Here is a 144,179-nt window from a genome sequence, read left to right as displayed (position 1 = left end):
ATGAGAATTGGTTGTCTAGAACGTCTGGAACAGAGAGTAAAAGGAGGTTTCTGGGGGCGATGACATAGCTTCAAAGTATAATGTACAGACAAAGGAATGGCAGGATGTGAATACAGTGGAGGTAAACCTAGGTATTGAGTGATGATGAGAGAGATAATGTCTCTAGAAACATCACTGGTGGAACTAATAGGTTGGATAAGGTATAGTGAGCAGGACTAGAGGCTCTACAGTGAAATAAGCCTATAAACACTAACCAGAACAGCAATGGACAAGGCATATTGACATTAAGGAGAGGCATGCTTAGTCAAGTGATCAAAAGGGTCCAGTGAGTAGTGAGATTGGTTGGGGTCAAGGCGATTCAGACAACTAGCCGGGCCATCGGTACCAAGCTAGCATAGGATGGAGGTCTGTTTTTAGCCACCTCGTGCGTTTCCGTCAGTAGGATTAGTGGGGTTCCGTGTGGTAGAGGGGATCAATCCAATTTGCAAAAAAATAGATATAGTTATAGAGGCCCAAGAAAAAAAAAAAGAAAAAAAATCAGATCTATTCAGATAGCAGCTGATAAGACAGCTAACGATTAGCGGGCCGCAGATGGACGTTCAGTTAACGTCGCGACGGAGGAGCCAGCTGGATAACTCCCTGGGGCAGATAACGTCGGTAGTCTAGTTGTGAAGGCCCGGTGGGCCTCCGCGTGTGCAGTAAAACGGGTCCGGATAGGTGATTGTAGCCCAGGAGTGGCTGATGGAACTCTTCAGCTGGCTAGCTTCGGAATAATTTATGTTTGCTCCGGGATCGACGTAAGCCGATAGTCACACCAATAGCAGCTAGCTGGCTGCGAGATCCAGGTGTAAATGTCCAGAGCTTGACTTTGAAATCTGGGGACATGGAGAGAAAAATAGGTCCGGTATGTTCCGGTCCGAGCCGCGCCGTACAAAACTGGCGATTAGATTTTTGAGCTAAAGGATAGCTGATGACCACAAACCGTGGTTAGCTGAATACTAATGATTAGCCAGTAAAGAAGCTAACTAGCTTCTGGCTATCTTCTGATTAGCTTCAGGCTAGCTTCTGGTTAGCTTCTGGTTAGCTTCAGGCTAGCTTCTGGCTGGCTTCTGGCTAGCTTCTGGTTAGCTTCTGGTTAGCTTCTGGCTAGCTTCTGGTTAGCTTCTGGCTAGCTTCTGGTTAGCTTCTATGGAGGATTTCAGATTTGAGGTAAATAATACTTTTTTTATATACATTTGTGAGGTGGGTTGCAGGAGAGTGTTTTGAAGTTGAGTTTATGGAAAATAAAAAAAGGAATGTGAAGAAAGTTGTAAATATATATATATATATATGGGACACGACAAGACGAGGACAAAGGATCAGTCAGGCCTTCATGGTAGAGTCACCAGATGGAAGCTACTCCTCAGTAGAAGGCACATGACAGCCCACTTGGAGTTTGCCGAAAAGCACCTAAAGGACAAGATTTTCTGGTCTGATGAAACCAAACTCTTTGGCCTGAATGCCAAGCGTCACGTCTGGAGGAAACCTAGCATCATCTCTACGGTGAAGCATGGTGGTGGCAGCATCATGTTGTGGGTGATGTTTTTCAGTGGCAGATGGCAGGAAAGATGAACAGAGCAAAGTAGAGAGAGATTCTTGATGAAAACCTGCTCCAGAGTAAAGGTTCATCTTCCAACAGGACTACGACCCTAATTACACAGCCAAGACAATGCATGAGTGGCTTTGGGATTTTTTATTTAATCCATTTTAGAATGAGGCTGTAACGTAACAAAATGTGGAAAAAGTCAAGGGGTCTGAATACTTTCCGAATGCACTATATATAACATTCTATTGGTCCTTAAATGGAAGTGGCATACTTTTTATTTATCACAATTTTCTCTAACCAATTCAGTCTTTAATGCAGGGCCGACAGACAAGTTCCTTACTTTTTCCACCTACCACTTGCCTCTTCTATTTTTGAGGTAATGCTGCAATTAGTTGGTTGTAATTTTGGGTTGAGCAGACATTTCCATATATTTTTGTTAGCTGCATGTGTGACAACTCCACCAGTCCTATTTATGATATAATTTACAAAGATTATACTTTTTTTTTTATTCCAAAAATAATGTATTTTTTTTGTCAATTGGTAGATTTGAATTTAACCACATTTGTTGTATTATTTGTTCTGTCTTCTCTGGTGGATTAAATGGAAGTTCCAACCAGCTTTCTATGACTTGTTTTAAAAATGGCAAACTGTTGTAGATTATTTCATTTTCATTCATTTCATGGTTTTCCACAAATGGACAATTATTTTCCTTTCTATGGTAGCAAGATCTTATCTATTTTTGCTAACTTTCTATTAAAATGTATTGTAGTGATATCATGTATTTATTTTGGGATATGTATACTGAGTATGTCCACATCCCCGTTAGACCATTTTATTGGTATACTACATGGTAATGTTACAGTTGTATTTTTTTGTGATCCAATACGTAATATAGTACACTTATCATAATTTGGTTGTAATCCAGAGAGGTTAGAAAAAGTCTCTAGATCCTCTATGAGGCCGTGGAGGGATCTAAGTTGTGGATTTAAAAGAAAGCATGAATCATCAGCGTACAATGACACTTTTGTTTTTAAGCCCTGGATTTCTAACTCCTTGATATTATTGTTGGATCTGATACTTACATTTCGATGGCCATAATAAATAGATATGCCGATAGTGGACAACCTTGTTTTACTCCTCTTGACCGTCTAATACTTTCTGGGAAGTAGCCATTATTTACTATTTTACACCTAGGGTTACTATACATAACTTTAACTCATTTTGTAAGAGATCCTCCAAAATTGAAATATTCCAGGCATTTATACATACATTTCAGTCGTACTTCATCAAAAGCCTTTTCGAAGTCAGCTATGAATACCAGGCCTGATTTCCCAGATTGTTCATAGTGTTCTATTGTTCCAGTACTTGTCTTATATTATCTCCAATGTGTCGTCTGATTAGGAAGAATAATATCCGACAATACCTTTTTGCATCACAACACTGGAGTGTAAGGGGCCTCCAATTTTTTAAATGGACTGGATCTTTATATTTACCACTTGAATCATGTTCTTGTTGACTATCTCATAATCTACTATTTTTATGGGAGTGGTTAAAACATGCTAATAAAGGTCCTCTGAGTACCTCCACTTGTATTCCATCTAGCCCTGGAGTTTTCCCGGACTTAATGGCTTTAATTGCATTAAGAAGCTCCTCCTCTGTAATTTGGCCTCCACATGAGTCTTTCTGTATAGCTGTTCAGTTTATATCATTAATAGAAGAAAGAAAGTCCATACAATTAACTTCGATTAGTGGAGATGGAGGAGACTGAAATGAAAACATATGCTTAAAATACTTTGCTTCCTATTTCAAAATATTGTTTGATGAATCATGGGTGACTCTCTAAAGGTGACTTCTATCACAAACTGAATTATGAATTCAATCCTAGAATTCAAGCATAGTATCACATCCACAGTGGAAAGCGGTTGGGAATCTGGACAAATCACCAAAATAGAATGTGAATTTCCTAAGATACAATGCTAAATTCCACAAACAAGTGTCTCCTCTCCTAGGTAGACCCATTGTAGCAGCAATTGACTCTAAGTTTGTGGACCACCACATTAAACCTATGGTTGAGAATCTCCCATCTTATGTCAAAGACACTAGTCACATGATCTGATTGATAAGAGGGCTTAGGAAGGATACCAGAGGGCACCCTGCTGGCCACCTTTGATGTGGAGAGCTTGTACACTAACATCCCACATACTGCTGCTCATTGCTCCATCCAATGATTGCATCTTGCAACTCACTGAGCTGGAATTATCCAAAAACGACTTAATCTTTGAGTCAGACTTTTTCCTTCAATTTTGGAGTGTAACTATGGGCTCCCCCTTTGCCCCCAACTATGCAAACCTGTATGTGGGACAATTTGAGGAAGCACTCATTCACAAACAGAGACACACCCCCTACTTTCTAAAATCCTCATATGGAATAGATAAATAGATTATGTCTTTGTGCTCTGGGAAGGAAGTCAGCAGGAATTAATTAATTCCAAACTCTGCTAAACGAGAGCTCTGAATATCTGAAAATCCCCAAACATACTGATGAGAGAAATTATCTACCTAGACTTTTGAATCATCAAAGAGAATGATGCATTACATACAGACTTAGACACTAAATGAGAGGCTACATGGACAAAACTGTTGATGCTGCAGTGATGCAAGTATCTAAAAAACCAAGAGAGGAATTATTAAAAAAACTAAACCAAAGAAGAAAAACAGTCTTTTGCACTAATCTCACCAAGTGTTCGGAGAAAATGAAAGAAATCTTGAAAAAGCACTGGCATATTCTTTAATCAGACAAAAAAATCGCACACCTCTTCAAGGAACCACCACTGGTGGTCTATGAGTGTGGTCGCAATATTGGAGATAGCTTAGTGAGATCTGATCTGCTCCCTGAACCCACTCAGACACTCTTGATGCCTGTTCCAAATGGAAACTACAAATATTGCTCATGCGCACAGTGCAATAGCATGACAAGAACATCCTTCTTCAGACACCCACATACAGGGATGTTTCTACCTGTTAGGGGTATCCTCTCATGCAAGACAAATGGAGTAAATCTATCTCATCACCTGTTCATGTGGGAAATCCTACGTAGGACAAACGAAAAGACAACGCATAGCTGTACACCGCTGCTCAATTGGGTGTAAGAACACTGACTATCCAGTAGCAGCTCACTTTGGAGGTAACATCAAGATTCTACTACTACAGAAGGAGGTCTACTGGATATCCTGTTTAAAAACATTGACCCCTAGTGGTCGGAATATTTACTTTTATGAACAACTATATTTTCTATGAACAAGTCTTAAGCTGTAGAAAGAATATATGCATTTTTATCAGCATACACCCAATATGTTCCCCCTGTTGATGATGCTTATTATGCATTACGGTTAAACCAAAATATTACTCCCCTAGAAGGCCAGCATCCCGGAGTCGCCTCTTCACTGTTGACACTGAGGCTGGTGTTTTGCGGGTACTATTTCATGAAGCTGCCAGTTGAGGACTTGTGAGGCGTCTGTTTCTCTAACTAGACACTCTAATGTACCTGTCCTCTTGCTCAGTTGTGCACGTGGGCCTCCCACTCCTCTTTCTATTCTGGTTAGGGCCAGTTTGCTCTGTTCTGTGAAGGGAGTAGTACACAGCGTTGTATGAGATTTTCAGTTTCTTGGCAATTTCTTGCATGGAATAGCCTTCATTTCTCAGAACAAGAATAGACAGGAGTTTCAGAAGAAAGTTCTTTGTTTCTGACCATTTTGAGCCTGTAATCAAACCCACAAATGCTGATGCTCCAGATATTCAACTCGTCTAAAGAAGGCCACTTTTAAGTGACTGCAAACTTTTCAACATATGTGTAAGTAAATTAAACAATAATGTATGTTGATGCTAATTTTATGCTAACAATTGCGTAATATATTCAATATGCTGTAAACGTTTGTCTTTTAACAGTTTCACTCAATTCATTCTAATCAACCTAATAATTATGACACACCCCTCACTATTGTCATTGGTTGCACTAATTGCACTGTTTTGTCTATCTAACCTGTTTCAAGTATTCATGACATTACCTTGAAGAAGGCACAGGGACGCCGAAACGTTGGTGTTTTACCCAATAAATGACGAAGTTTATACATATGGAGTGTGCGACTCTTTGTTTTTATGACTCTGTCATTGTAGCAAGTTTTAGTAAATTATTTTTGGTAGCATTTCTATGTTGAAGATTAAAAAATAAATTGCCGCATTTTCCCCCCATATTCCATCCAGTTTGCTTTATTTGTATAACATATTACACTTTATCTTTCTTTAATAAGTTCCTTTAGTTTCTTTTAGTTTTTCCTCAAACTTATTCTGTGCCTCTATGGTAAAGTTTCTATTGCTATCTATCTGTACAGTTAGTCCTTTCATTTCCTTTATTAATGTGGACTCTTTTGACCGAAATTGCTTCTGTTTTAGAGATGAGTACTGAATTGCATGTCCTTTACAGGCACGTTTAAAAATGGCCCCTACAATAAGGTGATCTGCTGGAACTGACCTAGAGGCCCTCTCCGGCCTCTAGGTCACCAGGCTGGCTGCTCGTTAGGGCATACACCTGTCACCAGCGGTACGTGCATAATGACACTCAACTGGACACCATCACCTCCTTGATTACCTGCCCTTAATATGTCACTCCCTTTGGTTTCTTCCCCGGTCGTCATTGTTCCTGTTTCATGTTGGTGCGCTGTTTGTGTTTCTTGTATTGTTCATTTATTTATTAAATGTATTCACTCCCTGCACCAAATACAACAGGTGTAGGTAGACCTTACAGTGAAATGTTTACTTACAAGCCCTTAACCAACAATGCTGTTGTAAGAAAATACCTAAATTGTTTCAAGAAATAACAAATAATTCAAGAGCAGCAGTGAATAACAATAGTGCGGTTATATACAGGGGGTACCGTTACAGAGTCAATGTGTCAATGTGTGGGGGCACCGGTGTCGAGTTAATTGAGGAAATTATGTACATGTAGGTAGAGTTATTAAAGTGGATTTGCATAGCTAATAACAGAGAGTTTCAGCAGCGTAAGGGGGGGGGGGGGGGGGGTGCAAAAGTCTGGGTAGCCATTTGATTAGCTGTTCAGGAGTCTTATGGCTTGGGGGCAGAAGCTGTTAAGAAGCCTCTTGGACCTAGACTTGGCGCTCCGGTACCGCTTGCCGTGCGGTTGCAGAGAGAACAGTCTATGACTAGGGTGGCTGGAGTCTTTGGCAATTTGTAGGGCCTTCCTCTGACACCGCCTGGTATAGAGGTCCTGGATGGCAGGAAGCTTGGATGGTGCCAGGTTTCCACCAGATGTTGACTTTCAGGCCAAAGAGTTCAATCTTGGTTTCATCAGACCAGAGAATCCTATTTCTTTAGGTGTTTTTTGGCAAACTCCAAATGGGCTTTCATGTGCCTTTTACTGAGGAGTGGCTTCTGTCTGGCCACTCTACCATAAAGGCCTGATTGTTGTAGTGTTGCAGAGATGATTGTCCTTCTGGAAGGTTCTCCCATCTCCCCCAATGATCTCTGGAGCTCTTTCAGAGTGACCGTCGGGTTCTTGGTCACATCCCTGACAGAAATGTAAAAAAAACAGTTTTTGCTTTGTTATTATGGGATATTGTGTGTAGATTAACGAGGAAAAAATACAATTGAATCAATTTTAGAATAAGGCTATAACGTAACAAAATGTGGAAAAAGTCAAGGTGTCTGAATACTTTCCGAATACACTGTTTATATACACAGTACCAATGAAAAGTTTGGACACACCTACACATTCCAGGGTTTTTCTTATTTTTTTATATTTTTAATACTTTTAGGAAAAGTAATTATGGTGTATAGTGTGTAGATTGATGAGGATGTTTTATTTATTCCATAAATTTTACAATAAGGCTGTAACATAACAAGATGTAGATAGTCAATGGGTCTGAATAGTTTCCGAATGCACTGTATGTTTGTAAACTTACCATTAAATAGTACCATAGTGATTGAGTGTCCATATAGCTGTTCCATGATATTTGCTTTGCTACCCCCCCCCCCCCACCACCATCCCATCCCAAGTTGGGTTGTCATCCTAGTGACCGGCAGGCCACCTCCATCCCCCGGGATTCCAGGGCCCCTGAGAGACCGGGACCCATCCTTGGAAAAGATCACCCAGTGCCACCCACAGAACAGAAGCAGATCAACTGCCAAAAGCATTTCCAATGCCCTCACCTCAATTTGTATTATATATAGTTATTTCAAAATATATATTTAAAAAATCTGCGTGTCATAATTTCCACAATTGACGAATACTATGCATAATAATGTAGGCAGTTCATGTGTACAATTGTTACCTTATAATCAGGATTGTTACCTCTAATCAGGATTGTTACCTATAATCAGGATTGCCATTACCAAAATTACATTTTTGGTAATCAATTATTATTATAGCTAACAATTATTGTGATTCATCCTATATTGTCCCTAAGTTCATTACCCCATAGCAACAGATGTGGGATACATACACACACACATACACACGCAACCACTTTCCCCCACAAACAACCACAAGGCCAGATGTTCACCAGTTGTTCCATCCCCGAGCCCATCTCAAGAAAGGACTTCATGTGCGAATGCATATACAGTTGCAACTGTTTGAGAAGGCATGCAAAAATTTTGCAACAATGGGGAGATTTTATTAACTGATGTCAAGTCCCAGCTGATGGAGCTCCGATACACCCCCTTCCCCTTAAACAGACACACACTGGTCCCCCTTTGTGACCATTTTCCCAAGCAGTCAGATGTTTGATTATTTTGTTCCACCAGGGCCACAATAATTTGACCCCTCTCTGATTGTTCGAGTGTTACCCCCTCCCCATGGGTTACTGTAGCAAGTGTTGCCGGAAAATCAAATCAAATGTATTTATATAGCCCTTCGTACATCAGCTGATATCTCAAAGTGCTGTACAGAAACACAGCCTAAACCCCCAAACAGCAAGCAATGCAGGTGTTAAAGCACGTTGACTAGGGAAAACTCCCTAGAAAGGCGAAAACCTAGGAAGAAACCTAGAGAGGAACCAGTCTATGAGGGGTGGCCAGTCCTCTTCTGGCTGTGCAGGGTGGAGATTATAACAGAACATGGCCAAGATGTTCAAATGTTCATAAATGACCAGCATGGTCAGATAATAGGTCTGGGACAGGTAGCACGTCCGATGAACAGGTCAGGATTGCATAGCCGCAGGCAGAACAGTTTAAACTGGAGCAGCAGCACGGCCAGGTGGACTGGGGACAGCAAGGAGTCATCATGCCAGGTAGTCCTGAGGCATGGTCCTAGGGCTCAGGTCCTCCGAAAGAGAGAAAGAGAATTAGAGAGAGCATACTTAAATTCACACAGGACACCGGATAAGACAGGAGAAGTACTCCAGATATAACAAACTGACCCTAGCCCCCCGACACATAAACTACTGCAGCATAAATACTGGAGGCTGAGACAGGAGGGGTCAGGAGACACTGTGGCCCCATCCGATGATACCACTGGACAGGGCCAAACAGGAAGGATATAATCCCACCCACTTTGCCAAAGCACAGCCCCCACACCACTAAAGGGATATCTTCAACCATAAACTTACCATCCTGAGACAAGGCCGAGTAGAGCCCACAAAGATCTCCGCCACGGCACAACCCAAGGGGGGCGCCAACCCAGACAGAAAGATCACATCAGTGACTCAACCCTTTCAAGTGAGGCACCCCTCCTAGGGACGGCATGAAAGAGCACCAGTAAGCCAGTGACTCAGCCCCTGTAATAGGGTTAGAGGCAGAGAATCCCAGTGGAAAGAGGGGAACCGGCCAGGCAGAGACAGCAAGGGCGGTTCGTTGCTCCAGAGCCCTTCCGTTCACCTTCACACTCCTGGGCCAGAATGCACTCAATCATACAGTGCCTTGCGAAAGTATTCGGCCCCCTTGAACTTTGCGACCTTTTGCCATATTTCAGGCTTCAAACATAAAGATATAAAACTGTATTTTTTTGTGAAGAATCAACAACAAGTGGGACACAATCATGAAGTGGAACGACATTTATTGGATATTTCTTTTTTAACAAATCAAAAACTGAAAAATTGGGTGTGCAAAATTATTCAGCCCCCTTAAGTTAATACTTTGTAGCGCCACCTTTTGCTGCGATTACAGCTGTAAGTCGCTTGGGGTATGTCTCTATCAGTTTTGCACATCGAGAGACTGACATTTTTTCCCATTCCTCCTTGCAAAACAGCTCAAGCTCAGTGAGGTTGGATGGAGAGCATTTGTGAACAGCAGTTTTCAGTTCTTTCCACAGATTCTCGATTGGATTGAGGTCTGGACTTTGACTTGGCCATTCTAACACCTGGATATGTTTATTTTTGAACCATTCCATTGTAGATTTTGCTTTATGTTTTGGATCATTGTCTTGTTGGAAGACAAATCTCTGTCCCAGTCTCAGGTCTTTTGCAGACTCCATCAGGTTTTCTTCCAGAATGGTCCTGTATTTGGCTCCATCCATCTTCCCATCAATTTTAACCATCTTCCCTGTCCCTGCTGAAGAAAAGCAGGCCCAAACCATGATGCTGCCACCACCATGTTTGACAGTGGGGATGGTGTGTTCAGCTGTGTTGCTTTTACGCCAAACATAACGTTTTGCATTGTTGCCAAAAAGTTCAATTTTGGTTTCATCTGACCAGAGCACCTTCTTCCACATGTTTGGTGTGTCTCCCAGGTGGCTTGTGGCAAACTTTAAACGACACTTTTTATGGATATCTTTAAGAAATTGCTTTCTTCTTGCCACTCTTCCATAAAGGCCAGATTTGTGCAATATACGACTGACTGATTGTTGTCCTATGGACAGAGTCTCCCACCTCAGCTGTAGATCTCTGCAGTTCATCCAGAGTGATCATGGGCCTCTTGGCTGCATCTCTGATCAGTCTTCTCCTTGTATGAGCTGAAAGTGTAGAGGGACGGCCAGGTCTTCTTAGATTTGCAGTGGTCTGATACTCCTTCCATTTCAATATTATCGCTTGCACAGTGCTCCTTGGGATGTTTAAAGCTTGGGAAATCTTTTTGTATCCAAATCTGGCTTTAAACTTCTTCACAACAGTATCTCGGACCTGCCTGGTGTGTTCCTTGTTCTTCATGATGCTCTCTGCGCTTTTAACGGACCTCTGAGACTATCACAGTGCAGGTGCATTTATACAGAGACTTGATTACACACAGGTGGATTGTATTTATCATCATTAGTCATTTAGGTCAACATTGGATCATTCAGAGATCCTCACTGAACTTCTGGAGAGAGTTTGCTGCACTGAAAGTAAAGGGGCTGAATAATTTTGCACGCCCAATTTTTCAGTTTTTGATTTGTTAAAAAAGTTTGAAATATCCAATAAATGTCGTTCCACTTCATGATTGTGTCCCACATTCTTCACAAAAAAATACAGTTTTATATCTTTATGTTTGAAGCCTGAAATGTGGCAAAAGGTCGCAAAGTTCAAGGGGGCCGAATACTTTCGCAAGGCACTGTATATAAAATACTCTGTGCTACAATGACAGATAAAGGGATTTAGATGTTCACTTAACGTTGACATCAACCCACTTACAGCTTCTCGTGGACCAGGAACGGGACCCCATTGACCAGGACCCCAAGGTCACAATGCGACCCCACTCTGGCACCCTGGTGGTGGACATCAGTGGAGAGAAGGTTGAGTCATATGAGGGGGTGTACCAGTGTACGGCCAGGAACGAACATGGGACTGCAGTATCAAACAATATCGTCATCAGACAGTCCAGTAAGCGTCTCTAAGATGTGTTATCGCTTTCACCTTTTCGACGTCATTTTCTGTCTGTCTCCCTCTCTCCCTCTCTCATTTTCTTCCCTCTCTCTCCAGCTCTCTCTTACTCTCTCTGGGCCTTTCACCATTCTGTCTCCGATATCTCACTCTATTCTCCACTGAGCTCATCTCTGATGTGTCTCTGATTTGTGACCCTTCAATCTTTCCTCTCTCTTTTCTTGACACAAATAAGATGTATTTTCCATCATCAATGCTCTCTTCATGGAAGGAAAAGGTAACATGTGGAAAGACAGCATGATAAGGCCTTTTTTTGCCTTTACCTCCCTTATCTCACCTCATTTGCTCACATCGTATATAGACTTGTTTATACTGTATTATTGACTGTATGTTTGTTTTACTCCATGTGTAACTCTGTGTCGTCGTATGTGTCGAACTGCTTTGCTTTATCTTGGCCATGTCGCAATTGTAAATGAGAACTTGTTCTCAACTTGCCTATCTGGTTAAATAAAGGTGAAATAAATAATACATTTGACCCACTGAAGAGATGAGTCTTCAGTGAAGACTTAAAGGTTGAGACCGAGTTTGCGTCTCTCACATGGGTAGGCAGACCATTCCATAAAAATGGAGCTCTATAGGAGAAAGCCCTGCCTCCAGCTGTTTTCTTAGAAATTCTAGGGACAATTAGGAGGCCTGCGTCTTGTGAGCGTAGCGTACGTGTAGGTATGTACGGCAGGACCAAATCAGAGAGATAGGTAAGAGCAAGCCCATGTAATGCTTTGTAGGTTAGCAGTAAAACCTTGAAATCAGCCCTTGCCTTGACAGGAAGCCAGTGTAGAGAGGCTAGCACTGGAGTAATATGATCAAATTTTGGGGTTCAAGTCAGGATTCTAGCAGCCGTATTTAGCACTAACTGAAGTTTATTTAGTGCTTTATCCGGGTAGCCGGAAAGTAGAGCATTGCAGTACTCTAACCTAGAAGTAACAAAATCATAGATGGTTGGTTGTCATAGATGAATTTTTCTGCATCATTTTTGGACAGAAAGTTTCTGATTTTTGCAATGTTACGTAGATGGAAAAAAAGCTGTCCTTGAAACAGTCTTGATATTTTCCTCAAAAGAGAGATCAGGGTCCAGAGTAACACCGAGGTCCTTCACAGTTTTATTTGAGACGACTGTACCACCATTAACATTAATTGTCAGATTCAACAGAAGATCTCTGTGTTTCTTGGGACCTAGAACAAGCATCTCTGTTTTGTCCGAGTTTATAAGTAGAAAGTTTGCAGCCATTCACTTCCTTATATCTGAAACACAGGCTTCTAGCGAGGGCAATTTTGGGGCTTCACCATGTTTCATTGAAATGTACAGCTGTGTGTCATCCGCATAGCAGTGAAAGTTAACATTATGTTTTCAAATGACATCCCCAAGAGGTAAAATATATATTGAAAACAATAGTGGTCCTAAAACGGAACCTTGAGGAACACTGAAATGTGCAGTTGATTTGTCAGAGAACAAGCCATTCACAGAGACAAACTGATATATTTTCCCGCCAGATAGGATCTAAACCAGGCCAGAACTTGTCCGTGTAGACCAATTTGGGTTTCCAATCTCTCCAAAAGAATGTGGTGATCAATGGTATCAAAAGCAGCACTAAGGTCTAGGAGCACGAGGACAGATGCAGAGCCTCGGTCTGATGCCATTAAAAGGTAATTTACCACCTTCACAAGTGCAGTCTCAGTGCTATGATGGTGTCTAAAACCAGACTGAAGCATTTTGTATACATTGTTTGTCTTCAGGAAGGCAGTGAGTTCCTGCGCAACAGCGTTCTCTACAATTTTTGAGAGGAATGGAAGATTCGATATAGGCCGATAGTTTTATTTTCTGGGTCAAGGTTTGGCTTTTTCAAGAGAGGCTTTATTACTGCCACTTTTAGTGAGTTTGGTACACATCCGGAGAGCCGTTTATTATGTTCAGCATAGGAGGGCCAAGCACAGGAAGCAGCTCTTTCATTAGTTTAGGGTCCAGTATGCAGCTTGAAGGGTTAATGGCCATGATTATTTTCATCTTTGTGTCAAGAGATTAAACACTTGAGTGTCTCTCTTGATCCTTGGTCCTGGCAGAGTTGTGCAGACTCAGGACTGAGCTTTGAATGAATACCTAGATATAATGAGGAGTCCGTAATTTGCTTTCTAATAATCATGATCTTTTCCTCAAAGAAGTTCATGAATTTATTACTGCTGAAGTGAAAGCCATCCTCACTTGGGGAATGCTGCTTTTTTTTTTTTTTTTTTACCCCTTTTTCTCCCCAATTTCATAGTATCCAATTGTTGTAGTAGCTACTATCTTGTCTCATCGCTACAACTCCCGTACGGGCTCGGGAGAGACGAAGGTTGAAAGTCATGCGTCCTCCGATACACAACCAACCAAGCCGCTGCTTCTTTAACACAGCGCACATCCAACCCGGAAGCCAGCCGCACCAATGCGCCGGAGGAAACACTGTGCACCTGGCCACCTTGGCTAGCGTACACTGCGCCCAGCCCGCCACAGGAGTCGCTGGTGCGCGATGAGACAAGGACACCCCTTGCGACAGTATCAAAAATAAATTTCGGATTGTTCTTATTTTCCACAATTAAGTTGGAAAAATAGGACAATCGAGCAGCAGTAAGGGCTCTTCGATACTACACGGTACTGTCTTTCTAAGCTAGTCTGAAGACTTCCAGTGTGGTGTGGCGCCATTTCCGTTCCAATTTTCTGGAAGCTTGCTTCAGAGCTCGGGTATTTTCTGTATACCAGAGAGCTAGTTTCTTATGAGAAATGTTTTTAGGGGTGCAACTGCATCTAGGGTATTGCGCAAGGTTAAATTGATTTCCTCAGTTATATGGTTAACTGATTTTGTCCTCTGACGTCCTTGGGTAGGCAGAGGGAGTCTGGAAGGGCATCAAGGAATCTTTGTGTTGTCTGTGAATTTATAGCACGACTTTTGATGCTCCTTGGTTGGGGTCTGAGCAGATTATTTGTTGCAATTGCAAACATAATAAAATGGTGGTCCGAAAGTCCAGGATTTTGAGGAAAAACATTAAGATCCACAACATTTATTCCATGGGACAAAACTAGGTCCAGAGTATGACTGTGACAGTGAGTAGGTCCAGAGACATGTTGGACAAAACCCACTGAGTCGATGATGGCTCCGAAAGCCTTTTGGAGTGGGTCTGTGGACTTTTCCATGTGAATATTAAAGTCACCAAAAATTAGAATATTATCTGCTATGACTACAAGGTCCGATAGGAATTCAGGGAACTCAATGAGGAACGCTGTGTATGTCCAAGGAGGCCTGTAAACAGTAGCTATATAAAGTGATTGAGTAGGCTGCATAGATGTCATGACTAGAAGCTCAAAAGACGAAAACTGCATTTTTTTTTTTGTAAATTTAAATTTGCTATCGTGAATGTTAGCAACACCTCCGCCTTTGCGGGATGCACGGGGGATATGGTCACTAGTGTAACCAGGAGGTGAGGCCTCATTTAACACAGTAAATTAATCTGGCTTAAGCCATGTTTCAGTCAGGCCAATCTTATCAAGATTTCATCAAATCAAATTTGATTTGTCACACACACATGCGAGTTTAACGAAATGCTTGTGCTTCTAGTTTCGACAAAGCAGTAATAACCAACGAGTAATTTAACCTAACAATTTCACAACAACTACCTTATACACACAAGTGTAAAGGGATGAAGAATATGTACATAAAGATATATGAATGAGTGATGGTACAGAACGGCATAGGCAAGATGCAGTAGATGGTATCAAGTACAGTATATACATATGAGATGAGTAATGTAGGGTATGTAAACATAAAAGTGGCATTGTTTATAGTGGCTAGTGATACATGTATTACATAAAGATGGCAAGATGCAGTAGATGGTATAGGGTACAGTATAAACATATGAGATGAGAAATGTAGGGTATGTAAACATTATATTAAGTGGCATTGTTTAAAGTGGCTAGTGATACATTTTTTACATACAGTGCCTTGCGAAAGTATTCGGCCCCCTTGAACTTTGCGACCTTTTGCCACATTTCAGGCTTCAAACATAAAGATATAAAACTGTATTTTTTGTGAAGAATCAACAAAAAGTGGGACACAATCATGAAGTGGAACGACATTTATTGGATATTTCAAACTTTTTTAACAAATCAAAAACTGTAAAATTGGGCGTGCAAAATTATTCAGCCCCCTTAAGTTAATACTTTGTAGCGCCACCTTTTGCTGCGATTACAGCTGTAAGTCGCTTGGGGTATGTCTATCAGTTTTGCACATCGAGAGACTGACATTTTTTCCCATTCCTCCTTGCAAAACAGCTCGAGCTCAGTGAGGTTGGATGGAGAGCATTTGTGAACAGCAGTTTTCAGTTCTTTCCACAGATTCTCGATTGGATTGAGGTCTGGACTTTGACTTGGCCATTCTAACACCTGGATATGTTTATTTTTGAACCATTCCATTGTAGATTTTGCTTTATGTTTTGGATCATTGTCTTGTTGGAAGACAAATCTCCGTCCCAGTCTCAGGTCTTTTGCAGACTCCATCAGGTTTTCTTCCAGAATGGTCCTGTATTTGGCTCCATCCATCTTCCCATCAATTTTAACCATCTTCCCTGTCCCTGCTGAAGAAAAGCAGGCCCAAACCATGATGCTGCCACCACCATGTTTGACAGTGGGGATGGTGTGTTCAGCTGTGTTGCTTTTACGCCAAACATAACGTTTTGCATTGTTGCCAAAAAGTTCAATTTTGGTTTCATCTGACCAGAGCACCTTCTTCCACATGTTTGGTGTGTCTCCCAGGTGGCTTGTGGCAAACTTGAAACTACACTTTTTATGGATATCTTTAAGAAATGGCTTTCTTGCCACTCTTCCATAAAGGCCAGATTTGTGCAATATACGACTGATTGTTGTCCTATGGACAGAGTCTCCCACCTCAGCTGTAGATCTCTGCAGTTCATCCAGAGTGATCATGGGCCTCTTGGCTGCATCTCTGATCAGTCTTCTCCTTGTATGAGCTGAAAGTTTAGAGGGACGGCCAGGTCTTGTTAGATTTGCAGTGGTCTGATACTCCTTCCATTTCAATATTATTGCTTGCACAGTGCTCCTTGGGATGTTTAAAGCTTGGGAAATCTTTTTGTATCCAAATCCGGCTTTAAACTTCTTCACAACAGTATCTCAGACCTGCCTGGTGTGTTCCTTGTTCTTCATGATGCTCTCTGCGCTTTTAACGGACCTCTGAGACTATCACAGTGCAGGTGCATTTATACGGAGACTTGATTACACACAGGTGGATTGTATTTATCATCATTAGTCATTTAGGTCAACATTGGATCGTTCAGAGATCCTCACTGAACTTCTGGAGAGAGTTTGCTGCACTGAAAGTAAAGGGGCTGAATAATTTTGCACACCCAATTTTACAGTTTTTGATTTGTTAAAAAAGTTTGAAATATCCAATAAATGTCGTTCCACTTCATGATTGTGTCCCACTTGTTGTTGATTCTTCACAAAAAAATACAGTTTTATATCTTTATGTTTGAAGCCTGAAATGTGGCAAAAGGTCGCAAAGTTCAAGGGGGCCGAATACTTTCGCAAGGCACTGTACATTTTTCCATTATTAAAGTGGCTGGAGTTGAGTCAGTATGTTGGCAGCAGCCACTCAATGTTAGTGGTGTCTGTTTAACAGTCTGATGGCCTTGAGATAGAAGCTGTTTGTCAGTCTCTCGGTCCCTGCTTTGATGCACCTGTACTGACCTCGCCTTATGGATGATAGCGGGGTGAACAGGCAGTGGCTCGGGTGGTTTAGGTACAAGGTCGTCAAGGTTCTCATTAGCAGCATTGAGAAATTCCTTGTATATTGTGCTCACCCATCAGGGGGCTTTGGCTTTGTAGGACCAACCTTGCCAGGCAGGCTCAGTATCTTGTGTGGACGATTCTGCTTTAGTGGCTCTCTGACCACATTTATCTTTCTGTTTTGGCTGTGTATAGGCTACTTACAGTAGGCCCAGAAAACAGATAAAGCCTTCTCCTTAGTGTATGGGTCGCTCAGGTGGGGTGTAAAATGGATATCCCATATCACAAAATTGAAAGCTCTCTCTCAAAACCTCAACACAAAATTGAAAGCTCACTCTCAAAACCCCAACACAAAATTGAAAGCTCACTCTCAAAACCCCAACACAAAATTGAAAGCTCACTCTCAAAACCCCAACACAAAATTGAAAGCTCACTCTCAAAACCCCAACACAAAATTGAAAGCTCACTCTCAAAACCCCAACACAACATTGAAAGCTCACTCTCAAAACCCCAACACAAAATTGAAAGCTCACTCTCAAAACCCCAACACAAAATTGAAAGCTCACTCTCAAAACCCCAACACAAAATTGAAAGCTCACTCTCAAAACCCCAACACAAAATTGAAAGCTCACTCTCAAAACCCCAACACAAAATTGAAAGCTCACTCTCAAAACCCCAACACAAAATTGAAAGCTCACTCTCAAAACCCCAACACAAAATTGAAAGCTCACTCTCAAAACCCCAACACAAAATTGAAAGCTCACTCTCAAAACCCCAACACAAAATTGAAAGCTCACTCTCAAAACCCCAACACAAAATTGAAAGCTCACTCTCAAAACCCCAACACAAAATTGAAAGCTCACTCTCAAAACCCCAACACAAAATTGAAAGCTCACTCTCAAAACCCCAACACAAAATTGAAAGCTCACTCTCAAAACCCCAACACAAAATTGAAAGCTCACTCTCAAAACCCCAACACAAAATTGAAAGCTCACTCTCAAAACCCCAACACAAAATTGAAAGCTCACTCTCAAAACCCCAACACAAAATTGAAAGCTCACTCTCAAAACCCCAACACAAAATTGAAAGCTCACTCTCAAAACCCCAACACAAAATTGAAAGCTCACTCTCAAAACCCCAACACAAAATTGAAAGCTCACTCTCAAAACCCCAACACAAAATTGAAAGCTCACTCTCAAAACCCCAACACAAAATTGAAAGCTCACTCTCAAAACCCCAACACAAAATTGAAAGCTCACTCTCAAAACCCCAACACAAAATTGAAAGCTCACTCTCAAAACCCCAACACAAAATTCAAAGCTCACTCTCAAAACCCCAACACAAAATTCAAAGCTCACTCTCAAAACCCCAACACAAAATTCAAAGCTCACTCTCAAAACCCCTGCTCGCAGACACTCATGGGCTCTGGGATTTGCAACCATTTTCCTTTTTCACTCACTTAACTCCACACTTTTTCCAAACACAAAAATACACACCCCACCTTACATCACTATACACCCGCACATACTGTGCCTTCTATGTCCTCTGTTTGCTGTGTTTTTATCCCTACCATGTTGTGTTCCACTTCCATATATTTAGTATTTAGCTAATTATCCTTTCTTCTAATGCTGTCTTATCTATTCATAAAATACTATAAATAGAAAGTCGAATACTAATTATTTTACAACTTGAATATAGTATAGTGTAGTTGTAGTTTATTTCTTTACAGGCTACCATTTTCCTATTGTTACAATATTTCTCACCACTTTATCCGTGACTTTTCAATTACTAAAATAACCACATTAACCCTAAATACAAGCAACCTTTTCCACCAAAAGCTGGGCTCGTCCGGGATTTGAACCCGGGACCTCTCGCACCCTAAGCGAGAATCATACCCCTAGACCAACGAGCCATCAACGAAATTCTTGTCCTACAGTTAAAGTTTCGTCTCTTCCTCCTCCTCATAGGTCTGTGTCAATTTCCAGTGTGTGATGTGGCAAGTTTTTTCTGAGTACAATTCTACTGTTAGACTGCCCTCTGGTGGTAGTCACAAACACTGTTTTGGAAGTTTTACATACATTGTCAGGATTTGCAAACAAAACCTTTGTGACTGACATGTTTATGAAGAACTGTAGACTTGCCTGTTATCGTTTGTATTGTGGAAATTGAGGACTATGCATGACTATAGTGTTACAGGTAAAAAAAGCATCGAATTTTCACAGCGGTTGACAGATAAGAGAATTTATAAAGTAGCCTTGCCTGTTGTTGACAGTCCTTATAATACTATGTTTAAGCAATCATTCCCGAGGAGGTGTAGTATTTGGCCAATATACTACGGCCAAGGGCTGTTCTTTGCACGACGCAACGTGGAGTGCCTGGACACAGTCCTTTGCCACCAACAAACCGGACTGAAAAAAATCCCACCTCATATTTAAACTTCTCCCCGTTTTCATTGGCTCGACATGTTCACAAACTGAATAAAGGCAATTTATTTCGTCAAAAGGTGGGCTCGTCCGGGATTTGAACCCGGGACCTCTCGCACCCAAAGCGAGAATCATACCCCTAGACCAACGAGCCACGTAGAAAAAATAGTACACATAGATTTTAAACTCTACTCCCTTCCACCTCTGTCATTGACGTCAAGTATGTGTGAAATCTGGGGAATGTCCTCAGTAAAACTGTGACTTCACTGACCTTAAATGGTAATCATGTTTTTATTTATTTATTTTATTTAACCTTTAATTAACTAGGCAAGTCAGTTAATAACAAATTCTTATTTACAATGATGGCCTACCAAAAGGCAAAAGGCCTTCTGCGGGGACGTGGGCTGGGATTAAAAAATATACATATATTTTTTAATATTTTTAAAATTAAGAAAAAAAATATAGGACAAAAGACACATCACGACAAGAGAGACAACACACCACTACATAAAGAGAGACCTAAGACAACAACATGGCTAGGCAGCAACACATGACAACACATCATGGTAGCAACACAACATGACAACAACATGGCAGCAGCACAACATGGTAGCAGCACAAAACATGTACAAACATTATTGGGCACAGACAACAGCACAAAGGGCAAGAAGGTAGAGACAACATTACATCATGCAAAGCAGCCACAACTGTCAGTAAGAGTGTCCATGATTGAGTCTTTGAATGAAGAGATTGAGATAAAACTGTCCCGTTTGAGTGTTTGTGCAGCTCGTTCCAGTCGTTAGCTGCAGCGAACTGAAAAGACGAGCGACCCAGAGATGGGTGTGCTTTGGGGACCTTTAACAGAATGTGACTGGCAGAACGGTTGTGGTGGATGAGGGCCGCAGTAGATATCTCAGATAGTGAGGCCTAAGAGGGTTTTATAAATAAGCATCAACCAGTGGGTCTTGCAACGGGTATACAGAGATGCCCAGTATACAGAGTAGTATAGAGTGCAGGGATGTGTCCTATAAGGAGCATTGGTGTCAAATCTGATGGCCGAAGGGTAAAGAACATCTGGCTGCTCTAGAGCACCCTTACCTGCCGATCTATAAATTACGTCTCCGTAATCTAGCATGGGTAGTCATCTGAATCAGGGTTAGTTTGGCAGCTGGGGTGAAAGAGGAGTGATTACGATAGAGGAAACCAAGTCTAGATTTAACTTGTTATGTCACAGCCTGATTCTAAAATGGATTAAATATATGTTTTTTCTTCATACACACAAAACCCCATAATGACAAAGCGAAAACACATTGTTTTAAATACATTTTGCAAATGTATAAAAAATTGAAACGGAAATACCTTATTTACATAACTTCTTAGGGCTAGACCCCTTTTGTTCTCCATTGCCGCCTGAATGACGTGCCCATAGCACCCTTTGCTATGAGACTCAAAATTTAGCTCAGGTGCATCCTGTTTCCATGGATCATGCTTGAGTTGTTTCTACAACTAGATTGGAGTCCACCTGTGGTAAATTCAATTGATTGGACAACTTCTCCCCCTCAGGAGACTGACAAGATTTGGCATGGGTCCCCAGATCCTCAAAAACGTTATACTGCTGCACCATCGAGAACATCCTGACTGGTTGCATCACCGCCTGGTATGGCAACTGCTCGGCATCTGACCGTAAAGCGCTACAGAGGGCAGAGCATACGGCCCAGTATATCACTGGGGCCAAGCTTCCTGCCACCCAGGACCTATCTACTAGGCGGTGTCAGAGGAAGACCCAAGAAATTGTCAAAGACTCCAGTCACCCAAGTCATAGACGGTTTTCTCTGCTACTGCACGGCAAGCGGTACCGTAGCGCCAAGTCTAGGACCAAAAGGCTCCTTAACAGTTTCTACCCCCAAGCCATAAGGATGCTGAACAATTAATCAATTGGCCACCCGGATTATTTCCAATGACCCCCCAACCCTTTTTTTTAACACTGCTGCTACTCGCTGTTTATTATCTAGGCATACTCTCTTTACCCCTCTACCTACATGTACAAATGACCTCAACTCAACTGTACCCCCGCACATTGACTCGGTACCAGTAACCCCTGTATACAGCCTCGTTACTCTTATTTTATTGTGTTTCTTCTTTTTTATCATTACTTAAGTTTATTTAATAAATATTTTCTTAACTTTATTTCTTGAACTGCATTGTTGGATAAGGGCTTGTAAGTAAGCATGTCACGGTAAGGTCTACAACTGTTGTATTCGGAACATGTGACAAATGCAATTTTATTTTATAGGGTTTAAAAACAAACAAAAGAGAACTATGTAAAATACAGTGTGTCTGTAAAATGTATATAGCATGTATGAACTGGAAGTAGAAACTTAAGTGTTGTTGTCCATTAGTTTACTCCAATTAGGCGATATATACAGTGCCTTGCGAAAGTATTCGGCCCCCTTGAACTTTGCGACCTTTTGCCACATTTCAGGCTTCAAACAAAAAGATATAAAACTGTATTTTTTTATGAAGAATCAACAACAAGTGGGACACAATCATGAAGTGGAACGATATTTATTGGATATTTCAAACTTTTTTAACAAATCAAAAACTGAAAAATTGGGCGTGCAAAATTATTCAGCCCCTTTACTTTCAGTGCAGCAAACTCTCTCCAGAAGTTCAGTGAGGATCTCTGAATGATCCAATGTTGACCTAAATGACTAATGATGATAAATACAATCCACCTGTGTGTAATCAAGTCTCCGTATGAATGCACCTGCACTGTGATAGTCTCAGAGGTCTGTTAAAAGCGCAGAGAGCATCATGAAGAACAAGGAACACACCAGGCAGGTCCGAGATACTGTTGTGAAGAAGTTTAAAGCCGGATTTGGATACAAAAATATTTCCCAAGCTTTAAACATCCCAAGGAGCACTGTGCAAACGATAATATTGAAATGGAAGGAGTATCAGACCACTGCAAATCTACCAAGACCTGGCCGTCCCTCTAAACTTTCAGCTCATACAAGGAGAAGACTGATCAGAGATGCAGCCAAGAGGCCCATGATCACTCTGGATGAACTGCAGAGATCTACAGCTGAGGTGGGAGACTCTGCCCATAGGACAACAATCAGTCGTATATTGCACAAATCTGGCCTTTATGGAAGAGTGGCAAGAAGAAAGCCATTTCTTAAAGATATCCATAAAAAGTGTCGTTTAAAGTTTGCCACAAGCCACCTGGGAGATACACCAAACATGTGGAAGAATGTGCTCTGGTCAGATGAAACCAAAATTGAACTTTTTGGCAACAATGCAAAACGTTATGTTTGGCGTAAAAGCAACACAGCTGAACACACCATCCCCACTGTCAAACATGGTGGTGGCAGCATCATGGTTTGGGCCTGCTTTTCTTCAGCAGGGACAGGGAAGATGGTTAAAATTGATGGGAAGATGGATGGAGCCAAATAAAGAAGAAGAAAACCTGATGGAGTCTGCAAAAGACCTGAGACTGGGACGGAGATTTGTCTTCCAACAAGACAATGATCCAAAACATAAAGCAAAATCTACAATGGAATGGTTCAAAAATAAACATATCCAGGTGTTAGAATGGCCAAGTCAAAGTCCAGACCTGAATCCAATCGAGAATCTGTGGAAAGAACTGAAAACTGCTGTTCACAAATGCTCTCCATCCAACCTCACTGAGCTCGAGCTGTTTTGCAAGGAGGAATGGGAAAAAATGTCAGTCTCTCAATGTGCAAAACTGATAGAGACATACCCCAAGCGACTTACAGCTGTAATCGCAGCAAAAGGTGGCGCTACAAAGTATTAACTTAAGGGGGCTGAATAATTTTGCACGCCCAATTTTTCAGTTTTTGATTTGTTAAAAAAAGTTTGAAATATCCAATAAATGTCGTTCCACTTCATGATTGTGTCCCACTTGTTGTTGATTCGTCACAAAAAAATACAGTTTTATATCTTTATGTTTGAAGCCTGAAATGTGGCAAAAGGTCGCAAAGTTCAAGGGGGCCGAATACTTTCGCAAGGCACTGTATATATATATATATATATATATATATATATATATATATATATATATATATATATAAAGATATATGGAGGATTGGAAATGATGCAGACAATTACATTGATGGAAGCTACAATCTATCTGCAATATTAAAGCTGATCTACCCCCTAAGAAATAAAAACAGCTGAAGTCGGAAGTTTCCATACACCTTCGCCAAATACATTTCAACTCAGTTTTTCACAATTACTGACATGTAATCCTAGTACAAATTCCCTGTCTTAGGTCAGTTAGGATCACCACTTTATTTTAAGAATGTGAAATGTCAGAATAATAGTAGAGAGAATGATTTATTTCAGCTTTTATTTCTTTCATCACATTCCCAGTGTGTCAGAAGTTTATACACTCAATTAGTATTTGATAGCATTGCCTTTAAATTGTTTAACTTGGGTCAAACATTTTGTGTAGCCTTCCACAAGCTTCCAACAATAAATGGGTGAAATCTGGCCCATTCTTCCTGACAGAGCAGGTGTAACTGAGTCAGGTTTGTATGCCTCCTTGCTCACACATGCTTTTTCAGTTCTGCTCACATATTTTCTATTGGATTGAGGTCAGGGCTTTGTGATAGCCACTCCAATACCTTGACTTTGTTGTCCTTAAGCCATTTTGCCACAACTTTGGAAGTATGCTTGGGGTCATTGTCCATATGGAAGACCCATTTGCGACTGATGTCTTGAGATGTTGCTTCAATATAGCAACACAATTTTCCTACCTCCTACCTCATGATGCCATCTATTTTGTGAAGTGCACCAGTCCCTCCTGCAGCAAAGCAACCCCATAACATGATGCTGCCACCCCTGTGCTTCACTGTTGGGATGGTGTTCTTCAGCTTGCAAGCCTCATTTTACTGTGGCTATAGATGCTTTTGTACCTGTTTCCTCCAGCATCTTCACAAGGTCCTTTGCTGTTGTTCTGGTATTGATTTGCACTTTCCGCACCAAAGTACGTTAATTTCTAGGAGACAGAACGCGTCTCCTTCCTGAGCGGTATGAAGGCTGCGTGGTCCCATGGTGTTTATACTTGCATACTATTGTTTGTACAGATGAACGTGGTACCTTCAGGCGTTTGGAAATTGCTCCCAAGGATGAACCAGACTTGTCGAGGTCTACAATTTCTTTTCTGAGGTCTTGCCTGATTTCTTTTGATTTTCCCATGATGTCAATCAAAGAGGCACTGAGTTTGAAGGTAGGCCTTGAAATACATCCACAGGTACTCCTCCAGTTGACTCAAATGATGTAAATTAGCATATCAGAAGCTTCCGAAGCCATGATATAATTTTCTGGAATTGTCCAAGCAGCTTAAAGGCACAATCAACTTAGTGTATGTAAACTTCTGACCCAATGGAATTGTGATACAGTGAATTATAAGTGAAATAATCTGTCTGTAAACAACAACAAAAATACTTGTCTCATGCACAAAGTGTCCTAACCGACTTGCCAAAACTATAGTTTGTTAACAAGACATTCGTGGAGTGGTTGAAAAACAAGTTTTCATGACTCCAACCTGAGTGTATGTAAACTTCCGACTTCAACTGTATAAATAAATTAAATAAGAAAAAGATTCAAAAGATCTCCGATTGTAAAACACCTTGTATTTTCAGTCATGGAATGGTGTCATAGTGTGGACATCTTGAAATTCTCGGTCTGCTCTGGTTCTCCTGATGAACAACTGGAATGTCTTTCAGAATATTCACCACTGAGTAATTCACTTTATAGTATAGTATAGAATAGTATAGTATAGTCCTGGGCCGCATGCACTACCCTCTGCCTTGCATCGGATGTCGATTAGTTGCCATACCAAGCCAGTCAAGATGCTCTCAATAGTGCAGCTGTATAACTTTTTGTGGATGTGATGGCCCATGCCAAATCTTTTCAGCCTCCTGAGGGGGAAGAGGCATTTTTGTCCCCTCTTCACGATTGTGTTTGTGTGTTTGGATCATCATCGGTCCTTAGTGATGCAGACACCAAGGATCTTGAAGCTGTCAACCCAGTCCACTACAGCCCCATCGATGTAAATGTGCGTGTCCAGCCCCTCATTTCCTGTAGTCCACGATAGGATCTTTTGTCTTGCCCACATTGAGGGAGAGGTTGTTTTCCTGGCACCATACTGCCTGGTCTCTGACCTCCTCTTTATAGTGTTTTTCATCGTCATCGGTGATCAGACCTACCACCGTCGTGTCATCGGCAAACTTAATGATGGTGTTGGATTTGTGCGCGGCCATGTAGTCGTGGGTCAATAGGGAGTACAGGAAGGGACTGAGCACTCACCCCTGAGGGGCCACTGTGTTGAGGGTCAGAGTGGCGGATGTGTTGTTGCCTACCCTCACCACCTGGGTGGCCCGTCAGGAAGTCCAGGATCCAGATGCAGAGGGAGGTCCCAGTGTCCTTAGCTAAATGATGAGCTTGGAGGGCATAATGAAGTGGAACACTGAGCTGTAGTTAATGAACAGCATTCTCCCAAAGGTGGTCCTTTTGTTAATGTGGGAAAGGGCAGTGTGTAGTGCAATAGAGATTGTGTCATCTGTGGATCTGTTGGGGCAGAATGCGAATTGGAGTGGGTCCAGGGTTTCTGGGATGATTGTGTTGATGTGAGCCATGACCAGCCTTTCAAAGCATTTCATGGCTACAGATGTGAGTGCTATGGGGTAGTAGTCATTTAAACAGGTTACCTTGGTCTTCGTGGAAACAGGGACTATGGTGTTTTGCTTGAAGCATGTAGGTATTACAAACTGTGTCAGGGAGAGGTAAAACATGTCAGTGAAGACACTTTCCAGCTGGTCAGCTCATGCTCTGAGTATGTGTCCTGGTAATCCACCTTGTTAATGTTAACCTGTTTATTAAAGGTCTTACTCACATCGGCTATGGAGGGCATGATCATACAGTCTTCAGGAACAGCTGGTGCTCTCACAGATGGTTCAGTGTTGTTTGCCTCGAAAGCAAGCATAGAGGGCATTTGGCTCATCTGGTAGGCTCACATCACTGGGCAGCTCTCGTCCGGGCTCCCTTTTGTAATCCGTGATAGTTTGCAAGCCCTGCCACATATGACGAGCATCAGAGTTTGTGTAGTATGATTCGATCTTTGTCCTGTATTGACACTTTGCCTGTTGGACGATTCGTCGGACGGAATAGCAGGATTTCTTATAAGCAGACGGATTAGTGAAAGTGGCAGTGCTAGCCTTTAGCTCAGTGCAGATGTTGCCTGTCATCCATGGCTTCTGGTTGGGATATGTACGTACGGACACTGTGGGGACGACATCGTCGATTCATATAAAGAAGCTGGTGAATGATGTGATAAACTCATCAATGCCATATGATAAATGCCAGAACATATTCCCGTTTGTGCAAGCGAAACAGTGCTGTAGCTTAGCTATTATGGATCATATTTATACTACAGGGGGAGAGCTCCATTCCTGACAGACTGATCATATTCAATAGCAACCTCAGAGGCTCCTAAATCAGGATGCTGCCTTGTAGGATGTTTTATAGGTAAGGCTGCTTGCAGGCAGATTAGTTGTCAAAGTGATTTATAGGCAGATGCATATCTTATCCAGGGGGTGAGCTCTATTCCGGGCAGGCTGATCAGATTAAATTTCAGTCTCAGAGGCTGATGCCAGGTTGCTGCCTTCTAGGTTGTTTAACAAGTAAAGCGCCTTGCAGGCAGATTAGCTGTCAGCACTTTATAGGCTGATGCATATAATCCAGAGTGGGTGAACTCTATTCCTGGCAGGCGGATCAGATTCAATAACAGCCTTAGAGGCTGATAAATCAGGACATCCGGATGGTGTCTTGTAGGCTGTTTCATGTGTAAGGCTCCTTGCAGACAGCCTACAAGGCAGCATTCTGATTTATCAGCCTTTGAGGCTGCTATTGAATCTGATAAAGCCCTGAGGCTGAAACTGAAACTGATCAGCCTGTCAGGAATGGCGCTTACCCACTCCGTAAATGTAAATGTTATCCATAAAACATGAAGTGTCCCTTACAATTATACATATATCAGTCATGCAAAATAAAAACCAGCATAGATAACACGCTAGCTATCGAGCTAATAAGACTACCTAGCCTAACTTGCTAGCTCGCTTGCTAGCTCACAAGACTAGCCAAGTAAGCTGCGTTGTTGCTTGCATGCACAATGTTGCCTGTCAGGGCTTAAATGCCTCATGAGGACTTAGCTCCCCCACCAGCTCTTAGCTCAAGGTAAGGGATATTTAGCTTGCTAAAAATACCAATTTAGAAACTCATAATGAACTCCAAACACAAATGAAAGTATGATGTTAGCATGAAAAGTACAATCCCTTAGTGTAGCAATAAAAATAAAAAACATATGTGCTGATCCACCGTGGGCTCTGTTGCCTCAGCCATACTGTCAATCTATCATCAAAACGGCCATTCCTATTTATAGAGTTTATCTCGTGATCTCAACAAAACAACCTTTGTTATGTCATGATCATGAAAAATGTCACACCCTGATCTGTTTCACCTGTCTTGTGATGGTCTCCACCCCCTCCAGGTGTCGCTTATTTCCCCCAGTGTATTAATCCCTGTGTTTCCTGTCTCTCTGTGCCAGTTCGTCTTGTATGTTTTTCAAGTCAAACAGCGGTTTCCCCGTACTCCTGCTTCTATTCTCTTTTGCTAGTCCTCCCGGTTTTTGACCCTTGCCTGTTTTCTGGACTCTGTATCCGCCTGCTTGACCGTTCTGCCTGCCCTGACCTCGAGCCTGCCTGCCACTCTGTACCTCCTGGACTCTGATCTGGTTTTGACCTTTTGCCTGTCCACGACCATTCTCTTGCCTGTCCACGACCATTCTCTTGCCTACCCCTTTTGGATTGTTTAATAAATATCGAGACCCAAACCATCTGCCTCCCATGTCTGCATCTAGGTCTTGCCTTGTGCCCTTATAAGAAAATGATATTGTGATCTCAACAAAACAACTTTTTATTTATCTCATGATCACGACATAACGAGAGAATAGTTTTTTTTATTCACATGTCCTCTCTGGACTTCCGTAGTAATCCGATGACATCTTTTTTGAAAGTAATCTGGTCTGATTACAGTTTCTTCATATTTGCTATTGGATTATGTAATCCCCATTACATCTAATCCATTACTACCCAACCATGGAAACACTGTAATTATGTTTCCTTTCGGGGCTCTTTTCTTCTGGCCGACAGGCCAATTCAAAAATAGACCTAATGTCTGTCCTCAGTTTAAATTGCTGCCTGCACCTGTCCTAGTCTGCATCTCAAATGACACCCTAGGTAGTGCACCTATATAGTGCACTACTTTTGACCAGAGACCTATACATGGAATAGTGTGCCATTTGGGATGCACCTCCAGTCACCACACCCTTCTACCTGACTAAAAGAGTGGCTGCATGGCGGGGGCGGACCTCTAATCTGTGCCCTCTGACCCTCCAGCCCAGCCCTCAACACCTGTCTGCCAGGTGGACCTCTGTACCACAGCTGGTTCTGTGTGTGTGTTTATGTGTGAGAGGTTGATTAGCCTGCTGAGCGAGGAGGAGGTGGGTCTGCTACGGAAAAGGTGACCCTTTACTTGGTTGTGACTTGAGTGTGATTTATTTGTGTGATTAGAATGATTTATTCAAGGCAGTTTATAACACAGTATACAGTACATGTCAATCACATAATCATTGAACCCTTCGAAGGACCTTAGCTTCCTGAGCACTGTTGTGCTAAGGCTGTGCATGTGTGCGTGAGTGAGTGCCCCAGTCACATCACAAAGTGCCGCTCTGCTCTGGGGCTGTCCAGTTCAAAGAGATCTCATGACAGAACCTTCCGCCCAGCCAGCCTAGCCTAGTTCAGTTCACCTGTAGACAATTAACCTGTGGTTAAAGTGCAATGTGTGGGTGTCAAGGAAAGGTAGGCCTTGATAACATTAGATTGTTATCACTGCATCTCCTCTGTATAAACCACAGGTAGATTTGCATAGAGGCGAGAGCAACCATGACTCGTGACTGTATCAGGGTCTGTAAGGTTTGTGGGGCCAAGGTGGAGGGTTGGTCGGGCAAGACACCAGGGGTTGTGTTCAAATTAGGCCTACTGTAGGTGCTGTATTGTGAAATTAATAAAGGCATTTTAGGTCAGTAGTGTTATGTTTGACACTCCTAAGAACTGTTGTTGTTGTTAGTTGAAAGGACAGGGTTAGGTATGTACTGTATAGTGATGGTGTGATGTTATAGGACAGCATGAGAGGTGATCACTGTCCATTAGATGTCCCTCTAGTCTACAGAAACACATCACATCTATGTTTTCACTGTAACATTCACATATTAACTGAGGCAGCTTAACTGAGTACAGTGTATGCACAATTGCACATCAGTTGTGTGAGAGTATTGTGACAGGTGCAAACAGACAAGTGAGACATTCATATTTTGGTCCTAAATTTGATAGCCTTTGTCTTTTCGAAATCAGTCTTATTTCCCGTCTGAATGTGATCAATTGTTGGAGCTGACTCTAAGAATCAAATAATTTCCTGACTAAGAATCTAAGAATGTCCTGACTCTAAGAATCTAAGAATGTGCTGTCTCTAAGAATCTAAGAATGTCCTGTCTCTAAGAATCTAAGATTCTCCTGCCTAATCTAAGAATCTCTAAGAATGGAATACTGCCTTCCCATAAAACATGACCACTTTAGGATGAAGGCCCGACATTCTTTCATTCACAGATAAGGTGATGGAGAGAGAGGGGCAGGGAGGTAGAGAGAGTTTATCAGAGTCATCTCACATGGCAGTAATGCATCGCCACATTGTAAATGTTTCTGCTCATGCAGCTAAAGTGAAAGGCAGCAGGGTCACTCATACGGGTCACTCACACTCATCCACAGTTTCCTGGTAATCACTAGAAGGAAGTCTTCAGAGTTTCCCACAGTGGCAGGACAATGTACCCGGTCTTGGCTGAGTGGAACGTGGTTCTCTACCATCTCTTGCTCACCTCACTCCCTCCCTGTCCTCTCTCTCAATTCGATTCAATTCAATTCAAGGGCTTCATTGGCATGGAAAACATATGTCAACATTGCCAAACGCAAGTGATGTAAATAATAAACAAAAGTGAAGTAAACAATACAAATTAATAGTAAACACTGCACTCACAAAAATTCCAAAAGAATAAAGACATGTCAAATGTCATATTATGTGCAAAGAATTAAAGTACAAAAGGGAAGATAAATAAACATAAACATGGGTTGTATTTACAATGGTGTTTGTTCTTCACTGGTTGCCCTTTTCTTGCTGCTGTGATGGCACACTGGGGTATTTCACCCAGTAGATATGGGAGTTTATCAAAATTGGGTTTGTTTTCAAATCCTTTGTGGGTCTGTGTAATCTGAGTGAAATATGTGTCTCTAATATATTTGGTAGGAGGTTAGGAAATGCACCTCAGATTCCACCTCATTTTGTGGGCAGTGTGCAGATAGCCTTGCTTCTCTCTCTCTCTCTCTCTCTCTCTCTCTCTCTCTCTCTCTCTCTCTCTCTCTCTCTCTCTCCCTCTCTCAACCTTTTGGCTTTGGAGGTGATCCAACATATTTTCTCTCATCACATGATGGGATTGTCCTGCTGTAAATGTTGATAGGGTGGAGGAGAAAATGCCTTTGTCGGATCCCAAGGGGATGGTGACTACATTGTGGTTATGATGATTTTCTGCATGACTGATAAATTAGTAGTTTTCGGGAAATAATTTTGTATTTATCCTTTTATAGTATCCAATATAGGACATTAGGCTACATACAGTGTATTCGGAAAGTATTCAGACCCCTTGACTTTTTACACATTTTGTTACGTCACAGTCTTATTCTAAAATGGATTGCATTTTTTTCTCATCAAACAAAACACACCACCCCATAATGACGAAGCAAAAACAGTTTTAGAACATTTTGGATGTTAAAAAAATAAATAAATAACGGAAATATCACCTTTACATAAGTACAGGGGTTCTTCCTTTAAAAGTTGTGTCATACTGCAGCACACCTTGCTGCCGCAGAATTCTATGGCACGTTATTTAACTGTCAGCCATTGTTACCATTAATGCTAGTTAATGAAAATTTGACCACCAGAGGGCATCTTTGAGAATAATTTGATAGCCTTCAATATTGGTTATACAAGAGAATTTATAACTTTTTTGTAAGAACATATTATACATGATTGATTTGATACATTTTGCTTAATTAATTAGATGAATATTATGGTGTTACTATTCCAAGAAAAACGTTCCATTAGGATGGAACAGAAAATATGGTGCTGTACAACGTGACGGTCGGGAGTAGGTTACAGTACTAAGAGCATAACATGTCCAAACCCTAATTGTAGTCTAACCAATGCCCAAACTGAGATTCAATGAAAATAAAAATCTAATTGATTTATCAAGACCAGTCCCCATGCTTGTCTCGGAGCAGCGCGAAACGGTGCTGAAATAGTTGACCACAACGAGTAGGCTACTGCTTTAAGTCCTATTGCTTCTAACTTCAATATGCTTTTTAAATAAATAAATAACTAAGACCTACACCACTTTAAACAGGACATTACTCAACACATGTCGCCTACGGTAGGCCTATAGGATATCGATTTTATTTTTAAATGACGTGACTCTCAGCCAATAATAAGATTTAGATGATTGGAGGATTCTAAATTAATATCTAAGGAGCATTTTTTGTTAGGACAAATCTTTATTCAGACCCTTTACTCAGCACTTTGTCGAAACACCTTGGGCAGCGATTAGAGTCTTCTTAGGTATGACGCTACAAGCTTGGCACACCTGTATTCGAGGAGTTTCTCCCAATCTTCTCTGCAGATCCTCTCAAGCTCTGTCAGGTTGGATGGGGAGCGTTGCTGCACAGCTATTTTCAGCTCGCTCCAGAGATGTTCGATCAGGTTCAAGTCGGGGTTCTGGCTAGGCCAAGGCCATTCAAAGACTTGTCCCGAAGCCACTCCTGCCTTGTCTTGGTAGTGTGGTTAGGGTCGTTGTCCTGTTGGAAGGTTAACCTTTGCCTCGGTCTGAGGTCCTGAGCACTCTGGAACAGGTTTCATTCAAGAATTTCTCGGTACTTTGCTCCGTTCATCCTTACCTCGATCCTGACTAGCCTTCCAGTCCCAGCCACTGAAAAACATCCCCACAGCATGATGCTGCCACCACCATGCTTCACCGTAGGGATGGTACCAGGTTTCCTCCAGACGTGACGCTTGACATTCAGGCCAAATAGTTCAATCTTGGTTTAATCAGACCAGATAATCTGGTTTCTCAGTCTTTAGGTGCCTTTTGGCAAACTCCAAGCGGGCTGTCTTGTGTCTTTTACTGAGCAGTGACTTTTGTCCGGCCACTCTACCATAAAGGCCTGATTAGTGGAGTGCTGCAGAGATGGTTGTCCTTCTGGAAAGTTCTCCCATTTACATCAATGGAAACAGGATGCACTTGAGCTCAATTTCGAGGCTCTTAGCAAAGGGTCTGAATACTTATGTAAATAAGGTATTTCTGTTTTTTATTGTTAATAAATTAGAAAAAAAATCTAAAAACATGGTTTTGATTTGCCATCATGTATTGTGTGTAGATTGCAGAGGATTTTTTAAAATGTAATCAATTCCATAATGTGGAAAAAGCCAAGGGTCTGAATACTTTCCGATGGCTCTGTACAGCCTCTTTCCCACAATACATACAGTATCCCTTATTGTGGGAAAGGCCTTCTTTCTAGTGAGGCTATTAGCCTGTGGCAGGGACTCTACCTGGTACATGCATCTTACTATACTTCACACAAACCAGGGTGAAAACAGCAGTCAATCTCTATGTCAGAGGGACAAAGGGTTGAATGGTGAGGCGATCAGGGAGCCCAGAGATACAGAAAGGTAATCTGTGTGAGGGGACGTGGTTCACACGCTACGACTGTAACCTGGGGGCATCATTAACTTGGGGCTCGTGGTGGTTTAAACAGTGTTGGGGAAAGTTCCCTTCTCGTTTCCCATATTAAGACGACTGGCTGGCTGCTCCTGACCTACAAGGGTAAGATGCTATCACTGTGTCATGGCACAAAGTTAATGCATTTTCTCCTTACTTCCTCCACAAAGCCTACATTTCCCTTCCCAGTCTTAGCTGGTCTCTGTGACGGTAGGGGTTCTGTTATTTTACTGTAGCTGGTGTTAATATCATGTACAGGAATGGTCCTTACCTCAGGTTAAAATATCAGATGATCTTTAAAAAGCCTATAACATGGTATTAACAGCAGCTACTGTAATGTAACATGCCAGATGGTCCCAAAGAGAGCTTGAGGCCGGCTTTGATGGATCCGTCAGTATGGCTGTCAGTCTGTATCAATATAGATATCATGACAGTTCAGCTGTACCCATGAGAATATGGGTCACAAGAGGTTATTGGGTCAAGTCCCACCTAGTGATGGGGGAAAAAAGAATACAGTTCAAGGCCAGTTTTACTGATTCTTTAATCAGGACAACAGTTTTCAGCTGTGCTAACATAATTGCAAAAGGGTTTTCTAATGATCAATTATCCTTTTAAAATGATAAACTTGGATTAGCTAACACAACGTGCCATTGGAACACAGGAGTGATGGTTGCTGATAATGGACCTCTGTACGCCTATGTAGATAATCCATTAAAAAATCAGCTGTTTCCAGCTAAAATAGTCATTTACAACATTAACAATGTCTACACTGTATATCTGATCAATTTGATGTTATTTGAATGGACAAAAAAATGTGCTTTCCTTTCAACAACAAGGACATTTCTAATTGACCCCAAACTTTTGAACGGTAGTGTACATATCGCAATATGATTTTTGACGGTATTATATCTATATTTTGATTCCCAAGAATCAATTGGGGGGTACAGCTTCTCAGCTTGTCAGCTGTACCTGCACCAAAACTCTGTGATTTTTCCTCCTACAGCTTGTTCTCCAACATCTGTTTAAATACTGAGCCAACATGTTTTCAGCACTGTTATTTCCCTGACTGATCGAAACCCATTTTCACATGCTCTCTCTTGTCTCTCTGCAGCAGACATCTAATGAAAAATACGTTTGGAACATAAAAATTGCAATAAAAAAATTGCAGTATCGAATCGCAAGACATATAGATTGATAGATTTATATGATCATTTCAAATACAACACATGCGGATATACATTTAAAATCATTGAGGATGACACACACACAAAAAAAACATTTTAAGATGCATTTTTATTTTGGTCCTCTTAAATAAATGGTTAAAAAATGGACAAACATAAGCATAGTAGTCCCAGGATACACAGTAGGCCTAACCTACTAGGCAGACTTTGGTTACACATATAACACATAACATACCAAAGGACAAGACGACATTGTCATAGCCATTGAGCAGGACTCCCTCAGTAGATAAGCGATCTCAGGCTCCTAAACTGAGTTAGATGATGGTTTGATGGTGGTAATGCCAAGTGATGGTGACCGAGTTGGCTTGCTGGCCCTGATGTCAACCTCAGGTCAGCCTCTCTGTAGCCTGGTACTTCATGCTCCTCCACAAGTCACATGTAGCACCCACTTGGGTGATGGGTTTGCTGCCGCTACAGTGCAGGAAAGCACACCTCACATCAGTCCAGAGCAGCAGTCATCTGACATTTCCATAATGCAGTCAGGTCTCATTGATTAAGAAGCAGCCAGTTCTGAGACGCATCTTTTAAATGCGAACATTAGCTAGCTAGCTAGCCAAACCAGACAAGTCAACCCACCACCAGTCCTACAACTCTGTGGGTAAAAACCACCAGATATATTCAATCAACAATTAAATAACAAAAAAACACGTAAAAAAAACATCTAAAATATGAACAACATTTACAGAGCTCTCTGTTTAGGCTGTCTTACGGCACCATGGCAATCAGAGATCCGATGTAGAATCGTGAGAATCGCAATAAATATCGGATCGTCACCTAAGTATTTGGATAATATCGTGTCATGACGTTCCTGCTAATTCCTTATCCTAATCCCACCCCGGCTTGGACAGTAGCCTGCTGTGTCACTGACAGTGCAACACACAACACAGGTCTGTCTGAACGTTCACGTCTAAAGATTTCACACTCTTTATTTTGAGAATGGTATGTTCTCCTAAACATGTGCACACTGATTAGAAGCAAGATGTGTCAAATTGATGTCATGGCAATGGTGGGAAAGTGTAGCACCTGATGACAATCAGCTGCAGTGTGACACAATAATGCATTTGAGACTGAAGATTTCAAATCAAATTTTATTTGTCACATGCGCCGAATACAACAGGTGTTGCCTTACTGTGAAAGGCTTACTTACAAGCTCTTAACCAGCAATGCAGTTTTAAGAAAAATAAGAGTTAAGAAAATATTTACCAAATAAACTCAAGTAAAACATATACAAAAGTAACAATAAAATAACAATAATGAGGCTGTATACAGGGGGTACTGGTACTGATTCAATGTGTGGCTGTACAGGTTAGTCGAGGTAATTGAGGTCATTTTTACGTGTATGTCACGCTTGTCGTCTGGGGAAGGAGAGGAGGACCAAGGTGCAGCGTGGTAAGTGTTCATATTTTAAATATTTTAATGAACACTGAAAACAAAACAATAAACAACCAACGAACAGTCCTGTAAGGTGCAACACAACACTAAACAGAAAATAACCACCCACAAAACACAATGGAAAACAAAATATGGTTCTCAGTCAGGGACAGCGATTGACAGCTGCCTCTGATTGAGAACCATACCAGGCCAAACACAGAAATAGAAAATCATAGACAAACTAACATAGACAACCCACCCAACTCACGCCCTGACCATACTAAAACAAAATACATAACAAAGGAACTAAGGTCAGAACGTGACAGTATAGGTAGGGGTAAAGTGACTATGCATAGATAATAAACAATCAAATTCGATCAATCAAATGTTTTTATAAAGCCTTTTTTACATCAGAAGATGTCACAAATTGCTATACAGAAACTCAGCCTAAAACCACAAACAGCAAGCAATGCAGATGAATAAGAAAAGTTCTACAGCTGCACCATCGAGAGCATCCTGACTGGTTGCATCACCGCCTGGTATGGCAACTGTACGGCCTCCGACCAAAGGCCGAACTACAGACCGTAGTGTGTATGGCCCAGTACATCACAGACTCGGTCAGGGACAGGTTGAAAAGTTGGTCAGCGCATCCTCTGAGTACACATTATGGTAATGTTGACCTGTTTAAAGGTCTTACTCACATCGGTTACGGAGAGCGTGACCATACAGTCGTCCAGAACAGCTGGTGCTCTCATGCATGCTTCAGTGTTGCTTGCCTTGAAGTCATTTAGCTCATCTGGTATGCTCGTGTTGCATGAGAACGTTGTAGAGAAGTACAGTAATGAATGCTATTATCTTATCTGATTATCTCAATTATATCATGAGGACTAATTGGTGTGATTCTTATCAGACTGGTCAGATTGTCTGCTTTAGTTATAGAGATGATAATAAATTCAGCTCAGTGTAAAAAAGTGCTATCTAGAACCTAAAAGGGTCCTTCGTCTTTCCCCATAGGAAAACACATTTAATTGCACATTTCTGGTTCTAGTGAGAACACTGTTGGTTCCAGGTAGAACCTTTTTGAGTTCAATTTAGAACCCTTTCAACAGATGGACATGGAACCCAATAGAGTTCTACCTAGAACCAAAAAGGGTTCTCTTATGGGATGGCCCAAAAAACATTTTGGAACCCTTATTCCTAAGAGTGTAGGACCCAGGAAGTGGAGAGGCATGCAGACAGAGGGCCTGAAAAGGGATGGCCGTCTCTGACCTAAAGATTTCCCGACCGGCATAATGCTAATCCTGCTGCTGTGTCCATAGCTCTGGCTGACACACCCCCTGTAGCGGTGACTGGTGAGGCATACAGAAGACCTGAAATAGCTCCCCTAAGAGCCATCCAGACTGGCCCACTGTGCACACATCCCCCTGGAACCACACATTCCTCTGGCCTGTGTTCACCGTGGGGGAGACGAGTGGTCAAGGTCAGGGTCAAGGTTTTGTGGTTCTGTGGCTTGGCATTCAGAATCCTACCTCTTCTCTCTGAGCACTGTCCTTATAAACTCCTGACCAGATGGACAACATGGCCTTGTCTCAGACTTCCAGTCACTTGTAAACCTCCTTCAGTCCAATAAAACTCAACACATCACACCCAAAAGTTCACCCTATTGCTGCCTACTTCAAGGCGCACGCAGACTATGAATGTGAGAATTAGGCCTATTCTATTCGGTCTTGTGAAAGGGATGGTTTAATATGATAATATCAGGTGGTGGATAAAATGTTGGGAGGCAAAATAAAAACACTTGTATATTTTATTGAGAACGTCATATTATTCCATCAATGAAACCTCTGTGTAGTACAATCCTTGCAGTGAAACAACGCTTCAGATAGGGGGCATCATCTCACCCCCTCTCTCTTTCACTCTGCTCCCTCTCCCCTCGCTTCGCCTGATTAACACTGCCAGTATTTAGCGACCTGATATACATACCTCACACAGTTGCCGTCGTTAACAACAGCCTGTCAACCATTCTTGTGCTGTGTGCTGTGCTGCCTTTGTGCCGGGCTGTGGCGCGGGCGGCCAGCGGGCCCTGCAGCTGTCGTGAGGCCTGGCCCGGCAGCCTCTGATCAACCAGGCATGAAATCAGCCATGAACAGCCCCGCATTCACAGGCCCAATGGGCTCATGCTCGGCCTCCCCCTGCTTCAACACTAAATCTTCTCGAGGCATGCAGGCATCGGCAGCCGCTGGCGCCAGCTATTTGATGCTCCCGTTTCCATTCCCCTACCCGTACCCCCTCAACCCCACCACAAGCACCCCTTCTTCAGGTTCCCCATTCCCTCTCTTCTACCCCACACACACCCCCTTCTTCCCTTGTTGTCATCTGCAACTTATAGTCACCCCACTCTTTAGTTGAGACTTTCATTTTCTATATCTGTAATGACTTGTTTACAAGGTAACAACTATTTTGTGATTTTAGAGTGGAACAATGCAAATGAGCCCATTGGTAGCTTATTTGGTAGCCTATGTAGTATGTACAATTCAGTGTTGGGGTCGTTACAATTAAAAAAATATATATTGCCTATTACTTGTTACTTCTTTCAACAATAACAAAATTACTTAAAGTAATTAGTTACACTACTTGTTAAATTACTTTTGCATTACACCTCAAAACATTGTGTGTCCTAAACAATGTCAAAGTTACGTTAAATAGGCCTATACACCAACACAAGTAGCCTAATAACGACAGACACAAAAATAGGGCGATTCTACCATGGATAAGGGCAGCATTTCCTCTACTACATACCCAGCTACACGCTTGTTCAGCTCTCCCTGGGTTACAGCCTGTCCTCCTGAACGATTAAAATCAAGGCTTAGTTGTTTGGATGAGGTAGGCCTACCGACATCTTAAGCAGCAGTGGTCAGGTCTCTGGGTTTTGTGTTGGTGTGTTGCCTTTGTAGGAAGCCGTGTTTCTTGCAGTGGAGAGGGTTTTTTAATCGCCTGAGCAGTGGGCACAGTTGACATTTTACAGCTATATTCTTGTCATTTTGTCCTATCAAAGTATTGGGAGAACTGAGAAAGTCAATGACGCTTCCACCATTTTTCATCTCCCTCACTAAAGTAGTTAGTATTACTGCGTCCGTAAGCAGGAACTTGGTAAGAGGACAAAAACAATTAGAATCTGGGGCGGGGGGATTTTAAATATTGTGAGGGAATAATAACCATCACAAATATCTATTTGGATCAATAACTGTAATAGGAAGGGGATGATAACAGTAACTGTAATATTGTTAATCAATCTGGAACAGTATTGTTAGTTACCGCAAAAAGTAATATTATTACTGTAACACGTTCATTTGTAACGCATTACCACCAACACTGGTACTATGCAGTTTGTAGTATGTTGATCAATTTGAGGATTTATCCAGGGAATAATACCACTACCCTTGCAACAGCTGCGTGCCATGGGATCTGTAATTAGCTATGACAGCTTAAAACCTTTGCAATGATTGACGGTACCATTTGAAAGGCAGTGTCCCTAAATGCTGTCTGTCCCGACCTTGGCCACAAAGGTCTCCATCTATAGATCACAGAGAGGAGTGCCCCCTACTGAGATACACTATAATGTTCTATTGATTTCTGTGGCAGCGCCCACCCTCCTTCCTCTACCATCAGTAGCTCACTATTGTTCCCAGAGAACCAGCCAGGGATGGGCATTGTGATCAAAGTGCTCAGCTCTTCCTCAATCTTCCCCAATTGTTGTTTGGAGAACATTTTTCTTTTATTATGAACCTGAATATGAGCTTGCTGCCCCGGCACTATGACAGACTGGACTATAATGAGGCTTTAGCAGTGCATCGAAAATCATGTCAGGACTCAATTATGACGGGAGAAACAATGACTTCACACCCTGTCTTTGTGACGGATGTCAAACGTAGTCACATTGCCTGTATGGACCAGCCTGACCCAGACAATGATGTATCTAGAGTCCCCTGTGTGTGGTCCACTGCCCCAATACCCTATGGAATCATGGGAACAGAAGACGCTATCCTTGGTTTTAACAGCAGGGTTATTGACTGAGGTAAATCATATTTAACAGGTAGAGACCAAATGGTGGATGTTAATGGAAAACATTCTAGTGCAAAGGGGATTATTTGTGGGGTCCCGCAAGGGAGCGTCCTTGGCCCACTTTTCTTCCTACTGTACATTAACGATATGAAATCAGCCTGCTCTCGTATTTGTTTTTGTATACGGATAGCTAGGCTCTACTGTGTCCCATAAGAATAAAGTCTCAGTAGAAGAGATTATTACTGATCATTACTTATCCAATATCAGTAAATGGCTTTCAGATAACAAACGTTTCTCTGCATCTTGGAAAAATGCAGAAAAAATTGGTTCCCCGGTTTTAGTGTCAAAGTGGGCAACTCAGGGATTACACAAAAAACCTCAGTCAGCTGCCTTGGGTGTGAATTGGATAGGTACAGTGCCTTTCAAAAGTATTCACCCCTTGGTGTTTTTCCTATTCTGTTTCATTATAACCTGTAATTTAAATTGATTTTTATTTGGATTTCATTTAATCGACATTCACAAAATAGGCCAAATTGGCGAAGTGAAATGAAAAAAAGCCCCTAAATAAGATATGGTGCAACCAAAGTCCACATGTGTGCAATCTAAGTGTCACATTATCTGTCACATGATCTCAGTATATATACACCTGTTCTGAAAGGCCCCAGAGTCTGCAACACCACTAAGCAAGGGGCACGACCAAGCAAGCAGCACTATGAAGACCAAGGAGCTCTCCAAACAGGTCAGGGACAAAGTTGTGGAGAAGTACAGATCAGGGTAGGATGATAAAAAATACACAAAACTTTGAACATCCCACGGAGCACCAATGAATCCATTATTTAAAAAAATATATATGGCACCACAGTAAACCTGCCAAGAGAGGGCCGCCAATCAAAACTCACGGACCATGCAAGGAGGGCATTAATCAGACAGGCAACAAAGAGAACAGAGATAACCCTGAAGGAGCTGCAAAGCTCCACAACAGAGATTGGAGTATCTGTCCATAGGACCACTTTAAGCCGCACACTACACAGAGCTAGGCTTTACGGAAGAGTGGCCAGAAAAAAGCAATTGCTTAAAGAAAAGAATAAGCAAACACCTTTGGTGTTCGCCTCCTTAAACATATGGAAGAAGGTACTCTGGTCAGAAGAGAATAAAATTGAGCTTTTTGGCCATCAAGGAAAATGCTATGTCTGGCGCAAACCCAACACCTCTCATCACCCCTAGAACAACATCCCTAATTTTCATCGGCCGGGACTGGGAAACTGGTCAGAATTGGAGGAATGATGGATGGCGCTAAACATAGGAAAATTCTTGAGGGAAACCTGTTTCAGTCTTCCAAAGATTTGAGACAGGGACGGAGGTTCACCTTCCAGCAGGGCAATAATCCTAAGGATACTGCTAAAGCAACACTCGAGTAGTTTAAGGGGACACATTTAAATGTCTTGGACTGGCCTAGTCAAAGCCCAGACCACAATCCATTTGAGAACTGTGGTATAACTTAAAGATTGCTGTACACCAGCGGAATCCATCCAACTTGAAGGCAGTTTTGCATTGAAGAATGGGCAAAAATCCCAGTGGCTAGATGTGCCAAGCTTGTAGAGACATACCCCAAGAGACTTGCAGTAATTGCTGCAAAAGGTGGCTCTACAAAGGATTGACTTTGGGGGGTGTATAGTTAGTTATGCATGCTCAAGCTTTCAGTTGTTTTGTCTTATTTCTTGTTTGTTTCACAATAAGAATGTTTTGCATCTTCCAAGTGGTAGGCATGTTGTGTAAATCAAATGATACAATCCCCCCCAAATTCAATTTTAATTCCAGGTTGTAGGGCAACAAAAAAGAAAAATGCCAAGGGGGGTGAGTACTTTCACAAGCCACTGGTGAGAGAGACTATGTCCCTAAAGGCTTTTAACAAAGGTAAACAAACATTTTTCATTCCTAACTCAGACCTCAAAATATCTTGATAGTGACACCCTAAAGACATTGGCAGGAGCGCTAGTTCAGTGTCATCTAAAGAATAAGCTACAGACCAGCCAAAACAAGCTGCTGAGAGTTGGACTTAAACTCCCCCTCGTACTCTTCTGGAGGTCGAGCATTTTAATCAGGCTGGCTATCTGTAGAGGAAAGCTTGGTCTGGTCCATAGCATTTTTACTTACTCAGCCCCCAGGTACCTATCACATTGTTTTACTTACACTGTATATTAAATGTTCACCAATACAAAACCAGTTCCAGAGACTCTGATATTGACTGTTTTTAATGTAAGAATCTATCTGGTAAGAACCTGTTTTTGCTTTCTTTGTCATCATGGGGTATTGTGTGTAGATTGATGAGGGGAAAAAACAACAAGGCTGTAACGTAACAAAATGAGGAACAAGTCTGGACAGTAATTTTGACTGTACAGTACCAGTCAAACGTTTGGACACACCTACTCACTCAAGTGTTTTTGTTATTTGTTATTAACAGCAGAATGCTGTTGTGGCCTTGCTGGTAGCCATGCTGGCCATGCTGCAGCCTTTTAATTGTAAATAAATCACTGACAGTGTCACAAGCAAAGCACCATCACACCTCCTCCGTGCTCCATGGTGGGAACCACACATGCGAAGATAATCTATTCACCTACTCTGCGTCTCTGATGAGTCCAAATCTCAAATTTGACAGATTTCCACAGTTCTAATGTCCATTGCTCGTGTTTCTTGGCCCAATCAAGTCTCTTCTTCTTATTGGTGTCCTTTAGTAGTGGTTTCTTTGCAGCAAATCAACCATGAAGGCCTGATTCATGCAGTGTCCTCTGAACAATTGATGTTGACATATGTCTGTTACTTGAACTCTGTGAAGCATTTATTTGGGCTGCAATCTGAGGTGCAGTTAACTCTAATTAACTTACACTCTGCAGCAGAGGCAACTCTGGGTCTTCCTTTCCTGTGGTGGTCCTCATGAGAGCCAGTTTCATCCTAGCGTTTTCTTGGTCTTTGAGACTGCACTTGACATAATATGGACTTGGTAATTTATCCAAAAAGGGATATCTTCTGTATACCACCCCTACCTTGTCATAACACAAACACATAACACAAACGGTGGCTACTTTGATGAATCTCAAACCTAAAATGTATATTTGTTTAACACTTTTTTACTAACTACATGATTCCATATGTGTTATTTCTTCGTTTTGAAGAGAACTTGAATGAGTAGGTGCGTCCAAATTTTTGACTGGTACTGTATATATATATTTTTTTTCATGTCTGTATGCAATGCTCGAGGCTATGACAATGTCGTCATTTTCTTTGTTTTGTTATTAGTTATGTGTAACCAAAGTATGCCTAGAATGCTAGGTCCACTGTGTAGCCTAGGCCTACTGTGTTTATGTTTGTTCACTTGATTTTTTTTACTAAGAGGACCACAATGGAAATACGTTTTTAAACGATCTATCTATCTATCTATTCTATCTATCTATCTATTTATCTATCTATCTATCTATCTATCTATCTATCTATCTATCTATCTATCTATCTATCTATCTATCTATCTATCTATCTATCTATCTATCTATCTATCTATCTATCTATCTATCTATCTATCTATCTATCTATCTATCTATCTATCTGTCTGTCTGTCTGTCTGTCTGTCTGTCTGTCTGTCTGTCTGTCTGTCTGTCTGTCTGTCTGTCTGTCTGTCTGTCTGTCTGTCTGTCTGTCTGTCTGTCTGTCTGTCTGTCTGTCTGTCTGTCTGTCTGTCTGTCTGTCTGTCTGTCTGTCTGTCTGTCTGTCTGTCTGTCTGTCTGTCTGTCTGTCTGTCTGTCTGTCTGTCTGTCTGTCTGTCTGTCTGTCTGTCTGTCTGTCTGTCTGTCTGTCTGTCTGTCTGTCTGTCTGTCTGTCTGTCTGTTGTATCTATGTATTGATCTATTGTATCTATGTATTGATCTATTGTATCTATGTATTGATCTATTGTATCTATGTATTGATCTATTGTATCTATGTATTGATCTACAGTGTTAGTGGACAGGAGAGAATTCTGCTGGGTTTCTCAGTACATTGGGTACAGTACCATCTACCATCTGTCTTTAGACTACAAGAGTCAGTCCCAAAACAAAACAGGGGTCATAACGTGATGTGTAATAATGTGAATAAGATGGTCTTTGTGAGGCCATGGGAAATGTATACATCTATGAAATGAATGAGAGAAAAGCTACAGAAAGTGTAAGATGGAGTGAGCAGGGAAAGCGAGTAAGAAAGATATAGCGAGAGAGAGAGAGAGAGAGAGAGAGAGAGAGAGAGAGAGAGAGAGAGAGAGAGAGAGAGAGAGAGAGAGAGAGAGAGAGAGAAGTGCCTCGAGGAGCAGCTGCCTCTGTGGCTTGTTTCGAGATTACGTCAATGCTGACGAAGAAAGAGAAGAAGGAAGACTTAGAAAGAGTGTGAGAGGAGGAGAGGAAATGGGGGGTGAGGCACACTTCAGAAACCGGGACAGGGGTATACAGACTTCTTTTTTGCCTCCTTTGAGTTCCTTTGACAAAGCTGTCATTGTTAAAAGGCTCGAGAGAGAGAGAGAGGGTGAGTCTTGGCTGAATTGGGTGTATAGCTTGGGTTTATGTCCACCCCCCCAGTCCTAACATTTTGACAGTACAGCACAAGTTTCTTGTCCGTTCATGATATGTTCAGAATCACACATCCTCACTGTTACAGCTCCTGCATCTCTGGAAAAGTAAGTAATATTAGTAATCCCGTGTGACTCATTACACACAAAATGTTGATCTCTGCCGCTTACGTACTTGACTGAGTTTCATTTGCTGACAAGGTGTCTGTCAGAAACTCAAGTTTTAACATCACATGCGCGAGTGGAGTGAAATGCCGTTCTTGCAAACTCAAAACCCGACAATGCAATAATCAATAACAAAGAAAAAATGAACACACGAGAAATAAGAATATGAGTCATCTGTGAGTCATTTCTCTCTGGGATTGTGTAATGTTGGACTTATGCTTATTGCACTATCCTGCGCATGAATTTAGCACTTTTAGCCAATACACTGTATCTCTGTAATACGACGGAGAAAGCATTGGGTGGAATTAGAAAATGAAAGACAGCCGAATATTATGTGTAAGTATTAGGACCTCACCTCTACCCCGCTATCCCACCCTTCGCGGCCCCCTGACGTACTTGGACGGCAAAGGTGCGTGTGTGTTTGTGTGGGTGTGTGTGTGTGTGTGTGTGTCCGCTGGATGATGGAGTGGCAGCAGTGGGTGACAGTCAGAGGTAAAAGGGAGGGAGGGAGGGGTCCTCAAGCAGCCTGTGTAACGGTCTCGGTCGACGGGGTCCTCCAGAGCGGACCCTCTGCAGAGTCCCATTTATCATCACTGTCAGTCATGCTTTCATTGCGTATGACATTGTTTGAATCTAGATGAGTGAGATTCAGCAAATGGAACAACATATGTGACTCTTTACTGAGGAACCTATTCCTTGCCTGGGGGATCCTAAGATTTAGGATCCAAAGGTTGAGGCCAAATGAGAATGAACATTGAAACAATGTTACGGTCAATAAAGAAGTGTGAAGTACTTTCACTTCTCATAGTATCCAAAAGTACACATGTGCACGCATACCCACACACTCAGGCACTCTCACACACACACACAAACCCTCTCTGACACAGGAAAGAAGGTGGAGAAAGTGTTTAGGAATGTGATGGGGGACAGATGTCACAATAAAATCCTGAGGAAGGAGGAGACCTGAAGAAAGGCTACCCACCTTGTAAGCATAGCTAGGTTACAAGCCCCCTCAACCCTCTGTGTAGGCAGAGGTTACAAGCTTAGTCCAAGTTGATGGCCTCTACAAATGGTGCTAGATAAGGCGCAACATTCTCTGGCTGAAACTCTTAGTCCCCTGGGAGTCTAGGACAGGGAGAAGGGACATCCATGAAACCAGGATAGACCCTAGAGGTTACAAGGACGACTTTGACACAGAGAGGATCAACACAGCATCATCCTACTGTCCCTGATGTTGCTGTTGCTGTTGAATTCTCTGAGATGGACATTCCCTCATTCAGGCCATAGTAAGTAAGTGGCCAGTCTACACACACAGTCCCATGCTGAAGCAATCTCAGTCTGACCTTAAAACAGAAAAGGGTTTCCTGGGCATGATGACTGTGTCCAGTTAAAGGGTTAGTCTGGGTCAACCTGGATGTCAGGACCCTAAAAACCACCATGTTGACTTAACAGCTAACAGCCCCTAATGGGCCAACCAGGACCGGGTCCCAAATGGCACCCTATTCCCTACATAGTGCACTTCTTTTGACCAGGGCCTATAGTCAAAATAAGTGTGCTTAATGGGGAATAGGGTGGCACTTGGGACACACAGCAGCACTCCTGTCATGAGAGACGCCCATAAAGTTGGCCCGACTTCCCCTCAGTGCCGCTCTCTGCCTCACATGTGGGGAACCTTTGAGGTCTTTAAAACACACAGTGTAAACAGAGAGTTTGACAGTAATGCTGTTTGGGCTCTTTACAAGAGGCCTGGTTTGTATGTCATATGGCATCCCTTGAAAGGGCATGTGTTGTCTTGATAGGGTCTTCAAAGACCTCTGACAGACTTTAAATCAGTTATGTAAGTTTTTGCTTAAGTCCCCCATTATGTAAAGTAATATTGATTATTGATTTATTGATTGATTCGTGTTTGATTATTTTGGGGTTTATAGTATGTTAAAATTAGATGTGTGTTTATAGTTTATATACGTTGCAGGTTTCAATGTCACATCAATTAGCACAACTAGCACAACTTCCGTCATTGTTGATTATCACATTCATATCCTTTTCCCCTTATAATAGTTTTGACATAGGTATGCCAACATGTTATAGCAGCTCCCAGGGGCACAACTTTCACTGTGGATGAAGGGGACACCAGCACACACACACATTCTGAAATGTTATCGTTGCACTGTGATACAAAACACTGCACCAGTGTGCTTTAGGACCATGCGGACGCCTCAGAGTGGACGGGTAGGCTGTTTTCCAGTTTCAGCCTGCTGGATTTAGAACCACACGGAGAGAGCAGAGCTTGCGGACAGGCTATGTGAAGGCAAAGCTTTGAAAGGTTGCTGTATAGGACCAGCATGAGAGAGATGAACAGAGACAGCTGCTGTCTGTGTTGCGCTTTTTCTCCGAGTTTTAAAAGCAAGCAGAGCAGAAACTGGCTACTCTCTAGTTGACTGATCAAGCTGGCTCTAGTTGACTGATCTAGATCTAGTTGTTGTTTGACAGAGAAAATAAGTACAGTTTGTACTGTATTTATTCCCAGTGCTGATCTAGTAGTGTAACTGACATGTTACGTTAGCTAATGTTTCATCCCCTCTTGACTGAAGTGAATGAACTAGTAGATAGTAGCTAGTAGCAACCACAGCCAGTTGAGCTATAGTGAATCAGTGAATGGATACAAAGTTCCATCTTGAGTTGATGGGTAGGCTACAGTAAATTACTGCAGTTTAAGTCCATCTATAAAATGTACTACTGTATATGCCAGTGAAACTGAATATCATGCACTCAGAAATGTAGTTCTTCTGTTGGAGGTGTAAAACACAAAAGGGAACATATTTGCATATGTTATGGTCTTGTGAAGGCTGGCTGAATTCTGGCAAAGAGAATGTTCTTTCATCTCAGCATGTCTACAGATTCTCCCTTCCCCCTGTTTTTGTTTGCTTTAAAATGTTGATACTGGAGACTCTTATCAGAAGAATCTGTGTAACCTACCTTTTATTACGGGTAAGAAATGTATTGCCATTAATTGGAAGGTTGCTTATCCTCCCACAATGGATGGAAGAAATGTATCACTAGATTTGATTTATTACAAGATGAAAGGTATACTGTGTAAATTTCATAAGATCTGGATGCCTTATATGGAATACTGTACAACAAAAGGAGTCAGTATTGAAAACATACCCACATCAAGCAAAAAACCTATTTAGGCAATCCCTAGCTGCTGGGCTGCTCAGTTCTGGCCCTGCTGTATTGTTGGTTGCCACTCCAGCCTTTGCCTAACACACTGAAACCCATAATGAATGTTTCACTAAGATCCTAAAGCTGAGTGTGGTGTGTCGGTGGACCCCTTGGGTCAGGACGAGGTGACCCAGCTATATTGTGTGCAAGTAAAACAAGCTCTACGGTACTATTAGGCCTATGAATTATATGGAGGGTGTACAGTTTCGGTGTGTTAATGTGTAGGTGCATGTCTGTTTTTATTCAACTTTTGTTTTCCAAACCTTTCCCTTGACACATAAAAAAAAAAAAAGATGGGAAGGAAGTTGTATTGGGGAGAGAGTTAATGTATTGACTAGGCAGTCTGCAATGAAATTTGATGTAGAGGATTTCTTGATAAAGACAATCGACAGTATTTGTTCATTTGTTAGGCTGTTGGTTAAATCTGCAACGCATTAATATTTTTTTAAATCTTTGATCTAGTTCAGTCTTATCAATCACTTAGACATATTTAATAACGTTCTCCTACCTAGCTTCGTGATTGTGGGCATTTTTTGCTTCCTTTTTGTTGTTCGAAATAGAGAAGGCTAGAAGGGCCATGGGTCACATTAGATTGTGTAGAAATGCAGGAATTTAGCTTTAGATGCCCCCTCCACTTCTAAAAGCAACGTTGCGCCCCTGGCATCTCCTACTGTACCCACTGCTCCAGCTTTCCAATAATGTCACACCTCCAGAGTCTCACCATGATAGTGACAACCATCTAGAGAGAAACACCAACACAACAAAGCCACAACACCCTGTCTCATGCCAGTGGCACCTTGCCTTTCCACCGGCACTATCAGCTGTTGAGTGGCTAAATACTCTAGCTATCAGAGCTTCAAAGGACTACTCTGGGGGCTATGGGGCTTGCGGCATTGGGTCGGTGTAAATCAAGTAGCGGTTGTTATCAGTGAATGGCTCTCACGAGGGGACAGTCTGAGGTGTCTCTGGAGCATCAGGGGTCAGGGGTCTGGGGTCATAGAGGATGACTGGATGATTCTCCTACTACCGTGGGAAAACACTGATGTCTCCTAGCATCCTCTAGCCTATATACATTGGGGGAATTCATGTACACAACTTCTTATTTACAATGACGTGCGGAGAAGGCCAGCTCAGGGATATGCTAGTTAAGCTAGTTAGCTAAGGATGATGTGGTAGTGAGTGACATGCACTTAGAGTAAGAGCAGTAGTAGTCTGAGGGTCTTTCGGATTTCATCAATGTCCTTTAAGTTAACACACGCTATGGGTCGTTCTTAAACCTAAAAGTCCCTTTAAGGATGTGACCCCTAATCCACCTTTTTACTGTAACAACACTGTATGTTGAGAGCCAATGAGGTGTGAAGGATGGAGGAGGGATTGTGATTGGGAGAGCAGGTCCTATAGTCTCTGTAGACCCCCCCCCCAAGACCCAGATGCAAGTCTATCACAGGGGTGGAAAATGGGAAGAAAATAAAGCCTTTCTGGGAACCCAAAAGTGTTGAATTCACATTCAAAAGCGAATGTTTACATGTCAAAATGTGACTTTCAAGGAGCCCGCAGGGCATCAGGTAGGCAGCCATTAGTGACGCAGAGCAGGCGTGTGTTTGGCATTCCTCTACAGGACTCAGAGACTGTGAATGGATGGATGGGTGGATGGAAGAGAGAGAGAGGGAGGAAATAATATATGGGCTGTTTATGTTTCTCTGTCTTTATGCTCCCGGGATCTCTTGTCCTACACATTTTCCCTTTTTCTCTTTTCTTTCTCTCCCCCGTCTCCAACCTGGGTGTTCTGTTCTCTCGTCATGGTGGTTACCTTGCCACAACACACATGATTTATTATCTCTTTGGCAGTTTCTATTTTAAGTGGACTCGAAGAGTACGTAATGGGTACTCCAGAACTCTCCTTCATTCAATATAGTGAACTTGATGTAGTAATTCGTACTGTGATGTTCACAGTAAATGTTTATTGTAGATGCAAGTTTATGAGTATGTGTACGGTAAGTGCATTTACAAGGCATTGATACTACTCACCCATGAAGTCACTATTCAACTAGCGCCAAAAATGCCAATCACATAATCTCAACCAATCAGTTTCACTCAACTTAGTCTCAGAGCTTTTCGTATTATTCTGTAAATCTGAGACACTCCATTTAGTTTGATATATTACGTTTCATGTATTCATTTGTGGATGTCCATCACTCATTTCGTATGATCTGTTACGAATTACAATTCATATTATGTTACATATTTGCAAAACGTATATCATAACATATCATAACATAGCTAGGTGGCTATGTGGCTAACATTAGCTAGCTGGCTAACGCTAGCTAGGCTAGGGGTTAGAGAAACATGAGTTTAGAAGCTAAGTTAAAGGGTCAGCTTCAAAGGAAGGGTTTGCTTAGGGTTAAGGTTAGGGTTAGCTAACATGCTAAGTAATTGCAAAGTAGCTCTCAAGTAGTAAGTAGTTGACCGTTGCTAATGAAGTAAAAATGCTAAAGTTGTCCGTGATGAGATTCAAACTCACAACCTTTGGGTTGCTAGATGTTTGCATTATACACTCACACATCCACCCGACCAACCACCCTACTTTCATTTTAATTTGGGTGTCCTGGATTTACATTTACTATGTTACGTCTAGTCTATAAGACCATGCTGGTACACTAATAGTCTAACCGAAATAGGATTTCCAGTATTCCAGTGAGATTTCCATTTCTAATGGAATTGACCATCCATTTATGGTATTTTATGAAGCACATGTCAAGCGTATCCTACTGTTGAACCCATGATTTCCCAGCCAGACCAGACCACATTCAGCAGCTATCACCATTCATATATGTGTAATTTACAACCCATATAAACTCTACTAACCAGGGTCAGCCAGAGGCATGGGGTTAGTGAGACAGCCTCTGACACACTGCAGCACTTTGTTCCTCAGAGGCCAGGGGTGATTTCCCATGAAGTTTTCTGATAAAAATGTATTAAGTGGCTAATCACCTACTTACAACTTCGTCCGGCTATTAGACAATAACCAAGACTTGGTCATTATAAGCACTCTTATGAGCCCAGCACACATTAAGTGATTGCACGGGATGGAATGAGACATAAAATATAGTGGAACAATGTTGTGTCCATCTAGCAATTGTATTTCTATGGTGGTGTTATAGAATCATGAGTTAATAGGCTTGTCCGTTATGGAAAACACCATTTAGACCTTTTGAATAGAAGACATGTTTATAACAGTGATTTGTGAGAGAGAGAATGAGAAGAAAAAAGTCCCCTTAAAGCGACAATCAGCAGTACTCCCTGAAGAAGTGTAACCACAACCAAATTCATGGAAATACCTCAAATTCACAGACAGAGCTATGGATGCTAAGGACTCACCATTCATTCTATCAAAATGGTAGTTTTAACCATATTTTGAGGCTATATGGTGTTTGTTTACATGCACTTTGTTTATACACATTGGAGTTAACCAAGCTTGTATTTTGGCTTCTGACGGGGTACAACAGTTGAACTAAGCTCACAAAGCATTTTTGAAGTTGAATTCTGCATGAATCAGTGGGTACATACCATTCATTTATAATTCCAAAAAATGGTTGTAGCAACTGCAGATTTCCATTGTAAAAAGTTATACCGCTGCACCATTGAGAGTATCTTGACTGCTTGGTATGGCAACAGCACCGCCCTCGATCGCACTGCGCTACAGAGGGTGGTACGGACAGCCCAGACCTCTATATCAGGCGGTGTGAAAGGAAGGCCCGGAAAATTGTTAGACTCCAGCCACCCATAGACTGTTCGCTCAGCTTCCGCATGGCAAGCGGTACAAGTCTGACACCAACAGGCCCCTGAACAGTTCCTATCCCCAAGCCATAAAATAGCTAACAGAATGGCTACACAGACTATCTGAGTTGACAATCATCATTTACGCTGCTGCTACCCTGTTTATCATATCCTGATGCATATTCACCTTACCCCTTTACATATCTACCTTTATTACTCCAGTATCCCTGCACAATATAAACATGGTACTGGAACTGGCCCTGTATATACTCTAGCTTCTTACTTTCTCGTGTTCTTCGTATTTCATATTTTCATTTATTTTGTGTTTTTGTTCTACCTTGTGTTATTTTTAGTGCTACATTGATGTTGATTACTGCGTTGTTGGGTTTGAGTGCAAGAAAGGCATTTCACTGTAGTTGCGCATGTGACATTTAAACTTGAAACTTAAACAGCAGGGAGAATCCAAGAAAGACACAAAGGGAGGCCTGTATAAAAATGCTGCCTCAGGAAGCCCTGTTGGTCACAACATATTGCAGTTTGTGTCCTGCTGTAACCTTTGACTATTTTGGGGGACTGGGAAAGTGATTTCACTTTGGCTCCCAGTGATTTCATCTAAATATGACCATAACTGTAGAGTCTATAACTGTAGAGAGAGAGAGAGAGAGCAAATGTAGTAATCTTTCAATTCACTCTGCTCTTTGTTATCCATTCAACAATCGGCTCCAAAGAGAACCGTGTATTTCCTTAGTCCTTTCACTATTTAGACCTCTGAAAAAAAGTTGTAGAAGGTGTTACCAACACCAGTTTCCATTTTAAATCACTGACCTTTGGTCTGTATCACACGTATCAAAGGTTCCTAACTGCTGTATCTGTCTGAAACCAAGCTCATACTCATTCAGCTAGCAACAGGGAGCTCAGCTCTTTGCTCAAATAGACCTTGCTCCCTCAGTCTATCCCTGTCTTCAGTCTTCAATCTGCACATACATTTAGATGCTTGCATTTAGTGAAAGAGTAATTACAAGGCATTGTGTCTGCCAACTATGGTGTACTGATTGGCTGTCCACTTGGATTAGGCTAACTTGATTGTCTGGGCATTTTAGGTCAGAGTCCCAATTGGCACCCTATTCCCTATATGGTGAATTACTTTTGACCAGGGCCCATAGGTCTCTGTTCAAAAGTAGTGCACTTTGTAGGGAATAGGGTGCAATTTGGGATCAGCCTAGGTATGCATTCTTTTTGATGGTTTGAACTACGCTGTGGGTTTGTGTAGTTTTGTCATTGCGTTTGTCACGTTACAGGATCGGCTTAGTTTGAGGAGATATGAATGAGAGGGAAGGACATTTGCGTATGCAAGAAACTACACAAAATGTTTGTCTTTTGTGGTGGTGAAGCTTTCATGGACTTGTGAGATGGTAAATAGTTTTCTTAAAAGTGCTTTAACCTTAATGGGTGAAACTATTGAGAGGCCTAGCTTCAGAGGGATGAAGAGAAGTGCTATGCAAAACATAAAGACAAAACTAAACAAACCATGATGTTTTACTCTTAGATGTGTCGTTTAAGAAGTTGAAGTACTCTGGGAACTAACCAAAGAAGACATGTAATGTTGTAGGTCATGAATTAATTCATGTTCTTTTGCCTTGAAGCATAGTACAGCAGTGTTCAATAGTCGTTGTATTTGGTTCTACGACAGTGGAATGATGCCACCTGTACGGCTGTCTCTCTGCTCTAGACCACCATACATGGCACCAGCCCCTAAAAGTGTGTGACCCCATGCACTACGGCTCCACTCCAGGATCCATAGAAAAACTGTACGTTTAATAGTACAGTACAATTTATTTTGAAGAACAAAGGACAATTGAAAAAAGTGTGCATCTGACCAAAGTGGTGGGGGGGGGGGGGGGGGGGGGGGCAGGCAGGTTGTTGTTTTTGTTCCCGGTGCTTGTTAACGAGGCAGACGGGCGTGGCTGGCAAGGCGAGCGCATGTACGGAGGGGGATGCCAGAAATGGGGGTGGCACTAATAACAGGACAAACCCTGTTTGTTGGCGCGAGTGAATGAAAGCAGATGTAGGACTGAGTCTCTCTCTGTCCTCTGATCTGAACATAACCTGGCGTAGAGTACAGCAGACTACATGAATGAGTGTTCTGGCTGGGGACATAGAGGGGCGGAGGTGGGGGTTGTGGCGAAGGGTGGGAGCAGACAACGGTAGCCTTGTGCCCAACGCGTGGCAGGCCGGTATGGGGCCCATTTGGCCCATGGCTGTAATCATCTGAGGTGGTTGGGGGGCCAGTCTAGCAGGTGCTGCTTTTGTCTTTGCATTTGACCGGTGCTCTCAGACAATAGGACCAGGCTGATGGACTTCGGTCGGTCGGCTCCCGGCCCCGTGCATGACATGTAACCTACGCGGTCGCTTGACAGTAAGGGCAGAGGGTCAACCCCTGACCCCTTTGGCTCGGTCGTCTTGACTGAGGCCCCATCCAGCACCCACGGTTCCACACTTCTCCGGACTTCAATGGGGAAGAAACAGAGACTGTCTATTTCAGTAATCACAGATCAGATTACCCTGGATACTCATTTCACCTAGCACTGTGCTGCCGAGGGCAATCAGATGACCTGTAGCGTGAGGTGATTTTGCCATGTGGTAGTTTTACTAAAAGTTTGAATCACAAGTGATTGCTTGTTTGTATCTCAAGGTTGCCAATAGCCTATAATCAGGCCAATAGCCTATACTGTGTGGATAATAAGGAACAATAACTAAAAGAGAGCCTTAGATCCACCAAATACCCTACAGCCACCGCCCTACCATCTCAACCTCTTGTCCACTAATGTGCATTACTGTCCTCACCAAATATAAGCAAGTGCATTAAGTTATCTGTCATCTGCACAGACAGCCTGACCTACATCATCCACAGGCCTTACACTGCTTGCTACTGCGGAGAGGTCTATTAAACTTAACAGCTTTCCTTGAATGGCACAGCAATAGTAAAACAAAAGATACCCTCTAAATACCAAGAGCAAAGGGTTTGGCGCTACAGCCAAGTGCTAGTGAACACAAAGCACCAAGCCGAACCCTTCCTCATATTACGTTTCTGAGAAATACATTTTCCTGTCATGCAGAACAAATGTCTGTCTACCCCCTGTACAGAAAATATAGATAGAAATGATGAACAAAGAATCCAAAATATATTTCAAGACAATAAAAAAAAAGGGCTTCACTCCACAGATGTCATGTCACCTCGTAGTTATTAATGCAAAGAATTGTGTTTTATGTTAATGGAGTTGTGAGTGGATCCCTTCTGGGATCCCTTCGCCTTCTGTCAGTAGAGCCGAGTCAAGAATCTTGGCACTATTGAGATCAGTTATTTGATTCAACTTTCTCCAGACTCACATACACACTAAACTGTGCTTATACACTGAGCGTACAAAACATTAAGGACTCCTGCAATTTTCGTGACATAGACTGACCAGGTGTATCCAGGTGAAAGCTATGATCCCTTATGGATGTCACTTGTTAAATCCACTTCAATCAGTGTAGATGAAAGGGACGAGAAAGGTTTAAAGACGGATTTTTAAGCCTTGAAACAATTGAGCCATGGATTGTGTATGTGTGCCATTCAGAGGGTGAATGGGCTGGAAAGGATTTAAGTGCCTTTGAACTGGGTATGGTAGTAGATGCCAGGCGCGCCGGTTTGTGTCAAGAATTGCAACGCTGCTGGGTTTTTTCACGTTCAACAGTTTCCCATGTGTATCTAGAATGATCTACCACCCAAAGGACATTCAGTCAACTTGACACAACACAACTGTGCTTTCTGTTCTGGGGGGGTCCTTAATGTTTTGTACACTCAGTGTATATGCTGTTTTTTTTTATGATGAAGTTATGTCTCAAAGACAATTTAATTACAGAACAATATCCTGATGTATGTCAGCTCCATGTAACATTTAGTGTAGCTAAGTTCTAAGTTTCACTTAGACTTTCCAAAAACTTTTTTTCCAACATACCCAGAAATAATTGATTTAGTGAAGTATGTATGAAATGTAAATGAACATAATCTTCTGGATAAGGCACATTTCCCCCCATATAGATTCTGGTTTCACTTAATTCGAGTTGTGTGAGTTTGGCTTCTCTTCACCCCAATACTGGTTGGGTTTGGAGCAAGCACTGCAGGGGGGCATGGAGGGTGCTACGGTGCCCCCTCTCCCATATGCATTTGTGAACGCAGCGCTTTGTCCTACCACAAACCCAGTTCTAATCATGTCGACAGCCTTTATTTGGAGAGTGGGACCTGCCACCAACAAATCATCATTGTTCACTAATATATGTCTGTTTGCTATTGTTTGAAGTATCTAGGTTGAGTCCAATCGATGGCTGCTTATGCACAAAGAGAAAGGACCTTGGTTGGGTCAGTTCAACCATAGGCTCATTGACATCTAATACGCAATGGGAGGGAGGCTTGGTGGCAGGGAGGGACAAGTTATTACAAATCATAATGTACCTTATCATGCATGTCTTTTCGTTAGTAGGCCTTTGAAGTTTTCTGACCTCGTATTTTTGAGGACCGAAATCAGTTAGTTATTCCAATTTCAACATAATATATTCTTCACATTTCATAGAGGGAATTAAAGGGATATACAGTAGCACTTGATATCTAGCCAATCTATGTTGTAAACAGGACATATGCTTTATTCAAGCACATGAATGTGCAGAGTCCTGACCTTCTGTTGTTGTGGCATCACCAGAGGACCACAGACAATTGAGATTCCAGAGGTGACGGGTTCGGACAGTAGAGTTCTAAAGTTGGACTATTCAGGAAGTACATTAGTTAGCTAGAACAGTGCAGAGGAAACCCTACCCTCATAGACACACAGAGGAATGAGAAGAACAATACCATCCATCCCCTCTTTCCTCTCTCTGACATCTTTTCTTTCTGGCTCCAGGAGAGACATGCATGCGGTTAAAAATACACTGTTATTTTAAATCAAGGACAAACCCGACACACTTAGTCATTTCACACTGCACATAATGTATTTCTTCTGTCAAGATTATTTTGTTGAGTCATCACCTTTGTTTTTATGTTTTCAATGACTTCTATTTCAGGATAATACAGTGATTTCACCGGACCGTGATCATTCATCATCCACCACCTAAAAAAAACATTCCAGTCCACTCCTTATAAGTGTATATCGAATAAATACAAACTCTGTTCAAGTACAGGTTATTGTAGCCCACTACCCCGGTATCATACTTCATGTGCTGTATCAACCCTTGTAGCGCAAGCTGCATCATATTTAAGAGGAACTGACAAGTATTTTTAGCAACATTGAATCTTATTCAAATCTGTTCAAATACACCCCCGGGAAGAATATGACACCTTTTTTTTAATGTTCTGACAAGCGAGCACTTAGATATGGTCATTTTCACCTTTTCGTAAAGTCATAGAATGTTTGGGAATGACTAAGGCATTTGTGAAAACTCTATACCAACATTGAGTGGGAAAGCGGCCGTATGTTTGGACAATTAACAGACACTGCAGGAAATAAAGACATATTAAAGACATCTGTCTTGTCCAGGACCAGTATCAACGCAGACCTGTGCGCCATAGAGGAATGGAATCTATTTGCTCTGATTTGGCTATGGCGCAACCGTCTGCGTTGATACTGGTCCTGAACAAGACAGATGTCCAGGACGATGGAGCTCAGTAGGCCTATATGGAAATAAGCCATTTGCCACACGAGCCTGCCATCATTCCCTTTGAACTGGACTGTGTGTTTACAGGCAGTAGCAACTTTAGATCATTAGAACGCATTCGCCCAAAACCACAAAATGCACCTGAATAGATTTCTGGAAATATGTAAATACCACGGGAGTCCTGTTACATTTGGGAACTTCACAATCCTATTGATCAAACGACCATTGAAAAGGTAAGCTCTCTCTCCCCCAGTTGCCTACGCACATCAACAACAACAAGATGAACAACTAATGCTAGCCAGAGCGAGATGAGCTAAAAATCTAACAAGGGAACACTAGATTGCACTGATTAACGATTGGGAATAGTAGCTTGCTCGTCCATCTGCAGCTTGCCTGCCAATGCATGCTTGTCCCAAAGCAACATTTTGACAACTGACCGGTAACTTGCCTGCCAATGCATGCTTGTCCCAACGCAACGTTTTGACAACTGACCGGTAACTTGCCTGCCAATGCATGCTTGTCCCAACACAACGTTTTGACAACTGACCGGTAACTTGCCTGCCAATGCATGCTTGTCCCAACGCAATGTTTTGACAACTGACCGGTAACTTGCCTGCCAATGCATGCTTGTCCCAACGCAACGTTTTGACAACTGACCGGTAACTTGCCTGCCTGCCTGCCTGCTAAATACATTTGATTGACAAGTAAGAGATATGCTACCTGTGGATAAGTCATTCAATTTCAGCATAGATAGCTAGCTAGTAAAACAAATCACATTTTCTGGCTAGCTAACCAAATGACACCTGCATCTCTAGCTGTAGCCACTGAAAAACGATTTGAGGGGAAAAGGTTTGGTCACTCTCCCACTCCTCCAATGCCATGATATCCTCCCAGCAGCTAGCTAACATTAGGCTCCATGTTTTTAGCTTGTTAAATAAATAGCTACATTAATAGATACATTAGCCCAGTGGTGTAAAACTCAGTCAGCTCACAGCCCATATATTTGCAGGCCAGACATAGACTGTTTTTACAACAACAACAAAAACGTGCAACTGATACCCAAACTTGCAATTGTTTTTATTTGAAAATAGATGTCCCTTTATAATGCCCACTTATGTACTGTACATAGGCTGCTGTATATAGCGTTTGAACATGTTAAAACAAAAGAAGAGATATATACAGTTGAAGTCGGAAGTTTACACACACCTTAGCCAAATACATTTAAACTAAGTTTTTCACAATGCCTGACATTTAATCCTAGTCAAAATTCCCTGTTTTAGGTCAGTTAGGATCACCACTTTATTTTAAGGATGTGAAATTTCAGAATAATAGTAGAGAGAATGATTTATTAAAGCTTTAATTTCTTTCATCTCATTCCCAGTGGGTCAGATGTTTACATACACTCAATTAGAATTTGGTAGCATTGCCTTTCAATTGTTTAACTTGGGTCAAATGTTTCGGGAAGCCTTCCACAAGCTTCCCACAATAAGTTGGGTGAATTTTGGCCTATTCCTTCTGGCAGAACTGGTGTAACTGAGTCAGGTTTGTAGGCCTCTTTGCTCGCACACACTTTTTTAGTTCTGCCCACACATTTTCTATAGGAATGAGGTCAGGGCTATGTGATGGCCATCCAATACTTTGACTTTGTTGTCCTTAAGACATTTTGACACAACTTTGGAAGTCTGCTTGGGATCATTGTCCATTTGGAAGACGCATTTGCGACCAAGCTTTAACTTCCTGACTGATGTCTTGAGATGTTGCTTCAATCTATCCACATAATTTTCCTACCTCCATGATGCCATCTATTTTGTGAAGTGCACCAGTCCTTCCCAGAACAACAAATCAGCAAAGCACCCCCACTACATGATGCTGCCACCCCCGGGCTTCACGGATGGTGATCTTCTTTGCAAGCCTCCCCCTTTTTCCTCCAAACATAACGATGATCATTACGGCCAAACAGTTCTATTTTTGTTTCATCAGACCAGAGGACATTTCTCCAAAAAAGTATGATCTTTGTCCCCATGTGCAGTCTGCTTTTTTATGGCAGTTTTGGAGCAGTGGCTTCTTTCTTGCTGAGCGGCCTTTCAGATTATGTCGATATAGGACTCGTTTTACTGTGGATATAGATACTTTTGTACCGGTTTCCTCCAGCATCTTCACAAGGTCCTTTTCTGTTGTTCTGGGATTGATTTACACTTTTTTCACCAAACTATGTTCATCTCTAGGAGACAGAACGTGTCTCCTTACTGAGCGGTATGACGGCTGCATGGTCCCATGGTGTTTATACTTGCGTACTATTGTTTGTACAGATGAACGTGGAACCTTCAGGCATTTGGAAATTGCACCCAAGGATGAACCAGACATGTGGAGGTCTACACATTTTTTTCTGAGGTCTTGGCTGAGGTCACATTTTTTTCTTTTGATTTTCCCATGATGTCAAGCAAAGAGGAACTGAATTTGAAGGTAGGCCTTGAAATACATCCACCTCCAATTGACTCAAATGATGTCAATTAGCCTATCGGAAGCTCCTAAAGCCATGACATAATTTTCTGGAATTTTCCAAGCTGTTTAAAGGCACAGTCAACTTAGTCTATGTAAACTTCTGACCCACTGGAATTGTGATGCAATGAATTATAAGTGAAATAATCTGTCTGTAAACAATTGTTGGAAAAATGACTTGTGTCATGCACGAAGAAGATGTCCTATCCGACTTGCCAAAACTATAGTTTGTTAACAAGAAATTTGTGGAGTGGTTGAAAAACGAGTTGTAATGATTCCAACCTAAGTGTATGTAAACTTCCGACTTCAACTGTATTATTTGACGGGCCTTTAATGCTATGCTTACAGATGTGAATAATATGCTGCGACCCTAATAAAAAATATATATAACTCCAAATAACAAAAACGTAACTATAACGTAGCTATTTGCACTGCATGGATCATTAGCTATAGGTTTTTCCTTTTTTTGGGGGGGCGGTTGAACGCAGAATTGCTATATGGTGCACTCAAAATGTAATGTAGTGGATTAGCCAGCCTACGCAACTGCTCAAATGTTGCTGTAATAGGCCTACATGTTGCTCCTTTGCATGGTGTTTTGTTGCAGGTTTAGTTTTTTGGGTTATTCATTGTCAAACTTTAAAAACTAAAGCCAGACTGCAACATTTTAGCAGCCTAGTTAAGACTGTGACATGTGTCTGTACACTTTCCATCCACTGCATGCTGTAAATGGGATAAAACGAAAGCAGCACAAATGAAGTTGAATTCACCGATGCAATTTCAGAAACTGTTGACTCAGTTGTGTGTCCTACTGTGGCCTTGTGGTTGATACGTACTCTAACCTATTAGCCACGTTTAGACTGACTTGTGATCTTTGCCCTTGCTAGTTTGATTGTATTGACATTCCCAGCCTTAGTTACAGTTGTCTGTTTTTGTTCAAGACAGCACATCCCGAGGCGGCAAACAATGTACCAGGCCAGCTGTGATTTACAACCTGACAGCAATATTTTTTGGACTACTAAGAAATGTATTGTATAAATCATGCATTGAACTGCATCCATCTATTCTGCCAACAACGCCTTACTGTACATCATGGAAATTTGAGACAATACACTATATATACAAAAGTATGTGGACACCCCTTCAAATGAGTGGATATGGCTATTTCAGCCACACACGTTGCTGACAGGTGTATGAAATCAAGCACACAGCCATGCAATCTCATAGACAAACATTGGCAGTAGATTGGCCTTACTTCGGAGCTCAGTGACTTTCAATGTGGCACCGTCATAGGATGCCACCTTTCCAACGAGTCACATTTCTTCCATGCTAGAGCTGCCACGGTCAACTGTAAGTGCTGTTATTGTGAAGTGGAAACGTCTAGGAGCAACGACGGCTCAGCCGCAAAGTGGTAGGCCATACAAGCTCACAGAACTGGACCGCCGAGTGTAAAACTTGTCTATCCTCGGTTGCAACACTCACTACCGAGTTCCAAATTGCCTCTGGAAGCAACGTCAGCACAAGGACTGTTCGTCGGGAGCTTCATAAAATGGGTTCACTGGAGTGATGAATCACTCTTCACCATCTGGCAGTCCGACAGACAAATCTGGGTTTGGCGGATGCCAGGAGAACGCTACCTGCCCCAATGCATAGTGCCAACTGTAAAGTTTGGAAGAGGAATGATGGTCTGGGGCTGTTTCTCATGGTTCAGGCTAGCCGGCTTAGTTCCAGTGAAGGGAAATCTTAATGCTACAGCATACAGTTACATTCTAGAAGATTCTGTGCTTCCAACTTTATGGCAACAGTTTGGGGAAGGCGCCAAAGCGAGGTCCATACAGAAATGGTTTGTCGAGATCGGCGTGGAAGAACTTGACTCTGACCTCAATCCCATCAAACATCTTTTGTATGACTGCGAGCCAGGCCTAATTGCCCAACATTAGTGCTCAACGTTACTAATGCTTTTGTGACTGAATGGAAGCAAGTCCCCACAGCAATATTCAAACATCTAGTGGAAAGCCTTCCCCGAAGAGTGGATGCTGTTATAGCAGGAACGGGGAACCAACTCCATATTAATGCCCATGGTTTTCGAATGAGATGTTCGACCAGCAGGTGTCCACATACCTTTCGTCATGTAGTGTATAACCCATTTTTAAAACCTCTTTATAAAGTTGGTTTTGTAGCATAAAACAGGATTTTTACTGATTTACTGATTTTTACTGATATTATGATTGTCTGATTGTTTCATATCTGTAAAATAGTTAAAACACAGTCAGTTCTACTTTAAACCCCTATTATGTCCATATTCTACACTCTTAGAATTAGTTGTGACTCAAGGTATCCTCAAGATTCTCAATGAACACCTGGAAATCCTCAAGGAACCATTGCTAGGCAATGGTTCAAATTTTCGCCTTTGGTTAATTGATGGGTTCCTGGAGGAACCTAGTGGTTCAATCTAGCAACAGGTTCGTGGAGCAACCCTGGAGTGGAGGCGTGGTTTAGTAGGGTCTCGGCTTCAAGACAGTTATTTTGGACCACTTGTTAGAGTAAATGTCATTCTTGTTAATCTGTTCTGTTGTATTTTCATCACATGTTAAGGTTGACCACTGACACTTGAATCTTCGATGAGTTCCTCAAGAGCCTATGGAAATCCCAGAGTTGGAATAGTTACCACTTTATATGTAATAGGCAATGTTAATATTATAAATATTATATTAGAATATGCAATATGCATAAATATTCTAGGAAAGTTAACATTTGCAGTGTACAAACTTTACATGATAAACAGGATTTACATTTAAATAGTGGCCAAAAAGTACTATCTGACAGCCACGCCTCCAATAAGACAACCCTCCAATCTGATTGGGCTGCCACCTCTACAATACATTAAAAGTTCAAAATTGAACCTCTCCCATCACATAAAGTTTCCAGTTTGATCCTTTACTTCTCGAAAACCCTTTTCACAGGGGTTCCTCAAGGAACCTTTTTGAACCCAAAAGGTTCCTCCAGGCACCTTTACTTCTATGAGTGTACATTCCTGCCAAGTGCTAATGTCATAATTATTAATTGAAATAATACATCTTTTTCAGCATGTACCCTTTGACTTACAATAATATGGCAATCAAACAGGCAAAACGTCAGTACACAGTTGCAATTCAACGGCTCAGACACTAGACGTATGTTGCAGGGACCACAGACAAGCATGGATTACAAAGGGAAAACCAGCCATGTCTTGCTCCCAGACAAGCTAAAGACCTTCTTTGCCCACTTTGAGGAGAACACAGTGCCACCGACACGTCCCGCTCCCAAGGACTATGGGCTCACGTTCTCCGTGGCCGATGTGAGTAAGACATTTAACCGCGTTAACCCTCGCAAGGCTGCCGGGCCAGACGCCATCCCTAGCCATGTTCTCAGAGCATGCGCAGACCAGCTATCTGTAATGATTACGGACATATTCAATCTCTCCCTATCCCCAGTCTGCTGTCCACACTTGCTTCAAGATATCCACCATTGTTCCTGTTCCCAAGAAAGCAAAGGTAACCAAACTAAATCACTATCAACCCGTAGCACTCTCTTCTGTCATCATGAAGTGCTTTGAGAGGCTAGGTAAGGATCATATCATCTCTACCTTACCTTACCTTACCTGACACCCTAGACCCACTTCAATTTGCTTACCGCCCCAATAGATCCACAGACGATACAATCACCGAAATTCGGCTTGGGCCCTTAGAGACTCAAAAAAGTTTACAGATGCACAATTGAGAGCATCCTGTCGGGCTGATCACCGCTTGGTATGGCAACTGCGCTGCCCGCAACTGCAGGGCTCTCCAGAGGGTGGTATGGTCTGCCCAACGCATCACCGGTGACACACTGCCTGCTCTCAAGGACACCTACAGCACCCAATGTCACAGGAAGGCCAAAAAGATCAAGGACATCAACCACCCAAGGCACTGCCTGTTCACCCCGCCATCATCCAGAAAGCCAGGTCAGTACAGGTGCATCAAAGCTGGGACCGAGAGACTGAAAAACATCTTATATCTCAAGGCCATCAGACTGTTAAATAGCCATCACTAGCCGCATACCACCCGGTAACTCAACCCTACACCTTAGAGGCTGCTGCCCAATTCACATGGACATGGAATCACTGGTCACTCTAATAATGGAACTCTAGTCACTTTAATAATGTTGACATACTGCTTTACTCATTTCATATGTATATACTGTATTCTATTCTACTGTATTTAATCAATGCCACTCCGACATTGCTCTTCTTAATATTTATATATTTCTTAAATCCATTCTTTTACTTTTAGATTTGTGTATTGTTGTGAATTGTTAGATACTACTGCACTGTTGGATCTGGGAACACAAGCATTTCACTTCACCTGCAATAACATCTGCTAAATATGTGTGTGTGACCAATACAATTTGATTTGATTTGAGTTGAACGATGTTGACACTGCACCCAATTACAGCCACGTAGATATTTTGTTACAGTATTATTTACAAATGTGTGGAATGGTGTGTGCACGTGCACACACCCTGCCACTCATGGCCTTCCAAGCCTATTTTTACACAATTCACTTTCCTTAAGTTAGTATATAGGAAATGATGTTACGCAACATCTGGAACACTGAACCCAGATAAGATACAGTGCCTTCAGAAAGTATTCACACCCCTTGACTTTTTCCGCGCATTTGTTGTGTTACAGACTGAATTTAAAATGGATTCAATTGAGATTCTTGGTCACTGGCCTACACACAATACCCCATAATATCAAAGTGCATACTTTTTACAACAAGGCACTAAAGTAATATTGTGAAAAATGTGACAAAGCAACACACTTTTTGTCCTGAATACAAAGTGTTATGTTTGGGGCAAATCCAATACAACACATTACTGAGTACCACTCTCCATATTTTTAAGCATATTGGCGGCTGAGTCATGTATGCTTGTAATCGTTAAGGACTGGGGAGTTTTTCAGTATAAAAAAGAACAGAATGGAGCTAAGCACAGGCAAAATCCTAGAGGACAACTTGTTTCAGTCTGCTTCCCACAAGACACTGGGAGATGAATTCACATATCAGCAGGACAATAACCTAAAACACAAGGCCACATCAACACTGGAGTTGATTACCAAGAAGACAGTGAAGGTTCCTGAGTGGCCGAGTTACAGTTTTGACTTAAATCTACTTGACAATCTATGACAAGACCTGAAAATGGTTTGTCAATCAATGATCTACAACCAATTTGACAGAGCTTTAAGAATTTTCTATCACGAATCAAGGTAAGACCCTGATGCAGACACGTCAAATTGACAATGGTTTAATATTCCAACAATGGCAGGCAATAGACAGGTCAAGGCAGACAGGGGTCAGTAAACCAGAGGTGGGGCAACGGTACCGGACGGCAGGCAGGGTCAGTGTAGGCAGAGGTCAACAATCCAGAGGTGGGGCAAAGGTACAGGTCGGCAGGCAGGCTCAGGGTCAGGGGAGGCAGAGTGGTCAAAACCAGGCGAGGAAAAAAAGAGACTGGGAAAAGCAGGCGCTGAGAACAAAAATGCTGGTTGACTTGACAAACAAGACGAACTGGCAACGGACAAACAGAGAACACAGGTATAAATACACAGGGGATAATGGGGAAGATGGGCGACACCTGGATAGGGGTGGAGACAATCACAAGTACAGGTGAAACAGATCAGGTTGTGAGCATTTTCGAAAGAATAATGGGCAAATGTTGCACGTTGTGAGTCTTACCCAGAAAGCCTCACAGTTGTAATCACTGCCAAAGGTGCTTCTACGAAGTATTGACTCAGGGGTGTGAATATTTATATGTTTTCACTTTGTCTTTATGGGGTATTGTGTGTAGGGTGAGAAGAATATATATTAAATCCATTTTGAATTCAGTCTGTAACACAACACAATGTGGAATACGTCAAGGGGTATGAATGCTTTCTGAAGGCACTGTATCTCACTTTTAGTTTCAATATCACATCATATCTAAGCCATAAGGTTTCAGTAGCCACACTCCATAAAAGTGTTTTTTTCAATTGTCATTTAGCAGACGTTCCTATCCAGTCTCTCTTACAGTTAGAGCATTCCTCTTGAGATACAGTAGGTAAGTGGCAAAATAATCATGTGTGGGTTTATACATGGTTATAAGTGCCTACCTGTCTAGAACACATCAATATATTCAGTCAGCCAGACAATCACACCTGTTAGAAACACTAGTTTCATCATATTAAGACTCATAGTCCATGTTATGACTACTCCCACCCTGTGGCTGCTATCTGTCTCTATGACAGGTGTTAAGATTTGCTTATCAGTGAACAGGCCTTTGAAGACAGTGAGTATAGAGGAACATTTGATGCAATAATCAAAACCACGTGGACTGCTGTAGAGCAATAAAATAAGTTAATTGATAAAATGTTGGCGAGCGTCACGTCTACTCCCGCTCCTCCCCTCCGGCGTTCGACTTCGCAGGTTTACTGACCACCGGTCCTGGCAACCATCATTACGCTCAGCTGGTATCAATCATTACGCGTATCTGCTCCTCATGATTAGGCTCACCTGGACTTTATTTCCTCTCTCATTACCTCCCCTATATCTGGCACTCACTTAGGTCTATTCCCCAGGCAGTATTGATGTTGTTCCATGTCCCTACGCTACTCTTGTGTCTTGTATTGGTCTCTGTTTTGTTTATTATTAAACTCACTACTTTACACACCTGGATTGTACAATATTTGCACATTATTCTTTTTAGCTCTGTAAAGTTGGTTGTTGATCATTGCTGGATAGCCACTCAGGAACATTCAATGTCTCATTAAGCAACTTCATTTAATTAATTTAAAATTCAAGCTGTAACACAACAAAATGTGGAAACGGTCAAGGGGTTTGAATACTTTCTGAAGGCACTGTACATGTCATTCAAAAAGTTATACTTTTGACTCATCTGTCCATTAACAATCTTCCAAGACTCTTGGTGATCAAACTTGAGTAAACTTTTTGGACGACATGGTCCCATTATGTCTGGCGAAAACCAAACACTGCACTCCACAGTAAGAACCTCATACTAACAGTCAAGCATGGTGGTGGTAGTGTGATGCTTTAGCCATGCTTTGCTGCCTCAGGACCTGGATGACTTGCCTTAATAGAAGGAACCATGAATTCTGCTGTGTATCAGAGAATTCTACAGGAGAATGTCAGGCCATCTGTTTGTGAGCTGAAGCTGAAGCGCAGCTGGGTCATGCAGCAAGACAATGATCAAAAACACACAATCAAAAATGAAAATGGTGAAAAAACTAAAGATGTAAAGTTTTGGAATGGCCTAGTCAAAGTCTAGACCTAATTCCAAGTGAGAGGTTGTGGCAGTTGTGCATGCAAGAGTGGGCCAAAGTTCCGCAACCGCGATCTGAGAGACTGATCAACAACTACAGGAAGCATTTGGTTGCAGTCATTGCAGCCAATGGTGCACAACCAGTTATTGAGTGTAAGAGGGCAATTACTTTTTCACACAGGGGAATTTGGTACAACATAAATTTGTTTATTAAATAAATAAAATATGTATCCATTAGTTTTTTATTTGTAAACTCCCTTTATCTATGTTAGGTTTTGGTTGAAGATATGATAACATTTAGTATAACAAATATGCAAAAAAAGAGAGAATCAGAAAGGGGGCAAATGGACATACACAAAATAGGCCATATTGGTGAAGGGAAAACAATAATAATTTGATAAAAAAAAATTGAAAAAAATTACAATGGAAAAGTGGTCCGTGCAAATGTATTCACGCCCTTTGCTATGAAGCCTCTAAATAAGATCTGGTGCAACCAATTACCTTCAGAAGTCACATTATTAGTTAAATAAAGTCCACTTGTGCGCAATCTAAGTGTCACATGATCTGTCACATGATCTAGGTATATATACTGTACACCTGTTCTGAAAGGCCCCAGAATCTGCAACACCACTAAGCAAGTGGCACCATGAAGACCAAGGAGCTCTCCAAACAGGTCAAGGACAAAGTTGTGGAGAAGTACAGATCAGGGCTGGGTTATAAAAAAATATCCCAAACTTTGAACATCCCAAGGAGCACCATTAAATCCATTATTAAAAAGTGGAAAGAACATGGCACCACAACAAACCTGCCAAGAGAGGGCCCTCCACCAAAACTCACGGACCAGGCAAGGAGGGCATGAATCAGAGATGCATCAAAGAGACCAAAGATAACCCTGAAGGAGCTGCAAAGCTCCACAGCAGAGATTGGAGTATCTGTCCATAGGACCACTTTAAGCCGTACACTCCACAGAGCTGGGCTTTAGGGAAGAGTGGCCCAAAAAAAACATTGCTTAAATAAAATAAAAATAAAAACACCTTCGGTGTTCGCCAACAGGCATGTGGGAGACTCCCCAAACATATGGAAGAAGGTACTCTAGTCAAATGAGACTAAAATGGAGCTTTTTGGTCATCAAGGAAAATGCGATGTCTGGCGCAAACCCAACACCTCTCATCACCCTGAGAACATCATCCTCATAGTGAAGCATGGTGGTGGCAGCATCATGCTGTGGGGATGTTTTTGTGTGTGATTTATTTAGAATTCAAGGCACACTTAACCAGCATGGCTACCACAGCATTCTTCAGAGATACACCATCCCATCTTGTTTTCATTTAGTAGCATTATCATTTGTTGTTCAACAGGACCATGACCCACCACACCTCCAGGCTGTGTAAGGGCTATTTGACCAAGAAGGAGAGTGATTGAGTGCTGCATCAGATGACCTGTCCTCCACAATCACCCAACCTCAACACAATTTAGATGGTTTGGGCTGAGTTGGACCGCAGGGGGAAGAAAAAGCAGCCAACAAGTTCTCAGCATATGTGGGAACTCCTTCAAGCCGGTTGGAAAAGCTTTCTAGGTGAAGCTGGTTGAGAGAATGCCAAGAGTAGGCAAAGTTGTCATCAAGGCAAACGGTGGCTACTTTGAAGAATCTAAAATCTGAAACATATTTGGACATGTTTAACACTTTTTTGGTCACTAAATCATTCCATATCATAGTTGTGATGTCGTCACCATTATTCTACAATGTAGAAAATATTTCAAATAAAGAAAAACCCTTTAATGAGTAGGTGTGTCAACTTTTGACTGGTATTGTACATGCTGTGCCTTCAGAAAGTATTCACACCCCTTGGCTTTTTCCACATTTTTTTTGTGTTACAGACTGAAATTAAAATGAATTAAATTTTGATTTTGTGCCACTGGCCTACACACAATACCTCATGTCAAAGGGGAATTACGTTTTTAGAAATGACAAATTACTAAAAAATGAAAAGCTGAAATATCTTGAGTTAATAAATAGTCAACCCCTTTGTTATGGCAAGCCTACATAAGTCCAGGAGTTAAAATGTGCTTAACAAGTCACAAAATAAGTTACATGGACTCACTCTGTTTGCAATAATAGTGTTTAAGATGATTTTTGAATGACTACTTCATCAATTATCTGTAAGGTCACCTTAGTCGAGCAGTGAATTTCAAACACATATCCAACCACAAAGACCAGGGAAGTTCTCCAGTGCCTTGCAAAGAAAGTCACCTATTGGTAGATGGGTAAAAATAAAATATGCATATCCCTTTGAGCATGGTGTATCAACACACCCAGTCACTACAAATGTGCAGGCGTACTTCCTAGCTCAGTTACCTGGAGAGGAAGGAAACCGCTCAGGGATTTCACCATGAGGCCAATGGTGTCTTTAAAACAGTTACAGAGTTTAATGGCTGTGATAGGAGAACACTGAGGATGGATCAACAACATTATAGTTACTGCACAAAACTAACCAAAATGAAAGAATGAAAAGAAGGAAGCCTGTACACATTTAAAAAAACTTCTTATGCCTGAGGCAGTATTGAGTAGCTTGGATGAATAATGTGCCCAGAGTAAACTGCCTGCTCCTCAGTCCAAGTTGCTAAAATATGCATATTAGTATTAGTTAATTTTGATAGTTTCTAAAACTGTTTGAATGATGTCTGTGAGTATAACAGAACTCATATGGCAGGCAAAAACCTGAAAAAAATCCAACCAGGAAGTGGGAAATCTGAGGTTGGTCGAATTTCAACCCATCCCCAATTGAAGATACAGTGGGATATTGGTCATGATGCACTTCCTAAGGCTTCCACTAGATGTCAACTGTTTTTAGAAACTTGTTTTAGGTTTCTACTGTAAAGGGGGCTGAATGAGAGGGGAATGAGTCAGAGGTCTGCCAGCAGTCACGCGCTGGTCACGCTCATTTCACATGAGCGGTAGCTCCCGTTCCTTTGCTTTTCTGAAGACAAAGGAATTCTCCGGTTGGAATATTATTGATGTTTTATGTTAAAAACATCCTAAAGATTGATTCCATACATCGTTTGACATATTTCTACAGACTGTAACGGAACTTTTTGACATTTCATCTGCAACTAGTGAACGCGCTTCGTGAGTTTTGATTTGTTTCCCAAACGCGCTAACAAAAGTAGCTATTTGGACATAAATGATGGACATTATCGAACAAATCAAACGTTTATTGTGGAACTGGGATTCCTGGGAGTGCATTCTGATGAAGATCATCAGAGGTAAGTGAATATTTATAATGTTATGGCGAATATATGTATTTGTTGTCTGAGCGCTATACTCAGATTATTGCATGGTTTGCTTTTCCGTAAAGCTTTTTTGAAATCTGACTCAGCGGTTGCATTAAGAAGAGGTGTATCTACATTTCCATGCATAACACTTGTATTTTCATCAACATTTATAATGAGTATTTCTGTAAATTGATGTGGCTCTCTGCAAAATCACCGGATGTTTTTGGAACTACTGAACATAACGCGCCAATGTATACTGAGATTTTTTGATATAAATATGAACTTCATCAAACAAAACATACATGCATTGTGTAACATGAAGTCCTATGAGTGTAATCTGATGAAGATCATCAAAGGTTAGTGATACATTTTATCTCTATTTGTGCTTTTTGTGTCTCCTCTCTTTTCTCTTTTCTGTGGCTTGGCTCTGACCTAACATAATCGTTTGTGGTGCTTTCGCTGTAAAGCCTATTTGAAATTGGACACTGTGGTGGGATTAACAACAAGATTACCTTTAAAATGGTATAATATACTTGTATGTTTGAGGAATTTTAATTATGACATTTCTGTTGTTTTGAATTTGGCGCCCTGCACTTTCACTGGCTGTTGTCATATTTCATAATCCCGTTAACGTCATTTTAGCCCCAAGAAGTCAAAAAAATAATTAATCAAAAACATGCATCCTGTTTGTAATAAGGCATTGAAGTAAAACTGCCAAATATGTGGCAAGGAAATGTACTTTATCTCCTGAACAAAAGGCATTATCTTTGGGGCAAATCATACACAACACATCACTGAGTACTACTCATTGACAAGGACCAGGGAGTTGTTTAGGATATAAAATAAATGGAATAGAGCTAAGCACAGGCAAAATCCTAGAGGAAAACCTGGTTCAGTCTGCTTTCCTAATGACACTGGGAGACGAATGTACCTTTCAGCAGAACAATAATTTAAAACACTAGGCCACATATAACCTGGAGTTGCTTATCAAGACGACTTTGCATGAGTGGCCTAGTTACAGGTTTAACTTAAATGGCCTTGAAAGTCTGTGGCAAGACTTGAAAAAGGCTGTTTAGCAATGATGATATTTTACAATCCAGGTGTGCAAAGCTCTTAGAGATTTACCCAGAAAGACTCACAGCTGTAATCGCTGCCAAAGGTTATTCTAACATTTATTGACTCAGGGGTGTGAATACAAACATTTCTAAAAACATGTTTCCAATTTGTCATTATGGCATATTTTGTGTATTTAATCCATTTTGAATTGAGGCTGTAACGCAACAAAATATGTAAAATCGTCTAGTGGTATGAATACTTTCTGAAGGCACCCCTTGACTTTTTCCACATATTGTTACGTTACAGCCGTATTTGTAACAACGTTCGTCTGTAGAAGGAGAAGCGGACCAAAAAGCAGCGTGGTGGTTACTCATGTTCTTCAATGGAAAATGAACGATACATGAAATAACTTAAATCTACAAAACAACAAACGGAACGTGAAAAACCTATACAGCCTATCCTGTGACAAGAAACACAGTGACAGGAACAATCACCCACAAACACACAGTGAAACCCAGGCTACCTAAGTATGATTCTCAATCAGAGACAACTAATGACACCTGCCTCTGACTGAGAACCATACTAGGCCGAAAACATAGAAATGCCCCAAAACATAGAAAAACAAACATAGACTGCCCACCCAACTCACACCCTGACCATACTAAATAAATACAAAACAACGGATAATCAAGGTCAGAACGTGACAGTATTCTAAAATGTAATAATTGTTTTTCCCCCTCATGAATCTACATATCACGTTTACATAAGTATTCAGATCCTTGTACTCAGTACTTTATTAAAGCAGCAATGGCAGCGATTACAGCCTCGAGTCTTCTTGGGTATGACGCTACAAGCTTGGCACACCTGTATTTTGTGGAGTTTCTCCCATTCTTCTCCTCTCTGATTCCTTAACAGCTTCTTCCCCCAAGCCAAAAGACTACTAAACAATTAATAAAATGGCCACCCGGACTATTTACATTGACCCCCCCCCCCCTCCTTTGTTTATACACTGCTACTACTCACTGCTTATTTTCTATGCATGATCACTTTACCCCTACCCACATGTAGACATTACCTCGATTAACCTGTACACCGGTACCCCCTTTGTATAACTTCGGTCTTGTTATTTTATTGTGTTACTTTTAATTAAATTTTTTACTTTCGTTTATTTAGTAGTCTTTGTTTCTGGTCATTTTGAGCCTGTAATCAAATCCACAAATGCTGATGCTCCAGATACTCAACTAGTCTAAAGAAGGCCAGTTTTATTGCTTCTTTAAATCAGCCCAACAGTTTTCATAATTGCAAAAGGGTTTTCTAATGCTCAATTAGCCTTTTAAAATGATGCACTTGGAATTGCTAACACAACGTGCCATTGGAACACAGGAGTGATGGTTGCTGATAATGGGCCTCTGTACGCCTATGTAAATATTCCATTAAAAATCAGCTGTTTCCAGCTACTATAGTCATTTACAACATGAACAATGTCTACACTGTATTTATGATCAGTTTGATGTTATTTTAACGGACATTTCTTTTTATTTTCTTTCAAAACAAGGAAATTTTTAATTGACTAAAAACTTTTGAACGGTAGTGTACATACATACATACACACACACACACACACACACACACACACACACACACACACACACACACACACACGCATACATACATACATACATACATACATACATACAGTGCCTTGCGAAAGTATTCGGCCCCCTTGAACTTTGCGACCTTTTGCCACATTTTAGGCTTCAAACATAAAGATATAAAACTGTATTTTTTGTGAAGAATCAACAACAAGTGGGACACAATCATGAAGTGGAACGACATTTATTGGATATTTCAAACTTTTTTAACAAATCAGAAACTGAAAAATTGGGCGTGCAAAATTATTCAGCCCCTTTACTTTCAGTGCAGCAAACTCTCTCCAGAAGTTCAGTGAGGATCTCTGAATGATCCAATGTTGACCTAAATGACTAATGATGATAAATACAATCCACCTGTGTGTAATCAAGTCTCCGTATAAATGCACCTGCACTGTGATAGTCTCAGAGGTCCGTTAAAAGCGCAGAGAGCATCATGAAGAACAAGGAACACACCAGGCAGGTCCGAGATACTGTTGTGAAGAAGTTTAAAGCCGGATTTGGATACAAAAAGATTTCCCAATCTTTAAACATCCCAAGGAGCACTGTGCAAAGCGATAATATTGAAATGGAAGGAGTATCAGACCACTGCAAATCTACCAAGACCTGGCCGTCCCTCTAAACTTTCAGCTCATACAAGGAGAAGACTGATCAGAGATGCAGCCAAGAGGCCCATGATCACTCTGGATGAACTGCAGAGATCTACAGCTGAGGTGGGAGACTCTGTCCATAGGACAACAATCAGTCGTATATTGCACAAATCTGGCCTTCATGGAAGAGTGGCAAGAAGAAAGCCATTTCTTAAAGATATCCATAAAAAGTGTCATTTAATGTTTGCCACAAGCCACCTGGGAGACACACCAAACATGTGGAAGAAGGTGCTCTGGTCAGATGAAACCAAAATGGAACTTTTTGGCAACAATGCAAAACGTTATGTTTGGCGTAATAGCAACACAGCTGAACAAACCATCCCCACTGTCAAACAAGGTGGTGGCAGCATCATGGTTTGGACCTGCTTTTCTTCAGCAGGGACAGGGAAGATGGTTAAAATTGATGGGAAGATGGATGGAGCCAAATACAGGACCATTCTGGAAGAAAACATGATGGAGTCTGCAAAAGACCTGAGACTGGGACGGAGATTTGTCTTCCAACAAGACAATGATCCAAAACATAAAGCAAAATCTACAATGGAATGGTTCAAAAATAAACATATCCAGGTGTTAGAATGGCCAAGTCAAATTCCAGACCTGAATCCAATCGAGAATCTGTGGAAAGAACTGAAAACTGCTGTTCACAAATGCTCTCCATCCAACCTCACTGAGCTCGAGCTGTTTTGCAACGAGGAATGGGAAAAAATGTCAGTCTCTCGATGTGCAAAACTGATAGAGACATACCCCAAGCGACTTACAGCTGTAATCGCAGCAAAAGGTGGCGCTACAAAGTATTAACTTAAGGGGGCTGAATAATTTTGCACGTCCAATTTTTCAGTTTTTGATTTGTTAAAAAAGTTTGAAATATCCAATAAATGTCGTTCCACTTCATGATTGTGTCCCACTTGTTGTTGATTCTTCACAAAAAAATACAGTTTTATATCTTTATGTTTGAAGCCTGAAATGTGGCAAAAGGTCGCAAAGTTCAAGGGGGCCGAATACTTTCGCAAGGCACTGTACATATATACTGCTCTTTGCCTAGCTGATAGCAATACCTGTTCATCCTCCCACACACAGAGTTACAGATAAGCCCTACCCCTCTGCAGGTGGGATGACACACCAGAAGACTCTGTAGCAGCCTGACCGGGCTTGTCTTCTAAGATAGAAACCGTCGCCTGCACACCTTTACTTTATCTCATACCACCTGTCCTGTCCTACACACACCAACCAGCTGCCAGAAACAACCTTTTTTTTCAGTCAAATTAACAAATGGGTGATGTGATCAAGCAAAGATAAGTTGCAAGAGCAAAGTTTAGGTTGTGTTTCTCTTCCATCATTGACTCACATTAAGATTTCTGTAGATATACTTAACCTGTCGAAGACCGATTTTTTTATTTATTGGAACAAAAGCAATACTTTTTACCTTTACATAATAGCACAACACCTTCGCCCAGCTCTTGAGTCCCTCAGTAATCTATTTAATGTGATTTACGATGGTAACCTATCCGGCACACCCTTGTGAACATTTTTCACTGTTTTGTCCTGGTTACATCATTGAGTGATGAATGCTGGGGCAAAGTGATTGTGATGCTAATTTAGACTCCATGCTATGAGCAAACTAGAATTCAGGGCCTGGGGTGTGGCTACCAGACCTGTTTTCAAATATCTATATTTTTTAAATAGCGTTTGCTTTAGACTGCTTGCAGTGCCAGAGGGGGGGGGGGGGGGTTGCAGTTTGGGGACTCTTGCATTGGTTTCATTGAGCCAACCAAGCTAAATCAATCCCAAAAACAGTATTTGAAATGCTTTCAAATAGTATTTGAACCCAGGTTCGGGAGGATAAGCCACATCGGTCAGGAAGTCCCTGTTACCCTAAAATACATTAAATACCTCTGTTGTATAGCCCAAATAGCTGCAGGTGTTTTCTGTTAGGCTGAGGAGGTAAAGAGAGACAAGGAAGGAGGATTGTAGGATAACCTCCTAGCTGCCAGACTGGGTGGGCTGCTGGTTGAGACAGAGCAGTAGACCCCTCTAGACCCCCTCCCTCTCCCCTCCATGCAGGGATGCCGGGTAACAAGGGCCCTGGAGATCAAGAGGGCCCAGGACACAGTTAAAAGGTCAATGCTAGAAAGGCTGACCTTAGATGACAACCCCCTAGGAATGTTCTCACGGAACGCTCAGGGCAGCCCCGGGAGGGTCTGGAGGAGGGTCGGGAGCCCCTGGAAAATCAGCGGAGAGTTAATGCTGGTCTTCCAGGTGAAAGGTCAAATGTGGGGAGGTCAGGGAGAAGTGGTGGGGAGAGCCGGTTGGCCAGGACAATGGTGCCTGCAGCAGAGGCAGCCCCCATTCATTTTTCACAACTGCATCTCTGAACTGGTAGGAAGAGAGGCTGCTGGGAAGATGAATGAATGATCCAGAAGCAGAAAGACTCTCCCAACGGGGAAGAGCTGTGTATGAAATCAAGTTGCATTGCAGCTGAAATCATTCATTCGTTTATTTTAGTCTTTGATTTTGTGCATAATTCGGTCAGTGTATAATGATCAAGAAGTGGATGTCATTAATCCATTGGTTCATTCACTCATCATCCTTTCATACGTTTCTATCTTTGATAACGTGCACAATTCAGTGATTCAATGATGATCAAGAAGTGGATGTACTTCCATGAGTACACCAGTATTTCTTCAAAGTGATTAATGGCGGCTTATTCTATGCACAGTATAGTTATTGGTGTGCTTGAGAATATTTTTTTCCCAAGCAGTGTGGACTTCATGAATGGGCTAGCCTAGTGCCCTTCTGCGTATTGCTGGTCTCACCTGTTTATTCACAAATATTGAATAAACGTCACACGACGGCAGCAGTGCATGTACAGTAGGACCATCCTAGTCAAACAAAGGTACATAGCAAAAGATGAGTGACTCATTCAGTTCAGGTGAACTGAACTAATATTCAACTAATCTACTTTAATTGTCAGCAGCAAATACTCTGCAGATGTTCTGTTCAGTGTAAAGAATGTGTCATGTCATTTCCTAACCCCGCAGTGCAAACAAAAGTAGGCACACCTTGCTTCAGTACAGGACAGGCAGGACTGGTAGTGTACAGCAAGGCCTATCATTAGTGGTTTTCACGCTTTATAGACGTAAAAAATAAAATAAAAAGATTTTCATCGATTAATTCATTTATTCATTAATTCATCCATTAAATAATGTATTCATACATTCACCCATTCATTCATTTGTGGGTTAACTCATTCATTCATTTATTCATCCATCCATTCATTAATGCATTGGTTTGTTCATTCTTTCATTCATTAATTTCTTCATTCGACACCTACAATCTGTCAACATACTGAGCGATCTTGTTTCAGAGGTGGTCCCATGCAATAGACATTATATTCTTGGTACCTGACTCTATAGCTCTGTAACTACTCTGGAATAGAACCTAACCTTTCCATTCCTCCATCTACTAGGACTATGGCTGTGTTTGGCCTCGCTCCTCCTTGACTGCCCAAACCATTAACAAAATCCAGAAGTACAGTGTCCAATAACATACACCCACACACACACACGCACCATGCCCTCCCACTGCTCAATCCTGCTATTCCGCTCTGAAGGGATCCATCTTCTCCAACAGGAAAGACTTTGTTACAGCCAGGGAAAGGGTACATCACCTGCGCCGAATACAACATGTGTAGTACACCTTACCGTGAAATGCTTACTTACAAGCCCTCAACCAACAGTGCAGTTCAAGAAAGAGTTAAGAAAAGATTTACCAAATAAACTAAAGTAAAAAGTGATAAAAAAGTAACACAATAAAAGAACAATAACGAGGCTATATAAGGGGGTACCGGTAACGAGTCAATGTGCGGAGGTACCGGTTAGTCGAGGTGATTTTTAAATGTAGGTAGGAGTGAAGTGACTATGCATAGATAATAAACAGCGAGTAGCAGCAGTGTAAAAAACAAATGGAGGAGGGGGCGTGTCAATATTAATAATCCAGTGGCCATTTGATTAATTGTTCAGCAGTCTTATGGCTTGGGAGTAGAAGCTGTTAAGGAGCCTTTTGTTCCTAGCTCCGGTACCGCTTGCTGTGCAGTAGCAGAGAAAACAGTCTATGACTTGTGTGACTAGAGTCTGACAATTTTTGGGATTTCCTCTGATACCGCCTCGTATAGAGGTCCTGGATGGAAGGAAGATTGGCCCCAGTGATGTACTAGGCCATATGCACTACCCTCTGTAGCGCCTTATGGACAGATGCCGAGCAGTTATCATTACAGGCAGTGATGCAACTGGTCAGGACTGTAGAACTTTTTGAGGATCTGGGGACCCTGCCAAACCATGTCAAATCTTTTCAGTCTCTTGAAGGGGAAAAGGTGTTGTCATGCCCTCTTCACGACTGTCTTGGTGTGTTTAGACCATGCTAGTTCGTTGGTGATGTGGACACCAAGGAACTTGAAACTCTCGACCTGGTCTCCACTACAGCCCTGTCGATGTTAATTGGGGCTTGTTTGGCCCGCATTTTCCTGTAGTCCACGATCAGCTCATTTGTATTGCTCACATTGATGGAGAGATTGTTGTCCTGGCACCACACTGCCAGGTCTCTGACCTCCTCCTTATAGGCTGTCTCATCGTTGTCGGTGACTAGGCCTACCACTGTTGTATCGTCAGCAAACTTAATGATGGTGTCGGAGTTGTGTTTGGCCATGCATTCGTGGGTGAACACAGAGTACAGGAGGGGACTAAGCACACACCCCTGAGGGGCCCCGTGTTGAGGATCATCATAGCAGATGTGTTTTTGCCTACCCTTACCACCTGGGGGTGGCCCGCCAGGAAGTCCAGGATCCATTTGCAGAGGGAGGTGTTTAGTGCCAGGGTCCTTAGCTTAGTAATGAAGTTTGTGGGCACTATGGTGTTAAATGCTGAGCTGTAGTCAATGAAATGCATTCTCACATATGTGTTCCCTTTTTCCAGGTGGGAAAGGGCAGTGTGGAGTGCGTTTGAGATTGCATCATCTGGGGATCTGTTGGGGTGGTATGCGAATTGGAGTGGGTCTATGGTATCCAGGAAGATGCTGTTGATGTGTCATTACCAGCCTTTCAAAGCACTTCATGGTTTCCGACTTGAGTGCTACAGGGCAGTAATCATTTAGGCAGGTTACCTTCGCTTCCTTGGGCACAGGAACTATGGTGGTCTGCTTGAAACATATAGGTATTACAGACTCGGTCAGGGAGAGGTTGAAAATGTCAGTGAAGACACTTGCCAGTTGGTCCTCTCATGCTTTGAGTACACGTCCTGGTAATCCGTCTGGCCCCGTGGCTTTGTGAATGTTGACCTGATTAAAGGTCTGGCTCACATTGGCTACCGAGAGCATTATCACACAGTCGTCCAGAACAGCTTGTGCTCTCATGCATGCTTCAGATTTGCTTGCCTCGAAGCGAGCATAAAAGGCATTTAGCTAATCTGGTAGGCTTGCATCACTGGGCAGCTCGCGGCTGTTTCCCTCTGTAGTCCGCAATAGTTTTCAGGCTCTGCTACATCTGACGAGCGTCAGAGCCGATGTAGTAGGATTCCTTTCTTAATCCTGTATTGTTTGATGGTTCGTCTGAGGGCATCATCTGGTTCGTCTGAGGGCATAGCGGGATTTCTTATAAGCTTCCGGATTAGTGTCCCGCATGAGCCTTTAGCTAGATGCTGATGTTGCCTGTAATTCATGGCTTCTGGTTTGGATATGCATGTACGGTCACTGTGCGGACGACATCATCGATGCACTTATCGATGAAGCCAATGACTGAGGTGTTAGACTCCTCAATGCCATTTGGTCAATCCCGGAACATATTCCAGTCTGTGCTAGCAAAACAGTCCTGTAGAGTAGCATCCGCGTCATCTGACCACTTCCGTATTTTGCAAGTCACTGGTAGTCAGGAGGATAGAATTATGGTCAGATTTGCCAAATGGAGGGTGGGGGAGAGCTTTATATGTATCTCTGTGTGTGGAATAAAGGTGGTCTGGAGTTATTTTTCCTCTGGTTGCACATGTGACATACTGGTAGAAATGAGATAAAACAGATTTAAGTTTGCCTGCACTAGGAGCGCCGCATCTGGATGAGCATTTTCTTGTTTGCTTATGGCCTTATACTGCTGGTTGAGTGCGGTCTTAGTGCCAGCATCGGTTTGTGGTGGTAAATAGACGGCTATGAATAATATAGATGTGAACTCAATTGGTAGATAGTGTGGTCTACAGCTTATCATAAGGTACTCTACCTCAGGCGAGCAATACCTCGAGACTTCTATAATATTAGACATCGTGCACCAGCTGTTATTGACAAATATACACACATGCCCACCCCTCGTCTTACCAGACGTAGCTTCTCTGTCCTGCTGGTGCATGGAAAATCCCGCCAGCTCTATATTATCCATGTCGTCGTTCAGCCACGACTCGGTGAAACATAAGATATTACAGTTTATAATGTCCTGTTGGTAGTATAATCTTGATCATAGGTCATCCCTTTCATTTTCCAATGATTGCACGTTGGCCAATAGAAAGGATGGCAGTGGGAGTTTACTCACTCGCCTACGAATTCTCAGCCTGACCTTCGCCCCCTTTTTATCCATCTTTTCTTCACGCAAATGACGGCGATTGGGCCCGTTCCCGAGAAAGCAGTATGTCCTTCTCGTCGGACTCGTTAAATAATTTTTTTTCTTCCAGTCGAAGGTGGGTAATCGCTATTCTGATGTCCAGAAGTTATTTTCGGTCATAAGAGATGGTAGCAGCAACATTATGTACAAAATAAGTTTAAAAAACAAGTTACAAACATAGCAAAAAAACAAAATAGCACAGTTGGTTATGAGCATGTAAAACATCAGCCATCCCCTGCTTTTGACCAGCGCCCATAGGGGTTTGATCAAAAATAGTGCACTACTGTATGTAGGGAAAATATGCTGTCATTAGGGCCGCAGGCTAAATGGCAAATCAGGGGCCCTGCAGGCCCAAAGACTTTCCATATGGAAACATGTACAGTGTGCTTTGTCCAGGCTGGGGAATCCCCTTAGCAACCAAAGAGCTAATATCGTCTATTTACCACCACAAACCAATTTTCCTTATTTTATACGTGCAGTGATTTATGTACTGTATGCGAATGCAATAGTGAATAATGTAGGTATTGTACAGTACCTGTACACTCAATCACACCCACAGCACACACTGCGATTCAAATGGGACAGGACAGATAAGAGAGCAGTTAGCCATTGTGCTCCTTAAGGAAATGTCAGATTGCTAACAATGTATGTAAACTATATCTTTTCACTTTGGTGAACTTATTTCTCAACTACCAGCATACAAATCCAAGAACCCTTCAAAAATATATATCTGTGTGAATAGATATTATGCTAACTGTGTATGTATTATGTCTCTTTAGTGTATGGGCATTAGCCTGGGATGTCTGTAGAAGAACACACTGCCTCGTGCGGTGCTCTTTGTCCCATGGGAACTCCAAGTAGCTCTGCATGTGGTGAGAGGGGACATGAGACAGACAGGAACTAAACCCTAGCCCCTACATAGGGACACAAACACAGACACACACATATACATTAAGACACCCTGGAAAAGAAATGCCACACACTATTTACTATTATTGGTAAAATACCCTCGCTGCATGTAATCATATACAGAAACATGATCCTGGTCCCCAACATCTCTAACCTCTCATTAGTACCAGGCACCACAGCCTGCTCAGTGCTCTGTCACATATCTAAACCGGGGGCAATGAGTACTCAGATATGAGGGGTGAACGTTTTGGATCAACACTCTACCGACTGTACCACTGACCCACAAGATCTTTAAAAAAGGACCTATGTCTCTTTCTCAAGAGTAAAGGTGGGTGGATCTGGAGCCATGCACCACCTATAGACAGACATTGCAAACTGTTTTTAACCACTTAGGGATGGCTGAGATGCTGGAAATCGGTGAGGTCTCCATATCTCACGTAGCCTTGCCTGTCAGTACAGGTCTTCTAACTAACTCAGGTGATGGATGGATTGCATTTTCTTCTGTCTAATCTTGCCCTCCCTAGTTTTTATTTTGTCTCCACCCTCATGGTTCCCATATCCTTTCCTCCCTTCACTGCTCCACTTCATGACTGTCTGTCTTTTATGTTCAAATACAATTTGAAATCTTACAAATACTTTGAGCGGTTGCTTTAGCCTGCCTGGACAGCCAGATAGTACTTGAACCCAGGTGGTCTGCTGTCTGCCTGGCTGTCAGTCGGTAAGTCTGTCTGTTCATCAATGCTCAGGAGGTATTATATAAGACAGACAGACAGACAGACAGACAGACAGACAGACAGACAGACAGACAGGCAGGCAGGCAGACAGACAGACAGACAGACAGACAGACAGACAGACAGACAGACAGACAGACAGGGAGGGAGGGAGGGAGGGAGGGAGGGAGGGAGGGAGGGAGGGAGGGAGGGAGGGAGGGAGGGAGGGAGGGAGGGAGGGAGGGAGGGAGGGAGGGAGGGGGAAAGGGGGAATTCCATCCGAGATTAGGTCAACGAGAGAGTCTTAATTTATGTAATCTGCTGCAAGACTACAGTTAATTCCACAGAGCCATTCTTCAACTGAAAAACAGAAAGATTTCTACACAATGCAGACTAGTCAGCACCGACAACGCCGTATGCTACATCACAGCTGGGTGGTGGCAGTAGTATTTCTTTGTGTTAAAGGACCCTTCAGGTGATTTGAAGGGTTAAACTTATGCAGGTTTGAGAAACTTGTTTGAACTCAACGAACAAGTTTAACTTGAGCATGTCATTTTCCTGATAGTGCAGGTAATAACCTCTCCCACAGTGTAACCAAAACAATGTTCCCTCTAATGACAGAAGGGAAGTGTAAACCGCTTCAAAGCAAATGTGACAACAAGTCTGGAGCTGTCAACGAGCTCCAGGACGACGAGAAGATGACTGACGTTTTACGTGCTCCTAACCGATTGTGTTTTTAATGTTAGTTTTTTTTGCAACTTATTTTTTAACATGTCGATAATGTTGCTGCTACCGTCTTTTATGACTGAAAATAACTTCTGGACATCAGAACAGCGATTACTCAGCACGAACTGGCAGAAGCTTTATTTTCCTTTAACAAGTCCGAAGGAAAAAGCTCATCCAGATGCGGCGCTGCTATTGGCCGCGGACTTTAATGCAGGGAAACTTAAATCTGTTTCACCAAATATCTAAATGTGCAACCAGAGGGAAAAAAAATCTCTAGACCACCTTTATTCCACACACAGAGCTCTGCCTTGCCCTCTATTTGGCAAATCTGACCATAATTCTATCCTCCTGATTCCTGCTTACAAGCAAAAATGAAAGCAGGATGCACCCGTGTCTCTGTCAATAAAAAAGTGGTCATATGAAGCAGATGCTAAACTACAGGACTGTTTTGCTAGAACAGACTGGAATATTTTCCTGGATTCTTCCTAGGGCTTTGAGGAGTACACCACATCAGTCATTGGCTGCATCAATAAGTGCATCGATGACGTCGTCCCCACAGTAACAGTACGTACATACCTCAACCAGAAGCCATGGATTACAGGCATCATCCACACTGAGCTAAAGGCTAGAGCTTCTGCTTTCAAGGAGCGGCACTCCAACCCGGAAGCTTATAAGAAATCCGACGAACCATCAACAAGCAAAGTGTCAATACATGACTAAGATCGAATCGTACTACACCGGTTCTGACGCTTGTCGGATGTGTCAGGGACAGAAAAGGCCGCAGGGACAGACAGATTAATAGGACGTGTGCTGCGAGCATGCGCTGACCAACTGGTATGTGTCTTCACTGACATTTTCAACCTCTCCCTGTCCGAGTCTGTAATACCAACATGTTTTAAGTAGACCACCATAGTCCCTGTGCCCAAGAACACTAAGGTAACTTGCCTAAATGACTACCGACCCGTAGCACACACATTTGTAGCCATGAAGCGCTTCGAAAGGCTGGTCATGGCTCACATCAACACCATTATCCCAGAAACCCTAGACCCACTCCAATTTGCATACCGCCCTCACAGATCCACAGATGATGCAATCTCTATTGCACTCCACACTGCCCTTTCCCACCTGGACAAAAGGAACACCTATGTGAGGATGCTATTCATTGACTACAGCTCAGCGTTCAACACCACAGTGCCCTCATAGCTCATCAATAAGCTAAGGACCCTGGGACTCAACACCTCACTCTCCCTGTTCACTCATGACTGCACGGCCAGGCACGACTACAAAACCATCATTAAGTTTGCCGATGCCACAACAGTGGTAGGCCTGATCACCGACAATGACGAGACAGCCTATAAGGAGGTCAAAAACCTGGCTGTGTGGTGCCAGGACAACAACCTCTCCCTCAATGTGATCAAGACAAAGGAGATGATTGTGCACTACAGGAAAAGGAGGACCGAGCACGCCCCATTCTCATCGATGGGGCTGTAGTGGAGCAGGTCGAGAGCCTTGGTGTCCACATAACCAACAAACTAACATGGTTCAAGCACACCAAGACAGTCGTGAAGAGGGCATGACAAAACCTATTCCCCCTCAGGAGACTGAAAAGATTTGGCATGGATCCTCAGATCCTCAAAAGGTTCTACAGCTGCACCATCAAGAGCATCCTGACTGATTGCATCACTGCCTGGTATGGCAACTGCTCGGCCTCTGAACGCAAGGCACTATAGAGGGTTGTGCGTACGGCCCAGTACATCACTGGGGCCAATCTTCCTTCCATCCAGCACCTACAGTGGGGCAAAAAAGTATTTAGTCAGCCACCAATTGTGCAAGTTCTCCCACTTAAAAAGATGAGAGAGGCCAAGGTACACTTTAACTATGACAGACAAAATGAGAAATACAATTCCAGAAAATCACATTGTAGAATTTTTTATGAATTTATTTGCAAATTATGGTGGAAAATAAGTATTTGGTCACCTACAAACAAGCAAGATTTCTGGCTCTCACAGACCTGTAACTTCTTCTTTAAGAGGCACCTCTGTCCTCCACTCGTTACCTGTATTAATGGCACCTGTTTGAACTTGTTATCAGTATAAAAGACACCTGTCCACAACCTCAAACAGTCACACTCCAAACTCCACTATGGCCAAGACCAAAGAGCTGTCAAAGGACACCATAAACAAAATTGTAGACCTGCACCAGGCTGGGAAGACTTAATCTGCAATAGGTAAGCAGCTTGGTTTGACGAAATCAACTGTGGGAGCAAATATTAGGAAATGGAAGACATACAAGACCACTGATAATCTCCCTCGATCTGGGGCTCCACGCAAGATCTCACCCCGTGGGGTCAATATGATCACAAGAACGGTGAGCAAAAATCCCAGAACCACACGGGGGGATCTAGTGAATGACCTGCAGAGAGCTGGGACCAAAGTAACAAAGCCTACCATCATCTGAAGTTTGCTAGAAAGCATTTGGATGATCCAGAAGAAGATTGAGAGAATGTCATATGGTCAGATGAAACCAAATTAGAACTTTTTGGTAAAAACTCAACTCGTCGTGTTTGGAGGACAAAGAATGCTGAGTTGCATCCAAAGAACACCATACCTACTGTGAAGCATGGGGGTGGAAACATCATGCTTTGGGGCTGTTTTTCTGCAAAGAGACCAGGACGACTGATCCGTGTAAAGAATGAATGGGGCCATGTATCATGAGATTTTGAGTGAAAACCTCCTTCCATCAGCATTGGCATTGAAGATGAAATGTGGCTGGGTCTTTCAGCATGACAATGATCCCAAACACACTGCCCGGGCAACGAAGGAGTGGCTTCGTAAGAAGCATTTCAAGGTCCTGGAGTGGCCTAGCCAGTCTCCAGATCTCAACCCCAAAGAAAATCTTTGGAGGGAGTTGAAAGTATGTGTTGCCCAGCAACAGCCCCAGAACATCACTGCTCTAGAGGAGATCTGCATGGAGGAATGGGCCAAAATACCAGCAACAGTGTGTGAAAACCTTGTGAAGACTTACAGAAAACATTTGACCTCTGTCATTGCCAACAAAGGGTATATAACAAAGTATTGAGATAAACTTTTGTTATTGACCAAAGACTTATTTTCCACCACAATTTGCTAAAAAAATCATTAAAAATCCTACAATGTGATTTTCTGGATTTTTTTTCTCATTTTGTCTGTCATAGTTGAAGTGTGCCTATGATGAAAATTACAGGCCTCTCATCTTTTTAAGTGGGAGAACTTGCACAATTGGTGGCTGACTAAATACTTTTTTGCCCCACTGTATATACCAGGCGGTGTCAGAGGAAGGCCCTAAAAATTGACATAGACTCCAGCCACCCTAGTCATAGACTGTTGTCTCTGATACCGCATGGCAAGCGGTACTGGAGTGCCAAGCCCAAGAGGCTTCTAAACAGCTTCTACCACCAAGCCATAAGACTCCTGAACATCTAATCAAATGGTTACCTAGACTATTTTCATTGCCCCCCCTTCTTGAACGTTGCTGCTTCTCTTTTTTATTATCTATGCATAGTCACTTTATAACTTTACCTACATGTACATATTACCTCAGTTATCTCGACTAACTGGTGCCCCCGCATATTGACTCTGTACCGGTACCCCCTGTATGTAGTCTCGCTATTGTTATTTTACTGCTGCTCTTTAACTACTAGTAACTTTTATTTCTTATTCTTATTTGTAATTTTTAAACTGCATTATTGGTTAGGGGCTTGTAAGTAAGCATTTCACTGTAAGGTCTACCTACACCTGTTGTATATGACTAATAAAGTGTGATTTAATTTGATTTTCCGTTCTTCATTACAATATACGACAGAGAATGAACCTCTGTAATGTAAACACTGCAGATTTCCAAGCAAGTTGTCATATATCCTGGTAGAGCTATTGTAGATGTATTGAGGGGTATAATAATGTATATTGTTCTTGAAAGAGATCCCAGAAACACGCACAACATACTATTGATCATAAAGTCTGATAGAAAGCCAGTGGATACCAAAATATGTCCTATATTCATTTAATGGTGACCTTTGAACTCATGTCTGGCCAAGACAGAAATGGATTCGAAGTTATTCTAATAGGACGAAGGGGGCGGGAAGGGCCAGGGTCCATCAGCAGTCAGACATCCAACTTAACCTGATTTGTAGCTGAGACACTCCATTGACTGTGAGAAAGTGAATTGTGACAGTACTGGCAGAGGAGAGGAAGTGGGTCTACTGGGAATCTACTGAAAATTAGCAGCATGACTTCAGGCAATAGGAAGTTTGTCCTCATTCCCCAGGAAGAGAGAAACAGAACAGCTTAATTGTTTCAGAGAATAGGCCCTTACAGCTTCATAATGGCTGCAGACCTATTGCTCCCAGTCAATGGTCCAGACAGAGTCAATCAACACTGACAATAATGGACCCAGAGAACAGATGGAATGTTTTTGTTGATTTCATAGAGCATTGTGTAACAGATATACCACTGTGTTAAATATATCTGTATCATACAATAGAAATACTATAGAAATATTAATTTGATTTGCACTCTGCATACCATGTGCCGTGCAAGGGGATGTTGTGTTCTGTATACCTGTTTAACAGATACTTCCTCTTGGTCAGGTCAGGTCACCTCTCCCAACAGAAACCAGCCTCCATGCACCAACATACTTGGTAAAAAAACAAACATGCCTAAAAAAAAATAACAGAATCAAGCCCTTCCTTCCATTATCAGAATCATGAGGCTCGTATCTTGTCTCAGTCAATCAATCATCATCATCATCATACAGTCACAACAGTAGTATTCATGGATCTGTGTGGCTACAGGGAAAGTCAAACAGTGCACATACTGGACAGAGTGGCCGTTTTGCTCTGGTAGAGTGGTTGGTTGGTTCACTAGGGGCATGGCAGTCGTCCAAACAGAGCAGAGAAGAGAAGAGCACATGCTCATGTAACAAGTCGTCCACCTTCCACTGTTTACAGATACCTTGTTTCCTATTAGGGGGGCAGAACGCAGGGCTTAAGTGAAACACGTGATCAAATAGAAAGCGCTCACCCCCTCGGCCCGGCTTGCTCACCAGTTCAACAAAGTCATGGATGCATGGGACTGACATGATCGTTGGTTACTTGGGGAAAAAATTAAGCAGACTTTAAATACAGATGTAGGATCTTCATTTGAGCCAGTTTGCTACGGCAGGGAAATGATCCTGCAGCAACAGGAAATGTTATTATTGTGTGGATTATAAAGAATGGACATTTTTGTTCAGGGGTTGATACCCCTCAGCTATTTACCGAAACATTGGTGGGGACGATGCTTGTCATTGTTTTAACTGCTGATTGGCCCTTTCAACTGATAACGGATTCACACATATTGCGGGTGTGGCAAAGTGCTTGTGTTACTTGAGCCAACAGTGCAGTGGTATCTAACAATTCACAACAATACACACAAATCTAAAAGTAATATAATGGAATTAAGAAATATGTAAATATTAGGACGAGCAATGTCGGGAGTGGCATTGACTAAAATACAGTAGAATATGATACAGTATATAAATAACAAAAGAGTAAAGCAGTATGTAAACATTATTAAAGTGACCAGTGATTCCATGTCTATGTATATAGGGCAACATCCTCTAAGGTGTAAGGTTGAGTGATGGCTATCAGTCTGATGGCCTTGCGATAGAAGCTGTTTTTCAGTCTCTCGGTCCCAGCTTTGATGCACCTGTACTCAGGGTTGGGCAGGTCACTTTCTGAAAGGAATCCGTTACAGTTACTAGTTACCTGTCCAAAATTGTAATCAGTAACGTAACTTTTGGATTACCCAAACTCAGTAATGTAATCGGATTACATTCAGTTACATTTAGATTCCATTCCCCTTAAGAGGCATTAGAAGAAGACAAAAATGTAAGTTACCAATTGAACGACATCTATTGCAGGATAAATCAATGTTAAAGTTTACATAGCTGGCCATACATGGATGTTCAATTTGACTTTATGGGTTGGTTATGTGGGCTTCTTCTAACCCATCGCTTTCTACTGCATATAAAACATACGATTAAATGATATCTTTACATTAAAAACCAAAGTATCAGAATTCCATTCATTCCAATAAATGTAATACCCCTTGATCTTCAAGAACAGGACTTGGAAATATAGATTTACCTGAGCATAACCCCAAAACGAAAGACTTATTAGCCGGCCTTACTCTGTTGTTTATGATTCTGTTGTCATGGAGGACTGATTGGGCTCATTGATTTGAGTTGAAAATGCTGCGCACATGGAAGGGCATGCTTTGAGCCCTACTGAAAAGGACTATTTACATGTGAAAAATGAATGCCATATGCTGCATTTGCTATAGGCCTATTGTTTACCTTTTGTTGGTGACACTTTGGTATCTTGATAATATGCAGCTGTTTAAAGGGCAAATCCACAGATGAAGCAATAACAAAACGGACACCCGCCTGTGTTTTGATAAAAAGCTGAGGGATGGGCCTGGAGAAATGTAACCATTCTCATATTAATAGACATAGCTATGGATGCAAGGACTGACCATCCATGATGGCAAAATTATAGTTTTGAGCATGTTATGAGGGTATACAGTGTTTGTTTACATGTACAATGTTTACAAACATGCGAGAAAAACAATCTTGTATTTTGGATTCTTATGGCGCATTTATAAGTTATATTCTTCAAGAGTGAATGGATATACACTACTGTTCAAAAGTTTGGGGTCACGTAGAAATGTCCTTGCTTTTGAAAGAAAAGCAAAACAAATTGTCCATTTAAAATAACATCAAATTGATCAGAAATACAGTGTAGATATTGTTAATGTTGTAAATTACTATTGTAGCTGTCACACCCTGGCCATGAGAGGCTTTTATTCTCTATTTTGGTTAGGCCAGGGTGTGACTAGGGTGGGCATTCTAGTTTCTTTATTTCTATGTTTTCTATTTCTGTGTGTTTGGCCGGGTGTGGTTCTCAATCAGAGGCAGCTGTCTATCGTTGTCTCTGATTGAGAACCATACTTAGGCAGCTTTTTCCCACCTGTGTTTTGGGGGTAGTTGTTTTCTTTTTTGTGTCTACACAAGACAGAACTGTCTCGTTTTGTTCCACTTCGTTATTTTGTTTCAGTGTTCAGTTTGAATAAATAATCATGAACACATACCACGCTGCGCTTTGGTCCTCTTCTTCAGACGAGCTTTACAGTAGCTGGAAATGGCAGATTTTTTATGGAATATCTACATAGGCGTACAGAGGCCCATTAACAGCAACCATCACTACTGTGTTCCAATGGCATGTTGTGTTAGCTAATCCAAGTTTATCAATCTAAAAGGCTAATTGTTCATTAGATAACCATTGTTCGGTTACGTTAGCACAGCTGAAAACTGTTGTTCTGATTAAACAAGCAATAATACTGGACTTCTTTAGACTAGTTGAGCATCTGGAGCATCAGAATTTGTGGGTTCAATTACAAGCTTAAAATGGCCAGAAACAAAGTACTTTCTTCTGAAACTCGTCAGCCTATTCTTGTTCTGAGAAATGAAGGCTATTCCATGCGAGAACTGTTCAAGAAACTTAAAATCTCGTACAACCCTGTGTACTACTCCCTTCACAGAACAGCGCAAACAGGACAATGACCCAACACACCTCCAGGCTGTGTAAGGGCTATTTGACCAAGAAGGAGAGTGATGGAGTGCTGCATCAGATGACCTGGCCTCCACAAGCTCAACCCTATTGAGATGGTTTGGGATGAGTTGGAAAAGCAGCCAACAAGTGCTCATTTTTCCTAGCCACCGTGCTTCTACACCTGCATTGCTTGCTGTTTGGGGTTTTAGGCTGGGTTTCTGTGCAGCACTTTGAGATATCAGCTGATGTAAGAAGGACTATATAAATACATTTGATTTGATTTGATCATATGTGGGAACTCCTTCAAGACGGTTGGAAAAGCATTCCAGGAGAAGCTGGTTGAGAGAATGCCAAGAGTGTGCAAAGCTGTCGTCAAGGCAAAGGGTGGCTGTGTTATTTCATAGTTTTGATGTCTTCGCTATTATTCTACAATGTAGAAAATATTTAAAATAAAGAAACCCCTTGAGTGAGTAGGTGTGTCCAAACGTTTGACTGGTACTGTATATAATACTGTATGATATGACAGGGTAGCCCAGGCCTGGAGGAAACACCATCACACTTCTTATGTGGTCTGTGTCTTTGTCAGGGCTCTAGTTTATTACGTGACAGATGCTTGTTAGTATCTTAAAACACTTTTTATAGTCTGATTAAAACACTCCCGGACAACATCAAAGTGAACGGGAAAAGATTTGACGAGTAGCATGGGATTTTCTGTTCATGTTAAAAGCATGTGTGTTCTGTTATTAGGTACCAGGTTTGCATTTACGGCACTGCTACAGTAGACTAACAGTGCCTGCCTGTGCCTTACACATCTCATAATTCCAACTAATAGGAATAATTGTGCTATAAATTAGATCCTTCTTGAGAGAGAGAGAGAGAGAGAGAGAGAGAGAGAGCATGCTTTTATGTCTTTCTGAGCGTTGACATTATGACTGTGATATTCTCATGTCAGTGTCCCTCTCACTCCTTTCTAAGCCCTGTGGTTTGTGTTAGGGAAAACAAAAGCCTGAAAAAGAGAATGAGAGAATAGAAAGGAACCCAGCTCAACTCTCTCGCCCCTCGCAAGCGATCACTCTCCGCCACCCATACCGACAGCTGCCCACTTGGCAAGTAGCGTGGCATGTGGGTAATGAGTGGAGGGGGCAGAGAGAGAGAGAGAGAGAGCTGAGGGGGGGGAGAGGCTAGGGGTGAGGGAGGGGTGTTGGAGGGGGGTACATTTGAGTCCCGCTGGCTCTTCCTTATCTAACAGGCTGGGCTTTGTGCAAATAGACAGCTGCACAGAAACAGAGCTGGTGAAGGAGTTGCAGTGTGGCTGCATCAGTAAGATTTGTCAGGTCATCATCAGTGGCTCAGTCATGGATGGGACTTCCTCTTTCTCTGTGTTAATAACTGCACATGACAGCGGGGTAGTTATTGGGACAAAGCTATGGAGGTGCGTAGGTGCATTATGAGTCATGATCATCATAAGCCACAGCCAGAAGGAGTACGGTGTACATTTTAGGACACCCTCAGCATCAAGCCTCATGCCCCCTTGAGTCAATCGTCAACCCTCCTGTGAGGTGCGAGGCTAAGGGTGTCCTCAATTGTACACCTTGAGGCAGAGACTTGTTGCTGCTGTGTGACCTTAAACCTACACATCTCTCACTATGGGACACCTCCCACTGAGCACACACTGGTTGACTCAAAACATTTTCCACGTCATTTCAATGAACCAACGTGGAATAGACATTGACTTGACGTCTGCGCCCAGTGGGTTCTCTCTCTCCGTTCCTCTGGATTATCTGTGTCCTATTGAGTTATATTTTACTTCAAATAAATTCCGCAGAAGAGGTCACAGGATGCTGATTTTCCAAACCTCTATCGCTGACAAGGATTTTCCTGTTTCAATAAAGCAAAAGCACAAGAGTGTAAGTGGATGTAGAGGTATAAGCTCTCCTGGGAGGAAGCACTTTGTCATGCGCTGAGCTGTGTTCTCAGTGGGCCGTAGCTACGCTGCGTGATCACCGCGAGGAGCTAGACAGAAGAGGCTTTTGTGCCGAGGGTAGAAATGTTCATGTAAACTCCCCGTTCAAATTAGAAATACAACCTCCGACCTCTTGACACTCAACCAGCCAACAGGAAGTGATGTGAGGTGGAGGTTGGTTCATCAAGCGAAAACATTTTTCACCACTTCAATCAGAACACCTTTGAGATACTTAACAACATATATGTTACTTGAAGACCTTCCTTAGTTAACCATACACCAACATTATGGCATAGTCCAAAATTGGTCCAAAGGTTTCACTATAAAACATCCCTGAAAAATAGTGCTGTTTAGTATACCACTTCTATCAATAAAGTAAAAATCTGTTTACAAGTGAAGGAAAGCAATCAAGCAATTGTTAAACACAGCATCAATGGAAAAAAAAAACAACTTCCCAAATATTCCCTCTGGGATTTAAGACACATACACATTCCAGAACAAAAGGTTGAGAGAGAGGCAAAGCTGAAGTCCCAGTGAAAGAGACAGACTAGGCAGGCAGACCAACCGACAGACAGGTGGACATGCAACTGCTGCAGACAGAGAGACATATAGACAAACAGGTAGACAGACAGGCAGGTAGACAAGCAGGCAGAGAGACAAACAGGCAGGCAGAGGCAGACAGGCAGGCATAGAGACAGACAGACAGGCAGGCAGGCAGCACGGCCAGGCATCAACAAGTACTGTGTGATTGATAGCTCAGATTGGGGCTCTGAGCTCCCCACGCCACACTGGGGGGGCATTCATGGCCACTTCCTGGGTTCTTTTGTGTGGAGCGAGGGACATGTGACCTGGAATGTTGGCACGATACGGCCCTGAATGGGGGCTCTGCCATCTGCCGCAGTAATTCAACTAGCGCTCTCATGCCAGAACAGAGCCGCGCGCTTACGTAATGCATTCAGAGCCACACAATGCACAGAAAGAAATAGGCACAAGTTGACTTGTAAAAAAAAAAAAAGAAAAGAAAAAAGAAGACGGAGGTATTTTTGGGGCTGGGGAAGGATGGAGGGAGTGGGAGCAGTGTGAGGGGAGACTGCTTGTGTTTGTCCAAGCCCTGAGGTTGAGACTTGAGGCCCCTCTCTAGCCCTACAAAACATCAAAGGAGATTTTATAACGCTTTTGGAAGGGATAGTTTGGAATCTGGGGTAGCTGGTTGTTGTGGAGTTGGTGTGAGGGACTGTCAGCATTCAACAGGTAGTCGGAGCCCAAGTAATGCTTACAATTAAGTTCAAATGATTCTTTTGACCAAAAATTCAACAATGCTATGGACCAAAAGACAACCAACATACACTCTGATATTTTTCTGATGATTGAAATGAGTTCAAAATACATTTCCAAGAAGGAGTGTAAAACAAAAAGGACATTTTAATTGTCAAACTCAGGAAGTGCAGATTTAATTGTCAAACTCAGGAAGTGCAGAGTCAAAGTTCAATAAGTGAATGGAAACTATATTGAATAAGCCTCACCCTGTATAAAAAAGGCCTCATCATGACCTACATCAGTAGTGCACTACGCACCAATTCTGTTCTCCATCCAGCTCTGTGTTCGCCAGACCTGGCTTCAAATACTTGTTTAAATTGTTCAATAAAGTTTGCTTTCGCCTGTCCTGGTGTGCCAAATGGGCGAGGTTTACACTTTTCAGACTCATCCATTGTACCATGCGAGCTCAATCAAGCCCTGCTAAAGTATTTGAAATTAATTCAAATAGCATTTGAACCCGGGGCTGGTGTTTACTAGCCCTCTCCAAAGGAAGTGACAACGGGAATTCCTGGAGCTCACTGGAGCTGGCTGGTGGAGGAGTGGTGAAGAGGTGGTGAAGGGGTGCAGCCAAAACGCAGCATGTGGCCTGCCAGAGTCAAAGGGGAGGAACCGTGCCAGGGCTCGTGTGCACCACCCGAGCCAAAAAATGCCAGAGAGCCAGGGTTTCACTGTTTGTGGAGCTCAACTCACACCTACCATATAGTATCACATTCAAAGCATTTTTTTGGAATCGACCGGCGTAGCTGCTACAACCAAAGGTGAATAACTTTTTTTCCTTACAACATTTCACCGCATAAAGTTCCACAGCAGATACGGTGCACTTTCAGTCCCCTCAAACAACCATTGCCAAATGTGCCGTTGTTTACATTCCTTCTGATCTATTGGGATTTCATTCTTCAATACCAACCTGAAACTCATCGGTGCAGTTAACTAAAGTTTTTGGCTTGTGGTAAAAGAGGTGTAACATGATCTCAACTACCTCCTGCTTATTTTGCTTTGAACCCAGGAGGGTGGGCAGGAGGGAGAAATTGCTCCTGATTCTGATTTGATTTGGTCCAGATGAATCTGTGACAGGAGTAAGAGCAGTCCCACATGTTACTCAGTGCCCTGGTCTGTTAGCTGGGTCAGGGCTTGTCAGGGTCATGGTGGATGTCTCACTACTGATTGACTCCCAGGGTGTCCCAAATGGCACCTTATTCCCCCCTATGGGCCCTGGTCAAAAGTAGTCCACTACAAAGGGAATAGGGTCCCATTTGGGACACAAAACCCCACTTTCTGGAGAAACATGGTTTTGAGTTTCAGTCAAGAATACTGGAGGTTACAGCTACAGCTCCTTTACACGTAGTAGATATTAGGCCATTATTATAATATAATTGAATCACATTTTTTTTCTAATAGAATGATGTCGAAATTCTTACCAATGCTTTACACAGAATTGATCGCCTTTGCCCTGACAGGTGATCTTTCATGCAACTCACTTTTTTTTGAACCTATATTAAATACCTGACATTCAAATGTTAATCTGGGGGAAGGCTTGACCCTGAGAATGGTAAGGAACCAAGGACTTTAAATAATAACTCATCTCTGTTCTGTTCTCCTCTCCTCCCATCACTTCACTTGATTCTGAGTCATATCTTCCTTAGGGTGTTTTTTAGTCTTTAGGTTTTTATTGTTACTCTTTAGTTTGTTTTTAATCCTGTGGGGTTTTTTGTGTAATGAATATTTATATTTTTTATCGTTTTTTTTCTTCTTTTTTTTCCCCCTGTTAAGTGAACTGTGTTGCATCCATGTCTGAAATGTGCTCTATAAATGAATCTCGATTTGATTTGATCTGATCTGATTCCCCTGGAATGTCAGTGACTCACATGAAGAGAACAATAACAGATTTCCACACTTTCATTTGAATAGGAAACCAGTGAGAATACACAACGTTTGACATGCAACTAAACAGAGTCAATTGGTTGCAGAGAGACATGTGTTTCAGATAGATATATTGTCCACATTGTCTTCGGAACAATTAGACACCCTTGTCTACGTAGGCTACCTAATGCAGTTGCTGTGTTTCACATCAAAGCTGTCATACCAAACTGCTCTTACGCAAGTCACACCATGTCCCTGGAATTCTCCCACTCTCTGTGTGTCTTAATGATACCTAGCAGTGTGTGTGTGTGTGTGTTTTTGCATTTTTCTATGTGTGCGCATATTTGTGCATGTGTTTGTGTGGGTGTGCATGTGCATGAGTGCGTGCATGCGTGTCTGTGTGTGTATAGACACAGAGATACTTTTGACTTTGATTACTATACAGCTTATGAAGAATCATGCCTACACCTATGTGATTTCCATGCTTTATTACAGTTTATTACCCGTGGTGAAAAAAGTACTTGGGTAAAAGTAATGACACCTTAATAGAAAATGACTCAAGTAAAAGTGGAAGACACCCAGTCAATTCCTACTTGAGTAAAAGTTTTAAAGTATTTGGTTTTAAACATACTTAAGTATCAAAAAGTAAATGTAACTGCTCAAAGACACTTAAGTGTCAAAAGTAAACGCGTACATCATTTCAAATTCCTTATATTAAAGCAAAACCAGACGGCACCATTTACTTGCTAATGTGCGGTTTTTCAGGGGCACCCTTCAACACAACATCATTTACAAACAAAGCATGTGCTTAGTGAGTCCGCCAGATCAGAGGCAGTAGGGATGACCAGGGATGCTCTCTCGATAAGTGTGTGTATGTGAATATTTTCCTGTCCTGCTAAGCATTCAAAATGTAATCCTTTTGGGTGTCAGTGAAAATGTATGGTGAAAAAAATACATACTTTTCTGTAAGAATATAGTAAAGTAAAGTACTTTACTTTAAATAGTAAAGCAAAGTATGGATACTCCAAAAAACTACATTAGTACTTTAAAGTATTTTTTACTTAAGTACTTTACACCACTATTTATTACATTATTACAATGTCTTGCAATTAATGAAGTTTCTGTATTAGGTGAAAGTTAATATGTTACTGAACAAAAATATAAACGCAACATGTAAAGTGTTGATCCCATGTTTCATGAGCTTAAATAAAAGATCCCTGAAATGTTCCATACTCACAAAAAAGCGTATTCCTCTCAAATTGTGTGCACAAATTTGTTTACATCCCTGTTAGTGAGCATTTCTCATTTGCCAAGTTAATCCATTCTCCTGAAAGGTGTAGCATATCAAGAAGCTGTTTAAACAGCATGATCATTACACAGGTACACCTTGTGCTGGGTACAATAAAAGGCCATTCTAAAATGTGCCGTTTTGTGACACAACACAATTCCAGAGACGTCTCAAGCTTTGAGGGAGCGTGCAATTGGCATGCTGACTGCAGGATGTGCATATAAGGAGTTCCTACACCTGGTTACGGTGTTAATCTATGGATTTCACATGACTGGGCAGGGGGCAGCCATGGGTGGCGCTGGCTCCCAAGTGGGTGGGTCTATGCCCTCCCAAGCCCACCCATGGCTGCACTCCTGCCCAGTCATGTGAAATCCATAGATTAGGGCCTAATATATTTATTTAAATGGACTGATTTCTTTATTTAAACTGTAATTAGAAATTATTGCACACTGTGTTTATATTTGTGTTGCGTATACATTCTGAAGGGAGATTAAATGGTTAATACCATAACCAGGTGTTGGAACTCCACATATGCGCATCCTGTTTCCCTGCCCCTGAAAACTCTCTGAACCTTTGTATTTATAGATCTCCAAAGGGTGTGTTTGGTTCAAACACTCAAACACTCCCTGGCGTTGTTGTATGCATACTGTAGCTACATGCCACTTTTATCCGTAAGGTGACAGTTCCCATTGACCTAAAGTAGACTAGGGGCTGGATTCAATCCGCATCACGGAAGATCCACGTTAAAATGTACAGGTAATTTCTGATTAAGTCGACATATACAGCGTTCACCGGAAATGCAGTCTCAGCAAACGCAGGAACATTGCCTTTAAATTTGAACTGAGGTATAATGCAGATCTTCCCCGATACTTAGGCACTAAAAACATCTCCAGTTTGAGTTGACAGACAGGATAAACGTACGTCTACATCTAGCTTTCTGCTCTGATTGTGTCTGCGTTCCAGTGGAGAGGAACAGCCACGTCTGTCTGGTGTGATAAGAGAGACAGTGGTGGGAAAGTATTTGCCAAAACTCCTGGTGATGTGCTGGACCCTACCTGACTGGATGGAATCAGTGTAGAGGATCAGTTCAGGCGCCCACATATGCAGTTATGCATGCTGACCTAACCTGCATAGCCTCAGTGTAGTGCAGTGACCTGGGGTGAGGTCGGTGTCTGGGTAGATTTAATCACAAATTAAGCTTGACTAAGTCCAAGTTGTGACACGGTGCTATTAACAGTAATTGACAACAACAACAAAAATCCCCAAATGTAAATATCAATGTTTCCAAGATGCACAAGCGATAGCCTCCGATGGTGGCATATTTCATATAATTCGACAAAATGACACACTGCTCAACTCAACTCAGCTACAGACCGATTAAGCATCCACAGTTACAACCAATAGGTGGCACTTCAAAAACAATATACAGTATGGACACATTTCAATGTGTGAAATATTATACACACACACATACAGTTGAAGTCGTACATTTACACACACCTTTAGCCAAATACATTTAAGCTCAGTTTTTCACAATTCCCTGTCTTCCCACTTTATTTTAAGATTGTGAAATGTCAGAATTTAATTAATCGCATTCCCAGTGGGTCAGAAGTTTACATACACTTAAGTAGTATTTGGTAGTATTGCCTTTAAATTGCTTAATATCAACTTGCGTCAAACGTTTTGGGTAGCCTTCCACAAGCTTCCCACAATAAGTTGGGTGAATTTTGGCCCATTCCTCCTGAAACTGGTGAAACTGAGTCAGGTTTGTATGCCTCCTTGCTCGCACACACTTTTTCAGTTCTGCCCACAAATTTTCTATGGGATTGAGGTCAGGGCTTTGTGATGACCACTCCAATACCTTGACTTTGTTTTCTCCATTTTGCCACAACTTTGGAAGTATGCTTGGGGTCATTGTCCATTTGGAAGACCCATTTGCGACCAAGCTTTCACTTCCTGACTGATGTCTTGAGATGTTGCTTCAATATAGCCACATAATTTTCCTCCCTCATGATGCCATCTATTTTGTGAAGTGCACCAGTCCCTCCTGCAGCAAAGCACACCCACAACATGATGCTGCCACCCCCATGCTTCACAGTTGGGATGGTGTTATTCGGCTTGCAAGCCTCCCCCTTTTCTTCCAAACATAATGATGGTCATAATGGCCAAACAGTTCTATTTTTGTTTCATCAGACCATGGGACACTTCTTCAAAAAGTACGATCTTTGTCCCCATGTGCAGTTGCAAACTGTAGTCTGGCTTTTTATGGCAGTTTTGGAGCAGTGGCTTCAAAACATCAAAAAAGTAAAATGCATCAAGGGGAAGTTGTCTATGGTCGTGTTCTTTCAGCACTAGCCTAATACGCAAATTCCAAAGAAAAAAGCATTTAGGCCTACCTTTACTTGTAAATGAAGTCTGTTCAATCTGTCTTTCAGGGTGAACCTCTCAGTGACGGCATTGTAGGAGTCACAGCAGAACCCTGTGTCCATTATTTTATTCTGCACGCACAGAGCAGACCCACCGTCATGCGGGAGACGCATCCTTGAGGCCTCCTTCGGTTTCATTTCCACACGGACACAAATAGTCACACACAAACAAACAGTAGCTGGTAGCACAGTTCTCCCATGCAGCACACAGGTAACCAGCTCCATCCATTAGGGCATCCAGCCGGTTGGAAAGGAGAATCCTCCCATGCAAGTGCTCCCCCATGCAACCACGCACGTAGGATTGTTGTAGTTAGTCACATCCATCTTTTAAATGCCAGTGGCTCCCGCCACTCAAGGCTCGCATTGAGTGGCGGGAGAAGCCCCATTCCCATTACGTTCACAAAACAGAAGTAAATGTCCAAGGTGTGTAAGTGTCTGGGTAAAAAGTAGTAAATGGCGTTTCAGACAAGTGGACAGTCCAGTACACATTGTTCGCCTGCCCGACAGCTAGTAGTGAGGGAGACGGTGGTTGCCTGTCATGAATAAAATCAGATCTTGTAGAGCTACTGTATGCTGCCTCTGTCTGGTCTTAACTTCCATTAGAGTTGAAGTCCCACTCTTTCAAACCCTCCAAACGGAATGTTGCATTGTTCCAACTTGGAAAATTGTTTGGAAAAGGCATTTTTGCTCGCTAGCTAGCTTTGTTCAGTTCAAGGGATGCGAGCGCCAAGTTTTGTAGACATTTCTAAATGTGCAGAACTTACCCTAGGTTTACCCACACAACATGTTTACAAAGCAGCGACCCCTATGCTAACCCTGTCCACTAACAGTGGCTGGAGTCACAGTCAACAATTTAAATGGATTTGAATGAAAGGTAGGTGTGAATAGTGATGCACTTTTAGCAAATTGAGATTTTTCGCATAAAAACTACCAGAATCATTGAGAAAAAAAACAACACATAACAAATAAGAATGATGTTTTATAGAACAAGTCACATTTGAAAGATGCTTGATGTAAAATCCCTTTATCAACATGTTCAACAGACATGGTTTAAGCTGTGTATAGAATATGCCATATGGCCTGGGCTGAAGTGTTGAAAGGTGTTTCAAAGGCAGTTGAGAATGAGATGACACAGACCAACCCAGCCGCCAGGCAAGAAAAATAATGTTTCAGACGCTTGAACATGGGGAGTGATAGCAAAGGAAACAGAGCCTACTATCAGTTCAACTGCAATCATGACAAATCTGTCAAGTCTCAAGCATTGACCATGGAACCATTCAGTTCCATTTTCACGTAAAAAAAATGGTGTTTATTGTTTTTATTGAACTTTTATTGAACTAGGCAGATGAGTTAAGAACAAATTATTATTTACAATGACGTCTTACCAAAACGCGGGGGGCTGGGATTTAAAATATATAATATATATAAATATAGGACAAAACACACATCACAAGGTAGATGCCACGAAATGACATTGCCACGAGCAGCACCTCAGATATTGACATGAGCGAGATGCAACACTCTGCTTCAGCGTGGGAGCCACAGGACCAAAACAGTGGAGAAGTTGAGCCTTGCACTTTAACACTCTCTCAGTTGTTGCTGAGGTTGACCCACTATGTATACAGTGGGGCAAAAAAGTATTTAGTCAGCCACCAATTGTGCAAGTTCTCCCACTTAAAAAGATGAGAGAGGCCTGTAATTTTCATCATAGGTACACTTCAACTATGACAGACAAAATGAGAAAAAAAATCCAGACAATCACATTGTAGGATTTTTACTGAATTTATTTGCAAATTATGGTGGAAAATAAGTATTTGGTCACCTACAAACAAGCAAGATTTCTGGCTCTCACAGACCTGTAACTTCTTCTTTAAGAGGCTCCTCTGTCCTCCACTCGTTACCTGTATTAATGGCACCTGTTTGAACTTGTTATCAGTATAAAAGACACCTGTCCACGGCCTCCCGGGTGGCGCAGCTGTGCCATCAGTCCCTGGGTTCGCGCCTAGGCTCTGTCGTAACCGGCCGCGACCGGGAGGTCCGTGGGGCGACGCACAATTGGCCTAGCGTCATCCCGCTTGGTCAGTAGGGATGTCCTTGTCTCATCGCGCACCAGCGACTCCAGTGGCGGGCAGGGTGCAGTGTGCGCTAACCAAGGTTGCCGGGTGCACGGTGTAGCCTCCGACACATTCAGTAACACACTACCATCAGTAACACACTACGCCGCCAGGGACTCAAATCCTGCAGTGCCAGACGTGTCCCCCTGGCTGGCTTCCGGGTTGGATGCGCGCTGTGTTAAGAAGCAGTGCGGCTGGTTGGGTTGTGTATCGGAGGACGCATGACTTTCAACCTTCGTCTCTCCCGAGCCCGTACGGGAGTTGTAGCGATGAGACAAGATAGTAGCTACTACAACAATTGGATACCACGAAATTGGGGAGAAAAAGGGCTAAACATTTAAAAAATATATATTAAAAAAAGACACCTGTCCACAACCTCAAACAGTCACACTCCAAACTCCACTATGGCCAAGACCAAAGAGCTGTCAAAGGACACCAGAAACAAAATTGTAGACCTGCACCAGGCTGGGAAGACTGAATCTGCAATAGGTAAGCAGCTTGGTTTGAAGAAATCAACTGTGGGAGCAATTATTAGGAAATGGAATACACGGGCTCCACGCAAGATCTCACCCTGTGGGGTCAAAATGATCACAAGAACGGTGAGCAAAAATCCCAGAACCACACCTAGTGAATGACCTGCAGAGAGCTGGGACCAAAGTAACAAAGCCTACCATCAGTAACACACTACGCCGCCAGGGACTCAAATCCTGCAGTGCCAGACGTGTCCCCCTGCTTAAGCCAGTACATGTCCAGGCCCGTCTGAAGTTTGCTTGAGAGCATTTGGATGATCCAGAAGAAGATTGGGAGAATGTCATATGGTCAGATGAAACCAAAATATAACTTTTTGGTAAAAACTCAACTCGTCGTGTTTGGAGGACAAAGAATGCTGAGTTGCATCCAAAGAACACCATACCTACTGTGAAGCAGGGGAGTGGAAACATCATGCTTTGGGGCTGTTTTTCTGCAACGGGACCAGGACGACTGATCCGTGTAAAGGAAAGAATGAATGGGGCCATGTATCGTGAGATTTTGAGTGAAAACCTCCTTCCATCAGCAGGGGCATTGAAGATGAAACGTGGCTGGGTCTTTCAGCATGACAATGATCCCAAACACACCACCCGGGCAACGAAGGAGTGGCTTCGTAAGAAACATTTCAAGGTCCTGGAGTGGCCTAGCCAGTCTCCAGATCTCAACCCCATAGAAAATCTTTGGAGGGAGTTGAAAGTCCGTGTTGCTCAGCAACAGCCCCAAAACATCACTGCTCTAGAGGAGATCTGCATGGAGGAATGGGCCAAAATACCAGCAACAGTGTGTGAAAACCTTGTGAAGACCTCTGTCATTGCCAACAAAGGGTATATAACAAAGTATTGAGAAACTTTTGTTATTGACCAAATACTTATTTTCCACCATAATTTGCAAATAAATTCATTAAAAATCCGATTTTCTGGATTTTGATGTGTACCTATGATGAAAATTACAGGCCTCTCTCGTCTTTTTAAGTGGGAGAACTTGGTGGCTGACTAAATACTTTTTTGCCCCACTGTACTTCCTATCACTCTTGTTTGAGTCATAGGAGGTATGTCTTGAAAAGAGCCAACGAAGATGACACTACAAGACGACCATGTCTTCAACACCGTACAACCAGTTGTTACAACGTCAAGAAATTGTAAGACATATTGTTTTTTAATTTCTGGGATTTTATTAAACACCTTGAACAGGGTCATTTTAAACCACATAGCCCACATCTTGTGAAACATGAGATGATTGTTCTATGTTGGCGTATCCTGTTCTAGTATTTCACACCAAATAAAAGGGTAGAGCGAAAGGCTACAATGTATTTGCAGGAACAGTTGTAAATTCCTCACTTACACTCAGCCCCATTCCCTTTTATAATGGAGCCTAATGATCGTCTCAATACCCTACCACAGGTCTAAATACCATCGGAGCAACCTGGCTGGCACAAATGAGCACCACGTTCTTGGCTGGTTAAAAGCAACAAGTCTCAAGTGTAGTAGAGTTGGCTACTGGGTCAATCAAGGGTCGGGATAATAATCCTAGCACAGAAGTTAGGCCTACATGGGGCCTATAATGATCTACGGGGTTCTAAGTTAGATAGGAGTACGTGATGAAGCATCAAAACAAAGATAGAAGTTGAGCTTGCTAAACAGTGAATACAGATTTAGGAACTCGAATATCCCTTCTGTCATTAAACACCCACAATAGCATTTTTTAATGATCAATTACTGTGCAGAAATCAGGTTTAGGAACGCTAATAAAGTTGACTGGGAGGGTCTGAGTTAACAGCCATTATAATGGTCCACATGTGTTCCTGGTGGTTCCAGTTCCTCTGGTGGGGTTAGCTCTGGAATGACTTCAAACAACATCATTTAGTATTGACCTCAAGACAATAGTCAGTCTGCTGTAGCCTATATTCGAATATCTGTCTGGAGAAATGTATGTAGGAATATGTAGTGGTTTCCATTGAAGTGATAATGCCCCAGAAGATGGTGTTTGAAAAATGTATTGGCCAAACAGTACCAATATATCCTCCAAACACCGAATTTGAGGGCATCATCACTTTTATACAACGGGTTACCAACACATTCATATAATGGTTGACATATTTTCATTAAAAACGTTATTTTTGATGAAGTTATTCGTACTATTTCATGTTTCTATGAGGCCGGCTGGTCGATCGTTCTATCGGTTCTATCGGTTCATGTTTCTACGAGGCCGGCTGGTCGATCGTTCTATCGGTTCGGTTACCAGAGACACGACCCAGTCGTTAAGTCTTTTTTGTTCTGTATATCTATGGACTCGACCCAGTCGTTCGTTCTAAATGTTCTATTGCCATACTGACTGGCAACGTTCTTATGCCTTGCTTGCTAGCTAGCCAACTACAGCTAACTTACTTTCACGTCAAACAGTGCAGCCACAATAACAGCAAAGTAGCGGCATTTGTATTTGATTAAGCTGTTTTCTAGTGACATGTATTTGGATACATTCGTAAGAATGAGCTAATGATGCGCGATTTCACCTGGCACAGAAAATGTGCTCTCTCGTCAGGACACTGTTGTTCAGTGCCGCTAGCCGACAACACAGCTAGCAATCACTTCAAACTGAAGCTGGAAAGACCGCAAACTAGCTGCACTTCATTTTGTTTGACCTGTTTCTTATTGACATTTCTTTGTTTATATACATAAAAATACTGATTCATGATTTTCGACTGGCTTAGAAAAGCTGTCTGCCTGTCTGCCTCGACACGACTCCCGACCCCTACACGTTCATTACTATGGGACAGCCATGGGACATTCCCGACGGAAATGCAGTTTTAACCAGTCAGCGTCCAGCGTTAGACCCACCCGTTGTATAAACTTCTATATTCTAATCTTCATTGGACAGTATGCATCTGTGTTTCCATTTAGATGGTTTAAGAACGAGTCATTGTCAAGGTAGTATACACTTCCCTGTCCAATCTAAGACATGCATTTTAGACGTGGTTCACATTGGTTGACTCTGAGTGACACGGTTCTATGTGAAACAAGGCAGGACAGTAGAGGCAGGCAAGAGGGTAGGCAGAGGGGCCACTTATGGAATGCATTAGCCTTCAGTGTCAAATTAGAGTGAAATCATGAGGGGAAACACACACATCAGTCCAGGCAGGGGTGCCTCCGCTTCATCAGCCCCTGTATCTACGACAGGAGAGGGAAAAAAAACAACCATGAAAGGAAGCCATTGTTGAGGGGAAGGCATGCAGATACTTCAAAACAGATGAAATCATGTTCTGTGTGAACAGGAAACAGAATTGTAACCTTTGACCCTCCATGTAATGGACTCCTAACATGTGCTGCTGGGGGGCTGCATGTCTTCGGCTCACCACTGCAACAAATGTCTTAGGCCTAGCTGCTAACAATCGGTCGTTTCCCTGGAGGTCAATCTCTATCTATGTAAGACCAGAAGAACCAGGGTCAGTTCAAAACAAATAAATGAAATGGGTGCTTGATACAACCATTTTGTTTCCTCCACGTATCTCTGCAGGCATTCGCCTACCATTTTAGTAGCCTATCAATAGATTCCTGTTTCTCTGGCAAAAGGGTAGAATTGTCTGTCTTGGTAAATGAAGTCTAGACAGAACAAGTTAGGCCCTAATTTCCCTGAACGTTTCCCGGACACATTGATCTTATTAAAGCATATTTATAATCGTATCTATCACAAACTTACAACTTGTATACAACATGTCTATCTTTCCATGCATAGGATAGGTGATGATCAGACATTCTTGGCTTGTAGGATTAATCCATTAAGCCCAGTTTTCCATCTATAGGACAAACTATGCTGCAATGAGCATGTTTTACATATTCTATATTCTGACGACCTGGCAGCGTCCAATGTAAAAACAGACAGACCGCCACGCTTCCTTTTGTGGAGTGTCTTTTAGGATGGGCTTTGGTCTGGCTCAAGGGAAGGGAGTTTATATATAGACCTGCTAGTTTCTGTTAACTCAATGGTGAATGAGGAAACTGAGACAGGAAGAGGTCTGTGTTGAGCCAACAGAAGCCATTACCTCGTCACCCAGAGGGCCTCTTCATGAGAGCTGATGATGTAGTGGAGGGTCGGGAGGGCACTTCCTGGCGGTGGGTTACGGATGTACAACACCCTCAACCTTGAACGCTGATCCATTCCCCATATACCATCAGACAACAGCTCAGTCCTGGTTCTGTTATTTGATTGTGCAGTTTGTGCACTGAAACCTAAGCACACACAGTGTCTACAGAAAGTACTCACACCCCTTGACTTTTTCCACATTTTGTGGCATCAACGATATTCACAAAAAAACTCAAACATTTTTCTACAAAATAGATCAATAAATCCCAAAAATACAGTAGATCAATAAAACACATCTTGATAAGATAAGTATGGCAGCGATTACAGCTGTGAGTCTTTCTGGGTAAAGGTGTCTACATGCTTCCCAGCCGAAACAGTTCGGAACAGTTTGTGCATATATTATGACAACATTTTGTGATGTTTTTGTTCGTTATGGTCACGCGCACACAAAAAAATCTTGAGGGAAACGAAGTCAACGCAACTTCATCAACGATTGGCCGACAAACAGTAGGGATTGTTCAATGAAGTGTTTGTAGTCATTCAACGAGAGACAAATCATTTTCATGCAGGTTTTCACCTGAGAAATAGTGCACCAAAAACATCTTAGTTAGATGTACAATTGTGCGACTAAGATCTCCTCAGTAAAAACATCAAATATAATGACAGATTTTTTAAAGTTATCTTAGATTCATTTGGACTATTTTAAGGAAGTGTATAGTGGCCATGGTCTCTCAAAATGGACAACCAGTACTATTGCCAAGGTCTTTTGAGGGAGTATGTGAACACACTCGTTAATTTCACCTAGCCGAGTTTGGCTACGCGCCAGTCTAACTGAAGCATGCTAACGCCTTTTGTCTCCAAGAGCCTTTTTTAAATTCCTTAATCATTGCTAGACAGCCATTTTCATGTCTTGCCATATATTTTCAAGCCAATTTCAGTCAAAACTGTAACTAGGCTACTCGGGAACATTCATTGTTGACTTGGTTTTTTCGTTTTTTGTCCTGCTGAAAGGTGAATCTGTCTCCCAGTGTCTGTTCGAAAGCAGAGTGAACCAGTGTTTCCTCTAGGATTTTGCCTCTGCTTCGCTCTATTCTATTTCTTTTCATGCTAAAATACTCCCCTGTCCTTGGTGATGACAAGAATATGCATACCATGATGCCGCCACCACCATGCTTGAAAATATGAAGAGTGGTACTCAGTGATGTGTTGTGTTGGATTTGCCCCAAACATAACACTTTGTATTCAGAACATAAAGTGATTTTCTTTGTCACATTATTGGCAGTTTTACTTTAGTGCCTTATTGTAAACAGGATGCATGTTTTGGAATATTTGTATTCTGTACTGGCTTCCTTCTATTCACTCTGTCGTTTAGGTTAGTATTGTGGAGTGACTACAATGTTGTTGATCCATACTCAGTTTTCTCCTATCATATACATTAAACTCTGTAACTCTTTTAAAGTCACCGTTGGCCTGAGCGGTTTCCTTCCTCTCCGTCTACTGAGTTTGGAAGGATGCCTGTATCTTTGTAGTGGCGGGGTGTATTGACACCCCATCCAAAGTGTAATTGATAACATAACCATGCTGAAAGAGATATTCAATGTCTGTTGTTGTTTTTTTTACCAATAGGTGTCTGTTGTGGTTGAATCTGTGTTTGAAATTCACTGCTCGACTGAGGGACCTCACAGATAATTGTATATGTGGGGTACAGAGATGAGGTAGTCAAACACTCCTAATGTACACAGAGTGAGTCCATTATTGTTAAGCTTGCCATAACAAGGGGTTGAATACTTAATGACTTATTGATTTTCTGCTTGAATTTTTAATTCATCTGTAAACATTTCGAAAAACATAATTCCAGTTTGACATTATGGGGTATTGTGCTTAGGCCAGTGACACAACATCTACATTTGATCCATTTTAAACTCAGGCTGTAACAAAATGTGGGAAAAGTCAAGGGGTGTGAATACTTTCTGAAGGCACTGTATACCCTCTAGTCTTTTTTTTCTACTTCAAATGCAAAATATGTTAAGCAACTTTCTCCCTAATCACAACTAGACTTGAATCAACACCAAAAGCTGTCCGACTGGTAAGTTAGATTACCATTCAAGAGATAAATTAGGTAGCATTAGCATGCCTATGCTATTGTGAGTCTGTAGCTGTAGTGCGTCTCTCTGACTGTCGGATGCCAAGGGCTTTCTCCTGAAGGTGAGGGGGGGGGGGGGGGGGGGGGAGGGGGGGGGGGGGGCCTTATGAACCAATCAGAGAAGACATTCCTCCTTCCTCTTCCTCACCCATCCTCTTTGCTCTACCTCCCACAACTACGTCCCCAACCTCCTCTTCTCTAACCACAATCATCTCAATGGAACTGGGTTTATTCCATTCTGCCTGTGGCCACGCACGTTTCTATGAAGCCTCCCCAACAATGTGTGCCCACACATGAAAGTGATGCCTGGCCCTAAAGAGAATCGGGAAGCAGCCTGCCCAAAGCGTCCGCACTTGAACTGCTCCCATTCAGCCGAGGGCCCCCTTTTATCCGTCAGCACACTGAGCAAGCTGCTCCTAGCCTTAATTCTCCTGACCCCTCAATGCAGTCGGATATTGTGGCATAATCCCTTTTTTCAGACCTTCTCAATTGCAGTTTGACTTTTTTCTTTTCTTTGCCCGGTCCCCCTCCACCTACCTTTTCTTTTACGCTGTCCCCGTTATACTTATTTTCTCTCTCTCTCGCTTTCTCTCTCTCTATCTGCCATCTCTCTCTCTTTCTCTTTCTCTCCCCCTCTCTTTCTCTCTTCCTCCCTGTCCCTCCTCCCTCTCTCTATTCCTCCATTCCTCCTCTTTCTCTCCCCCTGCCTTTAAGCCCCAGCATTCCTCTGACCTCTCGTCCCCGGGCTGCGACGGCGGGACACAATGTGCTCCCAGTGTCAGGGGATTAACTATTCATTGAGGAGACTGCGGCAGCTCCACCACATAGCTCTGCCTGCAAAAAAGAGAAGAGAGGAGAAGAGAGACGGAGAAGAGAGAGGAGAAGAGAGGGGAGGCAGGGCCCTGAGAAGAGAAGAGTCTAGCAGAGAAGAGAGGCAGGGCCCTCCAAAAGGGATGTGATTGTGTGAAAGGAATTATAGAATGGTCTGAGGTGGAGGGCCCGAGGAGGGACTTGGATGGGGGGAAAGAAAGGGACGGGAGAGGGGAAAAAAAGACAGAGATGAGGATGGGGATTGGTGGTGGTCATGCTGGTATGTTGGTATTCCATTTTGTACATGTTAGAAATGTCCTCTTTTGGTAAAGAGCTATTCAGGATTAAAATAGTTACAAAAGGCGGGTGACCCTTTATGAAAACAATCTCGTTTAAAAAAAAATTCTGACTGCTGGCTTTCTCAGCATCAGAAACTGTTGAGTTAAGTCAAGGATATGTTCCATTGACAGTACTCAGCAGATGGGGAATACTCCTATAGTGTTATGTGACATACAGAAACAGAACAAAACGAATGAATTCAGTTGGTGAACATAGCAACACGGAGGTTTTGACGCACACTGTGTGTTACTGGTTTCCACGGGGAAGGACCTCTCTGTCTCTGGTAGGCAGGGAGGTTGTGTCTCTCGGGTCGGGTGGGGCCTCTCTCTCTGAACAGAGCAGAACAGCTGGAGTAACAATACATCATCATGGGAGGATATCTTAGATTAGCTTTAGCCTGGCTGGCGCAGAGCTGGGTATGTTCAGCAGAAGTGCATATCTATATAATTGAAATGACCGTACGATACAGTAAGTGTGACTGCTTAATGCATAACAAAATGGATGAATACCTATACATGCATGTTGAGTAGCAGGCAGCTCACCCGTAGCTTCCACGGTCCAAAGCAATGCCTCCTTGAGGACTGGAAACGATATAGGCCCCAAAGACAAAACCACATCAGCTCATAGTGTATCTGATTATTTTGGATTCACTTTCTCTACAGTCTCTTGTCTCAACAACAAATACCATCCCATTTGGCATTGTGGCCTTTCCTTTATGATTCAGGCTTTTTCTCATGTATATCTCTATCAACGCAGAGACCCAGTGTGGATTGGAGGAGCCCGTTGATGTTTCCGGTTGGTGCTGGGAGGCTTCCAGCAACATGCCTCTGACTGGGTCTCCTAGCAGCAGCCATCCATCCCATTTATGTGGTTTGTGTCCCAAATGGCACTCTATTCACCATAGGGCTCTGGTCAGAAGTAGTGTACTATGCAGCCGTGGCCTTTCTTCCAGGGGCATTACCACCTCTGTCTGAAAGCCCATTTCTCTCTCTCTCTCTCTCTCTCTCTCTCTCTCTCTCTCTCTCTCTCTCTCTCACTCTCTCTCTCTCTCTCTCTCTCTCTCTCCCTCTCGCTCGCTCTCTCTCTCTCTCTCTCTCTCTCTCTCTCTCTCCCTCTCACTCTCTCTCTCATTCCTTCTCTCCAATTCCATTGCGTGTTCTGTCTCTCTGTCTCTCCTTAATAGCTACTGCCCATCTCGCCTTTAAAACACGTCCACGAAGCAAAGGCCCCCTTTATGTCTAGGGCCTTGGAGTGGCACTGGGCCTTTTTAAAAAGCATTGTTGTGAAGATGAGGCCTTGCTCTGTGGAGTGAGCCTGGAAGAGGAGGCACAATGAGAGCCAATTGAGGCCTCATGCAGTCCACAAGATGGGGGCATATATATTCATTCACAGAGCCCTGCTGGTCGGCGGACCACAGGCCCGGGGAGTGGAGCCAGAGACAGACTGAGGAGACAGTCCTCCTTTTGAGGAGCTGGAGCGGGCCATGGATGGGGGGGGGGGTCATCACAGAGAGGTGACAGTCCTAAAGAAGGCTGCGCTGTCTGTCGGTCCACAGCCCCCGCCTGGCCCGCCTGGCCCGCCTGGCCCACAGCTTCATGTCAACTGTGTATAGTGAGAGTTCTTTTCAGGAGCCTGTCGCCATCCCCTGTTGCATTGGACCAAACCACTGTGCAGTAGACAACTTTTCTTTGTATTGGTGTGGTGATTCATTTCAGACATCTTGGACACTATTCGGAAGATGTAGAGTATCTCTGGATCAATAGAAATATCCATATAGAGGTACAAATATGGGATCTTAATTTGAACCAGCTTGCTAGAGCAGGAAAATAATCCTGCAGCAACAAGAAGTCTCAAATTGAAAATGACAAACTTCAGAAGCCTTTTTAAAACCTCAAATAAGCTACAAGTTGTACATTTCCTGCATGAAAGGAAAGTTATCCTGCAACAGGGTGGTCAAATTAAGATCCTACATCTGCATGATAACCAAGTTATCTTTCAACTTCTGCATTTTAAAAATGTTATTATTCACCTAATTTTAACATTCTGTATTGAACACATGTTCAACTTAATAAAAACATGTTTCCCCATCTCAAGAGGTTAAATAAAGAAAATACAAATCCATAGTAAGTGTCTATTACGTGACAAATAAAGTAACAGGGTTGACCGTAAAAGGGTTAACGATTTTAAAAAGACTGGATAAAATAAATATTACAAATACTGAGCTATATTGGATGCAATATTATTTTCTACTAATACAATTGCTCAGAGAAAGATATTCTGTTTAACAAGTAATATTTATTTTTTCAATATGATAGGGGTCAAAATGATTGCCACCTCTGTTTTCAATACTTCAGAACCCTAAAATCAAAGATTTTAGGAGATTGGAGAACACATTGGGAGGGATCTTTGACCATTCCTTACATACAGAATATGTCCAGATCCTTGACATCCTTCATCTTCCTTCAATTCAAACCACAGCTTTTCAATGGGGTTCAATGGGGTTCATCTTTCCCTCGATCCTGACTAGTCTCCCATTCCCTGCCGCTGAAAAACATCCACACAGCATGATGCTGCCACCACCATACTTCACCGTAGGGATGGTGCCAGGTTTCCTCCAGAAGTGACGCTTGGCATTCAGGCCAAAGAGTTCAATCTTGGTTTCATCAGACCAGAGAATCATGTTCCTTTAGGTGCCTTTTGGCAAACTCCAAATGGGCTGCCATGTGCATTTTACTGAGGAGTGGCTTCCGTCTGGCCACTCTACCATAAAGTCCTGATTGGTGGAGTGTTGCTCCACAGACGAGCTTAGGTTCTTGGTCACCTCCCAGCCCAAGGCCCTTCTCCCCCGATTGCTCAGTTTGGTCGGGCGGGCAGCTCTAGGAAGAGTCTTGGTGGTTCCAAACTTCTTCCATTTAAGAATGATGGAGGCCACTGTGTTCTTTGGGATCTTCAATGCCACAGAAATGATATGGTACCCTTCCCCAGATCTGTGCCTTGACACAGTGCTGTCTCAGAACTCTATAGAGAATTCCTTCGACCTCATGGCTTGGTCTTTGCTCTGACATGCACTGTCAACTGTGGGACATTATATAGACAGGTGTGTGCCTTTCCAAATCATGTCCAACCAATTGAATTTAAAACAGGTGGACTAATATCAAATTTTAGAAACATCTCAAGGATGATCAATGGATACAGGATGCACCTGAGCTCAATTTCGAGTCTCAAAGCAAAGGGTCTGAATACTTATGTAAATAAGGTATTTATTTTCTAAATATTTAATACATTTGCAAAATGTTCTAAAAACCTGTTTTCACTTTGTCATTGTGGGGTGTTGTGTGTAGATTGCTGAGGATGTGATGTTATCGAATCCTTTTTCGATTAAGGCTGTAACGTAACAAAATGTGGATAACATCAAGGGGTCTGAATACTTTCCGAAGGCACTGTATATTTCAAAACAAGTGGCAGGGCTGCCGTTCGGTTGTTTTTTCGAATCCCAGATTGCAGCTTTAAGACACTATAGCTTTGTTCGGAGAGGTCCCACGAAGAGAGAAACCTAACACCTGTCATGCCAATGTTCCAGTGATTTCATCCCCCCCCTCTGCCCATAAAAGTGGCCATTCTTCTGCTATCTTGAGGTGGCTACAACTGAACCCTCTCCCTTTCACGTTTGATTGCTCTGAGATGGGTATTGGATGGTGGGTAGAGGTTGTCCATGATTTACTAAAGAACAGCTGTATGCGGAAAGGGAGATCTGTGAAATAACTTAATTGAAAATGGGTAATCTCTCTAGCGGAATGTTACATAGTGTAGTTAATACAAATAAACTTTTTTTCCTACTTTCTACTGTACTTTGTACTTTACATTATAGCAAATGACATCTTTCTTGGCAGAGTTCAAACGTACACCATTCAGTTCACCACTGTGAGATTTTTCTTTGTTGACGTTAATATACAGCACAGAGTAGACCCACAAGTTTAGGCCTCTCGGATGACGGCTCTAATCGGCCTCTGATCATTGTCGGAATTTGGAGAATAATGAAGTTGCCCGTTGGTGTCAATGGGAGATTGGTGGCACATGCTAATGTGCTGAATACTACATGCATACATTACGTCTCATTATACTGTTCTCCTTTATATACACTCGTAGAAAAAAAAGGAGTTCCAAAAGGGTTCTGAGGCTGTCCCCATAGGATAACTCTTTGGGTTCCAGGAAGAACCCTTTTTGGTTCCAGTTAGAACTTTTTGGTTTCAGGTAGAATCTTTGGGGATTCCATGTAGAACCCTCTGTGAGAAGGGTTCTACATGGAATCCAAAAGGTTCTACCTGGACGAAAAAGGGGTTCTTCAAAGGGTTCTCCTATCGGGACAGCCAAAGAGACACTTTTTGGTTATTGATATCACCTTTTTTTCTATGAATGTGGGACAGCAGGTACAGAGTTCATACCAGCTATGTATATAGTTATTTTCAGGAGCCTGTCGCCATCCCCTGTTGCGTTCGACCAAACCCCTTTGCAGTAGACAACTTTTCTATGTATTGGTGTGGTGAATCATTTTAGACACCATTCGGAAGATGTAAAGTATCTCTGCATCATTGAAAATATCCATATAGGGGTACAGATATTGGCTGGCACCAAGCCAAAGCCTGTCCTGTCCTCCTGTCCTGCCACGAGGGTCTGTGAGAAGGGATGGGTGGGGAGTGGGTCTGGGCAGAAGCATCATGGTATGGTTCTGTCTGACTTTCCTCCCTGCTCTCAGGGAGAGACTGACCCCTACTGAAGACCACTGACCAGCACTCTCTGTGTCACACAGAACACATACATAAAAGCATGCTCGCTCTCTCTCTCTCTCTCTCTCTCTCTCTCTCTCTCTCTCTCTCTCTCTCTCTCTCTCTCTCTCTCTCTCTGTCTGTTATCTCTCTCTCCCTCCATCTATCTCTCATCTGTTTCTCTGTCTCTCTCTCTCCCACACTGCAGCATTCTCTCGGTTTCTTTCTCAATCACTCTCATTGCTTAGGTCATTCGAATAGGGAGTCTCATCGGGCGTGTTGCTGGCCAGGGATAATTGGGGGTGCTATAAATCACATTATTTTAACTTATTCATCCATTACAGTCAGTAAGTAATCTAATTTAACAAAGCTGTGGAAAGCCAACCAGATTGTTGATTGAGTGAATGAACGTTGTCATCAAGAGTTGTCACACCACTCTGAAATATGGGTTATAGCAAATCGCATATGTTTAGAAACTTTTTACTTTGGAGTGTTTTTGGCATGTACAAGTTTGTACACATTTTCCCCCTGTCACTCCTCTATCTCCCTGACTGCTAATATAGTAATCCTCTGGGGATGTTAGTAACAAGAGGAGAACAACTAAAGTGGCATTGATATTTTCGATCTTTCATATTCCCCATGAAATAAGCAGTATGCTGTGTGTAGCTAAAGGTTGCCGATGGCCCCAGGTAAAGCAGACAGAACCACGGGGTTAGCCTAGTTAGCATCACAATGTCTCCGCTAGAACAACATTAATCTGACAGCCAGGCTAGCGTTGAAAAGCTGACTGCTGAATCGGTCAGTTTGGGGCTGTGTGGGAGAGAAGCCCTGGCCTAGCTCATTCATTCCGATGAGCAGGTCAGAGCTGGCCACAGCAGAGACAGGAATTATCAATAGATCAGACAGCCAAAAGAATCTCACCCCTCCTCATGACCCCGTGAAGAGAAGCAGGACAATGGGACTTATCGCTAGGAGTTAAGGGCCTAGATATATCACACTGGGTTTTTATTCTGTCTTTACAATAAAAGTTATTACCTTATACTCATAAATAAATTGTTAAAATAGGATTACGCTTAGATTGCAATTGTGGTGTACGGGGTTTTTGGTCAGCAGAAAGTAAACAGGTTCTTATATCATGTCATTATTTGGTATGGTTACAGAACAAAGAGGAATAGGGGAGAAAGGGGTCTTGAGGTCCCCAGACAAGTATTGATCACCATAGACCTCACTGATTGAACGTTGACCATTTAACATTGATTGAAGACACGAAACGCGTGATCTAAATGATATCTAGAGAACTTCTCCCTTCTGCCCTGCAGGAGACCCTTCTCCAGGCTCGACCCTGCTCTACTTGTCAGCAGATAAATTACAGGGAGCATGTAAGACAAAGGGCTCTTGGGCCAGGGCATGTAGCAAAGGGCTCTGTGGAAGCAGCCATGAAAGCCGGGGTGGTGTTCAGACGGATCAGGGTCAGAATGGATGCACTTTTGATAGGGTGACGTCTGTGGTTGAAATGTATGTGGAAACGGTGTGTGAACACCAGGGTTAGAGCTGTGGGAAGATTTCTCAGTGCAGAGGGGAGAGGGGTGGCGGCAGCTGCCATTGTGTTCAATACAGCTTCAAAAGAAGAAGCTAGGCGACTATAGCGTCCCAACTACCATCTTTCAACTGAGCAGAAATATCAGTGAAATCACCTACCAAGCAACTGTGGACAGGCTCACGTTTGTCAGCAGTTTTGACTACGAGCACAGAAAGCCCTGACGTAAGGGAACAGGAGATACTAACGAAGTCTGTTTCGAAAGGTTACGTTCAATTGTTTGAAGTATACGTTTTACAATGCTTTCTACTGGCATCGTAAGTTGGCGTAATAGACGCCAATAATGACAGTGTAAGATGCCTGGGCACACACGTACACACGTAAGCACACATGTACACACACGTGTACACACAAACACACACACACACACTTAGCAGTGGCGTTGAAACGACTACTAAAAGCTAAAGTCACCATCAGACCAGGAAGGGAAAGAAATGCTGTGAGCATAATTCCGTCCTCTTTGGGGAACCACGGGCCCTCTCTCACTCCGTGTTGTCAGGCGGCTCGCTGGCACAGCAAATAGGCCTTCTTTGAGAATGCGGGAGGGACACAATAATGTACCTTTTCCGTGGGGCTACCCTGTGATTTATAGAGTTTTAACAGCTGTGGATTGGTAAGGGCCGTTCAGGGGGGAAAGGGAAAGGGAAAGGAACTTCACAAAGTGCTGCCACAGAGATGTCAGTCTCACAGTGTGGGGGAACGTTGGGAAACTTGCGCTCAAATTGCTTCTTGTCAATTCCAAATGGCACTCTATTCCCTATGTCAGGGTCTCTCAAAGTGGGGTCCGCGGACGTGGTACTGCAAGGGGTCCACGGCCAGATCTCAAAATATATATATTTGAATGAATATTACTAATAACAGATTCAACACATTTTGTCCAAGGGATCCGTGGAATAACTTTAGAGGGTGGAATACGATACAGTGTCACATTGTTCATCTACAGTTGGTGTTCTTAACCCTGGACAACATGGGCCTGGGAGGCTCACAAAGTTATTGGTATCCACAGTACTTCTTGTATCCCCCAACATAAACGCACTGCAATTCAAGCTTTAAATCCGGCTCATGGGGGAAATGTGTAGAATTAGCATGACACAGCATATACCCTTGTTTTAAGAAAGGAGAAGGGGAGTCTTGATGGGAGTGCCAACTGCAGATAAATATCTTCAGGGTGTGTTGCTGACGTTGTCCTAGAATTGTATTGCATGAGAGGGTAGATTCTGTAAGCCAGAATAATGACTGATGCTGATTGTAACAGGAATACTGACCACCGGCCAATTGTACCATGTAACCATACTCAACTGGCCATGCTCTCAGGTCAGGGTTCGTGTTATGGAATGTTATGCAAGTGAAGTGTCTCATATCTTCTAATGTTCTAATATGGAATCGAACAATTGATCCAGCAGCCGGGTACTCCGCATGGTAACTCACTGCGATAACGATGACTCAAATGTATTATATTACTAGAAAATGTTTGAAATGGATGAGATCTCACTTGAGTAAATGATCCGATTACATAATCATATTACAGCAATAGACCCATATAAAATACGCATGGAATAATCTAGAAAATGTGTAGACATTTAATGAGAAATAGTCCACACAATTTGCGTGGTCACCATAGACGGTGTAGTCTAATTACATTATTTTCACAGCTCTGCCTTTCGCTACCTCACCTTGAATTCCCTGTAGGATGTCCATATTCACAGCCTAACAGGATTTCAAGCACCGCTACTAAGTTCCCTTGTGACCTGAAATGTTGCTTGTTCTTAAATGCTGAACTACAAAGTTCATTAAAGAATGTGTCAGCGTGTAACTGCGTGGAGGGTTTTGTGCCAGGAAGAATCCCCTGACCTACCTCCCTAAAACAGAGACACCCTCTAATTCAGCCATAGAGAAGTGTATAATGTGATTATAGCGCTTGGCAATACAGACTAGCACTGCCTGTCATTGACCCCTTAGTGGAAGCTTTTTGCACACCGCTTGGGAACAGTGAGAAACACTGAGGCCTGTAAAGCTTTAATACTGGGACACATGACAGTGGGGGGGGGGGGGGGGGGTTCAGTGCGAAGGCTATTCTTTCTGCTATAGAATGCTTGGCTGTGTGCCAGAGTTATATGCATCAGACGTTCTTACGGGTTGGTTGACAAGCGGTCTTCATTTTTTTTTTGCTCTATTTTGTTGATGTTGAAATATATTAGGAGCGAGTCGCATCACTTTCTGCAGAGAGAAGAATCCGGGTATTGTTTGAGGCACCAATGGTGGACCATGACAAGACCAGGGGCTCATTTCACAAACCATACGACATGAGGGCTTTTGTGTGGTACCGCTCTTGCGGTTGGAGTGTAATAAAACATGGTCACAGCTGGAAACGCGCAATTTGTTTTCTCAGAACTTTTTTTTACATTTCTATTGTTCTTTTGGGATAGTGTTGCCACATTTTTCTTTTTTACTTTCCCGTACGAGAGAGAGGTCCTTTTCTAGAAAGTGTTTGTATGCCACGGCATGTAACTTAACCAGCAAAGGTCATCTTCCAGTCGCTACATATCTTCCATGACTACATATCTTCCATGACTACATATCTCCTACGTACAAAATAATATCAGAGCTTCTGCTTCACTGTGTTACTATCGCCCTGTGGCCCTTCTGTGATGTGAATGACAGAAAAACGGGGAGGGGAGGGTGGGGGGGGTGAACTAGAGCTGGGGGAGACAAGGGGGGTCCCTGCACCACCACCTTCAAAAATCAAGCTACCTCCTGTTTGGCAGGCATCCTGTGCCCAATCTCATCAGACCTCGTCGCTGCTGCTCGAGAGCGGGATGCTCGCTGCCCAGCAGAGAAGAATTGAAGGAATGCTGCCTCTTTTGCCCAGGCCACCAGGCCATGAGAACCTGACCCTCTCTGATATTAAATCTGGTAGTGCTGCAGAGGAGAGGAGACCAGAGAACCAGCTGTATGCCTCTGTACATACCTCCACTGCGGAGCACAGCCATTGTCACCACACACACCTGGGATACATTGACTATGTCTTATAGTTCAGTTGTAAGTTATAGTGACTCAATACTAAAAACGTATATACCGAATGGGAAAGCATCACTGGAGCCAATACAAGCGATGCCTATCTTCCAAACAACAACGTAAGCAACTTGTTCAACTAACAGTAGGCTTGAATACGCACGCACACGCACGCACGCAAACACACACACACACACACACACACATTCTCTCTGGACAATTTCATCCCGACCACTTCAAATCCCAATGAGTTGATTCTTCCCCCCAGTCAAAAGGCGCTTCCACCCACACAACTGTGATGAAGTCTCAATGAACTCAGTAGTGTATCAGTAGGTCACTGTTGGAATGCAAAGACCAGGCATTTGTTTCTCTTAAAGGGGTCCGTTGAGCTACTCCGCAGGGGGGTTGGAGATCAGTCAGTCGCTGAGGTGTGAACTGTAAAGATATAGTCCTGCATGGCCCCCTCCATCCGTCGTGTACGACTGAAGATCTGGGCCTGTATTTACAAAGCATCTCAGAGTAGTGCGGCTGTGCTGACCTAGCGTCAGGTTTCCCCCTGTCCATAAAATTGCAGTCATTGTGATCTAAAAGGCAAAACTGATCCTAGATTAGCACTCCTTCTGTGAAGAAGTGCATGTAGATGTGAGTCCGCAAGGGCTAACTCAATGGTTCAACATCTGACTGGAATCGGACTGTTTTCTTAAAAGACAGTTGAACGCCCGTTGAATGACTTGAATTGAACGATCCAAATTATTATGGAAAACTACATGGCCTATAAAGGATAAATGGCCATTTCATTGTTTGTTTAGACTAAAAACAATCATTCATGGCTCATGACTGCTTATCAAGTTGTATGCCCTACCGGTTTGTGATGCAAAGAGCATCCAAATTGAATCAATTAATACACAATGGTGGTTACTCACATTCCCATCCACACTCGGGTAAGTTGTTGTGGTAAGCGTACCGCACACACGGCAACTGTCATGCCAACTTACATATTAGTATTTATGCTTCAGATGGGATTTCCTCAAAGAAAGGATGACGGGTGGCCCATTACCAAAACTTTTATGATCAGCTTGATATTGATTTTCGTCACAGTGCTATGATCAGTGCTTGACTTGGACTGAAATACTCATTTTGAGTGGCGATGCTGAATATATTTAGGTACAGGACCTCAAGTTCCTGTCCAAGTCGAGCACTGTCTATGATGCGATCATATCAACAAACAAGACAGGTCAACAGACAAAACATCTCTAGTTCCATCTCTTTATTTAAACAGACATTTTGAAACAAACGAATCCATGCATGGCTAAAAAAGAGACTCATTTTCCCCTTTAGATGCTCTCAGGCTTTCCCAAGGAATTCCTGGAATTTGACAAGCCACCCACTTGGTCTTCTTCTCCATTCATTAATGCTGCTGCAGTCTCCCCTCTCTCCTCATTCCCGAGCTGAGTTCTCCTTTATCTTCTGCCCCATCTCTGCTGCCTAGCTGCCCTGGCTATATAGGAAGCCATTCAGAGCTAATGAACTGCTGAAATCATGCAAACAGCTTCATTTGTAGAGTGTGTGTGTGTGTGTGTGTGTGTGTGTGTGTGTGTGTGTGTGTGTGTGTGTGTGTGTGTGTGTGTGTGTGTGTGTGTGTGTGTGTGTGTGTGTGTGTGTGTGTGTGTGTGTGTGTGTGTGAAAAGGCAAAGAGCAGAGTGAAAACAGGTGGAGAAGGGCTATGTAAAGAAATTGATGATAGTAAACCATTGGATAACTAGAAGTTGTTGGTGAATTGCATAGCTCTAAACATAGGCTACATTCAGGGAAACTTACCTAAGGCTTTTAGTTGTAAATATTGTTCCCACTCTTACTATGTACGGTACCCATCAAAAGTTTGGACACACCTTCAAGGTTTTTTTTTATATTTTTGACTGTTTTCTAATTGTAGAATAACAGCGACGACATCAAAACTATGAAATAACACATATGGAATCATGTAGCAACCAAATAAAGTGTTAAACAAATCAAAATATAATTTAGGTTATTCAAAGCAGCCTCCTTGATGACAGCTCAACCAGCTTCACCTGGAATGCTTTTACAACAGTCTTGAAGGAGTTCCCACACATGCTCAGCACTTTTGGCTGCTTTTCCTTCACTTCTCAGTCCAACATCCCATACAATCTCAATTGGGTTGAGGTCGGGTGATTGTGGAGGCCAGGTCATGTGATGCAGCCCTCCATCACTCTCCTTCTTGGTCAAATAGCCCTTACACAGGTCATTGTCCTGTTGAAAAACAAATGATAGTCCCACTAAACACAAACCTGATGGGATGGCGTATCGCTGCAGAATGCTGTGGTAGCCATGCTGGTTAAGTGTGCCTTGAATTCTAAATAAATCACAGACAGTGTCACCAGCAAAACAGCCCCACACCATCACACATCCTCCTCCATGCTTCACGGTGGGAACCACACATGCAGAGATCATCCATTCACCTACTCTGTGTCTCACAAAGACACGGCGGTCCTCACGAGAGCCAGTTTCGTCATAGTGCTTGCCGTTTTTTGCGACTACACTTTAAGAAACGTTTAAAGTTCTTGAAATTTTCCGGATTGACTGATTGATGTCTTAAATGAATTGTCTGTCTGTCGTATTTATTGGCTTATTTGAGCTGTTCTTGCCATAATATGAACTTGGTATTTTACCAAATAGGGCCATCTTCTGTACACCACCCCTACCTTGTCACAACACGGGGCGGCAGGGTAGCCTAATGGTTAGAACGTTGGACAAGGTACAAATCTGTCATTCTGCCCCTGAACAGGCATTTAACCCACTGTTCCTAGGCCGTCATAAGAATTTGTTCTTTAACTGACTTGCCTAGGTAAAAAAAAAAAAAAACACAACTGATTGCCTCAAACACATTAAGAACTAAAGAAATTCCACATATTCACTTTTAACAAGGCCCACCTGTTAATTGAAATGCATTCCAGTTGACTACGTCATGAAGCTGGTTGAGAGAATGCCAAGAGTGTGCAAAGCTGTCATCAAGGCTATTATGAAGATTCTCAAATATAAAATATATATTGGTTTATTTATAGTTTTGATGTCTTCACTCTTATTCTACAATGTAGAAAATTGTAAAAATCAAGAAAAACCCTTTTGACTGGTACTGTATATCCAAATGCAAGTGCTGTATTTAGTAATGCCATCATATCACATCAATCACCAATTGACCGTACTCATAATGAAATGAGAACGTTTAGACTACCCAAACCTGTTGAGAAACCAAAATGTGGAGGCCCAAAAATGTTCAGGCCCAAAAAATGTTGAAGCCCAAGTGTGTTTACTGTTTTACTGTGTTTATGACTGGGAAGGAAGTTCCTAAGCTTGAGTTGTTTTAGGATTTTAAAAGCATTCCTATTTTAACATATGTTTATAAGTGCTCCATATTAGGATAGGCCTAGTCCATTTTCTCCATTGTTGGAAATGTTAACATAAAAAACATATTGTCACATTTACCCTTTAGCCCTTCAGACCACACCAATTTGAATTGAGATGCAGTACATATTCTATGACCAGAGCTCTCCAGTTGTGGTACACATTTCCTGCTAGGTGGGATGCTTGCAAACATTGTTCTGACTCCATGCATGGGTTAATGTTACGAAGGCTTCAGGAAGAGATCATCTACCCGGATCATCATCCTGTGCGTGTGTTGGTGTCACTGTCTGCACAATTTATTTTTAATTGCCGCCATTTTAGACATTCGTTCAATTGTTCCTTTCTTTTGGACCCTTCCTTTCTTTTTTTTCCTCCCTCCGTGATAGTTTGGGGTATGGAGCTCCACCCTGGAAATCCTGGCGATGTGCGGCTGCCGGCGGCCATTTTTTAGTTGAGCCATATGGTAACACAAACTGATTGTGTCAAAGCCTCGTCAGAAATATACCACAGTCAGAGATAGTGGAGGCCAACAATGAGTCAGTGTTTCCTGACCGTGCTCCTCAGGCCAAAACAGACACAGGAGGTCTGAGACAGTTTCCTGCCGATAAGAAATATTAGTAGCTAGGGGAAAGCCTGCTTGGCTTGGCTGCCTGTTCAGGGCAATATTGGTAGAGAGATATAAAACCATTAGAGGCTATTTTGATACGTCCCTGGGGAAGTAATATTTAGTAACATGAGTTCTCTTCATCAAATGTTTCCAAGAATAAGACGGAAAAAAAACATGACAAACATTTTAATGTAGTCAAGAAGACTGCAAGAAGGGTGTCTTTGGACCATCAAATAACTGCACATGGTCAGACTACCCAAAGGACCTCCCGGCGAGCGGGTATTTTTTTTTTCTTCTGATGAACAACTATATTGATCATTCTATTGGAATGCTGATTTTGTTGGTCAGTTATGATGATGTGGAATAATGAGCAAAGAATGGAGGTCAGACAGAGAAAAATACATGGGCATAGAATGCAGCTTTCCATATCAGCTCTGTATGGACACCAACCAATAATGAGCGCTTCTCTCGCTTCTCTCCTTTGTCTGGAGCTCTCAGTAACTATTCACCTCTTTCGTGGGGTTAAGACAAAAAAAGCGACAACTACTTCGCATTGTCTCAAGACCCAAATTATGTTGATAAGGGAGTATAAACGATGGGGGCTGTCTCACATGATGTAACTACTGTCTAAACACAGTTATTCATTAAAGATCCGAGATCCCACAGAATCTGTGTGTGGGGAATAAGGGGGACTCCCATCTCAATAACCCCCCCCCCCCCCCCCCCTCACCAAACCCTCTTCATCCTCACACCCCACATTATGGCTGCTCCGCCACCACCAACGCCACCACACATCAGCCCCTCTCCTCACTCCTCAGAACAAACAGTCACCCCTTCTTCGTCCGAGACGTCACCCCTAACTCACCCCATGCTCATTACCCTCATTACCACCCGATCGTCCATAGCCGGGCCAAGCATCCACCTGTCAGAGCGTTTCACTGGGCAGCGGCCTGATCTGTTTGGTCAGCCTGGGATGGGATGAAAGTGCATAGGACCCTCCAGGCACACATACACACACGCACGCATGCATGCATGAACGTGCACACATACGCACGCATGCACACGCACAGACACACACATTACCCTCCACGCCTATAGCTGTCTACAGCCCCTCTCCACTCTTCCCACACTGCTGTGACCATGGCCCCTTGTTTGTCTATTGTTCTGAGAATTAGGTCAGGGGCCTCCACATCATCTGTTCGTCGATCAGGGGTTTTAAAAAAACCTATTGCAGATTTGATTCAACTGATATAGAATGTAAAGCATATTGTTACTAACGTTAATCTGAGGATGAATTGTTTGTGTTGGAGGTTTAATTACATTTAGGATAAGGGCCGTAGGTTCGGAGTATTATGTAATCCAATGCTTGTTACCATAGCATACCCGTACTAGGTTACCTAGTACAGTAATAGGCCTAGTATTATGGCGGATATTTTATAATCTATCCATTTTCAAAGTGGTTCTCAGCTGCTACTGTAAAATGTAGCCCTCTTTGGAGCCCTGAGATAATATCCCGACTTTCAAAATAGTCCAGAATACAGAAATCCAGTCTGTAACCTACTGGCGGCCTATTGCACGTTTTCTACAGTTCTATTGTATATTTTTAATCATTTTAAGACATGGTTGAGTAGCAGCCAACATTTTCATGGAGTCCTTAAAGTCATCAGAGAGAACCAGGCTAAAGTTGAAACTCTGTATATTTCCCCTGACTCTGTGACTTCATGGGACTGGGAAGGGGTTCAGAGCCTATAATTTCTCAGTCAGAATGAGGGTATTTACTCTTTGTATTTATTTTCCAGACCTCTGTTTGCTTTTGGATATGAATGGGGCCCTTCTATCCCGTGTTCCATACTCCCCGTCCATCAGCCCGGCGTCGGCGTAGGAAGTCGTCATTTGGACAGTGTAACATTGTAATGTGCTTTCCAGCCACCCCACAAATGCCAAAGGGCTCCTTTGTTGTTGTCCGTCCTTTCTTGTTCACTTCTCACTTTGTAAGGAAAGATACCTAAGCTTTCACTCTTTACTCCTGACTGACTGACAGCCTAAGGACTTGACCCCAAATGTTCCAAAATCTCATTAGGATATAGTGACATTTAACTATTGCAGTTATGTCCCAACAAACCAACATTGGTTCTGTGAAAGTTCCCAAAATATTTGTTAGGGTCACGCCAAATGTTCTCATAACACAAAAACTGTCCAGTCGTGCTGATGATTATATAATGTTTGGGAAAAAAACATTCGCCTGATGTTGCAAGAACATTCCTAGAACATATTTTGTTTGTTCTCTACAGGTTCCCAGAATGTTTCATTAGGTTATTGGAACAGTGAGAAACACAAAAACTATCCAGTCGTGCAGATGATTCTAGAATGTTTATTTTAGGGTGCAATAAACATTCACCTGATGTTACAAGAACATTCCCAGAACACATTTTGTCTATTCTTTAAAGGTTCCCAGAATGTTTATTTAGGTTGTGTGAACATTGTGAGGATATGACAAGAGACATGTTTCCAAAACACTAATTATGTCTAGTTGTACTGACATTCAGATAATGCTAACAGAGCAGCCTTTCTGAGTTATTTAAAGATCCCCAGGACATTTTTATTAGGTTTTGGGAACCGTGTGGGTACAATACAAGAGACAAAAAAATATGCTCAGTTGTGATGACTTTCATGCAATGTTTCACAGGACATTCCCTTCATGTGTTAAGAATGTTGACAGAACACCTGGTCTAAGATCTTTAAAGGTTCCCAGAACATTTAATTAAGTTATGGGAGTTGTCTGGGATGTTGCAAGAATACTTTTGGGATATACACATAGGTTGCACAGAACACAATTTCAAAATAAGTCCGGTTTTATGACGTTCATAGCATATTTGTTAGGTTTAACATAATATTCTATTGATGTTCAAGCAATAGACAGTGGGGCAAAAAAGTATTTAGTCAGCCACCAATTGTGCAAGTTCTCCCACTTAAAAAGATGAGAGAGGCCTGTAATTTTCATCATAGGTGCACTTCAACTATGACAGACAAAACGAGAAGAAAATAAATCCAGAAAATCACATTGTAGGATTTTTTATTAATTTATTTGCAAATTATGGTGGAACATAAGTATTTGGTCACCTACAAACAAGCAAGATTTCTGGCTCTCACAGACCTGTAACTTCTTCTTTAAGAGGCTCCTCTGTCCTCCACTTGTTACCTGTATTAATGGCACCTGTTTGAACTTGTTATCAGGATAAAAGACACCTGTCCACAACCTCAAACAGTCACACTCCAAACTCCACTATGGCTAAGACCAAAGAGCTGTCAAAGGACAGCCAGAAACAAAATTGTAGACCTGCACCAGGCTGGGAAGACTGAATCTGCAATAGGTAAGCAGCTTGGTTTGAAGAAATCAACTGTGAGAGCAATTATTAGGAAATGGAAGACATACAAGACCACTGATAATCTCCCTCGATCTGGTGCTCCACGCAAGATCTCACCCTGTGGGGTCAAAATGATCACAAGAACGGTGAGCAAAAATCCCAGAACCACACGGGGGTACCTAGTGAATGACCTGAGAGAGCTGGGACCAAAGTAACAAAGCATACCATCAGTAACACACTACGCCGCCAGGGACTCAAATTCTGCAGTGCCAGACGTGTCCCCCTGCTTAAGCCAGTACATGTCCAGGCCCGTCTGAAGTTTGCTAGAGAGCATTTGGATGATCCAGAAGAAGATTGGGAGAATGTCATATGGTCAGATGAAACCAAAATATAACTTTTTGGTAAAAACTCAACTCATCGTGTTTGGAGGACAAAGAATGCTGAGTTGCATCCAAAGAACACCATACCTACTGTGAAGCATGGGGGTGGAAACATCATGCTTTGGGGCTGTTTTTCTGCAAAGGGACCAGGACGACTGATCCGTGTAAAGGAAAGAATGAATGGGGCCATGTATCGTGAGATTTTGAGTGAAAACCTCCTTCCATCAGCAAGGGCATTGAAGATGAAACATGGCTGGGTCTTTCAGCATGACAATGATCCCAAACACACCGCCCGGGCAACAAAGGAGTGGCTTTGTAAGAAGCATTTCAAGGTCCTGGAGTGGCCTAGCCAGTCTCCAGATCTCAACCCCATAGAAAATCTTTGGAGGGAGTTGAAAGTCCGTGTTGCCCAGCAACAGCCCCAAAACATCACTGCTCTAGAGGAGATCTGCATGGAGGAATGGGCCAAAATACCAGCAACAGTGTGTGAAAACCTTGTGAAGACTTACAGAAAACTTTTGACCTCTGTCATTGCCAACAAAGGGTATATAACAAAGTATTGAGATAAACTTTTGTTATTGACCAAATACTTATTTTCCACCATAATTTGCAAATAAATTCATTAAATATCCTACAATGTGATTTCTGGATTTTTTTTCTCATTTTGTCTGTCATAGTTTAAGTGTTCCTATGATGAAAATTACAGGCCTCTCTCATCTTTTTAAGTGGGAGAACTTGCACAATTGGTGGCTGACTAAATACTTTTTTGCCCCACTGTATGTACATATATTTAATTTTTTTATTTTTTTATTTTACCTTTATTTAACTAGACAAATATACATTTGACCTTGTCTTGGAGGTCCTCAGAACATTTAGAAAACATTTAGAAAATTGTATATTTCAGTTTTATCTAATACCTGTCACAACCTGCTCCCGCTCTTCCCCTCTGGCGCTCATGGGTTGCCCAGATCCCCAGCATTACGCACTCCTGCCACCATCATTACGCACACTTGCCTTCCCCCGTCACGCGCATCAGCGATTATTGGACTCACCTGGACTCAATCACCTCTGTCATTACCTCCCCTATATCTGTCTGTTGCCCCACTCTGTTCCCCTCTTCAGCGGGGCAAGTCATTGGTAAGACTTCAAATCCAGAGGAGGCCACATATCCCAAGGACCCCAACTTCTGCATCCAGCGTGAGGAGGATTCAGGAGGAGGATGCTGGTGCCCCATCCGCCCGACCTACAGAACCAGAAACTCCAATATCAGAAGTCAGTGTGAGTGATGTTGTTGCATGTGTGCGTCTGAATCTCCTACTGCTGTAACTATACACTATAGTGTAAAAGCTATTTTCTGTCCATTCAAATAACATAAAATTTATCAGAAATACAGTGTGGACCTTTTCTATGTTGTAAACGACTTTTGTAACTGGAAAGAGCTGATTTTGAATGGAATATCTACATAGGCGTACAGAGGCGTTATCAGCAACCATAACTCCTGTGTTACAATGGTACGTTGTGTTTGCTAATCCAAGTTTATCATTTTAAAAGGCTTATTGATCATTAGAAATCCCTTTTGCAAGTTTGTTAGCACAGCTGAAAACTGTTGTTCTGATTAAAGAAGCAATAAAACTTCTTTAGACTAGCTGAGTATGTGGAGCATCAGCATTTGTGGGTTCGATTACAGGTTCAAAATGGCCAGAAACAAATACCTTTCTTCTGAAACTCATCAGTCTATTCTTGTTCTAAGAAATGAAGGCTATTCCATGCGAGAAACTTTCAAGAAACTGAAGATCTCGTACAACGCTGTGTACTACTCCATTCACAGAACAGCGCAAACTGGCGCCAACCAGAATAGAAAGAGGAGTCCTCTTGCACAACTGAGCCAGAAGACAAGTACATTAGAGTGTCTAGTTTGAGAAACAGACTCCTCACAAGTCCTCAACTGGCAGCTTCATTAAATGGTACCAGCAAAACACCAGTCTCAACGTCAACAGTGAAGAGGCGACTCCGGGATGCTGGCCTTCTAGTCAGAGTTCCTCTGTCCAGTGTCTGTTTTCTTTTGCCCATCTTAATCTTTACTTTTTATTGGCCAGTCTGAGATATGGCTTTTTCTTTGCAATTTTGCCTAGAAGCCAAGCATCCCGGAGTTGCCAGAGGTAAATGGCAAATATTAACCATGTTTGCTGTCTATATTGCTTGTAATTGATGTAAGTCAACATCTAATTATTAAGTATTCTTACGTAAATTGTTATGGCTGTATTGTTTTAAAAACCTAATAATGTTGTGGGTCCATCAGACCTGCGAACATTGGGTCAATAACAAAAACATGAACACCACACAAGGGTTAAAATGATCCCCTCCTCTTCATATGCTGTGTATTTTATGATTTTCTTTCTTCATTACGTGTGATGAAAGTCTTATGAAATGGGATTTTAGTTGGATAGAGCTTCCTTCAAATAACTTCTATTCTGGTGTATTCATATGCTTTTTAAATACTGGCTCAGAAACGTCAAACTAAATAATAAAACAATTGTATCTTTTTGTCCATATAGATCGAAACACATTCAAATGCATGCAATAATCATTCTGAAAAACTATGATACATAATAAATACAGTGCCTTCAGAAAGTTTTCAAACCCCTTGACTTTTTCCACACATTTGTTGTGTTACAGCCTGAATTTAAAATGGATTCAATTGAGATTTCTTTGCCACTGTTTACAAATAAAATAAAAACAAAAAGCTGAAATGTTTTGTGTCAATAAGTATTCAAAGGTGTTCTGTCAACATTCTTACAACATTAAGGGAATATCCTGTGCAACCTAACTCAATCATTGTAGTAATGTCATCACATCTGAGCATACCTATCTCTTGTAATGTACCTACACTCTTCCTACAACCTAATACAAATTCTGGGAACCTTTGAAAAAACTGTTCTGTCAACATTCGTGCAACATCAAAGGAATGTTTGTGCACCCTGATACAAATATTATCTGAATGTCTGCACAACTGGACAGTTTTCATGTTTTGGGCATCTATCTCAAAAGGAATCGTTGAGGAAATGTTTGAGAACATAAAACTTACATTGTAATAATCAGCACAACCTGAACGTTTTATGTTTTGAGAACATATACCTGTATCTTGTACAAAATATTGTATTCTCTAAAGAAAATTACAATTTTTACAACCTAAAGAAATGTGCTATGAACTTTTAAAGAACATAAAAAATGTGTTCTGGGAACGTTATTTTAACATCAGGTGAATGTTTTTTTTGCGCCCTAAAATATATATTGTAGAATCACCCACACAACTGGACAGTTTCTGTGTTTTGGGAGCATATCTTTTGTGATGTCCACACAATGTTCCCAACAGACTGTTCCTACAACCTAATGAAACATTCTGGGAACCTTTAAAGAATAGACAATGTGTTATGTGAACATTCTTGTAACATCAGGTAAATGTTCTTTCCACCCTAAAATAAACATTGTATAATCTTGCACACAGCTGGACAGTTTTTATGTTTTGGGAACATATATTTCGTGACGTCCCCACAAATTTCCCACCAGACTGTTCCCACAACCTAATGAAGCATTATGGGAACCTTTTAATGAACAGACAAAATGTGTTCTGGGAAGGTTCTTGCAACATCAGGCAACAGTTTTAAACAAGCATTTTATAATCATCAACACGACTGGACAGTTTTGGTGTTATGAGAACATTTGTTGCAACCTAATAAATGTTCTGGGAACTTTTACAGAACACATTTTGGTTTGCCGGGAAAACGTTACTGGTACTTTGTGTTGTTACATTAGAACGTTTGGGGAATGTTCTGTGGTGGTTGTTACAGATGATGTGCACAGTATTTTAGTGCATGTTTGGAGAACATTTCATTTGTAATATTTAATTCAAAATAATGTGTTGGGTATGTTATCAGGTAAAAAAAAATGCTATGATCCCTTATTGATGTCAGCTGTTAAATCCCCATCAATCCGTGTAGATAAAGGGGAGGAGACCGGTTAAAGAAAGATTTTTAAGCATTGGGACAATTGAGACATGGAGTGTGTATGTGTGCCATTCAGGGGGTGAATGGGCAAGACAAAAGATGTAAGTGCCTTTGAATGGGGTATGGCAGTAGGTGCCAGGTGCAGCGGTTTATGTCAAGAACTGCAACGCTGCTGAGTTTTTCACGCTAAACAGTTTTCCACGTGTATTAAGAATGGTCCATCACCCAAAGGACATTCAGCTAACTTGACACAACTGTAGGAAGTATTGGAGTCAACATGGGCCAGGATCCCTGTGGAACACGTTCGACACCTTGTTGAGTCCATGCCCCAACAAATTGAGGCTGTTCTGAGGGCAAAAGCAGGGGGTGAGGGAGGGGTGCAACTCAATATTAAGAAGGTATCCTTAATTGTTGTACTCTAAGTAAACTCCATACAGTACATAGATCAGATACTGCACCTTTTAATGTTTCTCCAATGGTGACAACAGGGTTATTGGATTGACCTTTTTGGTTAAAGAAATCCGTCAGTACTTTGTATCGTTTTTAGCCAGTAGTTCTGAAAGTAGCGTTCATGTGCCAAAGTGGTCCCTAAAAATGACGTACCATGTCACATGCTGTATATGCAGATATTCGCACCATGTCATTGCTCTCTCCCTCGCTCTACTGTGTGTGCATCTTGCTAGCTGTCACTCAAATGGTGAGGGGCGGAAGCTCATTGGCTAGAACTCAAATTGTTAGGGGGCTGGCCCACGTGGGGGAAAAGGGGTGGGGGGGGACTCCCCCTAAATCCACCTGTTCCCCTGAAAGTCAAAGAGAAACAATAAAAATCAATGACAAGGGATTAGGCCTAACCAATGGGATTAACGAAGTATTGGCTGTATTAGCGTTTGTGCAACCTACTTTCCCCAGGAGCCTGCTGTAATCTGATCGGAGAAGATGGGAGAGTGTATCTTACAGTGGTAGTCCTAAAGAGTTGTTCCCGTTGTGACCAGTCAAATGGAAAATAGAAAATGGACGATGACGACTACGAGCGTTGCATGAAAACTTTACAAACCTATAGTCCAGTATGTATAGTTCTATGCTGTGTTATTGTACAGCTGCTGTATCATGTTTGTGTTATTGTCTCCAAGTAATGTTGGGAGACGTTATTTGTATTCACAATTTCACAACTATTACAACCCTCTAAAACAAGGATCCTACAGAGGCAGGCTGCATTACTGTATTACTGTGGAACAAAACCTTAATGAGGAAAATGGTATGCAGATGTCCTTGGGTGGTGGCCTTATGGAGAGAGATGACACAGCTGCACTGTAAGAGCCAGCTTCATCGTTTCTTTTAGCCTGTGTAGCTTTTCGAATGATGTTCTTTAGGAAGGCTTGCTTGTTTGTCCTGTATTCTGCAGCCTTTGGCCATAACAACCCTAAGAGAACTCCTACAGAATATGATTTGTTTCAGGCCCTACTGGGCATGTAACAGAGCTCAGACACCAGACCTAAATCTGGTAGAACTCAAATGAAATGCTAAACTTTGGAACTTCAACAGACCCTCATTTCAAGGTTGGGTTGCCGGTTAATATTTTTTTGTTTGTCTGTTTTTTTTGTTTGTTTTTTGTTTTTTGTTTTTTTGTTAGGGCCTTCCGGGTGGCGCAGTGGTCTAGGGCACTGCATCGCAGCGCTAGCTGTGCCACCAGAGACTCCGGGTTCGCACCCAGGCTCTGTCGCAGCCGGCCGCGACCGGGAGGTCCATGGGGCGACGCACAATTGGCCTAGTGTCATCCGGGTGCGCGCTATCAAAGGTAGCCAGGTGCATGGTGTTTCCTCCGACACATTGGTGCGGCTGGCTTCCGGGTTGGAGGCGCGTTGTGTTAAGAAGCAGTGTGGCTTGGTTGGGTTGTGTTTTGGAGGACGCATGGCTTTCGACCTTCATCTCTCCCGGGCCCGTACGGGAGTTGTAGCGAATTTTTATTTTTCTGTATTTTTTTTATTTCACCTTTATTTAACCAGGTAGGCTAGTTGAGAACAAGTTCTCATTTGCAACTGCGACCTGGCCAAGATAAAGCATAGCAGTGTAAACAGACAACACAGAGTTACACATGGAGTAAACAATTAACAAGTCAATAACACAGTAGAAAAAAAGAGAGTCTATATACATTGTGTGCAAAAGGCATGAGGAGGTAGGCGAATAATGACAATTTTGCAGATTAACACTGGAGTGATAAATTATCAGATGGTCATGTACAGGTAGAGAGAGATATTGGTGTGCAAAAAAGCAGAAAAGTAAATAAATATAAACAGTATGGGGATGAGGTAGGTAAAATTGGGTGGGCTATTTACCGATAGACTATGTACAGCTGCAGCGATCGGTTAGCTGCTCATACAGCAGATGTTTGAAGTTGGTGAGGTAGATAAAAGTCTCCAACTTCAGCGATTTTTGCAATTCGTTCCAGCCACAGGCAGCAGAGAACTGGAACGAAAGGCGGCCAAATGAGGTGTTGGCTTTATGGATGATCAGTGAGATACACTTGCTGGAGCGCGTGCTACGGGTGGGTGTTGCCATTGTGACCAGTGAACTGAGATAAGGCGGAGCTTTACCTAGCATGGACTTGTAGATGACCTGGAGCCAGTGGTTCTGGCGACGAATATGTAGCGAGGGCCAGCCGACTAGAGAATACAGGTCGCAGTGGTGGGTGGTATAAGGTGCTTTAGTAACAAAACGGATGGCACTGTGATAAACTGCATCCAGTTTGCTGAGTAGAGTGTTGGAACCTATTTTGTAGATGACATCGCCGAAGTCGAGGATCGGTAGGATAGTCAGTTTTACTAGGGTAAGTTTGGCGGCATGAGTGAAGGAGGCTTTGTTGCGGAATAGAAAGCCGACTCTAGATTTGATTTTAGATTGGAGATGTTTGATATGAGTCTGGAAGGAGAGTTTACAGTCTAGCCAGACACCTAGGTACTTATAGATGTCCACATATTCTAGGTCGGAACCATCCAGGGTGGTGATGCTAGTCGGGCGTGCGGGTGCAGGCAGCGAACGGTTGAAAAGCATGCGTTTGGTTTTACTAGCAGTTGGAGGCCACGGAAGGAGTGTTGTATGGCATTGAAGCTCGTTTGGAGCGATGAGACAAGATAGTAATTACTAACAATTGGATACCACGAAATTGGGGAGAAAACAGGTTAAAATGTATTTAAAAAATAAATGTATTTTTTTGTTTAGTTTATGAGATACAATATAAATCAACAGGCACTTCCATGCCTTTTTGTTTGCTGATGTTGTTTTTCCATGTAAATGCTAATTAGGGTGAGTTAATGAGTGTCGAGAGGAACTAAGAGTGGAGCTGTTTACATTTGCAAATTAAGCTTTGGCAGGTTGTTTGACATGATGCCAGGCTGAAACTGCGTGGATGTAAGGTAACAATGGCTTATGTTCCACAGTGGTCCAGTCTAGAGAAGGGGTGGGAGACTTAATTACAAATGTAATGACATTCAGTGTTACTGGGTAAGTAGTGGCTGTTTATTCATTAAAGAAAATCCGAAGTCTCCCCTGGCTCATATACTAGTGTCAGGGTAAGGAAGCATAGAATTGTGAGGTCTAAAATGAACATATCCTTCAATGCTGTCCTCCTACCCCTCAGCAGAATACTAAGCCTACAGAACCTGACCCTAAAATGCAGGAGGGCCTTGTCTCCCATCCCCCAAGCCCACCCTAACCTTCGTGGTGCCTCTGTGACAGGGAAAGGCCAAAGAGGCAGCATGTGTGTGGCATCCAGACACTACCGGCCCTGGCCCCCTGTCTCAGCTATCACTTAGGGCTGTATCCTTGTGAATGGGGCTGGGGAATCCCCTCCGTCTGATCCCAAAGCCCGGATCACTCTCCAATCCTCACTCTAAAGTCCACCAGTCTAGGACACATGTCTACTGCAGGAAAGCATGTATAATTTCAAGCAATTATTTAAAATAAAAAAAAAATCATATTTGAGGGTCAAAGGAAAACAGATGGAGAAAAAAAGCAGCCCAAGTCAATCATAGTCACTGAATGAATGCCTGCTTTTAAAAATATGTCAAGTGGTCAATAGACAATATGACCGTTTCCATTACGTTAAAAGGATCCCTTTCATAAAGAAAGCTAAGTTAGTTTATTTGGAATACCTTGCATCCACAAAACATCCATTTGGCAAAATCAATGCTAATGCTGTCCACCCCAAGTATGAGTAATGCTAAAAGAGAGATGTGGGGTCCACTTGCAAAACAAGATTTCATCAAATGGGACAAACACCCCATTGAAACGCTGCATGCAGAGTTCTGTAAGATTCTCCTACATGTCCAGAGGAAAACTACAAACAATGCATGCAGGGCAGAATTAGGCCAATATCCACTAATAATAAAAACTCAAAAAAGAGCAATTGAGTTTTGGAAACATCTAAAATACAGTGACCCCCTCTCATATCATTACCAAGCCCTGCAATGCCAAGAGCTGAGCAAAGAAAAGAGTCCCCTCATCCAGCTGGTCCTGAGTTCACATACTTGTTCTACTAACATACGGAAACCTCAGGACCAGAACATCCAATCAATCAGGATAAACCAAATTACAACACAGTCAAAACAAAACTATATTGCTTATTGGGAAACACAAGCACAAAGCAAAATGCTGTGCTATCTGGCCCTAAATCGACAGTACACCGTGACTAAATTTGACCATGGTTACTGATCAAAACCTTGACAGCCTTGCCATTGAGAAGGGTAGACACAGAAAAACCTGGCTCCCTGTAGAGGAAAGGCTGTGCAACCACTGCACAACAGCAGAACCTGAGACGGAGCTGCATGTAAAAACAAAATTTAAAAAATCTAAAACAATTAGAGAGTGTCATTTTCCCAAATTTGAAGACCTCTCTAATGAGAGTAAGCTACCCGTCCTGTTGGGGGAGGACGCAGAGAGCTGTGGGTTGGCAGCACACTACATTGCTGACTGCCAAAAGTTGAGGGACAGTGTCTGACAGACCAATCAACCTGCACATGTACTCTACTGTATGCTCATTGTTATTGTTGAATGTATGGTTATTTTGACCCTTGATTATTGTTGTTACTGTTGTCCCGTTGACAATTTTGATTCTCATTTTTATTTATTTTTATATTGTGAATATCCAAAATAAGCTTTGGCAATATGTACATTGTTACGTCATGCCAATAAAGCGAATTGAATTGAATTGAATTGAGAGAGAGAAATAGAGAGAGAGAATTCACAGTCAGCCCGCTGACACCCCAGATCACAGATCATCAGATCACAGCAAAATCACAGTCTACTTGAACTCAATCATGAGTCATTGAGCGAAATGAACTCAATAATATTTAGATATCCAATATATGGAAGGAAAGTAGTGTGGAAGCCTACAAAAAAACTATTAGGCAACAACTAATTCAATCTCTCTTAGACAACTACCTGGACAAAACATTTCACTGTAATAGTGAAGGTGTAAACTTGGCAGTAGAAAACCTAAACAGTATATTTGACCTCAGCTTCCCCATCAAATCTAAACATTTCAAGCAGAAACCTAAGAAAATGAACAACAATGAAAAATGGTTTGATGAAGAATCTAAAAACCTGAGAAAGAAATTGAGAAACTTTTCCAACCAAAAACATAGAGACCCAGAGAACCTGAGCCTACGCTTTCACTATGGTGAATCACTAAAACAATACAAAAATACACTACAAAAAAGAAGGAACAGCACGTCAGAAAATAATCCATAGACTCTAACCACTTCTGGGAAAATTGGAAAACACTAAAAAAACAACACGAAGAGTTATCTATCCAAAATGGAGATGTACTGTATGTATAAACCACTTCTCCAATCTTTTTGGCCCTATATCAAAGAACAAACAGCAAAAACATATACGTGATCAAATACAAATCTTAGAATTAACTATTGAAGACTACCACAACCCACTGGATTCTCCAATTACATGAAATGACCTACAGGACAAATGCAAACCTTCCAACCCAAAAAGGCCTGTGGTGTTGATGGTATCCTAAATGAAATTACAAAATATACAGACCACAAATTTCAATTGGCTATACTTTAACTCTTTAACATCATCCTTAGCTCTGGCATCTTCCTGAAAATGTGGAACCAAGAACTGATCACCCCAATGCACAAAAGTGGAAACAAATTTTACCCAAATAACTACTGTGGGATAGGTGTCAACAGCAACCTTGGGAAAATCCTCTGCATTATTATTAACATTTCCTCAGTAAAAACAATATACTAATCGTCTTTTTACCAAATTTCTGTATGACAGATCAAAGATTCACCCTGCACACCCTAAATTACAAACAAACAAACCAAAACAAAGGCAAAATCTTCACTTGCTTTGTTGATTTCAAAAAAGCTTTTGACTCAATTTGACATGAAGGTCTGCTAAACAAACTGATGGAAAGTGGTGTTGGGGGAAAAACATAAACAACAAACAACAATTGTGCAGCTAAAATTGGCAAAAAACACACATTTCTTTCCAAGGGGCCGTGGGGTGAGACAGGGATGCAGCGTAAGCCCTGCCCTCTTTAACATATATGTGACCCGATTCAGGAAACTAGGCATATGTCACAAGTCACGACTTTGAACGCAAAAGATGTTTGAATGTAAAAAATATATTTTTTGAAAAATGCATTTTTGGGCAGAAAGGCCTTCTCGAACATGTGAACTTTCATGTGCCTTAACCTGTCTAGGACTGGGGTTCCGCTAACCTGTCTAGGACTGGGGAACCCCCCCACCAACAGCCAGTGAAAGTGCAGGCCGCCAAATTCAAAACAACAAAAATCTCATAATTAAAATTCCTCAAGCATACAACCACAGTGTCTGATTTCAAAAAGGATTTACAGCGAAAGCACCACAAACGGTTATGTTAGGTCACCACCAAGCCACAGAAAAACAGATGTTTTTCCAGCCAAAGAGAGGAGTCACAAAAAGCAGAAATAGAGATAAAAATGAATCACTAACCTTTGATGATCTTCATCAGATGACACTCATAGGACTTCATGTTATACAATACATGTATGATTTGTTTGATAAAGTTCAGATTTATATCAAAAAATCTGATTTTTCTTTGGTGCGTTACGTTCAGTAGTTCTAAAACATGCGATGATTGTGCAGAGCCACATCAATTTACAGAAATACTCATAATAAACATTGATAAAGATACGACTATTATACATGGAACTTTAGATAAACGTATCCTTAATGCAACCGATGTGTCCGAGAAAGCAAACCATGCAATAATCTGAGTACAGCCTTTAGACAACAAAGCAGCCAAAAAGATACCCGTCATATTGGGTAGTCAACATTACTCAGAAATAGCATTTTAAATATTCACTTACCTTTGATGATCTTCATCAGAATGCACTCCCAGGAATCCCAGTCCCACCATAAATGTTTGATTTGTTCGATAATGTCCATCAGTTATGTCCAAATATCTTCTTTTGTTAGGGCGTTTGGTGAACAAATCCAGAAACACGTTCAGGTGTTCAGGTTAAAAAAGTTTTGTTACAGCCCGTAGAAACATGCCAAACTAAGTATGGAATCAATCTTTAGTGGGTTTTTAACATAAAACTTCATTAATGTTCCAACCGGACAATTCCTTTGTCTGTACAAATGAAGTGGAACGTAGCTAGCTACCTTTCACGTGAGCGCGCCAGATGGAGGCTGTGGCACTCTGCCAGACCACTCACTCAAAGAGCCCTTATGAGCCTCTCCTTTAGAGTAGAATCCTCAAAACAGGTTCTAAATACTGTTGACATCTAGTGGAAGCCTTGGGAAGTCAAACATAACTAATATCACCCTGTATCTTCAATGCGGGCTGATTTGAAAAACTACAAACCTCAGATTTCCCACTTCCTGGTTGCATTTTTTCTCAGGTTTGTGCCTGCCATATGAGTTCTGTTATACTCACAGACATCATTCAAACAGTTTTAGAAACTTTCAAGTATTTTCTATCCAATAATAATAATAATGTGCATATATTAGTTCACTCTGGGCACACTCTTCATCCAAAAGTGGAAATGCTGCCCCCTAACCCAAAAAGGTTTGTATCAAACTTGTATGCCATCTGTAAATACAAATAAAATGGTTAAATTACATGCCTAGTTGGTTTAGCCACAGAAAAAGGGAGCAACCTTCCCGCTAGCCATGATTGGCTGAGATGATGAGTTGGCTGGACATGCCGAGACATGAATTTGGATTGGTATACCATATAACCCCTGTCTGTCTATTGTAGCTGGTCAGTATATTTACGTTGAACGTGGCTTTAAAAAATGTATCACGTTGTAAAACTGCATAAACCTAATGTGAAGTTAAAGTGTACTGTTAGCTAGCTAACGTTAGCTGGCTGGCTCGCTAGCTAACGTTATGTGTATGCTCTCCACTTCCTGGAGGACCGAGTTTTGAAATCAGTGAAATTTCAGTATGATTACTAAGGAGATTTTTTTTTATTTAATTTTTTTTCACCTTTATTTAACCAGGTAGGCAAGTTGAGAACAAGTTCTCATTTACAATTGCGACCTGGCCAAGATAAAGCAAAGCAGTTCGACACATACAACGACACAGAGTTACACATGGAGTAAAACAAACATACAGTCAATAATACAGTATGAACAAGTCTATATACGATGTGAGCAAATGAGGTGAGATAAGGGAGGTAAAGGCAAAAAGGCCATGGTGGCAAAGTAAATACAATATAGCAAGTAAAACACTGGAATGGTAGATTTGCAATGGGAGAATGTGCAAAGTAGAAATAAAAATAATGGGGTGCAAAGGAGCAAAATAAATAAATAAATAAAATACAGTAGGGAAATAGGTAGTTGTTTGGGCTAAATTATGGGTGGGCTATGTACAGGTGCAGTAATCTGTGAGCTGCTTTGACAGTTGGTGCTTAAAGCTAGTGAGGGAGATAAGTGTTTCCAGTTTCAGAGATTTTTGTAGTTCGTTCCAGTCATTGGCAGCAGAGAACTGGAAGGAGAGGCGGCCAAAGAAAGAATTGGTTTTGGGGGTGACTAGAGAGATATACCTGCTGGAGCGTGTGCTACAGGTGGGAGATGCAATGGTGACCAGCGAGCTGAGATAAGGGGGGACTTTACCTAGCAGGGTCTTGTAGATGACATGGAGCCAGTGGGTTTGGCGACGAGTATGAAGCGAGGGCCAGCCAACGAGAGCGTACAGGTTGCAATGGTGGGTAGTATATGGGGCTTTGGTGACAAAACGGATTGCACTGTGATAGACTCCATCCAATTTGTTGCGTAGGGTATTGGAGGCTATTTTGTAAATGACATCGCCAAAGTCGAGGATTGGTAGGATGGTCAGTTTTACAAGGGTATGTTTGGCAGCATGAGTGAAGGATGCTTTGTTGTGAAATAGGAAGCCAATTCTAGATTTAACTTTGGATTGGAGATGTTTGATATGGGTCTGGAAGGAGAGTTTACAGTCTAACCAGACACCTAAGTATTTGTATTTGTCCACGTATTCTAAGTCAGAGCCGTCCAGAGTAGTAATGTCCAAGAATTGAACCCTGTGGCACCCCCATAGAGACTGCCAGAGATGGAGAAAACACCAGTCTGGATTACATTATCAAACTAAGGCAACCATGCATGGTATCAGACATGAGACGCGTCTAACCATGATCTATACTGTTAAGATTTTCAGATGTTACACGTTTCTAATTTTGACAGAAAGTGGTTTCATTTCAAGTGCACTGTTAGCTAGCTAACGTTAGCTGGCTGGGTCGCTAGCTAAAGTTTTGTGTATGATCTTATTCATCATATCTCAGACACATTTGCTTGACTAATTATAGCCATAGAACTTGGTTGGTTAGCTACCTGCAGATTCATGCAGGGTAGCAACGTCATGAGTTGTGATTATGGTCCATTGTTTAGCTAGCTAGCTACACTCTAACTTTGCAAGGTATTTTCATTTCAAGTTAACGTGTACTGTTAGCTAGCTAGCTAATGTTAGCTAGAAGGCTCACTAACTAACGTTACGTCATGCGTTGGGATGCGTTGTTTACCTAGGTAGATATCTAGCTACAATTCTTAACAAAAGACTCTCGTCTTAGTGTGCCAAAAGCACAGAATAACTGATGCATTTTTGAACCCTCAACACCCGGTGAATATATCCGGTGTCAGTAAACGCTGGCCAATGTTAGCCAGTTAGCTTGGGTTCTTGACTGTATTTGTGAGGTCAGAGCTTTCGGAACAATCCTACTTATTGGCCAGGGCATCCAGTGTGTGCTCTCAACGCGAAACCACAGATAGGGCGAGTAATGTTCAGTGAGCTGTTCTCTCTTTCTTAGATGTCTGTAAGTAGCTGGCAAGTTAGTACAGAAAGGTTGGATCAACCCTTAAATAGATGGGTGGGGCTAAGACTTAAGAGGGTGTGAACAATGCTGAACAGGTGTAGACAAAGAAGGGCTCTCCAATAGTAGTACCAAAATGTTGAAAGACGTTTTCTCAAAAGTGAGTTTACAAGTTGATCAACTTTCAAAGCAGAATTACACTCCCATTGTTTCCTCAAATGCAGTGTATGATATACCATTTTGTAGCTCTGAGTCTCTACTTTTTGCTAATGTAAAAAACAGAAATGAAAATGTTTCTACATAACACCGAATCCAGGTGGTGAGTCACATATATCAACAAATTGGCGAAGGGCACTAGAGCAGTCTGCAGCACCCGGCCTCACCCTACTAGAATCTGAAGTCAAATGTCTACTGTTTGCTGATGATCCACTGCTTCTGTCCCTAACCAAGGAGGACCTACAGCAGAACCTAGGGCCTGTCAGTAAATCTCAGTAAGAAAAAATAATGGTGTTCCAAAAAAGGTCTAGTTGCCAAGACCATAAATGCAAATTCAATCTTGACACTGTTAACCTAGAGCACACAAAAAACTATTCATACCTAGACCTAAACATCAACGCCACAGGCAACTTCTACAAAGCTGTTAACGATCTGAGAAACGATACAAGAAGGGCCTTCTATGCCAACAAAAGGAACATAAAATATGACATACCAATTAGGACCTGGCAAAAAATTGCCCTTTATGGTTGTGAAGTCTCGAGTCCGCTAAGCAACCAGGAATTCACAAAATAGCACAAGCAACAAATTGAGACACTGCATGCAGAATTCTGCAAAAATATCATCAGTGTACAATGTAAAACATCAAACAATGCATGCAGAGCAGAATTATCAAAATCTAGAATAGAGCTGCTCAATTCTACAACCACCTAAAAGGAAGCACTTCCCAAACCTTCCATAACAAAGCCATCATCTACAGATAGATGAACCTGGAGAAAAGTCCCCTAAGCAAGCTGGTCCTGGAGCTCTGTTCACAAACATAAACAGACCCCACAAAGTCCCAGGACAGCAACACAATTAGACCCAACCAAATAACAGAACAACAAGAAGATAATTACTTGACACATATGTGCACGCTGCACATAAAATGATGTGGAGACCGAGCTGTACTTCTCCTGCCAAATGTATTTGTCACGACTGCTCCCGCTTCCCCTCCTCTGGCGCTCGACGCACCAGGCTGCCCTTCATTGTACACACCTGTCACCATCATTACGCGCATCTTTGCTCATTGGACTCACCTGGTCTCCTTCACGTTGTTGATTGCGCCCTCTATATCTGTCTATTCCTCAGATGTGTTCCCCGTTTCAGTCCCCCGTCCAGACGCTATCCTTGTTTGTGTTATGTGTCCGTTTACCATTAAATGTTCACTCTCTGTACCTGCTTCTCGTCTCCAGCATCGGTCCTCACAGAATGCTGACACCAATATTTGAAGCATCAGCGATGTTCTTGTTTTTTGTTTTTGGTGGCGACGTCGGGCCTGAGTGCCGCCGCCGATTGAACCCCGGGGTACCTCAGCTGGCTTGTCGGGCTTCCACGCTTTAGCTGGCTCAAGAGGTTTCCTTGCCTCGGTTGGGTCGGCATGCTCCCATCCCATGTCATGCCTCAGCCGGCTCATCGGGCTCCTACGCCTCAGCTGGCTCGTCGGGCTCCCATGCCTCTGCCGGCTCATCGGGTTCACGTGCTTAAATTGTGCAGTATTTAGCAATCATAACAAGGGTCTGGTAGTAGCAGCAGTTGTGATGTGTGTGTGTGTGTGTGTGTGTGTGTGTGTGTGTGTGTGTGTGTGTGTGTGTGTGTGTGTGTGTGTGTGTGTGTGTGTGTGTGTGTGTGTGTGTGTGTGTGTGTGTGTGTGTGTGTGTGTGTGTGTGTGTGTGTGTGAGAGAGAGAGTCACTGCTCTCTCTACTGCAGTCATGTTGATGTGGTTCGGGGCATGTTCCATCCTGTTCCCTCCTAAAGTCAACAATCAACTCCTTTGTTTTGCTGATGTTGAGGGAGAGATTGTTGTCCTGGCTAGGGTTGTGGCAGTCACAAAATTTTGTCAGCCGGTCAAATAACTGCCAGTCTCATGGTAATTGGCCACTAATTAACATGAACACATTTAGCATCTCCTGGCTTCCACACATACAAGCCACTGATGCAGACCTTTGGAACATCTACAATATAAATCCATGTAATATAGCCTACTCCTTCACAATAAATCCATTATTTATTTTAGACAGGTCTAAAGAAAATGTAGTATATTTCAGAAGAACAGAATAGCATACTCTGAGTTGTCCTTATGTTAGTTCCTGATCTGGCTATGCCATATGGCTGTGGGCTACACTAGTTAATTTAGCATTTGATTTGAAGATTTGCTTAGAAATCTGTGACATTATTTTATATTATATTATAGAATGAAGAATGCAATTGAACAAAACTGAATAAAAAAGAAAGGATATTTTCTCAAAATTATTTGAGGGAGTGCGCACATGCGGCTATTCTGTGTTGAGCGGTTAACAAAGAAATAAGTACTCCTATATGCTTCATTTTGAGTTATTAATGTAACTTTGGTTGTTCTACAAGCGTTGGGCTTTTTAAGGCTGCATGATGGAACTCGATGATTTTTTAAAAAGTTGCTTGAAAGGCATGAGCTCTGCTTTGTTTCTGTGCAGGCTGTACACACTTCATCAGTCTCTCATTCACAATTTGACAAGCTCTTGATAATTCCTTGAATTTCCCAGCTGGATCCCCTTTGTATGGCCTAATATATCCTAAAATATCCATGCATTTGCGACCAGTGGCCGTTTTGCCCTTGGGCTAAATATAATATGTATAATTCCCTGCAGGCTACAGCTGAGGACAGACACATCGGAAATGCAACTGTGCGCGTCCTTATCCAATAACTTTTTTGTCAGCCAACAAGATGAATAGGCCTGACGAACAGCAAAAGCACTAGCCTATGTCAATCTGTAATCCCCCATAGTACAAAATAAATATTCCAAACTTGGTTTGGGACAGTTGTGGGACGTGATAGAT

General features: G+C 42.2%; 2 non-coding genes across 2 annotated transcripts; both read right to left on the bottom strand.

Moving 5' to 3' along the window:
* Positions 1-19,051: 19,051 nt before the first annotated feature.
* On the bottom strand, positions 19,052-19,123 carry trnap-agg (transfer RNA proline (anticodon AGG)). Its single transcript has one exon. It is a non-coding gene; the product is annotated as a tRNA-Pro (tRNA).
* A 593-nt stretch (positions 19,124-19,716) lies between these two features.
* On the bottom strand, positions 19,717-19,788 carry trnap-ugg (transfer RNA proline (anticodon UGG)). The gene has a single exon. It is a non-coding gene; the product is annotated as a tRNA-Pro (tRNA).
* Between the last annotated feature and the right edge of the window lie 124,391 nt (positions 19,789-144,179).

Source organism: Oncorhynchus mykiss, chromosome 1, assembly GCF_057628025.1.
Source record: "Oncorhynchus mykiss isolate SJ-2025 chromosome 1, ASM5762802v1, whole genome shotgun sequence".
Classification (NCBI taxonomy): Eukaryota; Metazoa; Chordata; class Actinopteri; order Salmoniformes; family Salmonidae; genus Oncorhynchus; species Oncorhynchus mykiss.
This window is presented reverse-complemented; position numbering and strand designations above follow the sequence as displayed.